A 144179-nucleotide genomic window follows, 5' to 3' on the forward strand; every position below is an offset into this window, starting at 1 on the left:
TTTTACTGGAATGTCTACAGCTCTGTGGGGACCATTGCCAGCCCAGACGGGAGAATTTGATTTAAACTATGCATGTGCATTTATACAGCAAGTTATTGTATGATTGTATCTTAGGTAGATATCTAACGTATGATCTTTATGTCCCTCTCCAACATCTTTCCTGATATTCTACACTCATCTCTCAGTCATCTGAGTGTATCTCCCCTTTCCCTCCCTAACATGTATTCAGAAATACACATACATACATGTGCACAGCATACACACACTGACCAAAGTTCATGGCCAATGATGAGTGACAGGCATACACAATCTGCCAAATCATGCAAATGATCATGTGTAAAATTAAAGGTGTACCTCTTTTAATACCCTATTTGAGAAATTAGACAATCTTTCCTGTTTTAAATACATTGTTTTATGGGGTGTAGTCATGTTCTTACTAAGGATAGTCACTTTCCCTCCCTTCCTCCCTTCCTTCCTTCTTTCCTTCCTTCCTTCCTTCCTTTCTTCCGTCCTTCCTTCTTTCCTTCCTTCCTTCCTTCCTTCCTTCCTTCTGTATTTTTTTCTGTGTGTGTGTATGTGTGTGTGTGTGTGTGTACACTTATGTGGAGTATATGTGTGTGTGTTCGTGTATGTGGAGGCTGGAGGATGACCTCAGGAGTTAACTTAAGTAACGCTGCCTATTTTCTTTGAGACAGAAACTTTCCAACTCTGACCTCATCAAACAGGCAAGAGTACCTGTGCACTGAGTGATCTTTGTGACTCCACACTTCCATCACTGGGGTTCCAGAGACTGACTGCTGTGCCCTGCCCTTTCCTGAGCTGTAGGGTCAAGTGCAGGTTCTCATACGTACAAGGCAGATGCTGTACCAGCTGAGCCGTCTCCCCAGCCCCAGACAGCCATCTTTAGTAACATAACATATTTAGTTCTGATATAGGTATAGAACACGGACTCTTCTGTGTTTTCCAAGGGGTCTTCGTCATCCAGACTTTTTAGGACATTGTCACAGTCTCCGAGGCGCTGCAGGGGTGTGTCTTCATCCTGACACCCCCACATGGAAACTCTACAATCTCTTTGTTTCCTTTTAAATTTTTAATTTTTGAGATTATAATATAATTGTATAATTTTCCATTTCCTCAATCAAAACCTTCATATATATCCTCCTTGCCCATTTTCAAATTCATGGCCTTTAAAAAAAAATGTTCTTTTGCACAGACATACACACACGCACACAAAGGAAAAGAGTCATCTTTAGTAAGTACATGAATGCAGCCCACAAAAGAATGTCTACAATAGGTACAGCATGTTAAAATGGAGAGTTAATTTTATATATCATTTATGCAAGTTGATAGAATATGCCTTTCACTCATCATTGGTCACGAGTTTAAGTAGAGCTTACACTTCTCAGAATTCTTTTCTGCAGCACTCAGAATGAAACACGGGGCCTTGAAGGTGACAGACAAGAACTTTGCCTCTGTGTGTCGCCCCAGACACCAAATTATTTAAAATGTAAAAAATTTAAAAAGACCTCATTTTTGTTCCTGAGGTCTCAATGTTACTTAAAAAGCATTATCACAGAATCAATTATGGATCGGAATAACTTATCTTCTTTATTTTCAAATGAATTGGCCTTTAGAATGATAATTGGTAACCAAGTAGAATTCCGTATGAGCTTGCCCTCGTGCCGCTGTCTGAAGAGTGTTCCCTGCTGCCGTGATCTTGACGTGTCTCTAGCATGCATTCTGCCAGTGCTTGTAGTAAACACCTCCAGGAGAGGCTTTATGAAGGAAATAAACCATTTCGTGAGCAGTTTTGTTATCAGAAAATTTTTGAGAAAGGAGGTGCTGGAGGGAATTCCTTGTAAACTCAGGATATAGACAGCAACAGACGCTCTGGAAAGGTGTTGTGAGGAAGAGGGAGGGTTCTGATTGCTGGCCGGGGCACCTGCACTTACCCGTCACCGTTAGTAATTAGGATTTTCAAGAAGTCCCTAATGCAAGTGCATCAAGTTAATGTTTTAGGGTTTTAAAGAAATGGATATGTCAAATGATTTCATATATTACGCTATAGAAAACATGGATTGTTAGAAGAGCATTAAAATCCAAAGATCTTTTGGCACCCTGACTTTACATGTGGCTATTATATTATTTGATTTGTTTTTGTTTATTTTTAATAAAAACAAATTGTTGGTCAACATAGACATCCAAATAAAAACGGCCCTGAGATTCCATCTTACACCTACCAGAATGACTAAGATAAAAACTCGAGGGCCAGCAGATGCTGGTGAGGATGTGGAGCAAGGGGAACACTCTTCCATTGCTGGTGAGAGTGCAAACTTATACAACCACTCTGGAAATCAATTTGGTTGTTTCTAATAAAAATGGAAATAGTTCTATCTGAAAACTCAGATATTCCTCTCCTGGGCTCATACTCAAAAGATGCTCCACCACCCCATAAGGGCATGTGCTCCACTGTGTTTATAGCAGCTTTATTCATAATAGCCAGAAACTGGAAACAACCTAGATGCTCTTCAACTGAAGAATGGATACAGAAAATGTAGTTCATTTACTATTCAGCTATTAAAAACAAGGATATCGTGAATTTTGCAGGCAAATATGTGGAACTAGAAAATTCCCTTCTGAGTGAAGTAACCCAGATGCCAAACAGCATCTGTGATGTGCACTTACGGGTAAGTGGACATCAGACATAAAGTGCAGACGTCCACGCTGCACTCCACAGACCCTAAGAAGTTAAACAAAAAGCACGGTCCACGTGAAGATGCTCGACTCTCACTGAGAAAGAGGACTAAGACAGTTATAGAAGGCATGGAGGGGAGGACTGGGTGGGAGAGCGGAGGAGGAGGGGAAAGGGAGGCAGAAGCAGGTATGGAGAGACAGGAGAGATGGCCAGAGAACCCGCAGAAGGAACAGAAGTCAGCAGGTGGCGGGGTGGAGTGGAGGCATCTCTAGAATGACAGATGGGGGATGGGGGAGGCTCCCGGAATCTATGGAGGTAACTCCAGCTGAGACTCCAAACTGTAGGAACTTGAAGTGCCACCTCCTATAGCCAGGCTGGACTCCTAGTGCAGGGCCAAGGACACCAACCCACACACAAAACTTTTGACCCAAACGTGTCCTGTCTACAAGAAATACAGGAACAAAGATGGAGCAGAAACTGAAGGAATAGCCAACCAATAACTGGCCCAACTTGAGCCCCATCCCATGGGAAAGAACCGATCTCTGACAATACTGATACTCTATTGTGCTCACACACAGACCAGTGTAACTGTCTTCTGAGAGGCTCCACTCAGCAGCCGAATAAAACAGATGCAGACCCACAACCAAACACTAGGCAGAGCTTGGGGAGTGGCATGGAAGACTTGGAAGACCCTGAAGGGAATAAGAACTCTAGAAGAAGACCAACAGAGTCAACTAACCTGGGCCCTTGAGAGTTCTCTGAGACTGAACCACCAACCAAAGAGTACACAACAGCTGGACCCAGCCCCACCCCCTGCAAATATCTAGTAGGTGTGCAGCTCGGTCTTCATGAAGATCCCCTAACATCTGGAGTGGGGGTTGTTCCTACAGCTGTTGCCTGTCTGTGGATCCTGTGCCCCTAACTAGACTGCCTTGTCTGGCCTCAGTAAAAGAGGATGCGCCTAGTCCCTATGTGCCAAGGTGTGGGGAATACCCAGGGCGGCCCTCCATCCTTTCAGAGAAGAAGGAGATGGGGAGGAATAGATGGAGTGATGGGGGGAGGTTGTGGGGGCAGAGATTGGAATGTAAAGTTAACAAATAATTAATGGGGAAAACCAGCACTTAGGATTTTCCCTTTTGCTTTTTATTTTCTTTTTTTTTCTTTTAACTGGTATTTTATAAATATGTTGCTAATGCTTTTACAAATAAACAATTTCCTGAGTGTATAGTCACCTGAAAAATCGCAGTGAGACATGCAGACAGATTAATATGAATACGAAAGCATTTTTGTTCAATTATTAAATTGGTAATTATGGCAGTTTTGGAAAATAAATGAGACCGTGTTTTACAGCCATGATTTTTGTAAGAAAACCCTGGTCTTCCAGAGTCAATAAAACAATGAGATAAGCAAGTACAGCTTTAATTAGAATTCCACATACGAGGTTTTAGTCAAAGGTCATAACCCAAAACTACATTGTTATCAGAAGAAATACGACACTCAGTTTATGTTTAAAAAAATTAAAATGGACAATGGGATAAAATGGAAGTGTTCTGATGTTGCAAATCTATAACAATACGTTCATCATGGAGAGACGGAATGAAGTGATTGACATGACATCTGACAATATGCGATCCCAGCTGCAATTCACAGGACGTGTCATCCCACAGTCTTCTGTGTACAAAATGGCAGTCAGCGATTCCACTGCGCATATGACTCGGACGCTTTTTCTTTTTCTACAAAAAGCTTTTCTCTTTGGAAAGGCTCTTGCTATGAGGCACAAGTTGGTATGGATTTGTTGTGTCTTACAGGATGCCCTCCATCTTGGGATGTCCCTGCTTCAATTTGCCCAATGTTGGAATTGATTATAGATACACCACCACACCCAGCTACAAAGGGGGAAGTTACATGTCCCTTGAAGGGCCATCTGCTAAAGGTTTGGTAGTCAGTCTGTGAGGTTATTAAGAGACAGTGTAATACATAGAAAGTGGGACCCAGTGGAAAAAAGTTAGGTCCTTGGAGATGTGTTCTCGAAAGGAATATTGTGGCTCAGTCCCGTTATTCCCTCTCTATCTGTCACCGCACTAAAACCCCCGTCAGAGAAGACATGCTTTTTATGGTTAAAATTGGATATTCCTAACAGCAACATAGACCAACCAATACTGGAAAGATAATTAGGGATGGTGTGTTCTTTGACACTATTTCCCAGCAAACAAAATCCAGTGTCCGTGCGGCTTTGTTTTCTTCTTTGCTTTCCTCTTTCAGCCAAACTTGCACTAAAAAGTCAGAAACGTGGCCTGGTCTTGGATCTCCAATCAGTGTTTATGGAGCCAGGACGTCACTGTCTGTGTCCTGCTGATCAGGGTATGCACACAATGTGTGGACTGATAGCCCTGTCGTCAGGGATGGGGATAGGCGGGGGTCATTTTTACAGAATCTTATCCCATCTACCTTTACTGAATCATATTGCTGTATCCCTTTCTTCTTCTGTGACTATTCTTAGTAGAAAGGAAGAAAAACACATAATTAAGACTAATCTACAGTGATCGATACCGTAGCCATTTATATAGTACAACAAGTAGAAGAAATAGCATCTCAGTGGCCAAAAGGCTTGGCATCTGCCCTCTACCCAGGGTCCTATTTATTCTTCTGGATGTTTTATAAATGGAACGACCAGTGTACTGTCAGGGTCCCTAGATACTTCCACTGGAGGGGTACATCCTAATTGTCATGCTTAAAGACTGCACTCGAAGAAACCATCCCATCAATACCCCAGTTCCCTCAATGGCAGTTAGGGTAACTCCTTCAGAGTGGGTAAGCATAAGAAGAGGAGACAGGAATGAGATAGTCAGACGCAGAGACAGAACCCCAGGAAACATCAGTGCCAACAGTGTCTTCTGTTCTCTGGCCAGGAAGAACTTTCTTATCTCCTAAATGAGCACCCTGGAGGCTGTGTGTGATGTGGAACCCGAGGCTCGGATCCAGACAATAATTCCCTCTAGTAACAGCTTTGTAACCGAATCTCAAGACTTTTGCAGAGAGATGGTCTACGTTTGTTGTGCGACTACAATACAGTTCCTAAATCACTGTAGGGTTGCCTCTTTAAGGGGCGGGGGATGCCACAGGATCGGTAAAGACCCATTAAGAGAAAGCTCTACTTTAGCTAAAGAGAAGGGCATCTCTGAGCTGGGTGGTGACCTAACATTCCAACTGGACAGGTCAGTCGCCCTCCAGAAGGTGGGGCCACCTCAAATTGTACTAAAGAGAGAGGAAGAAGACCTGTTTCTTTAGTAAGATGTTCTAGTTTTCCATCCCACTTTTCCCACTATGTGTGCCTTCTCTCCAGAGCTGTTGGGTCTGACCAGTTTTCTGAGTTCCAATTCAAGTAGATATACCTTTTTGTTTCTCCTGTGTCCTATTTGGATGCTTTCTCTATCACCTTCTCACTTTTACACTTCCCACCAGCTCCTCACCCACACATGGCTGTGTACCTACTGTGTGATTGACCGCCATATTGGTTTAACTCGAATAATGTGACTTTTCTTCTTCACGTCTCCATCTGCCTCCTCCAGACAGCAGCCGAGACATGCAGCTCGTTTCCTGTGGTCTTCCCTTTAAAAAGTTGTTTTCATATTCCATAAACTTAATTAATTAATTAATTAACTATAGAAGTAACGAATGATATGACAGCAGTGACTTGGTCTTGAGAGCTGCCTCTACAAACCTTTGGTGCGTGGCTTTTTAAATCATGTAGAAAATACTATTTTTTTGTATTCATTATATCATTTTTAAGAACCTGGGCATGCCTTTCATGACACTCAGACTTCTTGGTTTCTATCTGGAACTACTCCCTCTGTTCGACCTGCCATGTGGATGTACAAACAGCCCCTTTTGAGTCCATTTTAAAATTCTTTTATTTAGAAGACTGTCTCAGTTAGGGTTTCTATTCCTGCACAAAATATCATGACCAAGAAGCAAGTTGGGGAGGAAAGGGTTTATTCAGCTTAAACTTCCACATTGCTGTTCATCACCAAAGGAAGTCAGGACAGGAACTCAAGCAGGTCAGGAAGCAGGAGCTGATGCAGAGGCCATGGAGGGATGTTACTTACTGGCTTGCTTCCCCTGGCTTGCTCAGCCTGCTTTCTTATAGAACCCAGGTCTATCAGCCCAGGGATGGCTCCACCCACAATGGGCTGGGCCAGGGATGGCACCACCCACAATGGGCTGGGCCAGGGATGGCTCCAACCACAATGGCTGGGCCCTCCCTCCTTGATCACTAGTTGAGAAAATGCCTTACAGCTGGATCTCATGGAGGCAGTGTCAAGTTGACATAAAACCAGCCAGTACAAAGACTAATGACCCATGAAATGGGTCTGGTTCCCAGGTGCCTAACATGAGACATCGTGTTTCCAGCAGCATTAATTATACTTACCCTGATCATAAACAACTGGAACTCTCACCAAATGATGGATGAGCAAGTGAATAAATGTGGTGTATCAATACAGATGAGAATTATTAAGCACTTAAAAGTACATTATGTGTTAGACTTCTGAGGCAGTGTAAAGAGACAGCAGTAGGAAGAGACCAGAATCTGACTTCAACAAACGAGAGTTTATTAAAGTACATAGTGAGGGGCAGTTTCTCTCCCAAGGGAGATTGTTAGGTCCTTTGGGGGAAGTTGCCTGTGACCCCATATAGCGTCATGTGAGGACCGTGGGAATGAGGGAAGGTTTGCATTTGTGACCCATGTTTCTCTCCTGCACTCTTGTTGAATTTGTTTCCACAAGGAAGACAAAGCATCTTGGAAGACTGGCAGTCTCAACAGATGTTCCTTTCTGTGGTGACAGAAAACAGATGAGTAACATCATCTATAATGCTATAGGAACCCTGTTTTATATCCAGGACACTCTATCATTATACATAATATAACATGAACCATGAGCACATGCTAATTGAAAGAAGCCACATGTAAGATACAACACACATTTTCTTTTCATTTATTTAAATCATACATGAGAAATCATTAATCATCAATGATATATATTGGGCATGCATGTGAGTTTCGTGAGGAGACTCCCCATGTATGTGGGGACACACACAGATACACGTACATGCACACTTGAAACACACATGCACACTCACACATACATACATACATACACACATGTAGACACATATACATGCACATGTACAGGCACACATGCACACACGTGCGCATACATGTGCGATTGATTAGAGAAGTGCCCACTTCTCCTATAGAGATAAGTACATAATTCTGGCTACTTGTTTTCATTTAGTAAAAACTGAATTTTCTTAGCATAGTAGTTTTCTTCAGATGAAGAATAGTGTCTAAAGCATGAAGCCCTTTCTCAGAAAAATAAAGCCTCAGAGCACACTTACATACCTTCATGTAAGTCGTGTGAAGGGTAATTACATTTTCCTGGACAGGAAAGAGGGAATAAATGTGCTGACTCATGGATCTGCATTTATCACGTGGGAAGCGAGACATGCAAACATGACTAGCTAATACAGTCAACACAAGCCTTACACATGTGTGCTAGCATGAAGAGAACAGCCTCATTCCTATTGCAGGACCATAGGCATTTCACATGGTGAAAGTAGAGATGTATAGCACAGGGGAGGGTCCAGCAATCCCGTGAGTATTTGATGTGGTTTGCTCTTGTACAGGCCTTCCTTTGACTAAAGAAGTAACTTCATTCTAGGTTTTGAATTTTTATTGGTCAGTAATAAAATTCTTGTACCACTCCGGCTTTAAAAACAATTTAAAAAGAAAAGACACTTAGAAAACTTAACCCATGTTCCACAGCTATTCTGGGCTAACGCAGATTTCAGTTAACGTCTTTCCAGTTTTTGTTTCTTCTGTCCAGCTTTCCTGTAACACAGTCTCCTGTACTGACTTCGTGTGTATAGATTCATCCATTTATGAGATGAATACAGTCATAAAAACATCCTCATCCACTCATGAGGTACTTCACCGATACACATATGCATAAAAAACGATGTGCACATCACAGTAAGATGCCACCAAAGACTGGAGAGAAACAAAAGGGATTTACACACCAGGAGCTCGCCCGCCTCCTCTCTAATCTGTAGTCAGAAACTTCCTTTTTCCCTGGCCTCCATCACTGGCCACCTCTCCACATTCAAATCACCTTATTATACTGAGCATTTACCTCAGCAACACACTTGGCCGGGCTCCAGGTGTAATTTTGAATATACAAAGACTCCGAGCCTAGACTAAAACAATGGGCCATTTCTGCCCACTCTTCCTCTTCAAAGGGAAATTTGGCAGTGGGTTGACATTTCCAATTTTCATTCTTTCATTTGTCTGTGCGTAAGAGGGAGTGGCAGAAGATTTATTTTCCCTTAATTAAAAAAATGTATTATTCCTTCAAGAGGATTAAGTGGCATTAATGAACCAGATTTTTAAAATAGTACTGTTATCTCAGAATTTAGATCCCTGCTTTCCAAAGTTCTGAGCAAAGTGTTTTGATCAAGGCTTACAAGCTTTTCTCAGGTGGAATTTATGTTTAAAGTGTTTGATAAAACAAAGCAGTGAATAATAAATCAATCACGGGACTCTAACATTTCAGGTGGTCTTAAAAATTCTTACTTTAAGAATTGTAATTCTTTTATTTGAAACAACCACACACATAAACACTCATACACAATACATAAGTGTGAATGCACACACATAGTCTCTCTCACATGCATGCACATACCTACTCATGCACATACATGAAAATATACACACTTACACATGCACACATGCACACACACATACACTCTCACATACATGCATGCATCTATGCACTCCCATGAATATACCCATACAGACATACACATACAGACATTCACATACACACACTCACTCACACTCATATATACACACTCATATGCATACACACTCATACGCACATGCAGGCACACTCACATAATCATACACACAAATTCACACACATGAACATACACACACTCACATATATATGCATGCACACAAACAAACATGCACACACATGTACATACACTCACATATACACACTCAGACACATTCACACACATGCATACATACTCGCACATGCATGTACATGGAAGAGTTCAGAGGGCCTTTACTATTCAAATATGTTTATCACTTGTATAGTTTGCCATAACAATTACCAATGGGGGTCACCATGTTTCCTTGACAGATTTATAATATCTACGTGAACTATGTCTGGTGACCATGTTACATCCTTTGTACCTGCTGTTTCTTCTCCTTGGACCACACACTTACACCCACGTTTTCATTAATTAATTTTTAGTTTGAGTTTTTGGAAACAAGAACTCTGTATGTAGCATCATATTAGGCTTAAATTCTTCATCTTTCTGCCCTGGCCTTCCGAGTGTTGGAATTATGAACATACAGCACCAAGTTTGTTTTCACCTTAATTATCTGTTTGGTGGAGAGTTGGCAGAAATAAAATTGCTTTCAATTTTAATTACTCCTCCTTAATTTTTTATTTGAAGGAAGACACGTGTTCTTTTCATAATGCTTGCTACGCTTTTTACATTGTATGTTACATTTCAGCATCCCTGCTGATTTCCTGTCTCTCCCACCTCAGTTGCTGAGTCATAGAGCAGGGCCTACACTCACCATTGCTGCCCTGGTCCTAGCATTTGTCTGTGGAAATATTTGTTGAAGAAATGAACTCACATAAGAAAAGAACCTGGACATGCGGTACAGTTGCAATAGCTTCCTGATTGTTCAGTTCTTAAGAAATCTATTGTGTCTGTCAGGAGAGGCCCCATGTCAGTGTCTAAACACAAGCACAGGAGATGAAACACCGGCCCATTGCTGGAAGACTCCCTTGTAAAGTTTACTTTCCTTCATCCTAGACTGTTCCTGTACAGTTCTGGAAGTTTCTCAGGGCTCCAACTCATGAAGGTAAACAGTGCTTTTCATCACTCTCTGTAGGGGGCAAGCCATCTCATATGCCTACTATCTCACGGTGAGATTATCTTGCTTTTGGCAAGATGTCCATTTTTTTTTTTTTTTTACTATATTAATTTTCCCAGTCCAAGAGCATAAGAGATCTTTTCATATTCTGAGATCTTCCTCAATTTCTTTCTTCGGAGACTTGAGGTTCTTGTTATACAGATATTTCACTTTCTCAGTTAGGGTCACCCCAAGGTATTTTATATTGTTTGTGACTATTGTGAAGGGTGTCGATTCTCTAAGTTCTTTTGAAGCCTGTTTATCCTTTGAGTAGAGGAAGGCTACTGATTGAGTTAATTTTATATCCAGCCACTTTGCTGAAGTTGTTTATCAGTGTTTGGGTTCCCTGGTGGAATTTTGGGGGTAACTTAAGTATACTATCGTGTCATCTGCAAACAGTGATATTTTGACTTCTTCCTTTCCAATATGTATCCCTTTGACCCTTTTTTTTTTTGTTGTTGTTGTTTAATTGCTCTGTCTAGGACTTACAGAACTATATAGAATAGGTAGGGAGAGAGTGGGTAGCCTTGTCTAGTTCCTGATTTTACTGGGATTGCTTCAAGTTTCTCTCCATTTAGTTTGATGGTGGCTACTGGTTTGCTGTATATTGCTTTTACTATGTTTAGGTATGGGCCTGTAATTCCTGGTCTTTCCAAGACTTAACATGAAGGGGTGTTAAATTTTGACAAATGCTTTCTCAGCATCTAATGAAATGATTATGTGTTTTTATTTTCCTATGAGTTTGTTTATATAGTGGTTTATGTTGATGGATTTCCACATATTGAACCATTCCTGCAGTCCTGGGATGAAGCCCACTTGATCACGATGGATGATTGGTTTGATGTGCCACCCCCATCAATATTCCAACTCAATTCTTCATAGAGTTGGAAAAAGCAATTTGCAAATTCATTTGGCAAAACAAAAAACCCAGGATAGCCACAACTCTCCTCAACAATAAAAGAATTTCGTGGGTAATCACGATCCCCAACCTCCTGGTATGTTACTGAGCAATCATGATAAAAATCATATGGTACTGATACAGCGACAGGCAGATAGATCAATGGAATAGAAGGGAAAACCCAGAAATCAGCCCACACACCTGTGGTCACTTGATATTTGACAAACGATCCAGTGGGAAAAAGACAGCATCTTCAACAAATGCTGCTGGTTCAACTGGAGATCAGCATGTAGAAGAGTGCAAACCAATCCATTCTTATCATCTTGTGGAAAGCTCAAGTCCAAATGGATCAATGACCTCCACATAAAACCAGATACACTCAAACTAATAGATGAGAAAGTGGGGAAGAGCTTAGAACACATAGGCACAGAAGATGTTCCTGAACAGAACACCAATGGCTTATGCTCTAAGATCAAGAATTGACAAATGGAACCTCATAAAATTGCAAAGCTTCTGTAAGGCATAGGACATTGTCAGTAGGACAAAACAGCAACCAATATATTGGGAAAAGATTTCTACCAATCCTACATCTGAAAGAGAGCTAATATCCAACATGTACAAAGAACTCAAGAAATTAGACTCCAGAGAGTCAAATAACCCTATTAAGAATGTGGGTACAGAGCTAAACAAAAACTTTTCAACAGAGGAATATAAAATGGCTGAGAAGCACCTAAAGAAATGTGCAACATCCTTAGTCATCAGGGAAATGCAAATCAAAACAACCCTGAGATTCTACCTCACACCAGTCAGAATGGCTAAGATCAAAAACTTAGTTGACAGCAGATGCTGGCTAGGATTTTGAAAAGAGAAACACTCCTCCATTGTTGGTGAGGTTTCAAGCTGGTATGAGCACTCTGGAAATCAGTCTGGCAGTTCCTTAGAAAATTGGACATGGTATTACCTGAGGACCTAGCTATACCACTCCTGGGCATATACCCAAAAGATGTTCCAACATCTAAGAAGGGCACATGCACCACAATGTTCCTAGCAGCTTTATTTATAATAGCCAGAAGCTAGAAAGAATCCAGATGTCTTTCAACAGAGGAATGGATACAGAAAATGTGGTACATTTATACAATGGAGTACTACTCAGCTATCAAAAACAATGACTTCATGAAATTCTTAGGCAAATAGATAGAACTAGAAAATATCACTCTGAGTCAGGTAACCCAAACACAAAAGAACACACATGGTATACACTGACTGATAAGTGGTTATTAGCCCAAAAGCTCACAATGCCTAAGATAAGATCCACAGACTACATGAAGCTCAAGAAGAAGGAAGACCAAAGTGTGGATGCTTCAGTCCTTCTTAAAAGGAGAAACAAAACATTCAAAGGAGGAAATACAGAGACAAACTATGGAGCAGGGACTGAAGGAAAGGCCATCCAGAGACTGCCCCACTTAGTATCCATTCCATATGCAGATACCAAACCCAGACAACACTGTGGATGCCAAAAAGTGCATTCTGACAGGTGCCTGATACAGCTGTCTCCTGAGAGGCTCTGCCAGAACCTGAGAAATACAGAGCTGGATGCTCACAGCCAACCATAGGACTGAGAACAGGGACCCCAGTGGAGGAGTTAGTAAAGGGACTGGAGGAGCTGAAGGGGTTTGTAACCCCACAGGAAGAACAACAATATCAACCACCCAGATCTCCCAGAGCCCCAGCAACATATGTAGCAGAGGACGGCCTTTTTATGCATCAATGGGAGGAGAGGCCCATGGCCCTGTGAAGGTTTAATACCCCATTGTAGTGGAATGCCAAGGTGGGGAGATGGAGGGAATGGGTGGGTGGGGGAACTCTCTCATAGAGGCATGGTAAGGGGGTTGGGATAGGGAGATTCCAGAGGGGAAATGGGGAAAGGGGATAACATTTGAAATGTAAATAAAAAATATTCAATAAGAAAAACAACAACAACAACAATAAAACAAGTAAAACACACACAGAAACACACACACACAAACACACACACACACACATTATCTAGTTGCTTTAGGAGATGGTAAATGGGAAAAAGTGAGCCTCTATCTGAAAGATTCTTGCTAACTTGTTTTAAATAGACTTGTTATTTAGAAAAATGATTATGTATGAAGTGTTAAGTAAGAAGCTATTTTTTAAACAGGGTCGCTTCTCCAGAGTGATGAATGCATGGGACATTAAAGTACCACCAAACTCTGCTCCTAATGACTCTATGCCACCGGCCGTCTTGTTAGCGTCATAACTTCATATTTCTGATTTCTAGGAACAACCTTTGAGACCAGGCGCCGAGCATACACGTTCTTGGAGAAAGTCCGTGGGTGGCTTGATGCTTACTTGATGAAGTGACAGCTAGATTATTCTCCTTTAGAAGGCATTGATTTCCCGTCTTTAGGGAGTTCTAATTACCGTCTAGATAAAAGACAAGCGGACCCACTGCTTTGCCGAATGCTCAAATCTTCACACTTTAAGCCAGTTTAAAACGCCACCTTCTTAAAACATCTTCATTTTAGCTGTGGGGAAGGTAAACGGAGCAGGTGAAGCAGATGCAGATGAAACAAGCTTATGTCCGCAAACCAGCCGGGATTTGAAGTTGGAGCGAGGCACCTCACATGTCACAAGCCGCTTGGGGGAAACATACTCAGTCCACGGAAGAGACCCACGGTGCGGCTTTTAATCCCAGTCTTCTAAAGGGCACCTTCGCATTCGCTTTCGGTGACACGGAGACTGGGTGTCACCTTCTGAGTTTGAATGTGTCTCTTCTGGTTCCTTTCTCAGTGTGTTTGCTCAGAGGCAGGCGTGCTCGCACACTGGGACAGCCTCCGTGTGCTTTCCGCCTCTCATTCCTGTTCTTTACCCCGCACCTGATGGTGGCTTTTGAAGCTGTCTGTCCCCACTCACTTTCTTATACTAACTTGTCCTTCAGTCCGTTAGTCCTGCCTGCATGTGCTGGCTTCCTGCGTCGTCTAAACCTTATGCCATAGTTATTTCTGACCAATAAAGACCTCGAGAATGCCCTGTTTCTTTTTCTTTACATCTTTTGTTTCTGAGATTACAGTATGATTATGACCTTTCTGTCTTTCCTTTTCCTACTTCCAAATCCTTCTGTCTACCTCTCCTTGTTCTTTCAAATTCACAGCCGCTTTTTCTTGAGTGATGTTACGTACTTAAATGCGTAGGCAATACATATGTATTTCTAAATATAACCTGCTCTAAACCTTTCCTTCTGTCTGTAAACAGATGTCACTCAGAATGTCCGTATCCTCCCGAGAGCAGAGCCAACAGAACCGTGGCCGGCTGCTGCTGGTTGCTCCCTTTGTTAGTCCACCACAACGTCCACCACAACGTCCACCACAACGTCCACCACAACGTCCACCACAACGTCCACCACAACGTCCACCACAACGCTGCTACTGTTGTTCAGTTTGCCAAAGTATTACCATTTTCAGCTTCCAGGAAAACTTTATAACATTTCTAGCATCTGTTTCCAAATTAAACTTTTTGGCCTGTGCACCACATCTCTCTTCTGCTTTTATAACCTTAATCTAGAAAGAATGTAGTCACTCAGCAAGTGATTCAGTATGATGACCAGACTTTTAGCCGTGAAATAGAACAAAGACCATCTGAGCAGGCTCCACTTCCCAAACTTCACAATTAGTATCATTTACTAAAGGGTGTGATGGAGCATTAATCACACCCATGAATCCCCGCAATCTCCAGGACAACGTCAAGTTGTTGCATTGTTTTGCCAATCAGATATTAGTTTTATTTGGTGAGTTTAACACCCTTTGTTCATTATACTTCCATTAAATTATAATTTGTTTCTGTGTTTTCTTTTTATATTTTTAATACATACTTCCCTCATTGACTCATTAGTTTCTAATATTTCTGCTTTCCTTCAGATATTGTCTGTGGTGGTTTGGATGAAAATGGTTTCACGGGATGTGGTTCCAAGTTGGAAGTGTTTGGAAAGGATTAAGACGTTGGTTCTTGTTGGAGGAGGTATGTCACTGAGGGGTGGGTTTCAAGGTTTCAAAATTTCCCAGTTCCTTTCCTCTCCCTTTCCTCCCTCTCCTTCTTTCCCTCTCTCCCTCTCCTCCTCTTCTCCCTCTTTCCCTCTCCCTCTCCCCTCTCTTACAGCTGGATCTCATGGAGGCATTTCCTCAACTAAGGCTCCTTTCTCTGTGTTCAGCTTGTATCTAACTCCAGCTTGTGTCAATTTGACACAAAACCAGCCAGTACACTATGGTACCTAGCATTGTTACAGTAGGAATGATACCATGGCAACCTATAGCAGGGATAATACCATGGTAACCTAGCACTGTCTCCGATGATACTATGGTAACCTATTGCAGTCCCCAGTGGGGATGATGAAATTTCTTGCTGCACATGTGGACTCAGTAATCCACAGAACATACATATAGCTATTTCTGATGTAGAAATGTAGCCCCCAGTCCCAGAGGCTTCCACAGAAGCAGCTACTCCTCCATCTGTGAAGGCAACCACAGCACAGTCTTCAGACTGTTACTGGAGAACACAGTTCCCTGTCTCCTGCATGGAACACTGACCAGAGCTAAGAAACAGCAAAAATGGTGAAATTGAAGTTATCTTTTTAGTCTTCTCCCAACCTTCTCTCTTTTAAAAAACTGAACAGTCTGTTAAAAGTTGGTAAAGAGAAAATGGGTGGGGCTTTGGACTAGAAAGCCCCTAGGCTAATTGTGAGGTTTGAAGTATTAAATTCTGTAACTGAACTACCCATGAGAGTAATTCCTTTAGGCTATAGATTCTGTAAGTTCTCCAGATGTACGGAAATGTTTAGAAAATCAAATTTGTCATTTATCCAAAGATAATTAAAAGTTTACCATCTCATTTGTCTTTGTGGTAAAAGTTACTTCCATAGAAATGCATACTCCAACATTCCTTCTACAAATTACCCAGAGTTTAAGGCCCAACTAAATGCAATGTTGGACTTCTTCCATTGTGAGAACAAAGTGTGATCTTTGATTTTCCTGGAAACTACTCTACTTTCTGCCGAGAGTGACTCTTGCGCTATCTTTGCTTTACAGTAACTTGGATTGTTTATTTTGCACATCTACTGTTAAGAGCAGCTAAAAGACAGGAGATAGATGCAATGTACAAATATCTCATAGTCATAGTCAGTTTGTTAAGTGGCAGTATATAATCAAAATTAGTATGTTGGCCTTTATATGTAGCCAAAGTGATCAGATGAAAATCTGAATTGGTTTTGGGTCACATTGAGATATAGGTAAAGAATCTTGTCGCCAAATTGGTTATGTGATTTCTATTCTAAGTACCTACATGAGTACACACCACACACACACATGCACACACACACCCACACATGCACACACACACACAATTGAATGAAGAGTTAAATAAATCAAATGTAATAATATTTAAAAATTATTTGGGTCACTATGGGCAGAGACATAGCTCAGTTGGTAAATGACTAGGTGGTTTTCCTCAGGGAAGCACACAAATCAGTTTTCAGTGCCAAATAGTCAGCTCCAAAAATACACATACAAATTATATCATATGGACTCAAGAGGCTATACGTAGAAATAAATATGCATGTGCACATATAACAACTAATAAAAAATGGGACAAGTGTTTGAAGGAGAGTGGGGGAGGGGGAGGGGAAGAGGGGAGACATTAGGATTAGATTATAATCTCGAAAACCTTTGCAATGTCAAAACAGAATTGTTGCAAAACATTCCTGATGTCCTAAGTTCAGTTCCCTGGGATGCATAAACCAAGTATAATTTGGTTAGGCAAATTCAAAGCTAACCTGGGAGAAAAGAGATCCCATTAAAAACCAAAGGCAAACACAATCTGGGTCAGGGAGGTGTCAATTATCAGCACTAATAGAAACGGAGTTGGGAAGGATTAACACTGAGTGATGAAGGAAAGCTAGAAATGGACCAGAAAATAATGCTGCTTCCCGTTTTTAGGGAAAGCTAGACACAGACCAAGAGCATGCTGCTTCCTGTCTTTGTGGATCCGTGCTACATACTTTGAAACTCAGCAGAAAGCCAGCCCTGACTTTTATACAGATGACAATACTTTAACTACATTTCCGAGTTCTAAAAGTCATGAAACTCAGTATCATTGCAGTATATCTAAGTGTCGAAACAACAAAAGCCTCAGAAATAAAGCAAAACCCTCTCAAAACAACAACAACAACCTCTAAACAACAGTAAGTTTATGTTAATTCTGGCCTTAGCTGTTTATGTAAGAGAATTTTGACGTGTTAACATGAGTTACAAGGGTAAGTGCTAATCAGCATACAGAAGGAATTAAGAGTGGACATCAAGGTCAAAGTGACATAAACCTGTTGGGTTAATCCAATCCAATCCTCCCAGATCATTCAGTTCTGTCTCCAGGACCCATGTATAAACCCAATTAGATTGAATTGTGTCTTCAACTTTTTGTTTTGTAAAATTTTAGCAAATAGTTCCAAAGCTGTGTTTCTGAAGCTGTGTTGGGAATCTGGGATAGGGAAGCCTATCTAACTGTTTCTCTCTTTGCAGTCAGATGAAGACTTGTGTCCTGGTTTGCTTTTTTTGTTGTTCTGATAAATTCAATGACCAAAATCAATCAGAGGATGCAGGTGGTTATTTCAGATGAATGTTCCACTTATAGTTCATTATGGAGGGACAGCAGGGCAGGAAACTGGAGCCAGGAACCATGAAGAAATGCTGTGTACTGCCTTACTCACAGGCTCACTCTCAGCCTAGCTTTCTCATACAGCCTGGACCCCACTGCCTAGGGAAGGTGCTGCTTACAGTGGGCAGAGCCATCCTAAATCAACCATCAGTCAGGAACATCTTTCATCTAAGCAGATCTTCCAGGGTAACTCTAGGTCATGTCAAGTGGCCAATAGGAACTAAGTTAGTGTCTTCAAAATTTGCATCATTTCCCAACAGTAGAACATTCAGCAGCTTTCTAGGGAGGACCTCAGCTAATCATCGTAACACCCCCCCACATACACACAAAAATTGTTCCTTTGGTTGTGAGAGTGGATTGTCAAAAATGTGTAACCATCACAATTAGTTCTCTGTGGCTCTATCCAGAGAAAAAGAAACCTCATCCTTCAGAAACATCAATCTCAGTGACTCCTCCAAGCCCTCTCTTAAGAGAGAACTACAAAGAGTCTGCAAACTGTGACCATGAGTCTGCAGAATAAACTCACATCCCAGGCTACAGAAAGACAGACATTCGGATTCAGACAGACCTCTGTGGTTCCCTCCATATAGGGAGCCTTGTGGATTTTATTATTCTAATTAAATTTGTATTCAGAAATACTGGAAGGCAAGAGAAACATAACCAAATAGCTGATTATGGGCAGTCTTACGTCATGAGAAATTTGGGGAGATTATAACATTTGAAAATCCTCTTGGAGACAGGGGAGGAGGAATGGGATGAGGAACTGTTGGAAAGTGGGCCAGGAGGGGATATCAACTGTTAAAAAAAGAATTAAAGATAATTAAAACAACAACAAAACCCCACAACAGTAACTAATAAGAAGAGGAAAGAAAAGAAAACCAAATTATGAGGTAAATTTTAAATGGAGGTTGTGCTGGCTGGTTTTGTGTCAACTTGACACAAACTGGAGTTGCCACAGAGAAAGGATCCTCAGTAGAAGAAATGCCTCCATGAGATCCAGCTGTAAGGCATTTTCTCAACTAGTGATCAAGAGGGAGGGCCCAGCCCATTGTGGGTGGAGCCATCCCTGGCCCAGCCCATTGTGGGTGGTGCCATCCCTTGGGCTGGTAGACCTGGGTTCTATAAGAAAGCAGGCTGAGCAAGCCAGGGGAAGCAAGCCAGTAAGTGACATCCCTCCATGGCCTCTGCATCAGCTCCTGCTCCCTGACCTGCTTGAGTTCCAGTCCTGACTTCCTTGGGTGATGAACAGCAATGTGGAAGTGTCAGCTGAATAAACCTTTTCCTCCCCAGTGTTTTGTACAGGAATAGAAACCCTGACTTAGGCAGAAGTGCAGAGACACTGCTCAGTGGTTGGGCACCTGTGAAGCCTGTAAACTAACCTGGCCTCAGCCCCAGCAGTGAAGAAACAAAGTCTGAAAAAAATGGGCATAAAATAAGATGAGTGTAGCGCCGCTGTGACAGGGTGGTATCTAAAACTCTTCAGAGCTGGAGTGTGGGCTGTAGCATGGAAATAAAGCATAGCTTTAAATCACTTTGGAGAAATTTAATGAAATGGTATCCACTTGATGGAATACCCAGGCAACTCGAAGGTTCTTGTGGGCATTCTCAAAATATGTCATAATCTTCGATTGAGCGCCTCTATGCAAACAGCCTTTTCCTCACGGGATTGACTCTTCCAAATCCTGATGTAACTCAGACAAGATGGCTGAGGTAGATAGAGTGGCCTGTATTCCTGGGAAAGTCCTAAATGTACACTTTCCTAGAAAGATGCCTCCTGGATGTCCTGCGTAATGTGACACCTTCATCTTTACTTGACCCTGCTCATTTCTGCTTTCAAGGAGGAGTAAAGTTCATCTTCATCTAAGCAATTTGTGGCCAAAGGAAGTACATCTGGTCTAACGGATTTTGTGCCTCCAGCATGAAGGGATTTCTTGACTGATTTCCAGAAGATTACAAACCTCCGTCTCTGTTAACTGACTGCTTCAGACTCATGCATCCTTCTCCCTGCCTGCGGTCACTGAAGTCTTGAGAACTCCATTCAGTTTTCCTTCTGTCCCTTTACCTCACATCATTGTGATCTTGTCACCTGTCTGGCTTAAGCCTCCTGACTCCCAAATGTATGCAACTGAATTTCCAGTAGATGGTATAGAGAGGGACAAAATGAGCCAAGATTTCCCACGTTTATGTCTTTATATATGCTCTTAGTTCACACATGAAAAATTTTAGGCATGTAACTATCTATCTATCTGCCTGTATTAAACATTGAGATTACACACACACACACACACACACACACACACACATATGTATATGTGTATAATCTCGATGATACCATAATCACTTTCTGTATTTGCATTTCCTCCATACAAGAATAAGTCAAACAACTTTGCCTAGATTTCTCACACTTCCTCAGAACTCAGCAGAAGGAAGGTCATCACTAGATACAGCTGTTCCTTGCTGTAGAAAGAAAAGCCAAGCTAAACTGGAGTTCTTTGTAATTATGAGGGTTTATTTATTCACTTATTTATTTATTTTGGTAAATGAAGAAATGGAAAAATAGCTCAAATAGTTGGTGCATCTGTTAAAATACAATAGTGAGTAGAATTTAGAGTCTTTAAGAAGAAGAGAGTTAGTATAAATTATAACAGCCCTTGTAAATGTGAAAGCATGAAGTGCCCTGTTGCTTACGAATGTATATATATATATATATATATACACACACACACACACACACACACACATTGCTATGTAAGTCTATGTGTATTTTATTGCAAGAAAATAACTATTTAGGTGAAAGGCAGCAGCACACTCAGAGGAAGCACCAGTGTCAAACATAAAGAATTAGAGGCGTGAAGGAAGCTAAGAGTGTAGTGAGAAATACAATCCCACTGTGAGACCCAGGCTGTTCTGAGATTCAGCAGCCCTGGTTAGCCTTGATCTCATGGCATTTCTCTTTCTCCAGTCTCTACAGTACTAGGAGACAAGATCAGAAAGATGCATTTTTTTCCATCTTCAAGAATAATTGAAACTCCCTATACCATGGGTGCTTCTTTTATTCCTTTGCACAAACCTAATGAAGTTATTGTATAATTTACTTTCTACGCCATCTGTGCATTGGACTTTGATGGGGAAACTAGACAAAATACATAATCTTTACAAAAATATTGGAGGTAGAAAGTGACATTTCAGACATGTCAGAGGACCACTCAAACTTAGTCTCTGTCTTACACTTCCTTGGGAGTATCACGATTTTTTTTTAACAGCATAAATCTCAAGGTGGTAGTGTGCTGTAATTTACTGTAGTTAAGCACAGGTTAGATGTTGATGCCAGTGCAAGTGGAAATAAACTTATTTGTATGATGCTAAGAAAGTTGCTGTTCACATGCATCTGGAAACATCAACAGAATAGTTCTTCAGTTTGCGGGACTAAAGTACACTCCTATCAATCCGTTTATATACATAGGCATGTGTAACGGCAATAGAAGTATATTTTCCTGCAAAATGTTGATTTATTTACCAGTTATGCTCAGGAAGAAAACATGAAGATTTGAAACTATGAGTGGCACTTACCAATAGTACACTCACAGGATGTTCTCTCATCAGGTAGGTATTTTGACAAAATGCAGGTTACTACTCATGACCAAGTTTCAGTCATGAATAGCTTCCCCCCCCCCCCCAATTCTATAAGAAAATAGCAACGAGGTATTTAAAACATAAACTTTCTCAGTGTAATACCGTAAAATATCTCCAAGAATTCTGCTAGGAGATACTTGCAGAGACAGAAACTCCCTATTAGGGATTGAACCAATAGTACCTGCCTCTGAGTGTGGTATCGCGAAAGCATGCACGACAGAATATCCTTGTCTCTGAAGACAATGCTGTACTCTAATTTACAGACCCAGAGTCATTATCTGATAGCCTGCAAAGAGCCAGACTTGAAGGGAACAAGTACATCTCTTAAAAGAAGCTGACATGGAAAGAAAGGAAGCAATAAAAGTTGAAAAGTCCTTGTAACACACTTTACTGTGATAACAAGGATTGCTCTTTCTCTGCCGACAGGAATACCCAGAAGAAGAAGTAATTATGAAAGTGTACGAATTTACTACAGTTAGCTGAACAAAATGCTTAAAACGTTTAAAGCGCTACATGCCCGAAAATGAACATGGGATTCTGTGAAGGGCGCACATTCGTACTTATCTCTCGTCGAGCATATGTTTCCTTTCCAGCTACAGCGAGATTTATCGTTTGCTATAGTCTCACACATTAAATACTGCCAAATGCTCCGAGGCACACAGTTCATAGATATTCTGAAGACTCCAACTAAAAACACCGAGTTTGATTTAAATACATCTCCATTAATTGATAATTCGAGTATCATTAAATCACATAAAGGCAGCCTGTGCTCCTTCTTTGTAATTCAATAGTAAATTATTAACCTAGGAATGCTTATAGGCACAGTAGCTGTTTCTCAGTTGTAACTCTATGAAGAAATATATTAGAAACTCTTACAAAGCAGGGAGGAATATCAAAGATGTTATTTGTATATAATTTTTCTGTTCTCTATACAACTATGTCTTTATGTTTTTAATTGGTTTTTGGTTTTTTTTCCAAAAAGCTTTTATGAAAACAAATGCCTATTTAACTGCAAGGTGCCATTCATATAACTAATTCTCTCTCTTCTCTCTTAGTAGCAGAAATACTGTGTTTGTAATGTGGGGACATCATTTCTCAAGTGCTGTCTTGTTAGTAGCAAGAATTCCTTTTTGATAAAGTGTCATATCCAACAGTAGTTCTTGTATTTCCTTACACTTCCACAAAATAATAACCAATGCTCTTGGATTCTGCCCATTTTTAATAAAGTTGCAATTCATCGTTTTTTATATACATTGCTTTTGCTTTGCCTGTACAGGGTGACATAAACACCTATTGCATAGTTTTATGCTAAAAAATAAAAAGCTCAACTCTCACAAATCAAGCAGCTTTCCAGAATTATAATCAGTTTTTTTTAAAGAGCCTTAACATTTAGTGGGATATAGCTAAATACACAATTCATAATGTAAGGGTATATATAGGATTTGCTTCAAAAAGGCATCATCTTTCGAAGAGGCATACCTTTGTTTTAAACTGGAGCCATCTCTAGGAGGGAAACGTCCAGCCAACTCATTATGCAACAAAAACCAAGCCAAAAACACAAACGAAAGCATCAGTCAAACAGGCAAACAAAACAAAACCCCTCAAACCAACTCCTCAATACCACTGAGTTTGTTCTGTGTTGGGTGCCTACTGTAGGGCACGGGGCTTGCCCTTAAGTGTGGCTTGTATACCCAGGGAGACTGCATTGGAGGAAACTAATTTTCCTTGTGTGAAAAGTTATCATTTGGAGATAGCTTCTGGGTTCGGAATGAAGGGCTGTGCCTACTTCCTCTCTCAGCACTGGGACCCCATCTGCTTAGACCAGAGCAGAGCCTGTGCCGGCTGCTACTTCATAAGTGCATTGGTCTTATTGTGTCTAGACGGCCTTTTCTCCCTGGTATCCTCTTCCCTTCTGGCTCTTACGATTTCTGTCCTCCACCTCCACCCCCTGACCCAGCCTCCACATAGTTCCCTGAGCACAAAAGGGAAACTTTGGGTTGAAGCACCGAGATTCCATTTCGGACTGAGTTCTCAAGGTCTCTTTTGCTCTCTGCTTATTGTCCAGTGTGGTTGGTGCTGTGTTGGTTCCTACTTCCTGCAGGAGGAAGCTCCTCTGATGATGGCCAAGCAAGACCCCGTCGGGTCTTGCAGTTAGATATTATGGTTTCCAATTTTGTATCTTTATGGGATTTCTGTGTCTGAGTGAGTGTGTGTGTGTGTGTGTGTGTGTTCTTGTGACTTTTCATGTGCTCTTTCTCTATTCATTTGTTTTGTTCTGCTCAGGTTTGCTTTTATATTGTCTTATATTATTTTAATATTCTCATTTTTAAAGGCACTTGTTTGTTTTCTATCAGGAGAGCAAGAGAAGGTATGTATTTGAGTGGGTGGGGAGTTTTGGGAGGATCTGGGAGGAGTGGGTAGAAGGGAAAACAAAATCACAATGTTTTGTATAAAGTCTATTTCTAATTGAAAAATAAAATGAAGAAATCTGCATACCATGTCCTAGTTGACAACTGTCTTGGACATGCGACACGTGAAAGAACAGGTCCAGAAATGCTTCCAAGACAAACATTGGTGATATTGCAAAAACTCTTTCTGATTGGCTCCAGAAAGGTTTCTGAAGTGAGAGCAGGATCTGGGTTGGGGCACAGAAAGTGCACTTGTTCCCTGTGTGCTGCAGCCCAGCTTGAGCAGGGCGGGGCAGGGGTGGGGCAGGGGCGGGGCTAGAGGGCAAAGGGGGTGGGGCGGGGATCTTGGCTCTTGTCCATGTAAACACACTTAGTATTTATCTCCCCGAGCTAGTTTTGCTCATTTGAGACACTCTACCAAAGAATGACATTCCACAAGCTTCCCTTGATGCTAAACATTTCCACGACCACATGGGAACATAACCTGCCGGAATTTATTCTCTGTGTAAGTTCACCTCAGCATTTCCTGATCTTACTGGATCTCATGGTCCCTTAAAGTTCGTCTCAGAAGGAAACCTTTTTCTGGGCTTCTGTTTCTTTCATTCCCGCCTGCCTTAGGTTTCACTGTTTCCTGTTTCACAGAGTCTGGTGTGTATACACGCACGCACGCAGACACGTGTATATATATATGCATGTGCAAAGTTGATACGCATTTACTAAATGATGATTTGGACTTCCTGGTTTTGAGCTCACTTTGCTCACGTGATGTTTCTCTTAGCTGTTGGTATTATTTTCATCACTGGTACAGGTTATCTCAACCCCGCCCACTGCCCTGGCCCTGGTTGGTTCCCGACTGATGACTGAAGGACACGGACGGATCTGAGTCACTGTTGTCTGAATAGTGCACCTTCGGGCCAAAAGTCCTGCGTGTACCCCAGGCCCAAGGAAAGAGAATCTCCTTTCATGATTTTTTTTAAATTTAATTTTCACAGGCTATAAACTAACAAAATAATTTAGTGTCTGCATAACTAAGTCATTTTAATGATAATGTCAATATTTATATCACCCAGATGAAATAGCATTTTATACCTAGCCTCCGGCAGAGTCCGGGGAAATGCTATGAAAGAAATCTCGCTTCTTACGTGAGCACAGTTGTTAACTATGTTGACTTTATCCAAAGCAGTCATTTTTATACTTAAAATTAAAATACAAACATTCCTAGGAAATAACAGTATTTAAAGATAAAGACTGGGAAGATGGCTTAGCTAGGGGCTGTGTTGTGCAACAAACATGAGAAAGCTGAGTTCAAAGTCCTGCAACCCATTCAATGCCTGGTGTAGCGCAGGGGGTGGGGTTCCTGAGATTCCACCATTAACTGAGGGGCTGTGGACAGTTGGTCAGCTATCTTTAAATGTAGACCTTGGTTGATGACTTCATATTCAGAAGCATATGTGTTATATTAAAGCAAAACAGAATAGAGCTGTAGGGGCAAAGAGAGATGGGGTGGATCTGGGAGGACATAGGGGAAGAATCAAGGGTGAAATAAAATCAAAATATATTTTATGAAAATTCTCAAAGAATTAATACAAGTATCAAGTTAAAAACAAAACCACCAGGTATCTGAGGCACGGGGTGGAGGTGAAGTGGGGGTAGGGTTGAGGGTGTTACCAGGCCATGATGGTTGATGTTGTGGTTCATAAGCAACATGTCTGGGTAGAACTCAGGAAGGAGGCTTTCAGCAAGCTCCAGTTCAGGGGCCTCTGGGCTATGACGTTCAGCAAAAGGGGGTTAGTTACCCTTCACCTCCGGGGCTCAGTCAAGGGTGACAGCGATGGCTGTAGTGTTTGGGGAGTCTCCTGGTTAGGAACACCAAATGGTCATGCTTGAAAAGAATCATACAAGTAACATTATGGAGACCTAGCAGGCTGCATTTATGTGTTCAGGAATACACGTATATAAATGTACGTATGCGTATTATACATAACAATAATTAATGAAAGAGAGGCCAGGGATCTGAAGGAGAGCATCAAGGAGATATTTAGGAGGCTTTTGAAGGCAGAAAGGAGAAAGGAAAGTCATGTAATTATATCATAATATCAAAAATAAAAGAAATAAATACAAAGCAACACAACCCCGCAGTGCCTGGACCTGCCTGCATGACCAGTTTTGGAAGGTGGAGGGGGATCCCAGAAACCTCACTGACACACAAAACACCTCACCTCCTCCTCAGGCCATCCCATGTGAACACAGGCTCACATGCACTCACTCCCACCCCAACACAGGACTACCCATAGCATTGAGGACCGGAAGTGACGTATGACCACCCATGTGTCTCTTCCACAATATGGCTTCCCCTTCGGGGTGTGTTCTCATGGTTTCATGTAGGTTCCCTCCTCCCCACATTTCAGAACCCGATCTTGTTGAAAATTTTCGCATTGTTTCTATTGTTTGCGTCTGCCTGTAGGGAATTCTGCCTGCTCAGGGATCACTTAGCCCCGGAGCTCGGCTCTTAGAGTCCTGAGCCTCTAGTCATGGCTGGGTTATTTGGGGACTTCAGTTTGGTCAAAGAAACACACTGGATGTAGATGAGGACCGGTGACATTGGAATAAAACAAACGCTTTGTTTACTTATTATGGCTCTGAATTAACTGGCAGGCCATTGTCTTTTCCTGCTGTCTGAGCTTAATGTTACCTGACAGTCTTTCTAAGCGAATTAGTAAATTCCCAAGGAAAACGTAGCTGAGGTGACTTAAGTTGTGATTCCCATGTCTTCACGGAGAGTGTTTCCACTGCTGTCTCCCCTCACTTCTCCTCACAGATATTTAATTACAAAATCTGCTGGGGTCTGTTGGTGGTGGCTTGGTTGGTTGGTTTTATTTTTTTGTGAATTTTAAATATATTGGGCGTAGGATCAATGTGTTGTTTTTGTTTGTTTGTTTGTTTGTTTGTTTTGCCTAAACACAGATACTAGAATCCTGGGCTACAAGAAATAATGTAACTGCTAAATTTAATTTTTGACATAATGTTTAGTTGCCGTAAGAATTTCATGCATGCATACATGTATGTAAGTATGTAGTCACAGTGTATTCACTCTCATTTCCCTGAGTTTCCCTACGTCTGCTTTCCAATCACAATGCTCCAGTCTTATTTTGAATTATACTCATCAGAATAGAAGCACAAAAACATATTAAACATAAGGTTTCAGAATAAGCACAGAGCTGCTTTTCCAATTTTGTGAATTTTTACCCTGATCAATTGCTCACTAATTTTTCCAGGTAGAGATTTTGGCTTTCCAGGGAATATATTTAAAAATACTGAATTTTCTAGTTTTCCGCTCCAGTCACACTTTAAAAAACACACCATTTTGCACATTTTTTGGGAGTATGCTGTTTTTAGCTTGAGATATCTGAGGGGTTTTTTGTTTTTGTTTTTTTGTTTTTGTTTTGTTGTTGTTTTTTTTTGACAGAATTTTATGAACCGGCACAACATATCCGTCTTCCATTTCTTTGTCCCATATTTGGATATTCTAGATACAAGCATTTACCACTTCTTTAAGTTTGCTAAGAAATATGGGGGTTACCTCTCAGAGGAAAAAGAGACAAAAAAGTAGCAATGGCCACCGCCCTGTGGCACTGCATTCCTCCGGCAGGAAGAAATCCATAGTGTCAGTTTTTAAACATTCCGAAAATTAATCTTTTTTACTGATTAAGTTCAGGACTTCGGAAAATAAAATATCTAATAGAAAGTTGGGGAACTGGCGCGTACTGGTAACATTTCACCTTGGACGATGTGATTGTTTATTGATTCCTGATAATCTTTGTACAGCTTCCATTGAACCAAGAAGGGGGGGGGAGAGACATTGTATCTGATATAACAAGTTTGCTTTCAAAGAACTGTTCCACCTATGCGCAGGCCACTGAGCAGCCTTTACTTTTACATAAAGGCTGCTGACAAAAAGATTCTAACTCTAACATTAATTGAGACAGAAAATAAACATTAGAGCCAATCTATGTCACCTTTTGTGTATTTACTTACTGCTTACAGTTTCTATAAAAGTTGGTTAATGAATCTCGAAGTGGGTAGAGGGTTGGAAACTATGTTATGTAAGATTCGCTGATTATATTATTTTTCTTGATTAAATCGTTGAGTTAGAAATTATCCATTCGTGAGAATCTTTTATTTTCTTTCTTTTTAATTAATTAGTCATTATATCCAAAATGCTGCCCCCTCCCTTGTGGGATGGTGCCTAGGAGCAGAGTTTTCAAGTAGAAATATTTTCCTGAAGCTCAGCCTTCTGCAGTCTTTCAGGATCGATGCTTCATCATTTCTCTTCCAAGGTATTGATCACATTTCCATTACAGCTGGTCATCGCTGACAGCAGGGACAGGTGACCCAGCACAGGCCTTTCCTGAGCTTTTGCATCCACACAAAAGGGTGGGCAGCAAGAGTTAGCTCTTACCTTTGTCATGTTGCCTCCTGGATGTTCGTAGGAGACTGGTGACATTTCAGTTGGCGCATCCTGAACTTAGGAAAATAAGAAAACCATCTCAGTGACTTGGTTTAGTTTATGCTGATGCTTTTGGAGAAGCCAGAACTGACTAAAACTGAAATATGTGAAGTTTCTACAATGCACCACATATTGGTATTAAGGTATTAATTGAGTGTATGTGTGTGTGTAAATGCATACACACATATAAACACATACATGTTACATAAGCAAGAATTCCGATAATTTGCCCATGCCAAGTAGTTTTCGATTATGCAATAATATGATAAGTGTAATTACTAAACTTACATAGTTTGTTTTTCTATACCTGTATTTTTTGGCCTATTGTAACTAGCAACATGAGGTCTTTACTCCTGTCCCCAGTACACCTGTTTTTGCTTTTATTCCCTTGTCCAAAGATACTTTTTGCCTTGGATAACCACTGTGACCAACCAACATACATTAAAACATATCTGTCTATTTATTTAACAAGATCAAGAGCTTCCCATCTCTACTGTGAGTGAAGCTGCCCTCTATCCTCTGTGGAGGCGAGCCTCTTAATTTTCTGCAGACTCCGCTGGAAATATGTTGGCTCTCTCCAGAGAACCTTAGTGTATTTGGGTTATGGCATTAGTTACTTTGAGCTCTGCTCTCTTTCCCTAAAGGAACACATTCCATTAATTTGCTGGGAACTGCTCTAATAGACTTAGCTCTACTCCTCCCTCTTGACCTCAGCAACTCACTTCACACATTATTGGACATGATCAACCATAATAGAATCAGAGAGCAAGGGATCATGGTATCTGCCACCAGAAGGATTGGACTGAAAACTTCCTCCACACAGACAAGTTCTGTGGCCTTGATTTAATACCGAAAATTAACCCACAGCTCGTGTCCCTGTTTTGGGACATTGCTAAGCTGACCTGGAAAATAGTGAGAGGCTGTGTGGAAAATGACTGACCAAGTGAACCTTGTTGAACTTTTCCCTGTGAGCTTTGATAGTTGAAGAGGAAGCAAGAACAAAGATGGCTGAAAAAGTCACAGAATGGGCTTGTGTCTAAATGCAACACCATCATTTAAAAATCTTTGCTTATGTTATGATAAATGCAGCTAAAAATATGGTAGGACAAGATGTGCTTCCTCTTTTTGACTCTCTATGTATATTCCTTCCTCTACCATTCCTCCCTCTCTCTCTCTCTCTCTCTCTCTCTCTCTCTCTGTGTGTGTGTGTGTGTGTGTGTGTGTGTGTGAGTGTGTGTGTGTGTGTCTGTCTGTCTGTCTGTCCTGTTTCTCTGACACTGTGATTCTTTCCTACTGTCTTCTCTCTCCAGTCTCCCTTTCAAACCTAAAATGCTGTAGATCGGATGCCATTCTTGTTCTTGTGCTGGCATAGTGGATCTTTGATGTGAATCCTGGGCTGGAATGTTATAAAAGAATTAAAGCAGACTTTTCAACGTGATGCTTCTCACAACAGTGGTTAGTTCCGATGGAGTGGGGCCTTGATATCATGAGCGTTGCTGCCTGCCTCACTGAGGGCTCTTTATATATTGCATGTCTGGGGTTGTGACCCAGCAGGGTCAGGCATCTTCCTGTGTCAGTCCCATCTTTCTTTCTCCCACCCTTTAATGCCAAACAATCTTCTTTATAAAGGGCCCTTCCGCAGCTGCACCACATAAACACACCAAAGTTTGAGCCCATGATTTCTTTGGATCACAATTCCTCTCTACTTCATTACTGCTGTTTACTGAGGTGTTACTATATCATTAATGCTTTCGGGGGAAAAATGTATCCTGCCTCTGGCAGCTGAGATCACAGGGGATGTCTAGAAGCAAGGGTTAGAAGGACTGACCACGCCGACAAAGACAAGGTGGAAGTCACCGAGATTATGTAGTGTGATTAGGCTAACTATAGACTGGGAATGGATGGATTTGTCCAAGATGGGAAACAAGATCAGATAAGATAAACAGTAAGTGCTGGCCTGTTGGAGTATCATAAAGTCAGGAAATCCAATGTGTGGTTATTAAAATGTATTTAACAAATACTCATTGGGTGCCTATCATAAACTATGCGTCACTCTAGGCATTAAACATGAAAGCAGTGTAAAGTTAGCTGAGTGCTCAAAAACTGAACGGTGACTGAAAATTGCTCGTCACTGTGTAGAATGTTAGGATGAGTCAGCGAGTCAGCATGTGTGGTGATGAGGACTCCTTAGAAGCTGCAGTTCCCAAGCTACGGTGAAGGGAATACGGTGTAAGGGTGTAAGGAATGCACCGTCTAATGAATGCGGGTGGCAGTTCTAGAAGCATCGTTACAGGCTGAGAGAAAACGGGCTCCTACTTCATTCAGGACGAGGGTTTGGGCAGATGTGTTCAATTAAAAACAAAGATGGCATCCACATTTCAGGGAGTGAGTGGAACAAGGAACCATGAAAGCAAACAGGAAGGGTGAAGAAACACAGGCAGGTCAAACCTGTTTTTAGAAGATCATAGTAAATGAACTGCTTGAGGAGACTTCTGGAAGCTGGGATTACTGATTTTTTTATTACTATTAATCGTTTTATTTGTTTACATCTCAAATGATATCCCACTTCCCGGTTACCTCCTCCATGAACCACCTCCCTGTCTCACATCTGCTCTCCCCCCTACCCTTTGCTTGTATGAGGGTGCTCCCTCACCCCCCCCCCAGCATTTCCTTACTCTGGGGCATCAACACCCCCCCCCACACACACACACTGGGACCTTATACTATGGCTGTCAGAGGTGCTGACAGGACCCAAAGTATGATTGTAGTCACAGCAGAAGAGACAAGGAAATGACCATTTCAGGTAAACAGCTCAGATCCCCAGGAGGCAACTGGAGTTGAGCAGCCATTCTTGGGGACAGTTAGGAATGTGGGAGGTGCAAGGAACTTCAGAGAATTCTGACTCCAAGCAAGCATTTTTCTACCAGAAACAACAAGACTTAGGACACACAATGATAGTGTCATGGAGAAGGGGAAAGGTCACTGTAGAAATATTTTATGGGCAAAATACTTTTACAAATGGCTGTGCTCATAATTGAATCCAAGTGTTGAGTTCAGGCTTAGCCCTAACCTGTTTCTCCCTCCAAACTGTGTAACATGGTAGGTTTTTTTGTCCCCCTCAGCCTATATTTTGCTATATTTCCATGGACTTTATCTTAAGGGCAAACACAGTAGCAGGACAACTTTGCATCTTAGTGAGCAGCTGGCATCAGACAGACAAGCAAGTGACATCTGAGAGTAGACAGGGTGCCGCTCTGCAAACTGATCACAGATCTGAGACAATGGGAACACGTGGGATATTAAATTACACAAAGACGACAAAGCCTGGAAGCTTATGAGACCCGTGAGGCAGGAGGAATGGTTAGCTCTCTCAGCTGAGCACCACAGCGAGGACAGACCCCAAAGCTGCAATGGCAGAATCCCTACAGATTTGCCCTCTGGCCTTGCTGTGTGTATCCTGGACATGTCACCTGCCCCTGCTGTGTGCATCCTGGGACCAGCAGTCAGAGAACCCTGACTGACTCCAGGCTGCCACTCCCCTTAGTGCTCCTGGTTGACTGTCTTACCCAAATCATACACATCAGGTCTTGCTTGCTTCTCAAGCTCCACTCAGTGCCAAGGCTGAGGTGGCTCAAACTCACCAAGCCCAGCAGTGGACTCTGCAATAGCATCCTGATCCGCACAGGTGTGTCCCAGCAGGCTGCTGGCAGGGGGAGTTACCGGACCCTGCCAGCTCCCCAGTTTCTGCTTCTAGGTACCCTTAGAATATGTATCCCTGACTCTCCATTTGTGTAGAAACCTGATGTCTCTGCCCATGTTGGCTCATAGTGATACCGATTATCTAGCGGTGTTGCTAATGAAATGTGTATCATGATTTTATTACTAAATTCTTCTGATACTGTAAAAAGACACAATTCCAGGTCCTGAGCTACATTCCAGCCCTAAACCATTGATTCTGAGAGAACATAACAAGAATCAACTTTAAAGCAAGACAGAGTTTGTTTACTTTTATAACATCATTACTACTCAGCATGGGCGTATTCTCTGGGAACCGAGCTCTTTGCCTAAAGATAAACTTCTGTAAGCCCAGGTGCTGACACAGCTAAATAGGTTCTACTCAGTTGTGAATCAAAGTGAAATGAATGATTTCACAATTTTTTTTTGTATTGAATTGTGTAGGGTTGTTACTTATTCGATGGTTATATATTTATGAGCTTGACAACTTGTAAAATTACCCTAGTTATATAGCTATATATATAATATCAGTGATAGTATATATACATATATATACACATATATACATATACATAGTCATATAGCAAAGGACATGTAAGTTTACCATGGTAGATTGTGACCATACATGGCCATTGTGTCTTAAGTCGTATCAGGGAATCCAGGCTAAAGGATGGTCAGATACAGGGTGAGGAACGCATAGGACTCCCTCGCTCGGAGCCTCACGAGCAGCATCGAAGACCAAGACAGCGATGGTTTCCATCCACCTGTCACGTGGTCTCACAGTATGTGCGTCACAGAACCGTTCACTGGCCTAGGGGATCGCAGCTCAGCAGACACCTGCTCAGCCCCCTGTTTGTTTTTCCAGGCCTGTTGTCTGTCTGTCTGTCTTCTGATCCTTGGCTGCATTTGGCCCTGACCTTTAGCTTCTGCATCCGGATTCAACTCTCCAGCTTCTCGTAACAATGGAGGGACCCTTGTATTCCTGTTCATTCTCTAGCAATGACTTCTCAGGGCTCCGAGAACCCTTCTGCCTTCAAACACTTGTAGTCAATGTGCAACTTACACAAGCATACACACACATTCACACCCGAGGAGGCGGGACATTTGTTTACAGCATGGTGTATAATATATTATCTAAAATTTAGTGTTCGTACTGGCTGGTTTTGTGTCAACTTGACACAAGCTGGAGTTATCATAGAGAAAGGAATCTCAGTTGAGGAAATGCCTCCATGAGATCCAGCTGTAAGGCATTTTCTCAACCAGTGATCAAGGGGGGAGGCCCAGCCCATTGTGGGTGGTGCCATCCCTGGCCCAGCCCATTGTGGGTGGAGCCATCCCTGGCCCAGCCCATTGTGGGTGGAGCCATCCCTGGCCCAGCCCATTGTGGGTGGTGCCATCCCTGGCCCAGCCCATTGTGGGTGGTGCCATCCCTGGGCTGGTAGACCTGGGTTCTATAAGAAAGCAGGCTGATCAAACCAGGGGAAGCAAGCCAGTAAGTAACATCCCTCCATGGCCTCTGCATCTGCTCCTGCTTCCTGACCTGCTTGGATTCCAGTCCTGACTTCCTTTGGTGATGAACAGCAGTGTGGAAGTGTGAGCTGAATTAACCCTTTCCTCCCCAGCTGGCTTCTTGGTCATAACGCTTGTGCAGGATCACGACACTGGGCACATGCGTCCTTCTGCCGATCTCCTCTCTTGAAAAGCAGGAAAAGAACATTGAGCTCATGAGGAGCTCAGCCCGAAAAGTCAGAGAGAACGGCAGCTATTGGCAATGGTGGCGGCAAGGACAGCCCTAGAGCTGCTGTGCGGAGGATCAAAACATGAGGGTCCTGATGGTGGGTCAATGTCAACCAATCGCAAGAGAGAACTGAAGATGCCATGTACACCCAGACGGAAACAGAGTTCTTCCGCCCACCGTAGAGGAGCTGTGACCTGTTCAAGCACAGGAGACAAAGAGGAGGCGAGATGACAGCAAGGTGGAACAAGCATTACTACACTTCTGACTCGCTACATTGTACTTATTAACTTGGGCCGTCAGGATTCAGTTTGGCCGCCCTTCTAATTATAATATAGACGGGAAGAAGAGACACGTGATTCGGAAACATTTGTTTCTTTTCAAGGCAGCAATGGAATCAATTTATATCACATTACTAACCATCACTTAAGTTTTTGATGTGTTGGAAATAAAAAGAAAGGACTGAATTCACACTCAGGTCCTCCTTTGCTAAAAATGGTAACAATTTAATAAAGATTCCTGTTGGCATTTTAGCGTTAGCATTTGTTTAAAAGGTGACCAATAGGTGTGTAGAAGTGTGAGTCACAGGTATGTAAGAGTGAAAATGACTAAGTAAATAACTGTAAGTAGATTGTCCTAAGTGTCCTCCACTCTCCTGAATTAGGACAAGTGGTCTCGCCCTCGTACGAGCTAGTAAGAACTGCATCCAACAGTTGATCATCTGGTGCATTGCGTTGCAGGAACAGTTAGTGTCGGTTGGATTCAATAATATTTTATAGTACTGGGTTATGTCTTCCCTGTGGTTGGTGTGGATTTGAGGGGCCAAACCTATCTACTGTGTCTCGGAACCAGCCTCCAGTTTAAAAGAAAAAAAGCCTGAGAACTTGGCCTGCAGCTGAACCTAAGCTACACCCAAGGACCCTGAGGAACCAGCTGGCTTGTCCCTGGCCCTTACCCGGAGTTTCTCCCTAGAGACTCTCTAGCCACAGCCAATCAAGATTAGTTTAATTCCCTATGTACTTTCAGACCATTTGTGATGATTCATGGTTTGGCCTCAGAGCATTCACCGGTGAGCTTACACGTATTACAGTAGTCATTCATTTAATTACTTGCTGGCTAGGAAATCCCTTTACCTGTGGTTGAAATTAAAAGGGACAGCACAAAGCTTGTCATTGGGAGGCAGGAACAAAGTTTTTGAGAAAGAGGAAGAGGAAAAGAGGAGGGGCAAGATGAAGGAAGACCGGGACGAACCTTCAGATACAGGTTGTTACGTAGATTTTACAAGGACGGTTCGAATAGAATTTTGTGTTATGCAGGTGGCAAAATTACACCTTATCAATTGGATCAGGGATATTGTATGGCATGTTCTTTCATGTGGCGACTTAACTGGGTTCAAGAGAAGCAGCGTGGCGTGGTGCCACGTGCCGTGCTGGAGCGGCCCAAGGACCGCTCCACTCTGGTCAGAGAGAGCCAAGGGCAGGGGCGTGGGAAGTGGAACTTGTGGGGACCCGCCATGAGAGGAAGCCGAGGGGGCAGTGCAGAGCGGGACCCACCGGGTCAGAGTGAGCGAGTGGATGGGAAACACAGAGCAGGACGCGCCTGGGTCGGAGAGAGGCTGGCGCGCAGAAACAACGCGCCGGAACGGGCGCCGTGGTTTTTAATATTTACCGACATTCGCCAGTCCCTGTTTCCTTTAAAGCCTTGTCCAGCAGGAGGCCCTGGGCTTCTCCTGTCCTGCTGCATCAGGAATCACGGTGAGCCCGAGCTTGAGCTCGAATGGAGACCCTAGTGCGGTTCACGGGAATCGGGTCCTTGGTGGTCTTTTGGGGGTACACGGATACTTATTGAACAGTCCCAACAGGTTTATAGAGAAAATAAGCACCGAGTAAATGTTAGGATATTCGGAGGCCACAAGTGTTTTTCTTAATAACCTGGTGAAGAAATGATCTATAACATCACTGAAGAGGCCGTCCGTACTGTGGACTTGGGTTTCGGATCTGGAGCCCTCTTCTTTCACAGATCTCGGTGGCTTGTTCTAGCCCCCACAGCGCCCTTCTGTTTTTCTTGATAATTGTTGCCGCTTCCACTCCAGCCCCACTTACATGGTCCTTCTGAGCAGCTCGAGTTTTATGGTGCTCAGATTTGCTCAGCTGCGACTGTGCCGCAAACACTGGACTTTTCACAGCCTGACACGGGGGTTAGGAACCCAGGACCCCAACGCTGTGAATTAGAAACCCTGCATGAACTTCCTGCCAACCATTCTCAAGAGGACCTGACCATGGTTTCAGCTGCTGTGGTGGGTTGGCAGGGATACCTTCGGTCCTCAGTAACTTTGTTATTATTTTTGTAAAGATGTACACAGGTTTTAATTAGAAAGATAACATTTTAATCGTGTTTCCTGGTGATCGATCACCTGCATTCAAAGGATACTAATGGGTTCCTCTTATGAGAACTGCCATGATTAAATTGTTTTAAGAAATATCAGCCTACATTCTTCTCTGGTATTGCAAAGAACAACCTAGAAAACCCTGTGGAAATGACACTTGTTTAACCCCGACAAGCGGAAATCTGTGGCTGAAGAACCCCACACTTAACAGCCTATTTTAACGTTTTTACGCTCTATTCTTCATCGCCATGCTTCACAGTAATAACAAATGTATCCAGACCCCCTGCTCCTTCCAACACTGAGCACTTGGAGGTAACTAGTTACCATGGTGATTGTGCTATGGTGTTTTGTTAATTGTCCTGTCACCAGCACAAGTCTCCCAGTAAACTTGGATGTCCAGTGGCATGCACGGCAGGGACAGGAAGAAAGGACACTGGTTGAGATGGCTTTGGTCAGCTCTTTAACATACAGATCAACAGGAAGCCAGAACCAGCCGCTCTGTGAAATAGGCTGGACTGACAAACAGAATGTTTTCCTCCACATGTGGAAGACAATAGGGAAAGCCCAGGATATGGGAAGAGAAAAGGCAGGGGAGGGAGGACAGGGATGCTCTGGTAAATATGATTTAAGTTCGCTGTGTGAGCGCATAGTTTATCCCTTTGCTTGCACAATTAATCTACAATAATTGAAATGATATGCAGATCCTAACTCCGCCCCTTATCTAGTCCAATTTATTCTTTGATGCCCGGTCTAATACTTTACATTTCAAATCAACAATGGTTTGGCTAAAATACAGGGGAAACTCTCTTCTGAAGGCATTCTCTCCCAGAGCGCTTTTCTTTGAGCATAATGGCAGTCATTTTCATCAGAGAATGAGACTGCTTGCAGGGGACCTGCAAGATCAGGCCTATGGATGATCAATACTCCCCCACAGAAGGAGGAGTGGGGAGTGTCATTGGGCCCCCACCTGAGATTCCCGCTTTTTGACTTGAATCTTCCAGACTAACTTGCAAATACCCTGTTTACTTTGAAAGGCGATGGAACGCAAGGACCGTGGAAGGTTAGATTAATTGGGGTCCCCATCTGTGTAGGTACGGGGTAGTCATCATCTCGGTAGAGTGAGTTTCCGGTGGCTGCAGCTGCTTCGGGGTTTCCTGTGTTCCTGGAACTTCCTGTCTCTACTCTGTAAGTGAGCCCAGTAAACTCTTTGGTTCCTGCGCGTTGGGCTTTGTAGATAGGGTTTTACTGCCTTTGCCGTCAGTGCTCAGTAAGGAGGAGTTAGACATTTGCTCACATCTCCGAGGGGAAAGCAAACGCCAACAAAGAATCACCCTGTTCCATAAGGTCATACAAACTCAGAAGGTAGCCTATCCGAGAGCAACCTTTACAGCGAGTCTCCGAAGCCTGGGGACCACCTTCTGCCTAGTGTCGGTCCTGTGGACCTGGTTCTTTTCCCACGCTCTCTCTCTCTACCTGATCTTGGGCTGATCAGCGCATTCCTTTTGCTCTATGTCCTCGTTTTATTTTTTTATTTGCATATGCTCTCTTTTCCTGATAGGCACCCGTGCAGTTCCTCAGCACAGCCCTCTGGGAGTCCTTAGATTGTTTTGAACCACTTCCTTGAATCAAATCCGGCCATACTTTGCTAGAAAGTTCTACTGTCTTTCGTTTTTCCTAGCACGCAAATCTTTGGCTCAAACTCCAACATCCCGGAATCTGTGCAAACTGCGGAGTCTCTTTTGCACCACTGATTAGTCGTTCACACTTCACAATTAAAATATGCTTAATATTCAGATGTTAAAATGTGTTTGTGGGTCCCCATCAACCCCTTCTGTCCCAGTCTTGGATAAGAAATCCAAACAGTGCCTGTGGTTTTCACTTTGGATGCCCATCAGCTTCCTGTTATAGGGCTGGAGAAATCTGTACATCTTGTGGACATTGTTTGCATTTCGCTGAAATATTTTCTTTTTGGCTGAAGGGGATCAGATCAATAAAATATGATGAAACCATAGGCTCATCACTCAAAGGAGAGCAGCGGCTGCAGGGGATATGGGAGATTTATCCGTTCCACTGGTACCTCTCGGTGAAGCTGGGGATGTCCAAACCTGACCTCCCAAATAGAATGTAGGTCGGGAGGAAATGTTCACGCGTCGAGTTTTCACCAGTAATCTAACTTGTATGCCATAATTAGTTTTGTGATTGATAAATTGTTCTGCTTAAAGTCGCCGCGCAAGTGAAGGCAGTCTATTCAGTGGAGCAGGTTTACAGCGCGACTGAGGTTTAGAAATAGCCTAAAGGAAGGAGGGTGCGGGGCAAACCAGTGCTCTTTACGATAGGTTTCATGTGTGTTCCATCAGCTTCAGCCATCTTGGCGCCTAACCATCTGGCATCAGAGTTATGTGCCCTTTCTTTTCCTTTCTTCTCTTTTAGTTTATGCATATGAGAGTTAGGATTGTATGTGTGTCTATGCAAGTGTGCAGCACCAGCGGTGGTCAGACTGAGGTTGTAGATGCTGTGAGCCACCAAGTGGGCGCTGGGAACTGAACTCAAGTCCTGTGGAAAAGCACTCTTAGCTACTGAGCCATCTTTCCTGCCCCTTGTTCCATCTCCGTGATCTCCCCAGTTTCAGAGGGACGAGGAGACCGTTCTGTGGAAGGTGTCTACTGAAGGATCACGGCATCGGGCGTGCACATAGGGTATCAATGCCTTTATTAACCAGTCAGCTGTAAATTCATGCACACAAATCCATTATCATCACTGAGACTGTTAACCTCAGTCATAAAATTTAAAAATACTTACAGAAAGAAGGCATCTAATGATCCTCTTTGTTCCTCAAAACAAAACACAAGTAAGTAGATATGTGTGTGAATGGAGAAAATTTCCGAATCTTGGTGGAACTTAGTACTATTGTAGTGTACTCCTCGATAATTCTAAAAAATGCAGACAAAGAATTTTAGGATAATTTAAGTTTTATAGAAATAAAAATGACAGGCATCAAACTTCACATATTCGAGGAGTATTTTGATGACTGTGAACAGGATAGTAAACATGTCTATCAACTTTCGAATGCTCACTTCCAGTCTTTGGACACCCCTTCCTACTCCTCCCGTCTGAAGCCATGCGTCACAGTTCCCTAGAGTCTTATCATAAATTAATTCCTACAGTAGGGCTTCTTCTGTCTGAGCTCCCTCCCTTCCCCTTTTCCTTAGAGTCTTGCTATGTTTTAATATGACAATTGGTTGTCCTTCTTTTATGGTTGAATACTAGTTGGCTATGTGATGTACGTTCACATGTTGGGTAATTTCTGCTTGCACACCTCTTGGGTAGATCTGTTGAATGGTACTGATTTATAGTTGGACCATAACATATGATCCAGCCACCGATTAATTCCCATTCTATGGTGGATGTGCTGTGTAATATTTTGCAACTTTCATGTACAGTTTCCAAATAACCAATAATTTTGAATATCTCCTCATGAGCTTTCTTCTCCAACACATATTTTTACCTGCATATTTTCTAAATATTTTATGCCCATTGTTAAGTTAGCTGTTTATTTTCTTATTACTGGGTGTTATGCCATGCTTATAAGTTTAATAAACACATTCGCTATAGGATAAATATTTTGTAACCCCCAGCTGGCAGCTTGAATCTAATTTTTGGTGCGGTGTTTTTAAATAAAAATCTGGAACTTAGTGAGGGCTACTGATCTATTGAAGGGGCTTTGCTTTTGGGATGTAGGTAAGAAGTGTTTGCCATGTCAAAGTCCTCTCAATTTTCCCATGTTCTGTTGAGGAGTTTCAGGGACGCGGGTCCTTCTACCAGAGCCGTGATTTACGGTGAGGTTCCTATTTGGATGCAGTATAATCAGAATAGCTATTAATTTAGGTTTTGCATATGATACTAATATGCTACATAGCTTACTGTTGAATGGTTAAGTCACTTTTATTTGGAATTCCTTGTCACATCTATCAAATTAAGGTTGGCATGTTTTTGTGGATTTATTTTGGGATGTTGTCTAGCTCTGCTCATCAATAAGCCTATTCTGCTGTTTTATGAACCAAAAAATTTCAACACTTACATTCAGGTTAAATCCTCACCCTGCTTTGATATGTTCAAAGTTGGGCTGGCCCCTCTGGACCCTTTGTAGAATTAGCTTTGCAATTCTAGAAAGGCTCAATATGGATAAAGATCATCCAAAATTTATAGACAAATCTGTGAAATAGTTTTGAGAACACAAAGCGAAGACATAAATGGAAAACATGTCCAAATGCCAATCAAATGTAGTATGCAGACAACTGTGGCATATTCACAGAAGGAAATACTATTCAGTCAATAAAATAAAACAAACAGATTTAACAATATATATGAATCCCAAGAGCCAGCATCTATCTAGGTAAAATCAACAAAGACAAATGACTGTATATTTTAAAATTCTACTCATAAGAGATTTCAGAATGGCAAAAATATAATGAAGAAGAATTAGGGGTTTTCAGAAGTTGACCACAAGAGCAAGATCCTAGGCTGAAGGTATGTGTTAGAAAGTGGTTCTTTGTTTTACTTATTTATTTGTTTGTTTGTTTGTTTATTTATTTTTTAGGGTGATGGACATGCTCTCTCTCCTGCCTGTGGTCACAGCTACATGGATGTGTGTACTTGTAAAAATACCTGTAACCAGACACTTAGATTTTATGTGTATATGTATTATCTGAAGTAAAAAATGAACCTAACAAAAGCAGGCAGCACAGAAGGCCCATTGACTGTGTCTCCAAATATCAAATGCTGAGAAGGTCGAGCTTCTGTTCTGACAGGGAAAGCCCTGGTATCCCTGGCGCCAGGTTTCCCAAGTATGGCTAATAGCTATTTAACAGTCTACAGATGCTGAGGTAGGAAATTCAATGAGCATTTAAACCTAGAAATGAAATTTAGATAAGTCAAAAGGCCTTGCTATGGCCAGTAATTTGGTAAAAGCTTGATGTTATAGATTGATCTTTATGGCCCAACCACAATCACCTTTAGAAGATTTAAAATGTAAAGATCTCTATGTTGTTTCTCTCCAAATTATCATTTCCACCTGATCCGGAGGCTTAACACCAAGGCTTTCTTATCTTAAAGTGGCCACACCTAATTTCAATTCAGTGCAGAGTCCCTAGAAGTTTTTCCTTTTGGTGACAACTCTTTCCCCTGTTTATTACAAAAATGCTCCTTCATTTAAGGAGGTTTAACAGCTGGGCTGGTGCCACACAGCCTTTATAATGAAGCATCAACATTTGGTAACGATGCTAAAAATACTTTTGAAATGTTTGCTTTGTGTTTTGTATTAAATGTTGTGCATAGAGGAACCATATGGCTAAGCGTTTTTATAACTTCTTCTCTTCAGCTGGTATTATTGCAAACCTAGCACACAGGATGTGACCAGAAATATGTAAAGTCTTACTAAAATGTAAATGCTCAAACAAGAGACACGTTGAGTTAGTGAAGATGCCAGGATACAATAAAAGCCCATTAATTTACGAGCTACTGGAGGCGAACACACTTTAAAGGTGGCGTAAATTAAGAAAGAGAACCTGCTTTTCTGTGCAAGAAATACACAACTTGGGAAAACAGAAGTTTGCCTTGTTATCACAGAGGCAGGATTAACATTTACATTCTCGATTTCTCACGGAGCTCATCGATGAGGCACACATATTTACCCACTCTGACTGGCAGTTGCTTCTCCTGTGTTAAAGACAAGGAAACTGGTCTAAAACCTAAACCCATCTATCCGCTCTGAGTCCTTTGGCATTGTCCAATTCCTGCTGTAACTTAGTGCTGATGACATCTCCCCTGGGAACATCGATACTTCTGTTTCCATTGTGGGGCTGCCCTGTGTGCTGACCTCCTAAATAATCATACAGGTAACAGTTCAAAAGGGAAACCCAGGGTTCTAATCTCACCACAGAAATGGTGGAAAACTAAATAGACCAGGGAAGCAGATGTGGGCAGAAAGAAGTTTGAAATATAGCTGTGTCATATCCAGTGTGCAAGTGAAATTAGAGCAAAATATACATATTGTTCTGATATCTCTGGAATCCAAATAGTGCCTATTATATATGAATAGCGTGACATGCTGAGGTGTGGAAAATCTCTCTCTCTCACTCTCACTCTCTCTCTCTCTCTCTCTCTCTCTCTCTCTCTCTCTCTCTCTCTCTTTCTCTCTATTTCTAACTCTCTATCTCTAACTCTATCTCTCTCTCTCTATCTCTCTCTCTCTCTATCTCTCTCTATCTCTCTCTATCTCTCTCTGAATCAATGAATCTCCTTTATTGTATTTCCATGTGGAAGTTATGTCAAGACACAAGCTAAGCACAACTGAGATGGAGTCTCTTCCAGAAGTTGAGTATTTGCCTTGACTCTGTCCCTTGTCTCTAGTGACAGTCTTACACCCCGGACTATTGCCAGGATGCCATTATCTAAGCAGCAGGTGCAGAGGGACCCCAAAACACATATCGTTAGCAACATTACTCAGTGTGGTAGTCATGTGTTCACTCAAAGGACACCAAGGTTCTTTCTCATGACTGATGTGTCACACTGACTGGATTACTGAGTAAGTTCAGTTCCAGGAATGCACAGGTGAGCCAAAGCGTTCATAGTTTCTAGTCCATAGCCCCCACCCAGTCTCATTTCCTGACCTAACAAGCAGGATACACTATGTAGAATTTTTAAATATCTCTTTTAGTTGGGCTCTTTCCCTCTTTCTGTTTCTCTCTCCCTCCCTCTCTTCCTTTCTTCCTATACAGGCTCTACAAGGCCATTTTCATGCAGGTATATAATGTATTTTAAGTAGAGGCCACACATTTTCCCCTCCCATTAGTCCCCTTTGATCCTGGGTAGATTCACTTGCACATTGTTTTACCATCAGAACATACATCTGATGATGTATCCTCGACACCCAGTACCTACCAGTGAGAGAGACCTGAGTCTGTCTACGTAAGACCGACAGTTTGCTTACCATGGTGATCTTCAGTCACTCACACCTTTTCTCAACTGAAACAACCTCATCTTGCTTAAGATGTCCACTGTGTCTAGACACACTTTTAATCCATCCTTCCATTGTCAGACACAGGGACTGCTCCATGACCAGGCTGTTCCGAACGAACAGAGTTGTTGTAAATACCAACACATAGGCTTACCTGATCTGTGCTAACCCAGAAGTGGTCATGCGGGCTGCGGATGAAAGTGACCAGAAAGACAGGAATGGATGAATAAGTCTTACTGGATTAAAAACAAAACAAAAATCACTTATGGCAGGAGAGTCCCAGGATCGTCAAATTAGAACTAGCTACCACAACTTCCTGCATCTTCCCATTATTCTGATACTGAGGGTCCTTTGTTATTTCTTTTCTATCCAGTTTATGTTCATGGTCATTAGGTAGCTGACTGACGATTAACTGTGTGGGCCTACTAAGTCTAATGACAAAAATATAATCATCACTGCAGTCATTCAAAGATCAGTCAAAAAATATTATCTGTTAATCAGATCCTTATAGATATTGCCAAAAAAGTTTGAGGACTTTTAACGGGAAAAGATTTTGCAAAAGGAAAAGATGTTTTTAACCCTGTCTTATGTACCTCTATGTGTGGGTTACCATGTAATCCAGGGAACCTTGAAAATGTTGGTAAATACATAAACATACAAATAAATTAATAAATATATATAGAGAGAGCAAATATATAAAATGTATCCCACTGTTTGAATCATATGTCATTGGTAAAGAAATAAACCATGGACTGTAGGACACAGCACACCAGATACTATATCCTGGCTGCTACCTGGCTAACAACCTCACACAAACTTGGAGGTACAGCTGCCCTCCTGCCTTCACCTTCCTTCCAGCTCAGTGCCACCTGCTAGCTCTGCTCTGTGATGCCCTCATCCACATTTCTCTCAGGCCCCTGCTCATCCGCGCTTTTCCTATTTCATCTCAGCCTCTCTGCTGACCGCTCCTTCTTTTAATAACTTCTCTGTCCACAAAGGCTGAATTCATCAGGACTTCCTTTTCTATGCTGCAGGCGTTGGGTCTGTTTGGGGAATAACCCTTGATAGATGATTTTGCTGTTTCTACCGAGGCCCTGGGGTTTTCCTCTGGTTAGAATGAGGTGCTATGTATATGTTTGTTTAATATAAATTGGTCCGAAGCACTCCATTGCTCAGAATCCTCCGGTGGGCTAACCTCATATTTCAATTCCAGTCTTCTTTAGATCTCTTTGGCTCCCATTTTTCTGCCTCTGTCCCCACACACTGTCTCCCCCAGCCATGTTCTCCACAGCTCCCACAGCTGGACAAGCTCGAGATCACTTTTTTGTTTGTACCTTTATATCTTTCCTTCCCTTTGGTTTCATGTTTACATCCTTCATCCAGTTCTGATGCTACGCAGAATTTCACTTTCTCAGAGAAATGTCTGGCTTGCTCTTTATGAGAGATTCTCGGCTTTGCTTGAACTATTACCTCTCTCGAGTTTCACTCATGAACAGAAAGGAACAAAGTGTGTTTCCTTCTGATGCGTTGACCCCCTAAGTTGCCTACTAAGGAGGTAACTCAGGAGCTGGAGTCCTGCTGTGGGGGTTTTAAGCGAGGTGTGACCGGGTCTGTGGCCACCGAGGAGAATGATTTTAAGAGAGGAGGTCTAAGGGATGAACATTGGCCAGGTTCTGGGAAGTAATGGGCACAAAACAAAAGCAGGCTCACTGGGCACCATCCAACCCACTGGGCTTTTACTTTCGGTACAAGACAGGAAGGTAAACCTTCTGGTCCCTTTCTAGTTTTCCTTTTGTTTCTAGGTTTTAGCCAGGTTTCGATGTATGGTTTCTATGTATGATTCTCAAACTAAGCAATGAGCAGCATGGGGTGGTAGTAAACATTGCTTCTGATAGTCTGCAGGAAGGCCACAGTAAATGCAGATGAACTTGTTTGCTTACGGCAGCTGTTGTAGGATTTATTTTGGTTTTGTTTCATTTTTTAAAATCAATCTTTTTTTATTTTTGACACAGCAAAGCATTTTCATGACTCCCTTGGTGCCATTTTCTCAGTAATACCCAGGGTTATCTTAGTGACTCATATACTGTGTATTTGAGTTTTTCTTACCCAGATAAGATGGGTCATGTTGTCTGAAACTAATAATGGAGCACACGGCAGGACTTCCGGACTTGTAGAAAATGTAGCTCAAAAAACATTTCTCACAAAAGCAAATAAAAAAAAAAAAAAGAGGAAACACGGTGCCAAGTCAGAAATCAGATAGAGAACACCAGTACTGACCCCTCATAAAGAAAAGGAATCCGAAGGAAGTAGAAAAATGTGGTGTCAGTTGACAACTTTGACGAAAAGGGCAAATTTTTAGTGATACGTTTATCAAAGTTGCTCAAGGAAACAGAATCGCATATAAAGTGACCCACTGCCCAAACCGCATCGAATCAGCCATCTGCAATATCCACACAGTGACAGTTTAAGCCTGGGTACTGTTGGTGGTTTGAATGAAAATGGCCCCTGTAGGTTCACGAGGAGTCGCCACACTATTTAAAATGCTTAGGACCTTGTTGGAGTAGGTGTGGCCTTGTTTGGAGTAAGTGTGTCACTGGGGTGGGCTTTGACCACTGAACACCCACATAACCTGCAGTTCCGCTAGGGGGCAGTATTGCTTAAGTCTGGATGACCTCCAGGTACTGGTGCTGTAATTGTGGGCAGTCTCCCAGTGTTTCTTGAAAATGGCAATAATTTCCTATTTGGAATGTGTGTTTTTTTTTTCGGCAAAAGTTACATGGAAAGATAAACCTTTTCAAGTATGGACGAAAATTAAACCCAAGGTTAAGATGTCTCTACTAGCAAATTGGTTAGTCTTCTGAGTTCTAGAGACCAGACTCTGAAGCTCCTCAGAGGTCGGAGTTCCAGAGACTCACACTTGTCCTTTCCAGGGTCCCAGCCCTTCTTCTGTGTAGATAACTCATGTGTACACACCTCAGCTCTTCACGTCTTGACTGTGATATCTTCTCGCCTGAACTCCCCTCACATTCCGTTTCCCAAGAGTGATTTTCCCAGGAAAATGAAATCCATGGAAATGGAAAAAGATTCCTGTGCACGAAGCCGTTTTAAATACGTCTCCATAACAGTATTGTGCACTGTAGGAAACAAATTTAGAAATGCCTCCCACGCGTCCCGAGACTAAGATTTAAAACGAGCGTGCTCCGTTTCCTCTGGGACAAAAAGCATCAGGCTAGCTCCTAAGCAAATGAAGTCTCCTGAACCGATATAAATCTGGAGCACGTGATCCTCCAGCAGCCACCAATCACAGACAGCTCAACAGCCAGGGGTGTGGCTTCATGAATCTCTCTCCACCCATGCTGGGATTTCAGTTGATTTGATCATGTGCACGTCTTAAGCACATGGTCAGAGCAGCCGTGAGCTGGTGTGTACCACAGTCCTGTTCAGCTGCGGACATCCATCACGTCTGGCTCTTTTTTTTTCTGCCCCCTATTTCTGGATGATTAATGAGCTCTTGGGGAAGGAGATTCGACGTAGCTGTCCTATTTAGAGCTGAGCACTTTATAGTTTCTTATTCTCTACACTGACCAACTGTGGGTCTTCACTAACAGAAGAAGCTTTTCTGAACAGAGTAGGGAGCAGCTCCTATCCACGAGCTAGAAATGTAAACAGTATTAAGGCAGCTGGATAATGTGGCCATTTAGCAAAACAATAGACAGTTTCCCCGACCCTGAGGCCTATGACCTCCCCAGCCACAGGCTTTAGACCAGGCCTATAGTAACAGCATAAATTCTCTGTTGTGGAACAGGCCTGACGTTTAGTCACAGAGCAGTAGGTTAACCCACATCTAATATCAAGGCAGTAGGTTAGCCCATAGCAGCTCGATTGCACCTGTGGCACATGTGGTAGGTTGGTGTGACAGCACTCGTGACCCAGTGCTGGACTCGTGACCCAGTGTTAGGTCGGTCCATTTCTATCTCTTCCTTCCTGGCAGCCTACGGAGCATCTTGTAGGACCGTGAAAGCCAGGCAGCAATGGAGAATTACCTAGCCTGTTCAGAGCAGTTTCTCTATGTCCAAAAACAAACCTGTGTGGTGTCTTTGGCAAAGGGGTTCTGCCCTTCAGTTACTGCGGACAGTCAAGAGCAATGGGAGGAGCCTGTGTTCTGTCCAGACCCCAGGACTTCTTTGATCAAGAGCTTCTACACAGAGTCATATCCCATAGACTTTCAAACATTCGCTCAATGGAGCTGATCTAAGTTTATTTGGTAAATAAAATCGTTGCACAAAATTTGGATTTACTTCAAAGAATGAGGCAATTGTTTAGATCGTTTCTTGAGCAAAGCAAGCATGACTCCTGAAAGCCCACAATGTCTAGACAGACTAAATATGAGGGGGAGAGTCTGGGGTAATTGCTCAAAGTGCAAACATGCCGTTAAAAGGTTGAGAAACTCTGTCCATGGCTCTGTGAGAAAAGTCAGTAGATACCAAGAAATTGCTGTTTTCCTTTTTCCAGTAAAAAAAGCATCTGTCAAAAAATAATTCTTAATATGTGCTGTGTGGAAATGGTCCAAACGAGAGCCCGTTTTTATGTCCCCAAGAGCTGCACAAGTGCACCTGGTGTTCTACAAAGATGTTTACTGTGTTTTCCTTATGAAAGTTTAGAGTTATGTTCCTGGAAATTAAATAATGTTAATACTAATGTAGCAAAACAAGATCCTTCTCTTGCTTTATTTCCTGCTCCATTCATATAAGCTTTCTGGCTTACTTCTTACCTTTAACTAGATTATTCTGCATGTGGGAAATGGACAATTTTACCCTACCACTGGAGAGCAAATCATATTAATGTAATTGGAAACAGAGACCTTTGCCTGTCAGGTCACCTTCTCCCTGCCTGGTCAGAGTGACCAAGGTCTGGCCGACCCTTAGCATGACACTAAATGCTGATCCACGCTGGAAGAATTTCACTTGGCAAGGTTCCTGGGTGGGAGGCCTCCCATTTACACACCCATTCATGTATCTACTGTTGTTCCCAAAACACACATCAACTAAATAAATCCTGTGTGAACTACATCCTGAGATCTGAGTACCACCTTCTCTGTTCCCACCGCTGATGAATGAGTGAGTTAACACACACTGAACTAAATAACACATGCACACACATTAAAACAAGAGATGGTCTTATTTCATTACTTCTAGGAAGCATTAACACACTTCAGAGAAGGGATAAGCCAATCCTGTCTTAAAACATTTGAAACATTCAAAGGGAAAGTTGAATAAGAGGCAAAAAATATTTTAGGTGATGATACAGAAAAAAAGAATTAAAGGAAGCAATACAGAATTGGTAGATAATAAAATGTCACTTACAGTATGTGCATTGTTTTTATACGTCATCCTATGTAATTTTTGCAGTAATTTTAAATCTTCCTTCTGTAGATGGGAAACCGAGTCCAGAGACACTCAATTATTTGCTGACAGCCATACAGCTTCTTGACAGCAGAGGGTGGTTTCTATGTACACAGATCTATAGTTATCAGATCAGGGTTCTCGAAGACAGCTAGAATTTAAAACTACAAACGACCCTGGGGAAGCTGATAGTCAAGTAACTACATCCGCCAGGAGCTAAGCAATGTCTTGTTTCAATGACAGACATGATATTTACAGTGAAATTGACCTTTTTTTTTTTCTGTATGTAAGAGATTCAATATGGGATTCTAGTTACTACAAAGGGTATGAAATTGAGGGGTGAGGTTTAACCTTCTGATAGTGCTTTCGAGGTAAGAAAGGAAGAAAAATGCCAAGCAATCAACAGGGGCTGATTACAAATAGGGCCTAAATGGAAGTCCTGTGGAGAATTTACTTCTGATGGTTGCTAGTGGTTACCACAGGTACCCTAGTGCACTGAGCCCTGATGAGCGGCCTTTCCCTCAGGCCTCTTTGGTCATCTCTCTCATCACACCAGCAAAGAGATTAACAAAGAGATGTCGATAATCTTTGAAAAGTTCTTATACTGACTACCTTTGATCAGGATTCAAACCTTAGATCGTTTATGCAGACAGTTGAGCTTCCAGCCTTGCGCAGTAGCACAATACAGGGATGTATGGGGTTTCCCTATGAGCTCACCGCTCCAACCTGAGCTGTGCTGGGTTTACAAAGGTATCTTTCATGAAACACAGGGGTTACAGTCATTTTAGAGTTGATTTGGAAGTTAAGATAGAAGTGTATTTATACATAGCAGAGTTCTATAAAAAATATCATGATACTGACTCAAAAATGAGCAGAGAACAATGGAACAAAATAGATGACCCCAGTGTGAGCATTCAAACCCAGTGGTAGCCACCTGACCAGAAGGAAAATCCTACACTGAAGAAAAAGCAGCATCTTAATTAAGTGGTGTTGGTAAACCCGCATGTCCACATGAAGAAGAATGAAATCCCACCTGTAGCTATCATCCCACACAGAGATTAGCACAAAGTGGATCATAGACATAGAGGTGAAACTTTAAACATGAAACTACTAGAAGAAAACATCAGAAGTATCCTACAGGACATAGCTGTAGGAAAAGACAGTCTAAATAGGACTTTATTTACTCAGGAGGTAAGGCCAATAATTAACAAGTGGAGCCTCATAAAATTAAAAACTCCTATATGACTAAGGAAATAATCAGTCAAGTGAAGAAAAACCCAGAGGATGGAAAAGAATCTCCCAGATGTACATCTGAAAAATGTATTAATATCCAGAATATAAAAGAACTTTAAAAAGTCTAGGAAACACATAACCCATTTAAAAAAGAGAGCCAGGAGAAATCTAAGCAGAAATTTCTCGATAGAAAACATGAAAATAAATAACTGAAAAGCTGTTCATCAGACTTAATTGTTAAAAACATGCCAATTAACACAACACTGAGATCTCACCCAGTAAAAATGGCTACGATCAATAAAACAAATGATAACAGGTGCTGGTGAGGTTGTAGGGAAGAGAAATACCATTCACTGGGGGTGGGAGTATGGATGGGTCCAGCTACTTTGGAAATCAGTATGGAGAATTCACACACACACACACACACACACACACACACACACACACACTCATACAAACACTCACACACATAGTCACTCACACACTCACACACACATACACTCACACACTCACACACACTCACACACTCACTTACACACATACACACACACACTCACACACACACACACAAACTCATACAAACACTCACACACACTCACTCACACATACACTCACACACTCACTCACACACATACACACACTCACTCACACACATACACTCACACACTCACACACACACTCACTCACACACACACATTCACTCACACACTCACACAGACTCACACACTCACACTTACACACTCACACATACACTCACACACACTCACTCACTCACACACACACTTACACACTCACACACACTCACACACTCACACATCTCTAAAATTCCACTCACCAGAGGACCCAGCTATACCATTCCTTGGCATATGCCCTAAGACCTTGATATCGTCCTCCACACACCTACGCTCATTGCTGCTCTGTTCACAACAGCTGAGAACTGGGAACGACCAAATGTCCTCCAACAAATGAGTGTGTAACAAAATTGTGGTACCTATACAGTGGGAAACACAATTATTTGTAAAGAAAAAATGAAATAAAAATCGCAGGTGAACGGGTAAACCTAGGAGTTTTTGCACTGAGTGAAGTAACCCAGACTCACAAAGAAAAATAGCGCACATCCTCTCTCTCTCCTCTGCTCCTCTTAACTTCGAATCTTCAGATGTGGACACAGAAACCGGGAAAATATAAAGGGTTTGGTAAGTGGTAGATGAAGAGGGGCGTATCAGGATACGGGTACTATGAGTCTGGAAATGACACCAAACAGGAGGAGGGTCCAGTTCTGGAGGAGGGTAGGAGATCCACACAGAAGGGGAAGGAAGGAGCAGGAACGAACAACACCGGTGTTGTTTGATACAGTCTCACGGAATCTTCTTAGTATATATATTTCTCTAGGCATTCCTAACTATGTAATAGATATATAATCTTCATATATATTACACAATCTTAAAGTCCCACTAGAGATGACAATACCTCCCACAGGACCACAGGCTTACAAAGACTCAATACCAGGATGAGACATGTCCTTTAGGTTAGGACAGTCCAAGTGACTTCTCAAAATAAGATGGCTGTGACCATTACCCCTTGTTGCCTCTCAGAGATTGGAGGTTAGTCCTTATTGCTGAGGACAGTGCATATTTGAGCTGAGTCTAACCTGACACTTTTCTTCATGTAATCTTCCTCTCATGGTGCCAGAAGACACATGCAAACTACTGGGAAATGACACAGTTAACAGTCCTACCCAGCAGAATCAGTCGAGAACAGCCATGGCCAAATGACAAGGTCTCTGCGCCCACGTGCTAGTGACCAACAGCACTTTAACTGAATTTGAGGCTCATGCAGCAGGAGGGAAATCATGCCTGGTACTAGAAACTTCCCCACTTCAGAGCTAATGATGTCATGGCTCCTTGGGGAGAATTTGATGACTGGCATTCTACTAGACCATCTTAATTGATAATTACATTCTAAATGTTTGCCTTATACCCATATTCATAGCTCCTTTCCATTTTCAAAGAAGCATCTCTTCACAGCCAATGGAGACAAGCACACACACACACACACACACACACACACACACACACACACACACAAGTGGACACAATGAGAGAACAAAAGATGGTGGGGAAACACTCCCACTTCTGTGGTTTAGGAAACATGGAATAGGCTGGACATTCATAAAAGCCAAAATACAAAGCCTGCTGAGAAAAGAGTCTCATAAAAACAGAGTTGTGTAAACAAGGCCTGAACCTGGGCAGTATTAAGAGAGATGCTAACAAGGCAGGAGAAAAATCTCTCCTGGGGTTAGACTTTCGGCAGCCTATGCCTGCTAGGTGAGAGGCACAAGCCTCCCCTGTGGATGACTCCATACTCTATTGTCCAATATAAAATGGCAGCCCCGAAACACATAAATAATATACAATTGATAGAATAGTTTATTTTGGTATCTCTGTACATACATATACATGCATGTATATGTAACAATAATAATCAGTAAAACAAGGCTATAAATGTCAGGGAGAGGAGGTATGGAAAGAGCTGGAAGGAAGAGATTTGGGGAAGGTAGGGGGGAGAACAGGGAAGGGGAAAGTAATATAGTAACATTTTAATTAAAATGTATAAAAATACATGTGTGTTTTAATGCATGGCATCCTATATCTAAGCACTGCAGTGACTATGGTGTCAAAATATGGGGACAGACTCATCTTTGTTTGAAGAGTGAAGCTAGCTAGCGAAGAAAATTCATTGGTTTACTCTGATTAGCATTTTCCAGACTAGAAGTTTCCCTATATCTGCAGTTGTGAGAGCACACACGCATGTGTGCACATGTGCATGTGCCATATGCTGTAACTACCAAGTGTGTATTCTACCAGGTAGATGCAAATGAAGTTAATAATATTTATCAGTCAAGGGCAAATTAATAGAGAATCACAGATGCTACTTCCTCATCATATACAAAAGAGAGACAGTTTCTACTTCTCTTTCTTTGTCTTTGTTTCTCAATATGATGATGAAACTCCTCTGATGGTGAGAAAATTGCTGTATTAGAGGTAATATTTACTCTTGGAAATAGGTGGCAAGTTGACATTTTTGAATCTCACTAGACCTACATATGTCTAAGGCGAAAGTCAGATATAAAGGGCGAAATAGAAAAGTTTCATCATAGCTACCTGTGAGTTTGTTGAGAGAATTCATTATTACTTTGCATTTTAGGAGAAATATTTCACTAGAACTCATTTCTATGAAACAGATATATAATATAAAAGTAAGCACTATTTAAAGGCTAAATTTATAAAATTCCTAGAATAATATTTTCTTGATCCAAAGAAAATGATGTTATTAACTATAATTAGCAACTTCTTTGCAATTAAAATTAAACCTAAAATTATTCCAATTATAGATGTTATAATGGCTTAAAGAATGAGTCATTTCATAGATATGTTCATTTTTATTTTGAGTAACTCATAATTATATCTGAACCCGAGGTCTTATCACTAAGATGCAGTACTATCTTTAAGATAATGGCCCATTCGTATGAATCACGAAATTGACATATAAGCAGCCAAGCTTTGAAGAGGAAGCCACGCCCTTCAAGTGATTCAGGGGTAAAAAAGGTTTGGCATGTGTTCAAGGGCTATCTGTCTCTTCCCATTCTCAAGTTTCTGTCACCCTGATTACCTGCAGCTACCACTGAGCATCATCTTCATCAATATGAAGGCACCTGGTCACACCCTGACACACAGAGTAAACAAACACATTTTAAAAGCAAGAATACTTCTGAAAAGATTTATGGAAAAGGGAGTCCCCATTGGGTGCCTCATAAGGAACCATTCACAAAGACAATGACAGACCCACGATGTTGTATGACGTCCACTTCAGTCTGACCCAACAGAATGGAGTTGCAAAGATGTTGGTCAAATGGCTGGCTGCCCTCTAATCTGAAGCTAATGCCGCTCTGCCATTGATCCTTGAAGACAAGGATGACCGTCTCAAGATGTCTTATATAGAGACGTCTTATACAAAGACTGTCTCTCTGTGTCCTAACTGAATATGCACTCAGCTCACAGCAGAACAGTTATTTCTGTCCTACGGCTGGGTTATTCATATCTACACGTTTAGTCTTTGGGGAATCTGTGTTATTTAAGGTGACAGTCTGGCAATATGAAATGTGATATTCCGAAAATAAGCAATGATTTTGGAATTATTTGTGGCTACGCCCATGGAAACCACCTGACTGCTAGTTACTTAGAAACCCCGCTGTCAGGCTATCACACATGGTAGGTCCCGTGTTGAGGAAGAAGAAGCCTCAAGTGCATACGTGAGCCATGGGATAGAGTGCTACGTTGGTGCTTTTGTGAAACACATAGTCCTTGACTTAACAGCTAGTCACAGTGCCCGATGGGGAGCCTCCGTGTCACATGCTCTGCCTCATCCTACGTCATCACAAGTGGGTGTGTCCACCCTGCAAGCATCCTTAGGGGCGATTTCGTTCCTTTAACTTGTACAGTGTGTCATTATAAAAACTGTTTTATTAGCAGTTATGGTAAATCCCTTACCATTCCTAATAGATTATGCTTTATCACAAGTATGTATACATAGTTTAAGAAAAACGATCACAGACACAGGGTTTGTTGCTGTCTGTGGTTTCAGGCGTCCATTGTCGTCTCCCGGGTAAGGAGGTGGGTGGGTGAACCAATATCGTCTTCCGTTCTCAGTCAAATTCTGTACTTTTTAGCATCCGATAACTAGAGGAGAGTTTCTGTTTGTTCCACTCTAGAAACCGTGTTTGCCTTTTTTTTAGGAAGCCAAAATGTTAGCTTTAGTGTAAGAAGACAGGAGACCCCAAGGTCACGTGCTAGGGCTTTGATACTCACAGTGCAGCCAGAGGCTGTGAGCGCAGCAGTTCCTCAGCCCCCTTGCTCTCTGCAGGGAGGGCTGCACGCAGAGAGGGAAAAGGCCTCCACAGACATCCTTGCTGCGAGGATCTAGGCCCTGAAGTGGAAACACTGTTTGAACTCCCAGCTCCCCTCTAGCCTGACTTTCAGGGAAAGGTGAACATTCGGGCCTTCCAGAGGCTAATCTCAGAAAGAGAAACACACACCAAGGCCCCGAAGCCTCGGGGCATGTGACGGTCAGTGTTCTAAGGAACAGGACGAAAAGAACGGAAACAAAAAGCACACATACAGGTCGAAATTGTGAGGACAGTGTTCCACAACCGAGAAGCCAACAGCCTGGGGGTTGTTAGGTCCTGGTGGCCAGGTACCTTAGCAGTCCCCATGTGGTACTGGACACCCGGAGGGTTCCGGAGAGCTGCTGGTCTTGAGCAGTTGATGCAGATTGAGAATCCTGGTTCTGACTTCAGAGAAGGAATTAGCAGAGGAGGAATTACCGCGGGGGTAAATTAACTTCAATCGAGAGAAGGTAGATAACCCTCCTGTTGCCAGCCCTTTCCATCCTGGCCTGCTGATAGGAGGCGCCGCCCACGCGGGTCTTCACAATCAGGACATCCGGACACTTCCTCAGGTGAGGCGCCCTATTCAGCTGGTTCTAATTCGTGGCAAGCTGGCACTAAAATCAACCACAAGTAAGCAGAATCTTGAGTTTTTAAAATTGAGTTTTCTTTTCTCTCTCCCTTTTCTTCTTGGGTTCTGGCCATTTAGACCTGCATCTCACAGTAAAATAAAATTGATTTCCCAAAGTTTGCTTCCTTTGTCTACCTTGGGGCTTTTTCATTCCCTGGATCATGGTACAGGATTTGCATCACCTAAGCTCAATGCTTCCGTCCGATTCAGAGGGCAGGAGACTTTCATAAAGGTCCTGACAACAAAGCCGATATGGGATTTGGAATCTGGCTTCCTACTGGTCGATTTCAGATCCTGAGCAAATGACTTTACCTTCCTTGTTTTCCTGTATGTACAAAGGGATTATAATCTTGCAAACATCGTAGGATGGTTCTGAGGGGAAAGTAGGTTGAGGTAAAATACATCCAGAACATCAGTGACTGATTCATATGTACTGCCACACATACGGGTAAATATAATAAAATAATCCACAAACTCAGCCTGGCTTCCTTGGATCAGGAAGCAAGCTGAGTATCTGTCCTGACTTACAAAACTAAATAATTTTCTCTTTGGAGTTTATAATATTTCAAACTCAAACCTGAAGCAGCTGCAGCTCTCTGGATCTCTATCATGCACCCAGAGTGTTCCAATCTTGGTTCTGAACAGCACTGAGATAAAAATCTGCAATTAAGGCCTCTAACTAACCTAAAAACTGTTCAAAAGCGATGAGGACTTTACATTTAAGGGCACATAAAATTTATGGAGAAGAAGACATATACCTCCCAGGGAAGTTTTCCTCAAGTGTAACTAAGGGTAAGGGTAAAGGGTTGTAAATCCACTATAAAAGGAACAGGATAAATAGTTCAGAGGTTATTAACTTGACTTCTTAATGCCACAGTTTGGCCTTGAGCTATACTCGGGACAAAAGCTGTTTGAAAGAAGGAAGCTTCAAACTACAGTGTGAGTTCCCATTGCATTTTCAGTTTGTAGGATTCCTCATCACATTTCTATTCCTTTCAACTCAGGTGACTTCCGAAGTCTGGAATCCTCTGCGCCAATGATCTCTCTGGATTTCCAAGTTTCTGTTAGGGTCGGGCTGATATTCTGTTTTTCCTTGGAGTTCAGAATTTTTAGTTTTTAAACGGAACCTCTTTTTATCTGAATTCTGCCCAGTTGGCATTATGTCTCTACTAAATTACTAATTCCTTTGGAAGTTATATCACGTATCCAAATTCTATGAATGCCATACTCAGTTGTCTTCACGGAGTTCCTACTTCAACTGACATGAGATTTATAAACGTCCGGCCATTTCCCAAGGTATTTCGACCGGAGGACATCTGCCTTTTATGATTAGCTTGGAAGACACTGAGCCAATATCAATTCTGGCTCCAGGACATGGAAGAAAATCATCTGACTCATAATATTCAGCATGAGTCTTGTTCAATGTCACCGTAGTCTGATGTGATGTTTAGAATTAGCTGGCCTCCGTACCTACAAGAGTTAATGAAAAAGGGGAGAACTCAGTCTGACCTTTGGGAAAGAACTTGTGTCAGTATGAATTCCACAGTGCAGAGGAATGCCAACATAAAAGAGGGTAGATAAAATTATTTCAAAATACGCCTGGCAAGGTCGTTGGCATCTTGAGTACATTGTCAGAATGTGCTTGCATTTTTTTATGTCAAGAAGTTGGCAGCATTCTGTTTAGATGGAAATAAGGGCATGTTAAACAATGATTTTTAATTATTTGTATATAATGTTTATCTATATACACTATACATAAACACACACATATGTGTAAATTTTCTATATGTGAATTCATTAGAATAAAAACAACTGTTACATTCTCTTGCCTTATTAGCGCCTTGTTTCTTATTCCCCGAGAAGCATGATTTCCAAGCCAGAGCAGGTTTTCTCCCTGCGGGGCATCTGGCAATATTTACAAAAGTGTCAGTATTTATCCTTTGAGGTGGCTAAGGCTGCTGGCCTCAAGGGTCTGGAGCAAGTTTACAGGACACCTGCCCACAGCAAGGAGTGGTCCATAGTGATGATGCTGAGAAAAGACAGCAAGGAGTGGTCCACAGTGATGATGCTGAGAAAAGACAGCAAGGAGTGGTCCATAGTGATGATGCTGAGAAAAGACAGCAAGGAGTGGTCCATAGTGATGATGCTGAGAAAAGACAGCAAGGAGTGGTCCATAGTGATGATGCTGAGAAAAGACTGCAAGGAGTGGTCCATAGTGATGATGCTGAGAAAAGACAGCAAGGAGTGGTCCATAGTGATGATGCTGAGAAAAGACAGCAAGGAGTGGTCCATAGTGATGATGCTGAGAAAAGACAGCAAGGAGTGGTCCATAGTGATGATGCTGAGAAAAGACAGCAAGGAGTGGTCCATAGTGATGATGCTGAGAAAAGACAGCAAGGAGTGGTCCATAGTGCCGATGCTGAGAAAAGACAGCAAGGAGTGGTCCATAGTGATGATGCTGAGAAAAGACAGCAAGGAGTGGTCCATAGTGATGATGCTGAGAAAAGACAGCAAGGAGTGGTCCATAGTGCCGATGCTGAGAAAAGACAGCAAGGAGTGGTCCATAGTGCCGATGCTGAGAAAAGACTGTCAGATGTTTCAAAATGCATTCTCAGGGTGCTTTTGTTTTCCTTTGGTTTCCGTGGGATGGGAGAGAATTGTGGCTGGTATGACTCACTTGAAGTGCTTTGTAACATGACGAAGGAGATGGAGCGGTCCAGGTAGTACTGGTTGTGGAGGTAGTGCTCCTGGTGTCCTTGAGAGTTCTTTGTGACTGGCTGCTGTTGTTTCTGTTCTTAGCGATCACTCCTGGCTTTTACTTAACTTCGAGCTTAATCTTTATCCACCCTCTTCCACCTGGTCCTTCTTGTGGGTTGTCTGACTGTTGTCACCCCACACCTGCACAAAACAAGTGTGATGGCCTCAGTATGAATTCCTAACTTTCCCAAACACTGTAGGCTAGGTTTCCAAGTGCATTTAAATAAGCAGAACTCTCATTGGCTAGTAAGATTTTGTCTGTGGGTGAATTTCCTGGGAGTGGATAGGACAGAGAGTCACTCTTGCTTTATTATGATGAAGCTGTTTGAGGGGCTTCAGTGACAGTCCCCTGCAGACTTGTTGATGCTGATCCAGATATGTTGTAGGGTATAATTCCTGTTGCTTACTCTAGGAGCTTTGGAAATTATACCCTCAGTAGCTTTGGGTATGTCAGGATGCTCCACTAAGGGAGGGATGCTTCGAGGGTTGAACCTGTATTTCACAAGCGAAGGAAATCAACGCAGGCAAAGAAACAAGTGCTCTCCCTGCTTTTAGACAGGAGAACTTTTAAGACTGACCACCCTTACAAATGACAGCTATACAATTCTATCTTCGATCGTTCGTTGATCCCAACTCCCTTAGAACCAGCATTTCCTTTCGCCTATGACTATAATTTCAGAAAACAACCCCCATTCTAGCTAAGTAGCCAAGTCTTGACTAGTTACAAGTTAAGCCACTACTGGATTTATGAAAGAAATATTTATAATGTGAGCCAGCACTGGGCTGTTTAAATCACATCATCTGGCTCTAAAAAAATTTTTTTTCACAAGGCAATGTGAGTTACATTGAAATTTTAAAGGGGCATCTGGGGTTGATTTATTTCTAAACACATTCTTCCAAATCATTCTTCATAAAAGCATTTCTCAGGCATAGTTCTCTCTTCATGGACATGTACCCCATCAGATGTTTGCTAAGCCAACTTATGAGGATTCAGCTTTGACAAGCTAAATAATCTGCTGCCCCATTTCATAAACCCATGGGAAGTGTAAGAAGGAAGCACTGAGCCACTCAAGTCCAAATGAATGTACCTTGTGGCCTGGAAATGGCCTTGCCAGAGATTCCCAAGACCCCTGACACATGGAGGAACTGACAAAGCTGTCACTCATGTATCTCAGGCTGGGGATGTGGGGGGAGATGGACAGCTTTTCTCTGCTTAGGTATTTTCTAGGAGCGTTTATCAGTTAACCAGTGTGTGCAAATACTAGCAATTGTAGCGTTCTCTTCTGGGGGGGGGGGGGCTTTACTGTTGTAGTAATTATTTAAAAGTTGACTGCTTATCTCTTTATCGACCCCAAAGTCTCACTCTGTCCACTTGACTGCTTCAGTCCCGGGTACAATTACCACCCCAACAAGCACAAACGTAACTCTAAGGCCCAATAGCTTTTCATACAGTTTATATATTACATTCTCAATCCACAACTCTCTACACAACAAGATTGCATTAAATGGACAAAGATACAAACTGCCCTTCTATATGAGATTAAAGACCTATAAAATCCTTAAAATGTTCATAGCTACGTAGCGCCTAGTAAGTCCGCCTGGATCCAGTTCATCCTTCCTGAGCTCCATCTTCATCCTCCTCTGTCCCCATTCTTTCCTCCTCAGACCCTCTCTCTCCACCTTCCCTTTCCCTCCCAATCACTGGCTCTCACCTTTATTTTACAAATTAAAATGGGAAGAAGGTTCTGATGAAGTCATCTGAGTATGTGACTAGGCAGCCCTTCTTGGGGAAGTGGAATTAACATCAAAATATGGAGACAGTCTACAATGAAGGGAGAGTGCCTCTAAGCTTGTTGCAACATGGAGAACTCCCTTTCCCAGGAGGGCTTCTCCTTCTCTGACCTTGTCTGTGGAATCTTGTCTACCCAAACTCTACCTGGAGAAGGTTGAGTAGTCCTTGTCGAACTACAAACTTCCTCCACCCTCCCAAACCCCAATTCCACCCCCATAAGAATCTGCTCAGCAAGTGCCCAGGATTCCTGGAATGCCTCTCCATACCAATGAGGTGTTCAGAGAACTTTAAACTCTAGCTCATGATTTTCATTTACCCTGAAGACTCCTTCTGACACAGCTGGTCCCCAAAATCCATACCATACTCTTCTCAGATGTTTACAGAAGGAATGTTAGCATTCCTTCTAGGATTCACCACACAGTTACCTGGCAACAGCCAGGTGTGCCTGACTCAGTATAAAAGGGGCTGCTTGCTCCCTCCTCTCTCTCCTACTCTCTTTCTCTGTCAATTCTCTCTTCATTCTCCTCTCTCTCTCTCTCTCTCTCTCTCTCTCTCTCTCTCTCTCTCCCCCACCCCCCGTCTCCTATCACCCAGCCTTTTTGTCTCAATGACCTCAACTCTCCTCCCTATGCCCTAAATAAATTTTATTCCACACTGTCATATGGCTGGTACCTCAGGAAGAGGAGATGTTTCAGCATGGACCCTCAGAGGCACCCTTTTCCTCCTTACTATAACAAACATATTCCTGGTTCCTTCTTTCTCTCTTCCATCCTTCCTTCCTTCCTTCCTTCCTCCCTTCCTTCATTCCTTCCTTCCTTTCTTATAAAACACAGCAGAGAATGCTTATCTCTGTATGAGATACCTTATACTGGGAATAGCCAACCTCTTCCCCTGTGCTATACACACATGTACTGGCTGGTTTTGTTTCAACTTGACACAACTGGAGTTATCACAGAGAAAGGAGCCTCAGTTGAGGAAATGCCTCCATGAGATCCAGCTGTAAGGCATTTTCTCAACTAGTGATCAAGGGGGAGGGTCCAGCCCATTGTGGGTGGAGCCATCCCTGGCCCAGCCCATTGTGGGTGGTGCTATTCCTGGGCTGGTAGACCTGGGTTCTATAAGAAAGCAGGCTGAGCAAGCCAGGGGAAGCAAGCCAGTAACATCCCTCCATGGTCTCTGCATCAGCTGCTGCTTCCTGACCTGCTTGAGATCCTGTTCTGACTGCCTTTGATGATGAACAGCAGTGTGGAAGTGTAAGCTGAATATGAATAAACCCTTTCCTCCCCAACTTGCTTCTTGGTCATGATGTTTTCTGCAGAAATAGCAATCCTGACTAAGACAATACATAATAAACACACTAAGGATCCAGGTTACAATGGTAATTTTTAGAGAGCCCCACATGTCCTTGCTTCACTGAATCTATGTGTCTGTCCTTTTTACAGTCTCTCGGTTGTCCTTAGCCAGGGTTGACAAAAGAGAGTAAAGAGAATAAATACTTGGCAGTTTGGAGTCTATTTGAAGAGAAAATCCATCAATTAAATTATATATATATATATATATATATATATATATATATATATATATATATATATGCATATACATATATGATTTAATTAATAGCTACTCCAAATTGAATGTTTTATTTATAAGCAAATGGTTATAGATTATTTCCTCTCAATATTTTGATATCAAGCACCAAGTACTATTAATATAAAAATTAGTGGTCAGAGCCAATCACAATGTTGACAACGGCCTTCCCAAGTGGCCCTGTGATGTAGCCATTTAGTTACTGCCTCTAGAAACTTTTGAAAACTTCACTTTATGTAGGTCTAAGTATTTTTGCCTAGGATATTCTCAAATCTTAACAGCATAGACATGCTGCATAGAGCATACCAGGCCACCCTGGACTGCATTGTGAGACCTGGTCCACGCATTTAAAGCAGCTGGGAAGGGCATCTGGCACTGAGGGCTGCTTGTAGAGAGAATTAGCATCCTTGTATAGAAGAAGCTAATGGAAGGTTCCTGGCTTCCCATGGCTAGATTTTAGGATTATTCTCACCTCTCCCGATTTAACCTCCCTTTCTACTGACATATGGGTTTCACTGTGTAGGCTGGGACAGCGCAAGTACATTGTGTAACCTAGACTTGGCCCTGAACTTGCAGTTCCCCTGCCTCTGCCTCACAGTGACCTGGATTATAAATATTAGAGTCTTCCCCTTTCCTTTCCTTTCTTCCTTTTTTTTCCCTTTTCCTGTTCATTTTTTCTAGACAGGCTGACATTGAACTTGTCATATTGCTGAAGGTGACCCTCTGACCTCCTCCCCTAGAGTCAGACAATATGTTGACATGACTCAATACCCCTGATGTGAACTGATTTGTTACTATAGTAACTTTATATGCAGTAATCCTCCACTGCTATTCTCTGAGGTTTTCTTTACTCTTAGAGCTTTTGGTATCTATATACATTTTTATCATTTAAAAAATTTGAGATTAATATAACTATGTCATTTCCCTTTCAAGTATGTCCTCTTAAAAATAGTAGCACTTTAATTTTTGTTCTCTATAAATTTTGTTCTCTCTCTCTATCTATCTGTCATCTATCTATCTATCTATCTATCTATCTATCTATCTATCTATCTATCTCTGTCCATGTGTCTGTCTTCTTTCCTTCTTATAGGTAGACTACCCACTATTTCTTTGTCTTTCCTCGTGGAACTGGAGAAATAGGACTTTGTGTCACAGGGTCGAGGAGAACACACAGTGAACTCTCTCCTTTGTCAGGAGCCTTCCCCACGGACACCCTCACACCCTTCTTCAGTGGACTGACCATGACACCCTTTGTGTTCCAGTTCCATTCCTGTGGCTTTGAAATAATTAAGTTAAAGGAGGCAAGAGTTCATTTGGCCTCCAATGCCAGCTTAGAACCTTTCATTTCATAAAACCCAAGTTTGAATTGAAGGCAGCAGCCTGAAAGCAGGCCTGCTTCCTATTCCCCACATGAAAAAACTTACTCCATTGTGGAACAAGGGTGGAGGCCCACACTCGTGCGGCTTTCTTACAGAATTCAGGACTGCTTGTCTAGGGAACGGTTCCATCCTCGGCAGGCTGGACCTGCCTGAACCAATTAACAATTAAAAAAAAATTCTCCCCCAAATATGCCACAGACGAATGTGTCCTATGCAATTCCTCATCTAGTATTACATTCTCAGGAAATTCTACATTGTGTAACATCACCCTGGGGCCACTCCATGACTACTAGTACCTATCATGTGATTTTGCGGTGTTTCTAAAATGGATCAGACTTATTATTCCTTTGCCCTTTCTGCTTCACGCTCCAAGCACTTGCCTAGTTTGGCTCCCCTCCCCCCACCATGTGTTCTTTGCTAACCAAAACACCTCACTATTCCTCCAATTCACCCAGCCATCAGGAGCTTCCTTCTTGACTGGCCGTGTCATTATCTGCCTGATTACACTCCTTAACAAGTTAAAATTTACTGAATCTTTCAGCACTTGCTGAACTCCTGATCACCAGAGCCAGAATTCTCCCAAGTCTTCAGTCTTCCCATGTCCGGTCTTAATTCCAACTATCTGGTGAAGGTCTCTTCTCTAGGTGGGTTTTATTAAGACAATAAATGATATATGTCCCTCAATACTGACACCGTTCTAATTGGTACAGCTGCTTCTTCCATGGGTTTTCTTCTTCCTTTCAACCATTTCACCTGGAACCATTGTACAGCATTCCATGTTTAGTGTACACATCATGCCTTAAGAGGAGACTTCTTTACCTCTGTCTTAGTATTCTTTGTCGGTGATTTTAAAAAAAAGTGACCAAAAGCAACTTTGGGAGAATAGGGCTTATTTCATCTTCTATTTCATGGTTCAGCCTCCAGGAAAGTTGGGGTAGGAACTTAAGGCAGAGGCATGGAAGCAGGTTCTGATTCAGACACATGCTGTCTGCTCTGTAAGCATCCAGGACCACAGTGTAGGTGTGGCGACTGACTACAGGAAGCCAGGGCTCCTGTCTCTATCATAGGCCAAGACGCTGCTTCTAAGGTTTTCCCACCAGCCACTCTTGTCGGGGACATTCTCTTAATTAAGGTTCTCTCTTCCAAAACTGACTCTGCTCTGTTTCAACCTAACATAAAACTAGCCAATGGAAGCCCTCTGAAGATGAGTTTTTATTCTCTGTCTTATGATGAACCTTTGACCATGTCTCAACTGTGAAACTTACTGTATTTACTGACACTATTGGCTTTATGTTTGCTCCAGTAAAACATTTGTGACCGTTAAGCTCCACTGGACATATGTTTTTATGGATAGAGTTCAAACAACGAGATGTTCTTTCATCTCCTTGGTTGATTATTAGAATATTTGTAAGTTTTTCTATCTTTGGCACACAACTAAGTGTTGGGCTTTGGAATATAATATTTACAACCAGTGACTGCTGTGTAGCCTATGTTCAAAACAGGAGACATTGTGATGTTTTATTCTTTATTTAACGCATGAAGGCTGACAGCTAAAGAGGCTCAGTGTGGAAATCCTAACACCATTGATCCTTAGTAACCCTTTAGTGAGGGACAGCTGGACCAGGGCAGCTGAAACTCCCTAAATCTGCAATTCTAGGTTTTAGATAGATAATGGTCACTTGTTGGAAACCCCTGGGTTATTTTCTGTTTGTAGAATTCTTGAATTTTCAAGTCACTAACTTCACCGTCTCTCTAAAATTCACGTTCTCTTTGTTTAGCACGCCTCTCTGGAACAGAGTTCAAGCACTAGCAATTGAAGAAGCCAAGTGTTTTCTTTCAGCTCTAAGTCCATTCACGGTGTGACAGTGGATATGGTGAATGTGTTCCACCTCACGTGAGCAACACGTGGGGGACTTTTTCCACAACATCGCTAATTGGTAGGTGTTTGCACATTTATCTTCAAGCTTCACCTGTATCTCCAATTTTAGTATCACTCCGGTTTCTCTTTCTCTCTTAGTAAGTTCCATGAAAATTTAAAAGACATTTGTCATTGACTTTGGGATAAACTGTGTTCCCTGACCACAGCATTTTCAGCTCAGAACGCTAATGTCAGTCTGTGTTTCATGCCATGAGCTCTGTAACTGCTAACCTGGCCTCTGTTCCATTCTGGAAGGAGACACTAAGTAATTCCTTGTTATCCACCATCTGACTCCTTCCTTCTTCTATATGCTCAGTTTCTTAGAAGCATTTTTTTGTATATCACATACGCTGAACAGAGAATAGACTCCCAGATCCTCGTTTTCCATAAGAATCAAATGCTGCTCATTTCTGATGATCAGATTTTCCTTTCTTCCATTTGCTTCCTTTTCATTCAGCAAACACAATGGCATGTTTCAGGCCAATGTCTATAATTTATAAATTTGTCTATTAGGGAAAAGCTTATATAGTCATATAATTTACTGTGCTTAAATCGAAAAATAAAACAGCCTTAAAAATAAAATATCTTTCAAATTTCTTTCAATTATAGGCTACTCATAAAAAAAAAGATTTTAAAATACATGCCACAAAGAACTCAGGTTTTAGCCCAGGTCAATAGATTCCCCCAAAGTCTATGATGAAGCAGAACATTAAGGTGAGGGGCAGGTGGTTGAGAAGACTGATAACCTCATGAATGTTGAAAAGGAAGGAGAAAGCAAGGGTAGAGAGAGGGGAGGATGGAAAGAGAAGCAAAGGCAATGTGAACCAGGGTTCACATATCCTCAAGGCCCCCGGACCACTATGGTCCAACCAGTATTTGTAGGCCCGCATTCCAGAAGTCTCACACAGCCTCACTCCAGCTAGGTGCCCTGGTTCAGGTGAAGCAGAGGGGACTCAAGAGGGTGGACCACTTCTGTTGCCTCCGCCGGTGCTGCCCCATCTCAGTTCCCACGGCTGCTGCAAGATGCTGGGCCAGGCCAAGCCAGCAGAGAGGTGCAGGAGAGCTTCCAGCTGGAATTTTGGGAGAGCAGATCACTTCCCAAGTGGCAGTGTTACAGTTCTTATGACAGAAACTTCTTAGACACTGGAGTGATTTTTGTACACTTTTAATTTTGAACAGGCCTCATATACACAGTTTTGGGATGGTTCAGAGTCTGACCATAGGTACTTCCTATTGGCTCGGCATGAGGGCTTGAGAATACCTTATCTACATATACTTGGGGCATGGCCATTTTGTCCTGAGTCTACCTGGAGAAGGGACTTGGGGCGTGACCTACTCAAACCTCCCTACAGGTAGCTGTGGGTGGCTGTAGCTGCGTGAGAGGGGCCCGATCTCCTGGGAGACTAGGAAACTCCTGCCTTCCCTTAGGGTCCTTGGGGCTTCTACTTATCTGAACCAAGAATCAGAGAACCCTTACCCACCAACTGACCCACACGCATACACTGTGATCCGCTTACTGAATTTCTACTAGCTCCCAACACTAACAATCAGCTTCAATACACAGACTCTAGGGCAAGTCCAAAAGCCTGAGCTACATGGAAGCGTCAAAGCTTTCTTTGAGCAAGCCTCAAAGGGCTTGCCAAGCCTTCCTCCGGTCCACTTGTGGATACCTTTAGTGTGTGCAGAAAATGTCTGCCATAGCTGTCTTCTGGATGTTTACAGTCTGAAGGTTGCTTAGCTACAGAGACGGCTACGGCTACTATGAAGGTGAGTGCAGCCCACCTCCTTGTTCATCTGAATCTAGTAACCCTGTTTCCTGATTCAGCTGTATATAATAAAAATGGTTGGACTTCTCCATCTACGATGGCAGCCTTATCCCAGAGTTCCTGTGTCCAAGTGTCCCTGGGCTTGTCCTTTCTCTATTCTCAGTCCCTTGGTAGGGTTCTGGGACTTATGCCATGGAAAGACTTGGCAATGAGCCTTTGCAGGGCACTTGAGACCAAACTGGAGCAATGCCTGTAGCTAAGAAGTAATTAAGATGTACCTAGAATGTTGTTATCTGATCCAAAAAAAAAAAAAAAAAAACTTGTGGAATCTCAAAAAGGCTTTCTGCAGACAGTATGTCTGCGGCACCTGCATTCTGTACTGAGCTACTGAGGTTTATAGAGTTTAAAGAATGTGTCTGATGTCACATGGTGAGTGGAAAGAAAAACTCTAAGCCTGAAACGTTGCTCACAGTGTTCATCTTGCCCATTTTCCGGCTAGGAAAATGTAAAATTCAACCAGGCTGAGCACAGCCACACTGACACAGGAGGAGGGCGGAGCGATCGCTAACTGCCCTGCTCTATCACTTACCACCGCTCAAGTGTCACATGTCACGGTGTGTCCTGAGTACTTAAAGCTCAGTCCAGTATCCAGTTCCATTACCTTTCCTGGAGAGAAAGCAGACAGTCTATCAAATAAAGTGTCAGCAAAGCATCTTCAAAATATAGACTCATCAAAAGGACAACCTGCCATCTCGACAACAAAATAATGGGCCTGCTGTAATAAAGGCCGGCTGGTAATAGAGAGGAGCTGCACATTTGAAAATAACTTCAGGCAAGAGGGAAGAAATCATTCCAGATAAAAAAATGACATACTCATATCATATAAATTTACCCTGTAGCCTATCTTCTTTTGTAAACACAATTTTATTTACTCAGGAACGATTTCTTAAACGTATTTTCAGTTATTCTAAAATTAACTCTTTAGTGTTTACAAAATGCCTTAGAAGATGATTGGTATTTGTTTGTTTGTTTTTCTGTCTCCTGTGCGATGTTCTGATTGATGTCTACATGGCAAGGGCTTTTAACACCACTGTTTATTCATGTATTGGGTTTTGAAATCAGAAGTTATTTTGCAAGTGTACATGTTTACACTGAACTGCAAAAGAAAAAAAAATCTGACTTCCAGATATAAAACTAGAGTCAGACTTGCTTGGCTTGCGGGCACTGGAGTTAATGATGCTCTGAGAGTCCGGGCATCTGTTTGCTTCTTTATGACAGCCAGACTGAGCTCAGCCTCTCATACATGCTAAGTAAGTGCTTTATGAATGAGCCACACTCCTGGTCCACGATCGTGTTTGATCTAGCGGCTAACCTGACCCAAGTGTCTTTCAGTTGGTGGACATGCAGTTTTCCATGGTCATGTGGTTTATGGAGACTAGAAAACGTGACAAAGTGGACAGCTGGTTTGGGTATTGCTGCAGGAATTGCTCCTGTTCACTGTGGGAGGCAGCTCCCGGCTGGTCATAACGAAGAGCCGTGCATCTAACAGTGAGTGCTTAGGGCATTATTTTGGAGCCATAATAAAAGACAGGATGGCATTCTGAGTTGTCATTGGCTCAGATCGAGAAATGACCACTGTTCTGGATAAGTGAGTTTGGTCAAGGTCAGTTTTGGGCCCCTAGAGTACCAACTCAACAGTTCCCGATTTCTTTTCTTGCAAGCTAGAGAGTTTCTTCTCATTTCAAAAACGACTTTGAAGTCAGAAAGTGGCAAAAGAAAAAGTAGATTGGGCGATATTTCAAAAGTTTGTATTTTATGTCTTGTGAAGGATTTAATGTTTATTTCCTACCTGGTTTTACTCTGAGGTCAGTGGACACTGCAGTGGGGAAGATTGCTTCAGGATCGAGAGAGAAAACAATGGCTTCCATAGCAAACCCCACTCTAGTCAGTGACTACGGTCAATGTACACTGACCAGATAATAATTATATCATTTTTATATTGATTTTGAAGATCTTGATTAATTAAAGAGGCAATTACCAAAAAAATAGGTTAAGCATAATTTTGGACAGTAACCTTTGACTCCTTGGAAAGGCCAAATTAAACTTCAGAGCATTGTCTAATTTCCATTTTTTCTCTCTGTAGTCTCAGTTCATCAGCATTGCTGTTTCCTAGTCTATGTGAGCACATAACTATTTGAAATATGTTTGGGATTGAAAGCATGAAACAGAACTCTTGATCCATAGCTTTCAGAGATTACCTGTTATTCCAGACTGATTGATTGGCTAATTGACTGATTGTAGTTGTTGTTGTTGCAAATAATTTGTCTTCCAAACTAGTCACATTGAATTGTTTTTAGAGAAAAATGATCTATTATCAACACGAGAAGTAAGTCAGAACTCATGTTTTCTGAACTCTTATATTTTGGAGAGCTGTGTTGCATGTAAACCAGCCTTATTCTAAAGAGCACATGACTAAAACAGTCTATTATTTCTATTATTCACTTATTATTCTATTATTTATTACTTCTCCACACTTGGAAAAATAAAATCATATGAATTTATAGATTTCAATGTGATATTTTGAAATATTTACAATAGCTACACTCTGCATATTAAGATATCCAGTATTCTAGATATGTGTTATTTTATCAAAACTCTTCAATAATTGTTTTCTTAGGACATTCCAAGTATATCGCATTTTGTTGTTACTGTGATGTGTAATAGATTTTCCTAAGCTAATCCTTTCCATCTGAGATGCTGTATTCTCTGACTAGCATTTGTCCATGCTCCCTTACCCAGGGCGCTGGTTACCACCACTGCAATGTCCCTCTCTGAGTTTGATTTGTACAGAGCCTGCATATAGGTGAGGCCATAGTCTTCCTGGGATGTCTTAGTCCATTTGTGATGATGTCCTCCATCTTTGCCTCTGTTGGTACAGACGACGGATCTCTGTTAAAAGTTTGAACACGTTTTTTCCTTTGTCTGCTCATCATTAAGTTGCCTTCCTATCTGAGCTACTGTTAATAATGCTCCAGTGGCCACTGCCACGCAGCTATTGCTTCAATGGATTAAAGAAAGGAACATGTATGCCATGTTTTTATGTGTGTTGGTTCCTTTGCGTTGACATGTAGATGACTTGAAAGAGGAGGAAGACTAGACACGAAGGCTAACAGAATTGCAAGCTTAGGAAGCTCAGCCACTTGCTGGATCTGGAAGCTTAGAAAAATGGCAAGGTTCCCAAACAAGGCGTCTCCATGAGGTTATGTAAGTAGCAATGTAGCGGCCACCCACTGGGGAGAAGACTCCGTTGGAACTCCTGGTAACTGGGGCAGGTCACTCTAGAGATGAGCCCTCCGTGAGCAGCACCCACGCTGGGGTGGCTTTTGTGGCCACCCTTAAATCACCTATGTTCCGTGAGGGACACCAGTAAACTCCCTGTTTATCAAGCTAGGGTCAGGTGGATTTGCTGCTTTGATGTGACGTCAGTGCTGAATCTCTGATAAGTGCCTTTTTGGTCACAGTCCCCCCAGGAAGAGTCATACAGGTAAACATCAAATTATTCTGGGTTATCTGTAGTTTAGGGTCTTTCTTTCAGAAGAAAACAAATACACAAGCCATAATAAATAAAACATTAGAGGCACCATGACCTCATATCAGATGTAATTGATGAAAGTCCTAAGATTTTAGCAATTAAAGGCATTTATTCTTTGAATTTGAAGCCCTCTCTAGTGAGAAATCTGAGGGACCCTGCTTGTGGGAACTGAGTTTACTGGGTGTATAATACTGATTTACCCCTGGCCTAGTCTTCCAATAAGGATGGTGAACATATACAGCCATAAGTTTCATTAAATGGATATGAGAAATAAATGCCAATGATGTGTCAGAGAGGGGGACTAATGTACACGGAAAAGAAATCAGATGAAGATAAGTTTTGTTTGCTTGTTGCTTTGGAAAACTTACAAATTTAGTACTCTTTTAGACTCTAACTTGGTTTGGATATCAAAGAAAGTAGAATTGTGCTCTAAAGCCAAGCTTGCTAGTACATAATACTTTAGGACTGGAAAGAGGGCATTTAAGTTTGGCCATGCCATCATTTCTGGACAAGGGCGAGAAGTTCTAGAGAATATTTTGAGACCATGTAACCAATAAGAAATTCATTGCTCCCTCAAAAGTCACAGAGAAAGAATGGCTTCATGAAGTGTGATTTCACCCCTGAAAAGCAGCTTTATCTCAATAGATGATAAATCCAAACTCTCACAACAGGAAGAACAAAGCTCCCTTCGTTAGACTGAGGTCTTCAGTAGGCTGAGCAGTGTTTGATGTCATGTGGATGTGATTTGATATGAATTTCTCCAATACTTGAATGAGCACCCTCGCCAAATCTGCTAAATGTAGTTAGTGATTTTTGTTTCTTTCTAGAACGATGATTTAGTTTTGCAATCAAGCTGTCACCAGGAGAAATTTATCACAATAATGATGAGTCTTTTTGCTAAGGACATTATCATAAATCATTTGAATACAGCCCAAGAGGAAGATTTCCAGTTAAACTTTCTAAATGTTACAAAATGGTTATAAAGCGTGAGTTGTTAGAAATAGGCATTATTTTTATTTCAATTTGGGGACCATATGGCAAAATGATTATTCATTGATGCTGAATTGATTTAGTGAATGCGCACATGCAAGGAATATCTGAAGAGATGTTTAGGATCTTCTTTGCTTTGATACTGATAGCAAATTATATATATATATATATATATATACATATATATGCATATCAATATATATATTGATAAGGCACATATTTATAATACCTTGGGTAATTGATATAAACACTTGGTCCAAGTTTTTTAAAAGAAATATTTTGATTATTTGAAAGTTTCATGCATTTATTTAATGTTCATTGGTTATATCTATTTACTATTACCTCTGTCGGGTTTCCCAGTGTCTCTTGTTCTATGGCTGTGAATGTTTATTGGAATTTCTTGCTTTCTTTTTAAAAAACCAAAAAAAAAAAAAAAAAAAAAAAAAAAAAAAAGCCCATTGCCTCTCATTGAACCTGAAACTTGCTATGTGGGACACTAAGCCCCTGGGATCTGTAAGTTTCTACTTCAACCACACCTACCTTCAGAGTCATAGACATATTTGTCAAACTCGGCTTTTACCCTGGGGCTGGGGATCTGAATTCAGGTCCCTGTGTTTGAACAGCAATTACTTGACCTGCAGAGCCTTCTTTTCCGGCCTGAATTTTATGAGGTAATGTTACAGGAAACACTTGACATGTATAAACCTGTCACTTCTCCGAAACAGGTAGGAGATGGATGGATACAGGTGAGTGAATGCATTTGTAGTCGGGGTAACCTAAAGGGAGACACGCAGGTTCTCTGGGCTTCTGCAGTGGTGCTATCACTAACTGTATTGAAAAAGCTGAACCACAGCCCAGAAATATGCAAATGCTGATCCAGGAGGCCTCTGTGAAATCTCTTCCCGAAAGACAGGCTTGCACCAGTTTTCACATTTACTTCCTTCAGCGTGAGACTCTGGAGGAGCTCTAGTCCTTTGGGGTGTAATGTCTCCACAACCTGATGTCCACAGGATACGATCTTCTCTCAGACCAGGGTCCTGTAAACACACCTTTAAAGTACACCCTTATTCTCTGCTTACTTTTATTTCTCCTCTACCTTTTGTATACCTTGTTCTGCCTCCTCCTACTTCCCCGTTGCTAATGACAACCTCATCAGGTTCAGCATACGTCGTGCGCTGCCCTAAGACAAATACTCTGTTTTGCTTCATCCTCACAGACTGAAAGCTAAATTCAAAAAGAAAAAAAAAAACTATTACAGTGAAGTTTTTCAATCCAGTTTATTTATTCCATTCTCATGTTATGAGACTGATTTTCCTAAAAAGTCTGCATCCCATTCAAAAATGATGTATTTTCAAATTGACAATATAATATTCAGTCAAGAGCTTCATGCATGAACTTTAATTTCCTTATATTTTAATATAACCAATTTTAAGCTATTGTACATAAAGTATAGTTTAGGATATCCAATTGCCATCTAATTATAATCACAGAATCTTCCACACCTGCTTTCTTCACAGCAGTGATTGAGTCAAACTATTGTTATTTACAGGTGATATAGTAGAATACATAAGTGACCCTAAAGATTCCACTAGAGAACTCCCACAGGTGATAAACCCCTTCAACGAACTGGCTAGATACAAGATTGATACAAAAACAAAGATCAGCCCACCTCCTGTGTACAAATAAGAAACGACTAAGAAAGAAATCAGGAAAATAGCCTCAAATAATATAAAACTTCCTGGGGGTAACTCTAACCAAGCATGTGAAAGACTTGCATGATTTAAAAAAAACAAAAAACAAAACAAAAAAAACAAAAACAACCTTCAAGTCTCTGAAGAAAGAAACTTGAAGAAAATATTGCAAGATGGAAAGATCTCCCATGCTCATAGATTGGTTGAATTAACATAGTACAAAATGGCGGTTCTCCCAAAAACAACCTACAGATTCAGTGCAGCCCCCATCAGAACTCCAGCATAATTCTTCACAGATATTCTGAGGACAGTTGTCAACTTCATATGGAAAAAGGAAGTCAGGATGGCTAAGAAAATTGTGAATAATTAGAGAGCAGTTGGGGGTCTTCCTAGTCCCTTACTCATGAGGCACACTAATTGATGGAACCTCCCTGGAGATCCAAGCACAAGTCCAAGCACCGGTGGACACCTGACTTTTATAAGGAAGCCAGGAATACAGCCTGGATTAAAAAAAGATAGTATTTTCAACACATTGTGCTGGTCAACTGGATGTCTACATGTAGAAAAATCCAAATAAATTTGGACTTACCATTTTTGCACAAAACTCAAGTTCAAGTGAGTCAAAAACCTCAACATAAAGCCAGATACACTGAGCCTGGCAGTAGAGAAAGTAGGAAACAGCCTTGAACACCCTGGCCCAGGGGATGACTTTCGAAACAGACCACCAATAGCTCAGGCACTAAGATCACCAGTTCATAAATGGGAACCTCACAAAACTGAAAAGCTTCTCTAAGGCAAAGGACACCGTCATATGAACAAAGTAGCAATCTGCAGAAAAGTTAAATGTTCTCAACAACTCCACATCCTACAGAGGGCTAATATCCAAAATATATAAAGAAATCAAAAAACAAGATATCAAAAAAAATCAAATAATCCAATTAAAAGTAAGGCACAGCTCAAGGCAGAGAATCCTCAACCAAGAAAAGTCCAATGTCTGAGAAACACTGATAGTAATGCTCAACGTTCTTAGCCACCAGGGAAATGAAAATCAAAACTACTGTGGGGTTTCATCTGACACCTGTCAGAATGCGGAGATAAATATTGCACGTGGCAGCTCCTGCTGCTGAGTACAGGAAGCAAGGGCAACACCCCCATTACTAGTGGGAGTGCAGACATGTATAGTGTACAGTCACTGTGGAAATCAATACGATTGATTCTTAGAAAGTCCGGAATCAATCTACCTCAAGATCTTGATATAGCACTCTTGGGCATATATATATTCAAAGTATGTTCCATCCTACCATAACATAAGAACTCTTGTTCAAACATGTTTATTGTGGCTTTATTCATAATAGCCAGAAATTGGAAACACCCTATATATTTCTCAACAGAAGAATAGATAAAGAAAGTGTGGTACATTTATACAATGGAGTATTATCTGTTTTTAAAAATTGCCTTTTGAATTTTGAAGAAAACTGGATGAAACTAGAAAAGAAATATTCTGAGGGAAGGAACTCTATAGGCCATTGAAAGAGAAATCTGGACACCAACCCAGCCACAAAACCTTTGACCTATAATCTGTCCTGCCTACAAGACGTGCTGGGGAAATGGCCGCACAGAGCTAGGGGCAGTGGCCAACCAGTCTGATTTGACTTAAGGACCGCTCCATGAGAAGGAACCATACCTGACACTTCTTGAGAAACCAGGACCCAGAGACTACATGGCCCAGAGACCTGGGTAAAACCAAACACAACTTACCTAAAATCAAACCACACCCAAATAAAAAGATCAATAAAATGATTCCTAATGACATAATCTGCTACACTCATAGATCAGTGCCTTATCTAGTGACTATCAGAGAGGCTTCCTCTGGCAGAAGATGGGAATAGATGCAGAGAGCTGTGGCTAGGCATTTGGAGAGTCTAAATCTCCATCAAATCCTTCCCCTCGGAGTGCAGGGATCCCTGTGGAAGAGGAAGAAGAGGGATGGGGGAGAACAGGCCCTCTGGATCCACTTAGCAAGGCACCGTTGAGCTTAGAGACTGATACAGCAGCCACAGGGCCTCCATGGGTCCACACTAGCTTCTCTGCATACATGGTTAGCTACTAGCTTAGTATTTTTACAGGACTACTACTGAATATGACCATAAGTCAAAAATGATCATGAGTTGGTCTTTGACTCTTAGGCCTACTCTTGGGACTCTTCTCTACTTGGGTTGTTGATTGGGTAGTTTTTGCTTCATATCTTATTTGGTTGCATTCGGTTGTTAACCCTTAGAAGCCTGTTTTTTTTTTTTTTTTTTTTTTTTTGTTTTGTTTTTTTTGTCAAGAGAGAGACAGAGATGAAGTGAGAGAAGGTTGGGAAGAACTGGGAGGAGTTGAGGGAGGGGAACGTGCAAAAAGAAGATAAAAGAATAAATAAAAGTCATATATTTATATTTAAAAGAAGAAAGTTCACTGGAAAGAAGTTCTAGGACGCATGGTCGATTCTAAATGCTACTGAAACATCATACATGAGAAAGCATGGGATGGCCACAGACATTCTAAATGCTAATGACATATCATGCATGGGATGGCCACGGACATTCCATTCCCTATAATTTGGTAATTTATTGGTGTTTCTGAACTTACTTGGCCTATGGTTCCATTGGCAGGACATGCTAATGGGAGGATAACACTCAGCTTAGTCACAGAGGGTGAGCCCTCACAGAAAGGAGAAGTATTAACTAGACCAAAGGAAAGGGCTCATTTTTTAAACCCCTTAAAGAAGGAAGCTTTTCCTGAGAAGCTCCTCATCATTTGCATAACACTTCACACCTCCTTGTTGAAAGAGAACGAAGTTAATTTTATTATTTTAGAAGGAATTTTAAATATCCGGCGTGATGCCCTCTTGCTTTACTTTGTGAGGCAGAGTTTCACGCAGCCCAGCCTGCTCTTGAACTTGCAGTGTAGCGAGGATGGCTCTGCACTTTAATGTGTCTGCCGGAAGCTCCCGCATGCTGGGGTTACGGACACACATCACCTTGTCTGAGTCTGTGGAGTGCAGCGACCGAGAGCCCAGGCCTTGAGCACGCTAGGAAGGTGCTGTGTCGACAGAGCTACATCCCCAGCCTGTTTTACGTAACAGTTGTTCCAGACACACACACACACACACACACACACACACACACACACACACACACACACACTCCTGAGGGTGGGAAATCTAATGTCCAAGTTCATCCACTGAAACCCAACACTGCCTCTTGCTGAATTATGGGAGGAGTCTTTCAAAGGAAACAATCCCACAGTATTGGGGACATTTATGAAGGCAACTAAATTTCCATTCCCAATAACAAGAGTCCTTGCAGCCCGGTCCCCCTTAAATATTCCACATCCACTCGTGAGCATTTGGAAGCCCTTGGATTTGCAACGGCATACCTGAGAGCATGCAAGGGGAGTTCCGATCACTATTATTCATGATGCAGGAAGCTAACACAGACATTTGGTTTCGTGTGGTGCCTTGACTCTTAGCCTTGAGCCCTCAAGGAGAGACTGAAAGCAGATGGTATCGCCTTCAATCGGATCGTATGCCCTGAGCGCGAAGGGCGGTTACCTCGTTTCCGGTAAGGCAAAGCGAAGCTCGTGTGTGAGTCTTGAAGCTACCGAGTGATTTGTACGCGAGTGTCCTTGGTGAAAATGGTCATGGTGGTAACAACAACCTCTCTCACACAGTTGCTATGAGGAATATGTTAGTTACAGCCTGTACCTAAATAAGCCTGGGAGACTGAGACGGTAGACGGAAGGTAACCTGTCATCAGAGATAACCCCGTAGGCTCCACAAGGCTCCCATTGTTTTCAGAGGCTTCTCTGCCTTCATGGCCTGCCTAACCCCAACTAGCCCTCTTCCTTGGTTTATGCTTCGTTCCTCTTGCATCATGGTGGTCCCGTCACTGGCCCGTTACGCTGCCCACCCTGCCTCGAGTTATGCTTGGCGCCCAGCTTATGTTCTTGCACCTCCATTTTGGCTGAAAACTTTCTCAGAAAGTATATTCTTCATGATCCATGAGGTAAGAAGCTGGACTATGAAATGTGTTGGAGGATCAGAATGTCAGGTTGCTTCTGTTTACCGTAGATGGCGATTAACCCAGGGCAAAGGGCAGAGAGTAAGAGGTGGAGGCATCTGTAAATGGGATGTTTACATCACACTTCCTCCTCCCAAGGCTCAGGTACCATTGTGGCAGAGAGAACAGAAGGACAACAGTAATAGCCCGAGGACATGTATGACAGTTACCTGTGACTTCTGGACACACGCAGCAGCACAAATGATTCACAATGTGGTAGGAATTATAATGCTGATAAGCCAGTATAAAAGACACACAGCCCGGGGATTTTATTTACAAGCCACATGCCCAGATTGGACAGATCTAGGGCGAGACTAACTCATCCCCAGCTATAAAGCCCCTTGTTAATAGCTGATTCCCCTGGCCATGAAGTTCCGGTTCATGCCTGCTGCTTCCTCCATCTTTCTTTCCTTTTTTCCTCTCTCTCTCTCTCTCTCTCTCTCTCTCTCTCTCTCTCTCTCTCTCTCTCTCTCGCTCTCTCTCTCTCTCTCTGCAAACCCCTCTCGAACCTCCAGCACCAACTTTCTCTCTCCACCTGCCCAACCATGGCTCTAGCCTTTTCTTGACCACTTATACTGGGAAGAAGGTTCACATGGCATCCCTTGAGCACACAGGGATCAGCTCAGTCAGGGACGACCACATCTTGAGGAACCAGTACTCAGCACTAGAGTACAGCAGCATCAGACCTGCCCACTATGTACAACGGTGGTGACCATATGCACATGTCCTGTGGAAGCTCAAGGTAGACCAAACCCCAACATGGAGGAGAGAAGTGGCTAAGAGGTCCCACTCTTGGCTATTTGTACAGCTTCTGCAAGGAGAAGCGTTCGTTTTCTTTAAGGGCTTTGCCTCTGTTGAACATTCTGGTGGAACGCAAGCCACACTTGCGCCATGCTCTAGTGGAAGGAGATGCATCCAGGACGTAGCCCGCATTGTACTTTGTAGATGTAAAGCTGTAGAAAGGAAGACACAAGATGGGGGGGTAATGAAGAAGGGTGGGTCTGAGAGGAGTTAAAGGAGGAAGAAAATGTGATTGAAACATCTGGCAGAAAGTTCTCCAAGAGCTAGTCTGCAGGGAGGGAGTTCCTTAATGTCCAACAGCCTCCAGAACCATCCCGAGAAGAACTCAAGCTCTGCGGACTCCTCTGATACAGAACCTCTGTTGCTTGAACGGTATTGGTTCTCTGTGTGGTTAGAGGGTTAATACCAACTACAGTTTGTCCCACAGGCCTCAACCATCTGTAACAGACAGCTACAGACATGAACCTTTGTTTTGTTTTTTTCAAACAAGAGCCCCTAAACTACATGTAAATTTAGGCAGCCCGGAGGCTGGCTGTTCATTTACCCTTACTGTTTCTTCTGTAAAATAAAACACATCATTGAAAAAAACACAACTTTGAAGCTTACAAAATAGTAATGACTAAAGCTTGTTAAATATGTATTATACACCAGGCTTTCCAAGCAGGGTTGCAATAAATAGTGCTTTCCCCAGTGCTCAGCGGGATTTTTTTTTATATTTTTATTTTATATATGAAGAAACCGAGGCTCTACAGATTTATGTAACTGGCCCAAGTTTATACAAGGTATGGATAGACAGACACATCTTCTCTCCAGTTCAGATATTTTTAATAGTATAGAATAGAGTTTATTCAGGGTATAGAGATGGGAGTTGAGAGGGTAGTAGGGGCAGAGAAGGGCAGAGAAAGAGAGAGAGAGAAGTAGAGGCCTGCCATGAGCACCTAGAGAGAAAGGGGGTAGGGGAATGGGAGAGAGGGGGAAGGAGCGAGAGGGACCAAGTAGAAGCAAGAAGGCAAGAGAGAAAGAGAGCTACAGTTCAGCTTCTTAGTGATTCTAGACCCATAGAGGAAGTGGAAATTGGTGTGACCTGCACAGTTCTCTCTAGGAGGTAATACTTGCATAATTTACTGGTTGGCATTGTTTGTCTTCTTGGTAGGATCATCTAGAACAAGCTATCAGGCATGCCAACCGGGATTATTTAGGCAAGGCTGGGCTTTGGATATTCTATGAGGGATGCCTTGATTAGGTTGGTGGAGGTGGGAAGGAGAGGCCAGCTTTCCTTGGGTGTGAATCCTAGATGGTTGGGATGGAAGAAGAAAGCAAACTGAGCAGCAACATTCATTGTTCATCTCTCACTGACTACACACTCGATGTCAACAGCTGCTTCAGGCTCTCGCCACCCGTCACGGTGAGCTGTCCTCTCAAGGATGTGCCAGAATAAACCACCTTTCCTTAGGTTGTTTCTTTAAGAGTGTTTTAACGCAGAAACAGGGGAAGTAATAACGGGCCAGCATACGGATACCAGTGTGAGCCCAGAATAGGTCTACGTCATTAACCACAAGAGGGGCTTACCTCATGCCTCTGTCTCAGGTTTCCTATCTAAACTGATTTTAGAACACATATTTTCTTGGCAGGATAGGTTTCCAAATAACAGACTGTAGTCAAGTCGCCATGTACTGATGAGCCCTTGGAGCTTTATTAATTATTAATGATTTACATGCAGGCATTTGCTGTATGGGAGTCTGAGGTCCATTGTGAGTGATGCCCTGTGCTTACAGTCAGTAAGCCCGGTGCTCTCGAGAATGACCTTTCTGAGCCTAGTAAAGTGAATGGGGAGGAAGAAAGCATACTTTAAAAATCTCAAAAGCCTCTTCGATTTCCAATCTAAAGAAAAAATTGTGTATTTGTCTGGGAGCTCTCAATGTTGATTTCTTTAAACGTTTAAGCACAAAATAGAGGTTCCCTTCGCGTGTTCTCCGAATATTGAATAGAGTGTGAAATAAAAAAAAAAAACCTCACATGGAGCTACTGGAGGAAACAAAGACTGAGGATCCGATATAGCAATTCTGAGTGTCAGGCAGGAGCCAAGTACCTGTGTGGTTTTACGGTAATGTTTAAACCTTTCATTGCGCAGCTCACCCTCCTGAGGAGATTGGTAGCATTGGAAATCTGATTGATTGACAATGCAATGCGCTGTTTTATTTAGCTTCCACATGTGCAAACAATCTATTTGAATAGAGGAAATATGGGAAAATGGGACTTCATTTCTGAGCAGATTTAGCTCTACAGAAAGTGTATCACGAAACCAATTCTTCAGAGCCACCAATGACAGATACCCGTTTCTCTTTGGTAAAACCGAGTATCAGCACAGAGAAACACACCGGGAAACTAAAGGGAGCTCATATTCTGGAAGACTAAACGTCAAATTTATTTTATTTAAAAATATGCAAGTATAAGAGCAAAAACTATAAATTTAATTTATGAATATCTCTCTCACACTATAAAATGTCATGAAAATCTACCTTTTGTAAACTCATGTGCTCTTTAATGTACTAGGGGAACAGAAATATTAAGTAAAGTATCCCTTAGTAAAGTATACAGAATCAAAATGTTCAAAAACATACAGATAAATAAACCAAAATAAATGAGGTAGGTTGGAAACAAGAAAGGGGAAAGTTTCAATACATCATTATACAACTACAAAATTATATTATTTTCTAGTCAGTCATAATTACCAAACATGTCACACATATTTGCTTTCTCATTCTCTTCCTCTGGTATGTTATTCTCTTCTCTCCCCTTTCTGTCTCTCTGCTTCTCTGTCTTTCCGTCTGTCTGTCTGTCTCTCTCTTTCTCACACTCTCTCTCTATGTATCTGTTTCTGTCTCCCTCTGTGTGTGTGCCTCTGTGTCTCTCTCTGTCTGTTTCTCTGTGTGTCTGTCTGTCTCTCTGTCTTTCTGTATGTGTGTCTCTGTCTGTCTCTGTCTCTCTCTCTCTCCCCCCCTTCTTCCTCCCTGACAGCATCATTTATAGATGATAAAAGCTACAAAGCCAACCATTATACGAAGCAGAGGGACCAAACTTTAAAAGGGTTGCTTCTCCTTTTTTCTAGGTTGAGCTGTTCATTATTCAATTAGTTGTACTTATAAAATTGAGTAAGAAAATAATTTTACCTGAAATTAATTAATTTTGTGTCCTTTAATTTGAATGTTCAAATTAACCAATTCAATGTCAGTTGTAATGCACATGTGAAAAGGGGGCTTTAGAAAAGACATCTTTAAAATGTACTTTGTAGTCTTGTCTTTCCATTTCTGATCTTTGCATGAGGGGGGAACGCTATTAATTGAACCAATTTTGTGACACGAAACAGCTTCCCTTATGCTTTCAATGACAAAGGAAGATTAACACTGCATTTGTCAAAGCGGCAAAGCTTTTAGAGATCATCCATTATACAAAGTGTACAAAGGACAGTCAGTCAGTTTTATTTTGTTTGTGGCATGAGTAAACATTGCATGGTACATACTTAATATAATCTACGAGATACTTGTTAGCCTACAATTTAAGCTTAAAAGGTTTTCATCTGTCTGTTTCTCAACAGGTCCATTGTATTAGTCAATTGTAAGATGTTCAGGTACATAGTGTTAGTATTAAACATTCCAGCATCCAACTGGATGTGTGTTTGCCTAGACTGCATGTGGTGATTCCTTTTCCAACTAGTAATCACTGGGGCAGTTGGGCTTAGTGTTGAAATAGCAAATTCCACAGCCAATAGATGGCACTAGAAGTATTGCAAACATTTTCTCTAGTGCTTCAGTTTCATTCAATATGATTATTTCCAACACCAAATGTCAATTTAAAGGGAGAACAAAGGTGCATTTAGAATGTCCATGTTGAAGAACTTCAAGTGCCTAGTTGCTGTATGTGTTTTAAATGTTTTCAGCATCCTACTGATGTGAAAGGCCTTGCTTCTCTTCTACACTGAGCCTCAATGTGTCTTTGAGAGATGCATGGCTATCACCTGCTGAAGTTTCTGGGACATCTGTAAGCTCACTTGATGTGTTGGGTATTTGCAAAGATTTCAGGTTTGGTGCATTTTGCCTGTTCATATGATCCCGGTGAGAGGAGAATTGGGGAGAATGTTAATGAAGACTTTTCTTTGCTGGTCCTCACCTGGGTTTCTCAAAACCCAACTTAGCAAGTAACCTTTTCATTCTCCACAATGAACAACCTCATAAAAATGTTCGATGAATCACGCACAGTCCAAGAGAAAAATGCGTGATAGCCTGTCAACAAAAGACCATGGCAAATAAAGTAATCTGCATAGAGTACAGGATAAATCTCCCTTGAGTTTAGTCGTTATTTATTAGCTTATTTTTATGTGTACGTGTGTATATTAGTGTATTTTCATAACAATGCACACGCCAATAAACCAGAAACGAGTATCAGGTCCTGTGGGTGTTGAGTGCAGGAGCCTGTGAGCTGCCATGTGGATTCTGGGAATGAACTAGGGTCCTGAGCAAGTGCAGCAAGAACTCTTAACCTGTACGCCATCTCTCCAGCCCTTCTATCCAAATCTCACTAACTAAATAAATAAATGTCTATAAAGAGCATATAATTTCATGGATATGCTCTTTATAGACATTTATTTATTTAGTTATCGATTTATTCATTTATATAAATGTGTGTGTGTGTGTGTGTGTGTGTGTTTTAAAAAAGATGTAAGTTGAATTAAATGGGAGATACTCTGTACATAGGCATCCAAGCTAGCACCAAATATGTATCATTAAGGAAGATTAAACAACTGTTTTATTCTTTGCCTTTGGGTTTTTTTTAATAATGTGTAAGTATTTTGCAGTCATATCAAGCATTTGTGTGGCTCCAAGTAGCGTTTTCAGATAGTTGTTCTTAGCACAAGGCAGCACCAAACACTCTAACCCCTCAAGCTGCAGATGCCTCTACCCTGTCAAAGCCCTGTCTTAATGCACTGCCTTCATCTAACAGGTTTAAATATTTGTTTAACAAATCTTCCACGCCACGTGAGTCTCAGCCAGTGAAGGACCACATATCAATTTACTTGCTTTGACATAAAAAAATAAAGCCTTTAAGTTATAAATATCTTGTTATTTTTATTTTAGGAGATCATATTGGGATAGATGCACACACATTTATATAAATTTATACTCATGAATATTTCATGACTGTGCTTCTCACGTACATGCACATGAACTGGGACAATGTAGGTGCACGGTGGAACACAGTGCCTCGTTGTATTTTTAAGTGTCTAGTTATTATAACCTGCTTGAAAAAAAAAAACATGAGATCATGTTCAAAGATTAAGTATATACTCTCAGTGATAATACTGTACAATCACCTCTATTTCTGTTACTGAGATTTATTCTTTTTTTTAACTAAATTTTTTATTGGATATTCTCTGTATTTACATTTCAAATGTTGTCCTCTTTCCCCGCTTCCATCCCCACTCCCCCTACACTTGTTTCCATGAAGGTGCTCCCTCTCCCAACCACCCTCTCCACCTCAGCACCTTGGCATTCCCCTACACTGGGAAAATGCACCTTCACTGGACCAAAGGCCTCTTCCTCCATTGATGCCAGACAATGCTATCCTCTGCTACATATGCAACTTGAGCAATGGGTATCTCCATGTGTGCCCAATGGTTGGTGTTTAATCCCTGGGAGCTCTGGAGGGTTTGGTTGGTTGATATTGTTGTTCTTCCCATGGGGTTGCAGACCCTTTCAGCTCCTTCTTTAATATGTGGCTTCAAGGAACTCTGCACTCTCGTCAGGAACACCCAGAGCTCTAGCAGCCACTGTATGAGTGTGATCACTCTCCTTCTTCATCCTCTTGCCAATGTCCATATTACAAAAGAAAAGGGATGATCTCTGAGATTCTCCTCAACAAGACTGGATTTTTTTTTCTTCATGAGCATTGTGGTACATGAAATCAAACAAAAGCAATTTATTAATTCATCTCAGGATGTTTGACCTTACTATTTAATGGAGGCACATAAAAGAATTGTCCACAGGTCATGCCCAGATACTTGCAGAATTTCATAAGAAACCCTCCATATAGAAGAGGGCATGGGGCATGGTGTGGCCTTGCACACAGTTTTACAAGTGGTGACATAGTCGCCTGGAGCTCCCAGAACTAACAGCATTCAGTTGACACCAGCATCACAATATCAATGCCAGTCTCTTCTCCCTCTAATCATTGCTCTCTTTTGAGGAAAAGGGGGAAAACACACATACAACCGGTCTCCTGCTCTGCATTTTAGAATAAAAAAAAATCACAGCATAGGGTTTGTCATATGAACAAACTTACATGTTGTTAAGCATGATTTGTAAGAAGTAATCCATCCTGAGGTGAAAAAAAACTGGCTGAGAACATTTAATTCAGTCAACAACAAAATAAATATCATCACATCACTGAGACTCTTTTATATATTATAAGGAACAGATACATCAGAGATAGTTTACTGTCAGTGTTATTTTGTTCTTTTTGTCTTGGTTTGATATAGACTTCTGGGTGGTGAGCTCTACAATCAAGATAGAAAAATATGACACGTACTGACTTTGAATAAGTTACCAAGTCTTTAAACACTCAGTCATGTCATTAATGTAACAATTTTTTATCTAACTCATAAAAGAGTACTGAGAACTATATTTAAAACTTGTTTCATAAAAAAGAATGTGTTGACAACCATTTGGCAGTATCTCAATAAATTAAACATAGAATTATCTGAGACCTCCAACTTGCACTTCTGGGTATTTATTAAAAGTAATTTAAAAACAGATGTTCAAACAAAAACCTATATGTGGGCATGCACAGTTGTCCTGTTAAGGAAAGGGAAATGAAAGCCAAGGTGAAATAAAATACAGTATACATGTGCAATGGGAAACTATCCCAACAGGATAAACTAGTCATACCTGCCATCATATGGGTGATCTAGAAAGCAGGCCAAGTGATTGAAGCCATATAGGGTATCTACATATTATATACATTAGAGTAAACATCAATATTAGCAACGTTATGAAGACTAAAAGCAAGTTAGCAGTTGGCATGGGCTAGGAAATAAGAAAGGCACTGACTGATTAGTGAAGCTTCCATTTGTGGTCATGAGACCATTTTAGAACCAGATAACAACATAAATGGACACAATGCTTCTGAGAGCACCTTGGTATTTTCACTCACCCTGGTGGAGGTTAAGTGACACACGTCTTGGCTGTTCACAGCTGGATAATTTGAGGGCTACTCCTATTATCTTAGAAGATAACAATAGCCAAGTCTCTTCTAAGTCATTTGACTTAAAAATATAAACGTTTACCAATAAAAGTTTATAAATACTTAATTTTTCCTTCTGATTAGGATATAAATGTGTTTCTGTTTCAAGTTAAGTTGATCATTTATTATTAGAGTTACAATTCAGGCCAACAGAAGTGCTGGATCAAAGATTGAAATGCATTTTTTACATCAAATATTCCTGAACCCACTGGCCTATTATAGCATAAAAAAGTTCTGGTTTTCATAAGGGAAATCACACAACCTTTCACACAACCTTACCTAAAAGTGCCCACCAAATTCTACATGCAGAATTAGCTCATGCCTCTGAAATCCCAGCGTCCTCTATGGCGGTTTGCAGCCTTCCTAATGCTGAGATGCTTTAAGACAGTTCTTCAGGTTGCGGTGATCCCTGACCATAAAATTACTTTCCTTGCTATTTTATTAGAGTAGTTTTTGTAGTTTACGTCTATGAATCGTAATGTAAATATTTGTGTTTTCTGATAGTCTCAGATGACCCCTGTGAAAAGCTTGTTTAATAACTACAAAGGTGACCCACAGGTTGAGAACTGCTGCCCAATGTGGAGATGGCTGTTGAAACAGGGGAATCCTGAGAAGACCCTGGGCCAGCTTGCTTGTCCAGGTGATTATCCCTGCATCTGGTTTACAGAGGAAGGCAGTGAAGAGGCATCAAGTCAGAGAGCAAGGCTGCACAGAGGTATGGAGTCAGAGAGGAAGGCTGCACAGGGGTGTGGAGTCAGAGAGTAAGGCAGCACCGGGGTGTGCAGTCAGAGAGTAAGGCTGCACAGGGGTGTGGAGTCAGAGAGTAAGGCTGCACAGGGGTGTGGAGTCAGAGAGTAAGGCTGCACAGAGGTATGGAGTCAGAGAGTAAGGCTGCACAGGGGTGTGGAGTCAGAGAGTAAGGCTGCACAGGGGTGTGGAGTCAGAGAGTAAGGCTGCACAGAGGTATGGAGTCAGAGAGTAAGGCTGCACAGGGGTGTGGAGTCAGAGAGTAAGGCTGCACAGGGGTGTGGAGTCAGAGAGGAAGGCTGCACAGGGGTGTGGAGTCAGAGAGGAAGGATGCACAGGGGTGTGGAGTCAGAGAGTAAGGCTGCACAGGGGTGTGGAGTCAGAGAGGAAGGCTGCACAGGGGTGTGGAGTCAGAGAGTAAGGCTGCACAGGGGTGTGGAGTCAGAGAGTAAGGCTGCACAGGGGTGTGCAGTCAGAGAGTAAGGCAGCACAGGGGTGTGGAGTCAGAGAGTAAGGCTGCACAGGGGTGTGGAGTCAGAGAGTAAGGCTGCACAGGGGTGTGCAGTCAGAGAGTAAGGCAGCACAGGGGTGTGGAGTCAGAGAGTAAGGCTGCACAGGGGTGTGGAGTCAGAGAGTAAGGCTGCACAGGGGTGTGGAGTCAGAGAGTAAGGCTGCACAGGGGTGTGGAGTCAGAGAGTAAGGCTGCACAGGGGTGTGGAGTCAGAGAGTAAGGCTGCACAGGGGTGTGCAGTCAGAGAGTAAGGCTGCACAGGGGTGTGGAGTCAGAGAGTAAGGCTGCACAGGGGTGTGGAGTCAGAGAGTAAGGCTGCACAGGGGTGTGGAGTCAGAGAGGAAGGCTGCACAGGGGTGTGGAGTCAGAGAGGAAGGCAGCACAGGGGTGTGGAGTCAGAGAGTAAGGCAGCACAGGGGTGTGGAGTCAGAGAGGAAGGCTGCACAGGGGTGTGGAGTCAGAGAGGAAGGCTGCACAGGGGTGTGGAGTCAGAGAGTAAGGCTGCACAGGGGTGTGGAGTCAGAGAGGAAGGCTGCACAGGGGTGTGGAGTCAGAGAGTAAGGCTGCACAGGGGTGTGGAGTCAGTGAGGAAGGCTGCACAGGGGTGTGGAGTCAGAGAGTAAGGCTGCACAGGGGTGTGGAGTCAGAGAGGAAGGCTGCACAGGGGTGTGGAGTCAGAGAGGAAGGCTGCACAGGGGTGTGGAGTCAGTGATTGGAGACAGAGCTGCTTTACTCTTGACAGTTCTTTAGTCAGTGATTGAGTGGCCAAAAGTTAACTTTTTTTGGCGATTCTTCAAAGAAAAGGGCTTTGTAAATCAGAGCTCTGTTCTCTCTGGTTCAAGGGCCCCCTCACTATCCAGGACAGAGAACAGGCTTGGAGTTCGTTAACTCTTCTGAGCCAGAGAAAAAAGTAAAAGTGAGTAAGGGAGAATTTAATCACACACATAGACAGAGAGGCTTTGACTCGTTCCAACCACCATTCTCAACAATTCCACAAGTGTTCATGCATACTTACATACACACATATATACATACACAGACATGTACATATATACATTTGTTCAATAAAGCTGAGTTTCAAAACCTACACTTTATCTCTTCTCTTTGGTCTTCCTATACCTTCTAAGACGAAAGTTCTTTATAGACCAAATGTTACACAAATGGAAGTTACAGAAGGATGTTCATAGAAAGTCCAAAGCAGTGTTTCATTCTATAAGCTCATTATAAGTTCAGAGCAATAGTTTCCTGTGGCCATGTTTTATCATAGTGCATACCTGTGGCTTCATACTTGGACCTGACTTAAAGGAATATTTTTTTCTTGATCACAAATTTTCCCAAGCCCATTTCACTTTTTAGTTCAATTTATGAAAACTCATTATATTCCTTATCACGAAGCCTTTACTTACTATTTTATGAGGATGTGGCACATTCTATTCTTGATTCTAAATCTATTACATTTTCTGTCACAACTACTAAAACCATTTCTTTTAAAATTATTTGAATCAAACCAGGGATGCTATAAAGTATTTAATTCATCTAACAGCACTAATTCATGAAAGTTCATCTTCATGCTGATATGCAGGAAATTTGCTCAATTTGATGGCCAGGAATCATTAGAGTATGTAATAACCGCAGGAAAGGCATATCAGCAGCAAGAAGCAATCCTGGGATGAAGTCTCTGAGGACCTGCATTCTCTGAGCTCACTCGTAATCATGGGTGAGCCAGCTCCAGAAAACACACTTGGTTGCCATCATCTTTCCTAGATGGCTTTTGACAGCTTGGCATTCACATGCAGCATGGAAGAGCAAGCAACCGTTTCTCAAACAAGGCGGAAGGCAGAGACTGATATCCTCTGACCCCTACAGAGGCATATGCATGTCTCATGACTCATCCACATGAACACACAACCAGGAAACAAACAAGACAAACACAAACTCAAGTCAAAGAACGAAGTTCTGCATTACCAAAATTATATAATGATATTAACAGTCAACAAGCATCTATTATGTGTCCCTTTGTATCAATTATATGATAATAAAGGTAAGAAAATACAAAGGCTTGTCATGACAATTCTAAGTGTTAATTTTATGAGTACATTGTACTGTGCTAGATTATACGAGGGGATGAGTTTGTTTACAGAGCTCTTCGAAATTGCAGTACACGCAGAGGCTGCACACAGGGGAAAGGGGGACACTTATTCACTGCTGGTTGGAGAGAAAAATAATGCTGTTACTATAAAGGTCAGAGTGGAGGTTCCTCAAATGGCAGAAATTTATTTGCCACATGGTCTTTCTATATCTACAGTAACAAGGGAATGGAAACAGCCTAGATTTCAACTAATGTATGAATGGATGGAAAAACTGTGGAAGATTTCAGCTGCTAAAAAATGAATTTATGAAGTTGTCAAGTAAATGGTTGGAATGGAAACAAGCCTATTGAGAGAGAGAGAGAGAGAGAGAGAGAGAGAGAGAGAGAGAGAGAGAGAGAGAGAGAGAGGACTCCAAGCTGTAGAGACAAATGTACCATGTTGTATTATTTCATTTGTGGAAGTTAGCTTTGAATCTTTACACAAACATGTCATGTTCACAATCCCTGTGGAGGTCAGCTGACATGTGAGGAGCCACAGGGAAAGGTGCTTTCGAGGGAAAGAAGATGGAACGTTATGATATGAAGTTTATCATACAATACAAAGGGATTGATGGGGAAAGAGTGGGAGGGTGAGGTAGAGATAGAACACCTGGTGGATAACTAACACTGAAGACCTGAGAAAGTCATTTGAGATGTAGAACACACACACACACACACACACACACACACACACACAATTGTATATAACGTCTTTGTATTCTACAGAATATAATGTATAGAATAATACATATTCTATAAAATATATTCTCTCTATATGATTATATATATCCTATAATATGTATGTCTATTACAGAAATACTATAATATGTATAGTAAATAAATTTAATAAATATAAATAAAAAGGCTATAAATAAAAATATCCCAGAGTCATAATTGGGCTACCTCTATTGAAATTGTTGGCCAGTGAAGTTCCATATACCACTTCCCCAAATTCCAAGCTATTGATTTTGCTCTTCATCCCCTCAGGACCTTGATGGTAACACGTTATTGTGGAAGACAGCACATGTTTGAGTCACAGAACATGGAGAAATAAATCTGGGGTTGATTTGGAAATTTCATCTCCAATGTGGAGCCTTCACAGGGCTGGATGGTACCACAGGGCAATAGTAATCACCAATCACATCTAGCTGTGAGCCCAGCGAAAATCAACACATCTGCTTAGATACCCACTGGTATAAGAGTAGCAAAACAGTCATGGGAGTAATCAACCTCTTTTTTAATGCATTCAAGGCCCAGTTCACAAGATAGAACCCAAACCTAGAACAGTTACTGGAAGCAAGAAGCTGTGGCTGGAGAGTCCCCAGGTCTGAGGGGAGAACTTACTACTGTCACTTTGCTAATGAGAGACAGTGGTAAGCAGAGTTCTAATAGCTCGTGCTCACAGACTAATTCAGCTTTAACCCTTGTCAGAAAAGCTTCCGTCTGAAGCTGTTGAGGATAAACTGAGACCTAGAAAACACATTACTGTGGAATACTCAGCCCTACATGGTACATCTGTGTCACAGGAGCTCCTCTGTGGCTCAAGAGCCACTGCAGAAGGGATGTACCAATGACTACAGAGACCATGGTGATACCACCAGAGGTAGAGAATGGCTACAGGCAACCTCGTTTTCTAGGCACAACAGGGAAGTTGTGTGTATTCACCCACAGAGGCTCTAACTGCTTACGTAAGGCTGTGAACCACCAAGTCAGACAAAAGTCCAGCGTCAGAAAGGGAGGTAGACAGAGTCCCACCCTCGCCGAGAAACTATTGGCAAATGATCTAAGAGTTTCACAGGAAGGTGGGCTTTCCCAGTTGCAGCCACACAAATAAGAGACCAGAAAAATCCAAAGACGTAAATCAACAGTTGTCATCCACCGGGAAAAGATACACGAAGGGAGATGGGTGTGGGCCGCTGGTTTTAAAACTTCATTTCTGTCACTAGTGTATCAGGGCCAGGTACCTCAGAATATGTAAGAAAACTCAGTAGCCTCCCTGCCCCCCACCCAGGAAAATAACCACTATAAAAGTTGTTAGGGCAGGAGCCAATTTGTAAGAATTTAATGGAAATATTCGGAGGTTAAAATCAATAGGAGGACGTAGCCATGACAAAATTGGCGGTAAAAACAGTATGATTAAACGTACAGATTAGCCTGGATTTTTATTTTTCTGAGTAGAGCCAGGCGACCGGTAAAGCTAATGGTAACCACTCTGACGTGCAGATTAGGGGCGCTTCCAGGCCCTGAGTTATAAATGTCCTGCTCCCTCACATGTCCACAGTTGTGAGACTAACAGCCCTGTGACCTCCGTTAACGGGCAAGGGCGCGTTGGAGCTCTCAAACACACAGCGGCATTCTGTTACTTATTTATTGGGACTATTAGCATGATGCCAGTTTGGTGACTTGCATGTGACTCAGTCCTTGAACCTGACCTGAGTTCGTCAAATTTCGCAACCCCCTCTGAAAATCTTCCCTCTTGCGTTCATTTACTAAGCCCCACACAGACCACTAGGCATCTCGGTGAGTTAAACAGACTTTTGCTGTAGATTCATTAAAGGAAAGCTGTTTACAAACCTTCGGATCGTACGGCTTGTCTTCCGTTTTCTCCTCCTGGTAGCCCCCCTGCAGCACGCGTCATGCCTTGTAGACCACAACCTTTCTCACAGGGGTCTAGCGAATGGTAGAAATCGGACATGAAAAGGGGATTTCATTCAGAAACTAAACCTGCTGAGATAAAAGTTTCCGAGTGGCTTTTCTGCAGCTCCTGGTTACCCATTCTTTGTCTTTCCTACTCTTCCTCCTTTCCCTCCTGTCTTCCTCCTTTTTAAATTTCCTGATGCTCAGAAACACTTGTGGCAAGGAAAAGCCCTCCAAGTGTGGTCGCCTGCTCTGCTCCGGCTGCTACCTTTAGTGTGCAGAGCATGCGCTCGCTCCCTGTGCCTGGGGAGGGGACATTCAAACCCAGGTGGGCCTGAATAGGAGGAATTGAGTTACTATGGAGACAAATTGGGCTCAGTCCTGTTGCATTTCTATCTTAGGTCTGAAAACCTGGGTGTAGCTACCGATCATTTATTCTTCCGGTGATCCCTGATCTGACTCCCTTTGTTCATCTTTTAATGTTTATTGATTTCTTTTTAAGAAAAGTTCATTTTGGTTAAAAAAAAAAAAAGAAACTTTTATGAATAGGAAAAATAAATCACGGTAATGATTTTTACCTATAAACTATGTTACCTATTTTCTCTTTGGAATAAGTTTATTGACAGTGTTCTAATTGCTCAATTATACATACATACATATATATGTATATGTATATATTTGCATTATAAATAATGCAAAATAATTTAAAGGGATATCATATAATTAGATATCTAAATATAAATGAGTTCATTTAAATAAGCTGATATATTTTATGTTGAACAAATTTTAACATATATATAAATTATTAACGAAATATAATTTAATTTTGATACAAACTCCAAATTAAGATGGCAATTTTGGAACCAATAGGAAAAACTAAAAAGCTAAGAAAAATCATAGTTTCAAGCACTCTGGCTTACTCCATCAAGTATGGTTGAGCCATGTGAGAACTCTTTTCATGGTATCTTTGATGTCAGAGTAACCCTGACACAGGGTCAAACTTCAGTTAAACCTGGATTAAAGGTACAGTCTCCTCAGACTTACAGTATTTATGGTCCAAACAAGAGCAAAAGGGAAAACAAGAAATGAAGTGACCTACAGGTGACATTTTGTAACAGATTCAGCTTCATAAAGCAGCTTGTTTTCTCTATAATGTGTTATTTTATTTATTGAAATTTTATTTAATGAATTGATGTAATTAGATCATTCCCTCCTTCCTTTCCTACCCTCGGAGACCCTCTCATGCAGCCTCTTGCTCTCTTACAAATTCTTTACCGCTTTATCCCCTTTTCCATTTTAGCATGACCATTGGTCTTGCCAAATGCCACATTGTTCAAGTCTTGTTTGGGTGTCCATACTAGTGAGGCTTCATGGAGCAGCCTTTGTGACATTTCTAGGGACACAGTCTCACAGCAAACTTCCTGTCCTTCTGGCTTTTACACGATTTCTGCTCCTTCTTCTGCAAGATCCCTGAGCCTTAAGTGCAGGAGCTGTGTGTGTGTGTGTGTGTGTGTGTGTGTGTGTGTGTGTGTATGAGTGTGTGTGTGTATGTGTGTGAGTGTGTGTGTGTATGTGTGTGAGTGTGTGTGTGTGTGTGTGTGACTGACACCACACGATCTCTTGTTCTGTACATTTAGGTCAGTGTGGTTTTCTGTAGTGGTCTCTGTTGCAAAGTGAAGTTTTGTTGATGAGGTGTGAGAACTGCATTATCTGTGGCTACAAGAACGCAGTGAGGAATTATGCCGGTTAGCAAAGCAGATAGTGGGTTCCCCTCCAGCATCTGTGACGTCACTAGCTATGCTTGGCTATGCTTCCGGTCCCAGGCACTCTTGGTCTCTCCCTAGCAATTAGAGAGCTTCTGGTTACCTACGCGGTATGTGTGGCCACTCAGCTGAAGATTTCATTTCAGTTTTCTTTATAGCTGTATGCCAAAGGACTCACTAGAGAAAACATCTTCAGAAAACAGTGCTGCAAACACTGGATGTCCACATGTGGAAAAATAAAATTAGACCCTCATCTTTTCTCTCTCACAGAAAACAAATCCCAAATGAACCAAAGACCTAAAGTACTGACAATGGTTAGAAGAGAAAAGGGGGCAGGGGTAGTACTCCCAGAGACTGTAGACATACGAGAGGACTTTCTGAATAAGATCCCGCTTGCCCAAAAGCTGAGACCAATCATTGACAAGTAGGACCTCCCTCCACTGCAAATGCTTCTTCACAGATGGGCAAACATCGGCCTAGTGAAGAGGGGACCCACAGAATGGGAGAGGATCTTGGTCAGCTAGACATTGGACTGAAGGTTATTATCCAGAATATGGGTTTTAATAAACAGCTTTGGACTTCATCTTGCCCCAGTCAGCTGCTAAACTTAGCAAAAGAGGAAGTTGGGGGATGGGGCGCTGCATTGACTGTGGCTTGCGAACTGGCCCGTCCATTCTGTGAATCATGTAGGTCCTGTAAAGAACTCAGAAAAGGATAAAAATAAACTCACCTGGGAATGACCTGGGTACGCCATTCTTTGGCATTTGTCTAGAGGGCTCAAGTTCTTAGACACTTAGTTGTGTCTGCTGCCGCCGTGTTCACTAGAGCTAGGGATGGAAACAGCACAAATGCCCATCAGCTAACAAACGAATATTACGTGTGCTGCACTCACATTATTGAAAGTATGTGCAGCTGGGTTTTGGAGAACCAGGGTCACTGAAGTGTAAGGAGAGTGGAAGAATTCCAAAAGAAGTCTGACAGACACCCGGCTCACGACAAATGTCCAAATGTGGTATCGACCAGACGGCCCACGCCCTTTGACCCATAACTCACCTCTACTTGGGTAAAAGGATGTAAATTGCTAGGATGAGGACTTGAGGTAGAGAAAGACCTCTGTACATGTTGGCTATTAGTATTATAGAGTTTTTATTGTGATTACTAATATTGCTGGTAGTCTTAACTTTGGAAAAGAAAAGTGATCTTTTTGTGTGTCTGAAAGATACTAGAATATTTGTATGATTGGCATAGAAAGCCTACTGGGTCACTGTTAGCCCACAGGACTCTTTACCACAGTACAAACACTTAACAATTATTAGCACCACATAGTAGCTATGTATAGGAGATTGATTCCAACACCCTGAAGATTCTAAAATCAATTCTTTTTTTTTTTTTTTTTACACAAAATGATGTAATATTTGCATGTAACTGATGCATCTTTCTCCAGTGGACTTTAAATCATATTGAAATTACTTTTTTGGGTCTTAATATAAAGTGAACGTTTCGGAGATAGATGGTGAATTGCTCAGGGAGTTAATGTCTTCAGTAGAGATGTAATTCTTTCTCTGAATATGTGGCCTGTCGATGGGGCAGTTGATGGCACTCGCAGCCCAAGCCCCTCGGAGTTTGAATGTTTATCGGATCTGGAATGCATGACAACTTTCCGAAGCCCATTTTGCAGTCACTTCGAAAAAAATGACACGTATGTTCAGTGAGAAAAACACAATGTTGCCTCGTGTTTTAACATCCAAATTAACAATTCCAGCACAAACTCTTCATATCTGTCCATGCGCGACTAAGAACTTAACTGTCCATGTCTCAGAGATGCGCAATCTGAGTCTCAAACAGGTTATTTGACTTGGTAATGAGGGCTGCACGTGAGTTCTCCGTGGGAAGCAGTTTCTACCCACGTGACTTTCTGGAGAGGCCGTTTCTTCCTACGTGACTTCTCTGGAGCGGGCTCTCTGCCCATCCTTGTACAGAGAGCAAAGGCATCCCAGACAAATCAGCTACCTCGAGTCCCGTTGAGCCACAAATTCTGCATCATCTTGGTAAGCGTTGGCTCTGACCAGGTCACAGTCAGGACCGTGTAGTTCAACCCCACATATCCTTCTCCCTAATTAGTTCAGTTCTATATGAATGAGAGTTCGGGGTCTCAGAGCCGTGAGACATTACATTGAGTAACTTCCTCAGTTAGCTGCTTTTACACGTAAATACAGGTTTTCTTGGATGTATCATTAATGAAAGCACACACACTGACTGGTATAACTCCCCGCGGTCAGTCAAGGAGTTGTTTAATCTTTGTTTTCTGTTATCTGTGCAGCCACAGTGAAACGGCACTTTAGTTTAGAAAGCAATAAACAGTCCTTTAATCTGAGGGGTCAATGTATGTAGTCATAGACAAAGGAAATGAACGTCGAGGTTAATTAACAAATTTAATTATTAGTGAGAGAAGTGGTTTTGACTTCTGAGTTCCTTCTTGGTGTTTGGCACGTTCTCCTAGAAAGTGGTAATATTGTTACCTACCTAACTTTAAAGTGGCTTGGGGACATTAGACCATTTTTGTTTTGTTAGCTAACAAAGCTAGTGAATTCACCTCAGACTGCCTGGCAAGCCTTTTCTGCTTCTCAGCAGGCTGTGTCTGCAGGAACTTTACAGTTATTTTTCTCTCTTCCCCTCCTTCTCCCCTCCCCCTCTTCTTCCCTCTTTCCCCCCATTACTGTGACCTCCACCTAGAACATTCAAATCTAAACAAGATAGAGAGGATGGCAGCCTTACTTGTTTTGTTCCCTGAGTTATCCTCAGGGTCCTGAGTTATTTCTGGTTCTTTGCAAACACTTGGTAAATCCTTGCTGAATGAAGGCATGGACAAGGTACAGCATTTGACTCTGAATCTATTTGGTTCTGGTGGCTCCATTTTAATTAGTGCACTCTGCCTGTGAAGCACAACCCTAGGAGTGTGACACTGACTTCCTTACTTTAAGGGGACAAAGGTAGTTAGATCACCCTGTCACTTGTCATGTTTCTGTGGTGGAAGAGATGGAGGGCCCTGGGTGGCTAGCTGGTACAGATTTGACAATATAGAATAGCCACAGAATAGGAGTCTCACACATTAAGTCAGAGTGTAACACCGGAAGCAGAAGAGACAGTGGAATTTAAAACAGCAATTCCTTATTTGTTTGCAAACTAGTTTAATTTCAGCTCCAGAAAAAAGAGGCCTTCACTATTAGTCCAGACTTGCTGGTTGCTACAGCTCGTGATTACTCTCGAGATCCTCCTATTATTTCAAAATTGTGAGCTATATGAAGTTAAAATTAGTAAGGGGATTTGAAGCCCTGCGTTTCCCTGCCAGGTTTCTTTTAACTTGAATAATTTGCATGCACACTCTCAGGGTTTCTACTCAGAAATTTTACTGTGAGCTTATGAATTGGTCAGGTGATAATGCCCTGAAGAAGTGGAGACCATGATTGTGGTAACACAACAGGGCTTCAGTGGTATGCTCAGGAGATCAAAGGAGGAGGTAAAAATACCCACTCAGACTCAGATCCTGCATCTCTCTTCTGGGAGCTGGTTTCAGCAGCCATTGTCTAAATGCATCAATGTGGTTCTCTGGTCCTGGGCTGGGCCGACTGCTCAGAGCCATCATCAGTTACGCTCTACTCTGTGTGACTGCTGTCACGCAGCATCTGTCTGGCTGTGACTTTACAGGTAGATTTGTGTACAGCCTATAGCAGCAACAAAAAATTCACGAAACTGTCAATGTCGCCAATGCAAAGTAATCCAGACCCTGAAAGGTTTATGTGAGAAGTGAGCATTAATAAACTGGAAAATATAACTCATTATGCATAAGTTTCCCCAGACTGCTATATATTGATATATGAAATATGATACGATACACAACAATATTTTAATTATATAATATATATCATGTATATCATATCATTCATGTCTTATGAATATATATTCAATATATAATGAATCTATCTACCTATCTATATCTATCTATCTGTCTATCTATCTATCTATCTCTCTCTCTCTATATATATATACATATAAATATATTTGACCTATAGGCAACCAAGGAATGCTGAGAGTTGTAGGTTGTTGTCTTTATTCAAGGAGGGCTGGCACAAGACCTGTGATAGGACAGTTTGTCTTATCCACGCAGGGACAGAGTTTTAGAAAGGAGGAGAGGAGAAGCCAGAGAGGGAGGAGCAGGATGGAGGAAGACAAGGATGAGAGTCTCTGCATAGCTGCAGGTGGTTGTGAACATTTCATAAGAGGTAGATTTGCACAGGATGATTCGCCTTGTCTGGGTAGGCAAATTATATCATTTGGCTCTGAGCTTATGGTGTGGACGTTTTGTGGAGTGTAAATTTTGCTGAGGAAATCTGAGATAAAACCATTGCTAAATTACAAGTTTGTGGAGTTTTGAATTTGTTGGGCTGGTTGGAGTGTGGGCAGAGTTCGAGGGTAGCAGAGAGGCAGCCGGGAAAGAGACGGATAGAGTACAGCCACTGGTGAGATAAATATAGTAATGTAGTTATTCTAATTCCCAAGTTATTTCTGATTCTCATTATAGGCGTACAGTAGTGATGACCTTGCCCACTCCCAAGAGGCATCTGCTTGGATTGCTTTGTGGGGCTGAAACCCTGGTCTGCCTACGTGCAGGGGACATTTAGCGCAGTGACAACTCAGAAGAGATTGCTTGTTTGGGAGTGTCCTGGTCTTTATTAAGGTCTGCCTATGACTGTCATTTAGAAAATATTTTCATCTTTTAAGATTCCATATCATCGCCCCCTTCGCTTCTCTCCCTCCAGGGACAACCATGTACCATCCTTGCTCTCCTTCACATTCATAAATTCACAGCCTCCGTATCACTGATGGTTGCCCTAAACATTTAAAAGCAACATTCTTAGTTCATGTAAGGTCACTTGGTCATGTATGTCTTGGGTGCTGACCGCTTGGTACAGGAGAAAAAAATCAGCGTGCTCTTCCCTGGGGCAGACTCTTTATCTTACTCCCAGCATCCCTTAGTTGCCTATAGGTGTTCATCTAGGATCAAGGCCTCATGGATTCTCCACCTTCCAAATTTGTTAGTGCCTTCCTTCTTCAGAGCATGTCTGGATTGATGATGATCTGTGGATGTAACTTCTCTGATGTTTCTACCAAACAAAAATTGCACAGCAAACTTCATGTTCCTCCGGCTCTTCAAGTCTTTCTTCTTCTCATCTCCAATGGTCTCTGGATACTTTTTGATGCTGATGTGTCTCATGATTATAATTTGAGGGTTTTGTCTAAAAGTGAACGTGTGTTTGCTTTTATTCACATTAAGCTTTGTTTCAGAACCCCCCCCATCTCCGTTCACATAAGTAATTAAGGGACAAATGAAAGATTACACTTTATGAAATAAAATGCAACCATGTGTAAGAGCTGGAAGTGGTGGATTATGTCTCCATAGTACAGATATTCCCTGCTTGCCATTACCAGATACTGTGCCAGGAGGGAAAGACATAGTTATGACCTGAGAGAAATAATCTTCAGGGTCTCTTCCATAGGCTTATATTTGCAAATCTTCATTCTTTCAGGAAAAATTCATCTCGATATCAACTAAATATCTGTCTTTGCAGGACAGTACGAGCTAAGTTCTCTTTATCTTGACTTTTTTATTTTGTGTGGGTTAAATGTTTTTTCATGCTTATATCCGGGTATCCCATGAGTGCCTGGTGCCTTTCAAGGTCAGAGGAGGGCATTGGATCCTCTGGGGCTGAAGCTATAGATGTTTGTGAGCATGCCCCACTTCCTGCTGCCTGGTGGGTGCTGCAAATAGACCCCAGGTCTTCTGGAAGAGCAGCCAGTACTCTTAGCCACAGAGCCACCTCTTCAGCATGGACAGTAAACTGTGGTACCAGCCTTTGCATGCGTGGTGAATGGGTTCTATGTATCCAGGGGCAGGTCCCCATGCGTGTGCAGAAGACACTCTCTGGACTGAGCCTATAGAGCAATATATATATTTAATTTGACCAAAGGTATGGATGACTCCGAGGGAGGTACTTGAGATTAAGGAGCCTCTAAAGTTTATAACTTCTTGCTTTTTGTTGTTGAGCCAAACACTTTTGTCTACAGAAATCCTTCTAGGTCACATGCCAATTAGGGCTTTCATCTACCTTGTAACCAGAGATGGCAGACACTTGATACTTGGAAGAACCCTGCATAATTCTGCGTAGCCCCAATCTTGCTCCCCCTTTTTTTCTGGAAAATCCTGTCATACATTGTCCCTGAGTAAGGGACTAGTTCAGAGACAGTTTGGCTGGAAGGAACATGGAGAGATCAAGGCTCTAGAAGGTTTTATTTGTTATTTGTTTATTAGAAAGGTAACATCTTATCCTCGGGTCTCATATTCTTTAGGATGGAGGAGGTGAAGACCATTCACAGTGGAGTCTCAGGGTCTATAGCTGGGTCACCACCTTTCTGTAGATGTCACTGCATGCAGAGTTTTGGGTTTCCCTTAGACGCAGCTGATCCATATCTTTTCTTCTCACAATTATTCATATCAAAGATGCGGGCTGAGCTCACCATGCCATGCACTTTGTTGAAACATGATGTGATGAAAACTGATGTTCCAAAATTCTGAATCAGCAGCACCGTGTCCAGACTTGATTGTTAAATTCAAGTTAGAGACTGGGGCTAATTTTTCATTTAGAACACTAATGTAAAGAGTGCTCTGATGAATGATAATGTTGCCACATCAGAATTCCCTTTTCTGGCTACTTTAGTCCCTTTGTATTTATTGATTGTGAATGGATATATAAGTATGTAGCTGAGAACACATTTTCAGACACAGTCTTGCCCCTAAATAATCTATATTTTAAAAATATGGTAAAGAGATGCTAACATGGGCTGCTTTCTAGTGTTTATCCTTCGAAGGTCAATGGAATCAATGATTTCTTTTTGAGGTTATAATACAATTAGTTTTTTTTCTTCCTTTTCTCCTCACCCCTCTCCCCCCACTTCCCATGTATGTCTCCCTGCTCTTCCAAGCCATGGCTTCATTTTTCACTCATTGTGGTTGTGTGCATGAATACATGTATATACGTATTTATGTATACATACATATATATATATATATATATATATATACATATATATACACATACATAGCTACTCCTAAATATAGCTGGTTCAGTCCATTACTTGTGCACATGCTTTTGAGGCTGACCATTAGACAAGACAAGCAACTGTGTCTTCTGCCCTAGAGAAAGGCACCTCTCCTGCTCCTATGTTCTTCTCAAAACATTGAGAAGTTAAGTCACATTTAAATAAAATGCTCAACTGTTTTAAGAAGGTCACATTGCACTGGATGGGTGGTGCACTGTGGTTATGAATTGAAGAGAACTCTCTTTTACCTCAGCCCTATGTCCATTGATCAAAAGATTTGGCACCTCCCTTAAGAACCTTAATATGTATATGTAAGAAGGGCAGTTTCTCTTTCTATATAAGCTGATCTATTATATCTGATACAGAACCACAGAAGTAATTCCCCCCCTTATTGAAACATATTTTTCTCCCACACAAATCATTCTCATCATGATCATGATTTCCCCTCCCTCATGTCCCCTGCTCCTGTCTCCACACCCCTCCCATCCAGATCTACCCCCTTCTGTCACTCACCGAAAAGCAAACATGCCTCCAAGGGATAATAACAAAATAAAATACAATATAATTAGATAAAAACCCAACACATTGGAAATAGACAAAGAAAACAATCAGAAAGAGCCCAAGAGATGGCGCATCAGAGACCCATTGCCCTCATACTTGGAAATCCCACCAAAGTACCAAACTTTTTCTTCTTTTTGGTTATTTTATTTGTTTACATTTCAAGTGTTATTCACCCTTCCAAGTTTCCCCTCTACAAGCCCTCTATACCGCTCCCCCCCTGCCTCTATGAGAGTGCTCCTCCATCTACCCACGCACTCTCACCTCACCACCTTAGTGTCTGCCTATGCTTGGCAGGGAGCCTCCATTGGACCAAGAGCCTCCCCTCCCACTGATGCCAAAAAATAAGAGTACCAAACTCAAAACCACTACATCTACATCTACGTATACATCTACATAAGCATCATATACATAGGCGTAGATATTAATAAAATAATATAAAAATAACATAATTTTATTTTTAAAGCAAAAGCCCTGCTATGATATTTTGTGTCAGGGAACCTCCAGAGATGAGGTTGAATTTGCTTTCCCTCAGTCAACTAATCCTGGGCGGGAGGCCTACCTTTAACTGTACTTTGTTTTCCCCCTTGGAGGAAACTGAATTTTAATTTGTAAGGGTTCCTCAGTTGGAGACTTCCTCAGATTGGGGAAAGGGACATGTGTCCACATGTTCCCTCAATGGAGACCCAATCAGGCTCTGTGCATGAATCCTCAGTCTGTTCCTATGGCCTATGATGGTGTAATGTTTGTCATTTGTATACTGATTTCTTTGAATTAATCTTGTACTTAGTCACTTCATTGAAAATATTTTGTCAGCTGTGAAAATTTCCTGGTAGGACTGTGAAGGTTTCCTATGTATCCCGTCATCCTCTGAGAGATAAGATACTTTGACTTCTTGTCAGTTTGTATACTCTTGATCTCCTTCGATGACTTATCTCTCTAAGGCAGTATTATGTCCGGTATTATATTGAGTAGGTACAGAGAGAGTGGACAGCTTTGTCTTGGTCCTGGTTTTATTGGATTTTCTTTGTGTTTCCCTCCATTTAAGTCAGTGTTGACTGTATGCTTTCTATAAACAGCTCTTTCATGTTGAAAATGTTCCTTCTTTCCTTAATCTCTCCTGGACTTTGATAATGAAAGTCTTTCGGATTTTTGTCAAAGGAATTTTTTGCATCTAATAAAATGATCATTTAGTTCATTTGGCTTTTTCTTTCAGTTTGTTTCTATGGTACAATACATTTTTTTTTAGTTTTGTATGTTGAACCATCCCTTCATCTCTGGGATGATACCATTTGATCATGGTGGGATGATCTTTTAACGTGTTTTGGATTCAGTTTTTGAGTATTATATTGAGAATTTTTGCTTCAATGTTTATAAAGGACAGCATTCTGTAATTCTCTTTGTTAGGTCTTTGTGTAGTTCTCAGAGTTACTATGAGCTCATAAAACAAATTGGGAAACATTTCTTCTGCATTATTTTGTAGAATAATTTTATGAATATCATGATTAACTCTTCTTTCAATGTCTTGTAGAATTCTGCATTAAAACCATGAGGCTCAGAGTTTTTTTTTTTTTTTTTGTTTTTTGTTTTTTTTTTAATGACTGCTTCTAATTCGCTAGGGGTTATAGGTCTGTTTAAGTTGCTTATCTGATCTTGTTTCAACTGCTGAGTGGTGTGTATTAGAGAAAAATATCCATCTCTCTGAGATTTTCCAATTTGGTGGGATACAGGTTTTGAAAGGATATCCCTATAACAATCTGGATTTTTTTGGTATCTTTTGTTATATTTTCTTCTTCATTTCTAATTTTATTAATTTGGATATTTTCTTTCTGCTTGTTAGTTAATTTGGATAAGGACTTGTCAGTCTTATTGATTTTCCAAGGAACCAACTTTCATTCAGTGACTCTTGGTATTTTGACATATTTTTGTTTTGTTGGTTTCTATTTTATTGATTTCACCCTTGAGTTTGATCATTTCTAGCTGTCTACTTCTTTTGGACCTAATTTCATTTTGTTCTAGAGCTTTCAGGTATCCTTTTAAGTCGGTAGTATGAAACTCTCCGATATTTCTTTGTAGACCTTTGAACTTGCCTCTGAAAATGGCCTAAGTTTGAATATGATATGATTTGGTTGTGGTGTGTGTGTGTGTGTGTGTTCTCAGATGCTTCTTTTCTTTTGATTTAATGATCTTGGAAAACCCTATGGGGTTTTTGGTTTTGTTAACCTCTTATGTTGGAGTTAACCTATTGGCATCTCCTATAGAGATGGATCTGTATATACATATTTTTTATATCTTGCTTTAGTTTGGATTTTCTTTTTCAATCAGTTGTGGTAGAAAAACTTGCAGGGTGTAGGAATGTGGGCTGACACGTATTATATCATATCATCTCATATTATATTATATTATATTAGTCTCATATCCTGGTGCCAAGTATGAAATATCTGTCTTAAATGTATGGGTCATAAAGTCCCCAGAGGCCTTCAAACAAGACAGTCTCTTGCCGTCTCACTTGGTTTCCCACAGGACCGGACAGTAAGACTATCGCCGAAGATACAACCGCCATGATTGCAGAGCTTGGAGCAACCTGGAACTGAGCTGGAAACTCCCTCCTGCTGGTTAGTTTCCTTAGCATCAGAAGGTGCTGCGCAGGCTACTGAGAGAAAAAAGTGTATTAGTCATCTTCCACAGCGTTGAGCTCTACGAACAGTAATGATAGCACCTACCTGCAAAGCAGCATGTATCTGCAGGAGCAGTAAGAGCAGCAGTGCAACTGACTGCCCTCCCACTGCATCTGAGGCTGCTCCACAGGAGGGGCTCAACCCCTGTTACCCGAAGCCCAGTTAAAAAACACACAGATGCAGGAGCACTGGGTCCACATTAGGGAAGTGAAGACTGTAGTTTACTTAACTGACATGGGGTTAGACTGACTTCTGAACATCTACGATTATACCTATAGACAAATGCTACTCCCAGCTTTAATCAGAACACACACACACACACACACACACACACACACACACACACACACCCCTTTCCAGTGAATATGGAAGACAGGGTTGTTCATGGTGTTGTAGATTTAGTTGAGAGCTGAGCCCTAACCAAACATGCATGCCTTCTGCTCTAAGGTTCAGGTGGCAATGCAGAAGGAGGGATAGGCATGATGCAGACTGAAGAGAAGGAGAAGAGCTGCGGCACACTACGTTCTGGGGACTGCACAGCTCCCCTACCATAACGCACAGAAGCTGCAGTGACCTGTACATGTCCTAGAGAACAGCCTTGTATGGGGAGCAGCGCCCATGGCTGTCTCCTGAACTAGTGTGTCCAGCTTTGTACCCACAGGTGAGCCCACTGATCACCAGTGGGTGGTTTCAAAACTACGGCCATATCAGCAGCCTTGGTGAAATCGAGTGGGTCATGAAGCAAGTTTTGGGTTTGGGAAAGGGGCTTTTATGGATGTTGGCACTGATGGAGGGGGATGAGAAGGGGTGGTGGTTGGAAGTGATGGATTAATGTACTAAGTGGCAAGGGAAAGCGCTCCAGCCCTACTGCAGGGTTTCTATTCCTAGGGGCTTAGCAATAGGTCATACTGGCAAGACTGTTGTCAAAGACTAACACAGCATAAGAGCTCGCATCACCCAGTGGTGTTGTCAAGAGTTTGTTGTGGATTGTAAACTCACTATGGCTGTGTTGCCGGTCCCAGCTAAAGCATCCTTGAACACAACACAAAACATTTGCTAATAAGCAAGCACGTCCCCCCTGCTCTATGTCTTTACTGGACGATACTTTCACCCTTATTTTAAAACGTGCTCATATCTTACATGTTGGATGGAGAAAAATCATAAATAATTTACAAAAATGCCATTAGAGTTAATATGAAAGTCAACAAGTTTTCAGAACACAAGCTCAATATACAAAAATCAATTGTGTGTGTTGGGGGAGCAGGTCTGAAAATGAAATCAGGAAAGCAAATATAATACTGTAACTTTAAAGGTAACAGAATGCGTATGGTGGACAGTGGAGGCCCAGGTCTCGCACACTGAAAGAACAGGGGGAGGAGGCACCGCAAGCCTTTAGGGTGGCCACATTCTCTTTAGTGACCTGTGGACGGAAAGCAAACCTCCCGTAGCTTCCATTAGTGTTTCCTTAGAATACTTGCTTACCTGGCATCAAAGTTCCCTTGGAAATGTTGCAGACCCAGAATAACCAAACATCCTAGGAAAATCGGACAAACTTGGATGGTCAGATTTCCAAAACGTTCCAGCTTCCCCAGCACCCTGCCGTGGACACGGCATTGTCACATGGTGCCAACAAGGTAAATGGAATAGATTTAGACCTCAAACTCGAAGTCTCACACTTGCATCGTTTCCCCCATAGGGTGCCATCCTCCACTGAGTTTTCATAAAAATTCATGAACACAGATATTGGTTTTCCCTCAATTCCAAAATTAGGAAATCAAGTATCAAGGTACCAGCGTTTGAAATTTGATGAGAGTTGATCTTGTTTCCAAAACCAGACTTGTCCACGTAACGGAAGGGACAAGTGTGGTCACCAGTTCCATAAGGCAGAGGACAAGGCAGTCACACCGGGTTTGTAGTAAGGTCTGAATCCCACACATGAGGTAACTCTGCCGATACTTCTGTCCTCACTGCTGACTGCACCTAGGGATACATTTCAACATGAGTTTGCACATCATAAACACTTCAACAATATCAAGTCTCAGAATAACCTTTAGGGAGAAGAACAGTCTCTTGGCAAACAGTGGTGTAATAGCCTGATGATATTTTTTTCTCAGATATCAAAGGCTACTTGTAACTAAAATGTTGAGCCAAATTCATGCCTTGGTGTTTTTAAATCATATTTACTGGCACCAACTCCTCCCAGATCAATTAAATAGAATTAAATCCCTACTTTAGGCCTTTCAGGAGAATTAACTCAAGCTGGATCACAGACTCAAGTGTAAGAACTGTTTAAAAAATCCTAGAAGAAATCGAGTTTTTTAATCACATGTGAGCATCTTCATGTTCTTTTTAATGAAAAAAATTAAATATTTATGTCATTAAATATACCCCATACCCTTTTCAAATTAATTACCTATTCTTTAATCATTCTTGTTACATATATATGATATATTTCTACATCTATCTATATCTATCTGTGTATCAATATCTATACCTCTATCTATATCTATATCTACATTGACATCAAAATCTACATATACACATACACATACATATATTGCTTAGGCAATTACTTCTTCGGCAGGACACTGAAGTATACCAAGATAAAGAAAAGCATCTTAAAATAGTTTAATTTTAAAAATTTGTTTCCAAAGGTACTTGCTTAGTTTGTTGTCTGTGTCTGTGATGAAACACCACAGACAAAGCAGCTGCAGAGGAAAGAGTTCATTTCCGGTTGGGAGTCAGGAAGGAATCTGAGGCAGCACCATGGTGTCAGGAACTGAAGCAGAGACCATGGAGAAAAGATGCCCACTGGCTGGCTTCCCATGGGTTGCTCAGCTCTCTTTCTTACCTAACCCAGGGCCACCTGGCCATGGTGGGCACCAGCCACAGTAGGCCCAGCTCTCCCACACAATCTGTAATCAAGAAAATGCCATTAATCTATCTGAAAGAGGCATTTTCTGAATGAGATTTCTGCTCCCAGATGGCTCTAGCGTCCATCGAGGTGACCAAAAGTAAGAACAGACACATAAAGGAAAAGGAAAGAAAAGACAGCTCAGAGGCTGCTGGGACCGCTGGAGGGGAACCACCTTCAGAGCGTTGGAAAGACCCATTTCTTGACAAAAACAAACAAAACCACAAATTTAACACTTGTAAGGTGTACATAGGCAAATTGTTCACATGAACATTTCTCCAAAATTGATACAGAAATTCCTTAAAAACACATAAAAGCATGTGTTCAACTCCAATGGAAAATCAAGCTGAAACACGGTGAGGTCACACTGCACACCCATTAGTGTGACTGTCATGGAGGAGAGGAAACTGACAATTTGCAAACATTGGCAAAGATGCGGAAACTTGACCCTTTGATCACAAAGATGGAAGAGATGTAAAGTGGTACAGGTGCCAGGGAAGGCAGCTCACAGTGCACACACTGAATTACCAAATAGCCAGGCTTCCTACGTCGTCCTCTCTGGAACAGGCCAAGTTTGTATCCTTACTAAACAGTCCAGGTCCTGCATATGACTTGTCACAGTCATGTTAGTCATGTGACAGTCTCTGAATACCCTGCCCACTCAAATGTCTATTTAATGGCAGATGTTGAAATTAGTGAAACTGATTTCCTAAATGCCAAGGCAGCTTATCCTAAATTCCATAAGATGACAAACTGTAATAAGAGACAATTTTATATAAACCAGATTCACAATATTTAAATGTGAACTGCTTTTTACTTCAATTTTTTTGTATTTCTAATTGCAAAGATAGATATGCATTATAAAGAGCAGTCATATTAGAATCATTGCTTTCTTCTACAAATACTAATAAAATTAATTTTCCTCATCATATCTATGCAAGATGCATATTATTCTTATCTTGAAAATGTTTAAATGATAATATATGCATGAAGCCTAAGATACAAGACAGTTTTACGATTAAAAACTTATGTTTAAAATGTCTTTCAGGGACAGAGAGATGGCTTTGTGAGTAGAAGAGATGTGTACACAAGGGTGACACAGTTCTGATCCGAGTAACCTCTGTGGGCAGAAAGCCACTTACTGTGAACACACACGCTCCACACTCACACCATGCTCACCGTAGCACGTGTGCACACACACTTCACACTCAGTGCCACATGAATGCCCATCTCACAGTATTAAAGGCAATAAAAAATTTAAATGTATTTTAATAAACCCCGATTCTGCCTAGAAAAATAATATCAAAGATTATTCATCTATGTATATTTATGGTAATGTGATTATGAATATGAAAGTTGCCTTCTCCCTTTTCCATTCTCAGTTCCCCTGAAGTAACCACCTTGAAGTATTCTGTGTCCTTTTAAAAATTTCTATTTCTGTTATTTCATCTTAACCGGCTGTTTTCCCTATGTGATGTCTTCTGCTAGTAGAGAGATGGGTCATATTTTATTCCCTCAAAGTTCCTTTTCACCAGTCTCTCAAAATGTAGATGCCATTTTCCTTTATCCATCCCTTAAACACTGTAGTCAGAATTAACAGCAGCTTAACTTACCATCATAAGGAGACCTGCTGGGTCTTGTGTTTTTGAAGAAGTTGATGCTGGAACTGAGCCCAGAGACAGGCTGTTTCTCTTCAGGCTATCAAACTTTGTGAGTGAAGAAAGCACAGGCAGATTATAGAGGGTGACCTGATTTTCCAAAAGACCATTAACTGAAGCAGTAATTACATGTAAAAAAAAATACATTTTTTAAAGAAAAGAAACACACCCAGCTTAGCATCCGATGGAAACTGTAGACATTGTTGCCTAGGCAAGTGAGCACACACAGTTCCTGTGTCAGGAATGGCAGCCTGCATGGGGTCCAAATGTTGTCAGGGGCGTATTTCAGAATAAAAAGGAGCTTTGCGTCAAATAGCTTGCTGTGTTAGAGCCACGGTGTCAGCATGTCGAGTAGAAAGAACCTGACGCCCCTGTTCCATCTCTGACAACTTTTTAATAATGGTTTATCGAGGATGCCATGCAGTGTGGTTTGGTCCTAAGCCTCTCCACCCAAATGCCTTCCGGACCCTCCTCCACCTTCCCGTGAACTCAGCTGTATGTTCTTCCCTCTTGCTCTCTTTGTATTCATCCAGTTTATGTCAGTCTGTGAGTCAGCCTTCGGCCGTATCGGTGTATCAGATAGTTCTCCGCTGGAGAAAACCGACTTCCTTCCTCGGCCGCAGCCAGTGGCTCCTTGACTGGCGGTGGACGTCCTCTTCTACTCCGACCCTGCGTCTGGCTTCTCTGAGAGTTCTCTGCGCATCCGCCTGTTACGTATCTAGATCACACTGTTCCCCTGAAGTCACCCCCACCTTTCACTCATACATTCCTTTCTCTGCACCCAGTCTGCAGGAAACTCCCCAAGTCTTGAGTTTAGTTTTGTATGAACATCGGATTTAGGGCTGAGCATTCTGAAGTCCATTTTCTTCACATACACCAGTTATGGAGTTTTGTGTTAATTGCATCTGTAATGAGCACTCGGTATCTTCACAGCTGGGTGATGGTGATAATTACCTTTCCCCCTCTAGGCCAGTGAACAGCGCCTTCCAACACTACTACAGCTTCCAAGTGACTATCAGCTGGATGTCCCCAGATTCTGATTCAAGTGTGCACTGTTTTCAGTGAAAAGGTCTTGCCATCAACTTTTAGGAGGGAAGCCAGTAACACCGGCAGCAGTCTGTAATGTTTGTGGGCTCTGTGGGAGCACACTGGATAACAGCTTAGTACGTCCCTGGATTGTGCTAAGAATTTTTTTTTTTTACTTGGTTGTGTGTGGTGGTGTCTTCTTGAGATGTTGCTCCATCTCCCAATTATAAGGTGAGTCCATTTAAACTTCTTTTATGTTTGTATGCATTTGAGGACACTTCTATACCAGTGGGTTTCCGCATAACAGCTTTTTAACTAATCATATAATAAGCACTCTGTGTTCTAAATCCTGGCCTGTTACAGCATGCAACTGTTCAAGTGGTAAACTCAGCTGCCAGGACCCTTTGACTTCAACCTCAGCCAGCCAGGCTGTTTTTGTTTCATTGGCTGGTTAGCTTTATTTTATCGGTTTAGTTTAGTTTTGTCACTTTTAAAGTGCAGTCTTGTTCTCTATCTGTACTTTTATAAGAGAATACTCAGATTTTTTTGCTATGGTGATTTGCTCCAGGTCTCATTAGAATTAGACTTAGTGAAGCCACCTGAACAGCTACATAGTGATCTGATGTCATCAGAGCTCCCAGCGTTCAGCCTGCTGGTCTCATCAGTGGCATCATTGTCTGGGTATTAATGTCCTCACTGTGCACTTCATTTTGCTATGGTATGAAAATTATCTATCGGTAGGTAGTTGAGTCACGTCCTGCACATGAAGCTGAGCAGGAGTTTAGCGTTTGCTGTGTTTCTTCTGGGAATCCACGGAAGCTATGTGTGTCTAGAACAATCGTTTTCTACCTAGCATTTTTCTGTAAATCTCCTTCTCCTTGGTGTAGTTTACAAATATTTATATACCAAATAGTAGTATTTGTGTAGGGATTATTCTTTCTTCAATGGTCATATTAGTTGTAGAACAGATTTCTTTGTACTCAAATTGTCCACTGAAGACACTAAGCCTCCTTTCTTTTTCCTTTCTTCTTTCTCCTCTTTTTTCTTCTTCCTCTTCTTCCTCCTCCCACTCCTCCTCCTCCCACTCCTCCTCCTCTCACCCCTCCTCCTCCCACTCCTCCTCCTCCTTTTCTTTCCTTCCTTTTCCTTCCTTTTGCTTCTTACTCCACTCTCTCTCCCTCCCTCCATCCCTCCCTCCCCCTTCCTCCCTCCTCTTCCTTCCATCCTTGTGGATATGACCAGGTGCCTTCAGTACATCTTTCTTCCCATACTCTGTCATTTCTCTGGAACAGTCATTTCATTTAGTCCTGTGGGAAGAAACCCTCCTGGAGAAATTGCCTCTACCAGATTGATCTGCAGGCAAGTCTATGGGGACATTTTCTTAATTGGCAATTGATGTGGAAGAGTCCAGTTCACTGTGGGTGGTGCCAGCCCTGCCCAGGTGATTCTGGATTGTGTGGAAAGTCAGGCTGAACCAACGGCAGAGAGCAGACTGCTAACCTGTGTTCAATCATGGTCTCTGCTCCAATTACCGCCTCCACACCCCTGCCCTGACTTCCTTTCCTGATGGACTGACTGACTGTGAGTGGTAAGAAGAAATAAACCCTTTCCTTCCCATAGCTTTTGATCACAGTGTCATCACAGCGATAGGAAGCGAGCTAGGACACCTAGTTCAAAAAAGAAAGACTGCAAAATTTGCTGTGGGTATCTTTGGATGCTGTTCCAACCTCATAAAAATTCTACTCCTATATTATTGATAAGGATATCTCTCTCCCCCCACCTCCCTCTCCATTGATGAGTGAATGTTGCTTAGCTGACACACAGTTTTTTGTTTCAGATTTTTTTTAGCTTTTTCTTCTTCTAATTTTTGAATACTTCCTAAATTAGCATGCATCAGAAGTGAAATTAGAAAACAAACCATATTCTTTTTGCTTTTTCTGTGTCTTGCCCACATTTTGTAATTGACCAATTTCCTTTTCTTCTGGTTCCTTGAATTTCTTTTCCACTATAAGAAACACAAGAAACTTTCATTATTTACCCTCCTTTTCTCTTGTACCAAGCTAGCATACTCTAAATGACTATTTCCAAGTTGTTATTGATGCTTAACAATATTTTCAGAAAATGGCTTCATATGAATTCGTGAAATAACTGCCATTGTTTTCTCTTACCTAATCAGAGCATGTATATTTAGGTATTTTCTAATATTTTGCGATTACAAATGATGCCAACATCAATAGCTGTGGCAGTAATGAATTTTCATTGTTGGAATCATACCCGAGGGTAAATTCCTACGGATGGGGTTGCAAGATAAATGTGTAGGCACTTTTGGCAGACATTGCCCAGTTGTGTGGTAGAGAGAGGTCAAGTGAATTTGGTTATGGATAGTAGCTATAGTTTTAGAATACTCACAAAAAGAGGTTTGGAAAGTTTCAGAGTTTTTTTTTTAGTCACGGCTGGGTCACCTTTCCTTGGATGAAGATGTAAAGGTAACTTCCTTATACACAGTTACCTAGTATCTCCATGGTTACACTTCTGTAGCAGCGTGCTCAGCCTGCCTCTTGGAGACAAGCTATGCCTGTTCTTCCTCCCTCCAGTCTGATGCTCTATGCTCTTGGTCCTTTGTACCCATCAATCCGATCTTCCTGAGAATAGCCCCATGTATTTGCCAAGATTTTAAACCAGCTTCATCATCCATTCATCTATTTTTAAATACTTTAAATATCAATCTGAAATTTATAGAAATTTCTTTAGTATTTTCCCAATGGATGGCTTTTACTTCCCATAACAATACGATTCCCACGCGTTCTGCTGACAAGTTCTTTTATGTATTTATTTTTGAAAATTTAACACATGTGTACATGTACCTTGCTCATATTCCCAAACTGTTCTTTATACTTATTCTTTAAGAGTTCCACACACGTGTACAGTGTGTGTTGATCACATGCATCCCCCGAAGTCCTCCTCTGACTCCCTTGTGGCCTTCAGTACATCTCTCTCACAACCTCAGCTTTCTGAAAGTTACCCGCTGACTCCAGCTCGTGCTCTCCATACATGTCTGAATGAGGGACACCATCAACTCACCAGTGATCAGATCCCCAAAGAAAAATGGCTGTCCTCCTCTCAGCAGCCGTGCAATGCCAGTGACCGAAGTGAATTTTAGTTTGATCGATGACAGCAGAAGGATGTCCTTTGTCGTGCCAACTTACTACGGGTTTGATGTGTGATGGGGGGACAAGGTAAGTGTCCCTCCCTATTGCATCTCTTGTCACAGGACATATTGTTTAAAAAAAATCAGCTAATGTTTATTTTGGGTTTCCAAAAGAGTGGTTATCGAAAATGCTTAAATGACCTGTTTGCAAAGGGAAATAACAGGACGGCAAGTTCATATGAAGCAGACTCCTCGGAAACTAGACGGGCTATGCAGTGCCGTCTAAATGGGAGGAAGCAGTATTTTTCTAGCTGGGATGATCAAGAGCTGTCATGGAAGAGCGAACACTTGACGAGAGTTTTGGACAGTGAAGAGGGTTTCAGCACACAGGAGAAAATGGCTCACAGTAAATAGAGCATCATGATTCTCTCTGTACCAGGATGTGGAGGATCTGACCTGACACGTTCTGACTGTCGTTTTTTAAAGGGGATACCTCAGCTTTGCATAATGCCTTTTTAAGTTTGCAAATGCCTTCTCGCTCTGTCGCACATAAAATAATACGTATTGCTTGGTATAGCTGCACTATACTATTCTTAGCATTCCCTGTGATTTACAGGCTGAGACAGGAAGTTTGAAACTCTGAGCTCAGTAGGTTGAAAATTCAGATCCTGACTCAGAAAAAGAAGTATAAAATATTAAGCTGGGCTTCATAAATAATCTTGATTCAAAAAAATACTCTCCCAACCAAAGAAACATACACATTAAAATAATTATCATTGAAAAGTTTGTTTTCTCATCCATTTATGTGTGTTGCTTGTATGTATGTGTGTACAAATTCATATGCATGTACATGCTTATGCGTGTGGAGTCCAGAGTCTCAGTTATGTTTACTGCAGCTGAACTCCCCTGTTTGGCTGATCTGACCAGCTGGCTTGTTCTGGGTATTTCCTTGCTGCCAAGTTCTGAGGGGATTTGAAGTCTGGTTCCTTTACTGGGCAGACAAATACTTGATGCACTGAGCTGTAAGCTTAACTCCTGAAATTCTGAGGATAAATTTAAGTATGTTCAATACCCTATATCTGTCCCTTAAAAAATCCTACGGGAACTCGATTTGTCTTGAAAAAACTGTTAATTTGAGTTGTTTAGATATTAACTAACTTAATTTTTCCCCTCTGGTCTTTCAGCAATCTAAGTAAAAGTAGGTGCTAGGAAGTAGAGTCACACTGGCTTCTAGTAAGTCTTCTAGACTTTTCCACATGTAAAATCAAAACAATACTTATAGAAAGGATGTTGATCAAGCTGATTGAGTCGAACTAGCATGGTAATCATAGCCCACATCACAGTTAATAGCAAGAATAATAATGGAACCACGAGGGATTTAAAATGGTTCTTGATATTTGTGCATTTCCTCTTCTTTCTCCATTTTCTTTCTTTTCTTTTTGTTCTTTTCTTTTCTTTTTGCTGCTGGTTCTGAGATTAGTCTGAAGGCCTTGGGCATGTGAGGCAAACCTTTGCCATTATAAGAAATAATTTCAGACAACAAGCCCATTCCTAACATAAGGTTAGAAAATAGAAGCTTCTCAGTTTTCAGGATGGCCCATTTGGGTTTGTTTTGTTTTGTTTTTGTTTTAATACAGCCAGTACGGGCACTAAGATCATGTTCGGAAAGTCTTCTCTTGTGCCAACAAGTTCAAGGCCATGCCCCACTTTTTTTTTGTATCAGGTTCAATGTATCTGGCTTCATGTTGAAGTCTGACCTGCTTTGAGTTGAGTTTTGTATGGGGTGACAAGTATGGCCATATTTGCACTCTTCCTGTGGACATCCAGTTTGACCAGCACCACATTGAAGATGCTATCCTTCTTCTAGTGCTTCTTTCCCTCACAGATTGGCTCTACAAAAGCTACGTCATGAGAATTACACTTTAGTATTTCTCAGAGGGATAATGTATGGAAGAGCATTGGCACTGCTGCCATTGACATGTTGACAGTGTCTCTTGGCAAATTCGTCCTTCTTGGGATTGATAGCACAGGTGAGTGGCATTAGCATTGTCAAGTCACACACACACACACACACACACACACACACACACACACACACAGAGTGTGGCTACTGTATTAGTTGGCCTTAAAAGCCCACCACAAGTTATTCTAATCAATTAGTGTGCTTTCAACTGTGCATAAAAAGAAACCCTGATTAGATTGTCCTTAAAGCACCACATTTTTTTTCCTGTTGCCCACTTGGCAAATGTTGACCACCTGTCATGCATCAGTCCATGCATGTGCCCCACGTCTGGAGATACAGCTGGGTCTTGCTTTCAGAAAGCTTGAACTTTGGTGAAGAGAGACAATAAGCAAGTAAGATAAGTGAATACAATATTTACTTGGTATTGGGAAGTCCATCTCATGGCAGTGCCCCAGTGTCGGCTAGCTGAGGAGTCAGGAGTGGCTGCTGTGCTGTGTGGTCACTCACTCCGTGGTGGAGGAGAAACATCATCAAAGTCCCTGACACTGCTCAGCCTCCTCTTCCCTTACTCACTCGGAACCTCGGGTTCCTCAGCTGCTCTTTCCAAAGTTACTCACAACTGCAGCGCCTGTGTCATGTTTGAACAATGTCATTGTCGTCGTTTGCTCAAGAAATGATGGAGGACAGAATGGATGACCTGAGTCCACAGCAACGTGATGGTCTCACAGAGGTGTGCTGTGAGAAACACGCTCACGGTCAGTGTGCTTGGGCCATGCTCTGCTGGGCACGTGGAAGGATTCCGTACTGTCTTGTGAGTGGTCTGCAGGTATGACACACTGATTTTATTTATATTTCAGTAGGTGTCTATTTAAAAAATATAATCTCTATGTTGGGAGTCCTTAGAGTAGAAAAAAATAAGATTCAAATGTTTTATTGGCTTTTGTTGTTTGTGATAAACAAGGAACAAATATCTCTTTTGAGAAGCTTGTTTGTGTCTTATTTTATTACTACCCTTCCAGATAATTTTTTTTCCTTCCAATTGCAATTAATTTGAAAGCAATCTAGGCATAAATTTACTAGAAGGGGAAGTCATAGATTCGACTAATTTTGTAATACATTTCAAATATTAGAGTTATGTGGAAAATTCATTCTGAGAAGGAAGACATTTAATTTCTCACATGTGGTTGAAAAGGCAAACTAATTAAATCCGGTTTGATAAGCTTGAAATATAGCTGTTTTACAGCAACGGTGAGTTTTCTGTATTTGTTGCTGAAAGCACACCGTTAGTTTAGTTTGTTGTTTATGGACCGCTGTTGAAATAGTCGGTATCATCCCTCACCTTGCTTGAGCTCTGCATCTGTACCTGTCACAGTTACATTCTAGGATAGGAAGTTGTCACATGGCAATCAGCGTTCTTAAGCATGACTGCACTGGCTCATGGCAATAATGCCATAATGCTAAATGAAGCAACCTGGAAGGTTGTTGAAGAGCCACATAATTTCCCGCTCTTCGACGAAGGATGCCTATGGTGAAGATGCTATTTAGTGTGTCTTTCTGGGTTTTCAGTTTTTAGAAATTGTTGGCTGCCTTTGGACTGAGTAATATGCACATTTAAGCTTTGAGAAAATAAATAAAGCAATAGGATGTTTCTGAGTTTCACTTGGCCATTCCATGCCTTCTGAGTGCTGTGTTGGGGTAGAGACAACTGGAAACTCTTAGAGTCCCGAGTGTCTACACTATGAAGGTGTTTCCTTCCAAAACTCAATGGGCAGGGTTGGAGAGATGGCAGCTGTCAAGTGCCCAGGACACATTCTTGCACCAAGGCCAGAGTTTGGATTCCCAGAACTCGACAGAGAAAGTTGGGTGTGGTGAAGCATCTGTGGTCTCAGCAATGGGAAGACAAACAGCAATGGGGGAACAAAACACGATCGCTCGAGCTCGGTGGGCAACTAGTCTTGATAAATTGGTGAGCTCCGGTTCAATAAGAGACCCTGTCTCAATAAGTAAGTAAGTAAATAAGTAAGTAAATAAATAAATAAATAAATAAATAAATAAATAAATAAATAAATAAATAAACAAATAAATAATAAGCAAGCCAGGGGGTAATAGAGAAAAAGACTTGAACTCAACTTGTGGGCTACATGCATTCCCCCTACACACACATGAACACATATATGCGTTACACACATACACACACAGACAGATTCACAACTAAGACAAGCATTACTTGTGATAAAAGCATTTAAGGCTAGTAGATTAAAGGTTTTTTTTTCACCAAGCGTTCCCTCACATATGACCGAGAAAACAATAGTTCAGAAGTTCTGTATCCAAGTGCTGAGTTCTATCAACGAGACATATACACCAAAACCAATACTACCTTCTACTTATTGTTTGGATGGCCCCTTTTCAGAAACTACATTATTATCTGTGCCGGTGATGAAACAGCCTCATTACTTTAATGTTACAGCTTCTGTTGCCCTGCAAGGTGTTTCAAATGTGATTACCACATCATTGTCAGACATGGCTACAGGCAGCATCCAGCCATTGGGAAGATATGCAGAGGAGGTTAACAGCCCACAGAATTAAGTTTGCTAGCTTGATTAATTATCCTTAAGTAATGACTTATCTCTGTATGATCATATTGGAAGTGATAGGAAAAAGACTCTCAAGTAGTCAAGCATTGCATCGTGATTTCATTTTGAATCAATGATGCCTCAAATGTTTGCATTATCTGAAAAATTAAATACATGTAACTGTTCTTAAAAGCATACATTACACCGCTGAGGAGGATTGGGTTTGGTATTTGAATAAACACTGAGTTGCTCTGAGCAAAGGGAGAATCTGCTCACCTCTTGCTTGATGCCCTACTAAACATTCCGATGGCATCTGTAGGCACTAGAATTTATTCAGTCATTTTCATACTTGTTTGTATTTGTGACATGGTGTTTAGAAAAAAACACTACAACAGTGCACTTCTCACTTTGGTTTTAAAAAGACAGTGTGCCAACATGAAGAATTGAGCTTACTACCAATTCTCACTCCCTGCCTCCTCTCCAACGTAGTCCCAGGGTAGTAGCTCCCATTGGTCCCTCTTGCATTACCCCAATTTCTGCTTGATTTCCCCCCATGGCCTTATTACTTCCCAACAGTTAGCTATTTTCTTCAGTTTAGCATTTATTCTCTCTGTGTGTTGGAATATAAAGTCCACATGGCTATGAGTTTTGTCCACCCCCCCCCCCTTCATTAGAGAGGTTTATGGCAGGCACAAGTGACACATTCTAGGAATAACAAAGGTTTATTGACTAATCAACTTGTTTGATTGTACCCTTTAGTTCCGAGCAGAACTTGCAGACTCTGACCTGTGGCACTTTGCTTCTTAAACACTTTAACAGTTTTAGGCTCTGATTTGGTGCTTGTCTTCCATCCTATTGGAAAGACCCATTGTTAACTTTACTATTTATGCACACAGGTTTTCCTGGGCTTCAGCTGTAGAGTCCCGGGTTTCCCTCCCACACTTAGCTGTGCGTGCATCCTAACAGCTTCTCACAAACTCAAGTGACAACCAAAATTATCTGACATTTTTAATTCTTTAGTTTTATTTTTTTAAGAATTGAAATATTTCTTGAAACTTTGACAGACGTACACAATGCATTTCCACCACATCCTCCATATCCAGCCCTCTCCCTCCTCTTGGAACCCTTCCCAATGTCCCTCGCTCAAATTTACATCCTCTCCCTTTTTATTTAACACACCGAGTCAAAAGTTAGTGCTGCCTAAATGTGCACTCATCTGACGTCATCATCTGAAGATCACAATCTTTATAGCGTTCGTGATCAAAACATTTTGATATTTTTAAATAACGGTCATTTTGTAGGATTGAGCAGGCATCAGGAACATCACTGTGCTCTATCGCAATGAATGTAGATGTGTGAGCAAATTCCAGTGTCCAGTAAATGTCCTCTTTCCAAGTTTTGCACATTGGTTTCTGCCTCTACTTTATAACTGCTGTACATGCAGGAAAAAAAAGACATTTGCATGTAATATATGGTAGCTGATTTTGCATAAAACTTAAAACTTAATGTGTATCTGAGATTGGAATAAAATAAATTTAATTCTGTCTATGGCTGTAAAATTCATAATCCTTGATCTTACCATGAAAGGTATGTAGAAAAATTATCTATTCGGGACCATTCCCATGTGGATTCATTTAGTGCGACTTTGCTAGCAAGAACCTGTAAAAATGCTAATCAACCACATTCCTCACCAGTTAGGCCTAACTATTTGTTTCTCTCTTTGAGATAACTCTGAGGAGGCGACATAGAGTCACCATGGGTAATGAATGATGCATGTTTGAAATAGTGACCTTAAAACAGCCCATTTCTCTTAAAGAAATCAATTTATGCATGGCTGCTTCTGCTCACATTCCTCCAGCAATTATGGATCATGTCTTTCCTATATAAATGATAGAAAATCTATTTTAATCAACATTGAATTCCACGAGACTGTAATATCCTTAGTCCCCATTAACAATGGATATTGCATCAAGAAAATAAAGATTAATGGGAAACACACAAAAAAATGTACGGAAAATGCAGTTTTGTTTGAAAGCTAAAGGTTTTGGCAAAATACAGGAAATGTCAGCAGTGTTCAGAGAGCGTGATGCGGCTCAAACTAATGGCAGATTTGCTCATCGAAATACAGTTACCACCGCTGCTATTGTAAATCAGAAGACTCTAATACTCCTGCGATCCTGAGTGATTATTCCAGGACAGGTCATTATCGATGTAGCATGTTTCAGTTTCCTCCTTTAAATACTTCCTTGTGATCTTAATCTTTTGGAATTACAATTTGATACACTATTATTAATTTTTTTTTGTGCTTAGCCTGAGTAATTTAGTTGGTTCCTAACATATTAGCACCAGGTAAAATGTAGACAACTGTATGCTCACACCACTGATCTGCTATTCTTCGCCAGAAGAAAATTACACCTGAAACACAGTCGCCTTGAATGAACCAGCTGGTGACTTCCTGTTGCCTCATTGCGAAGATTTGCGATAGGGATCCAGCCGTGCCACCAGGGTCAGGGCTCTCCATGTGGTTTTCCTCACAAGCCCAAGTACACACTGAGCACTACAGTCTTGTCCTGTTTCTCCACATCTGCTCTCCGGTTTTCTGTAACTAGTGTTTTGTACACCCTTAGATATTCCGTCGTCCCTCTCACCACCCCCTCTACACCCTTCAGTTCACGACCTGGCTTTCTGTACACACTAGGAGGAAGTGACCGGACAGGAAGCAGCCTTTTTCTGTTCCACATTGAGTCTGCAGCTCCAGGACAGTTCCATTTCAGCATTTGCTAACTGAGACCCAAGGGAGTGCGTATTGCGCTTGAGCATTTCTGTACAGACTGGTCACTAAGTGAATCTTAACAAGTTAGTTTAGTTACAGAAAATCAATAAGTATGGCACAGCAAAGTTCACTATTCGTGTATATTAGAAAAAGATGTAGCAGGTCAAAAAGCAGAAGCGAGCTCTCCACATCATTTCACAGCCCTGTCAGACAGAGCGCCTCTTCTTTGGCTCACAGCCCTGCCTCTGCCACCACCCTGGGCAAATACTGGCTGTTCCTTTGGTGTCTTCCCAGCGCATCCCTCTCATGTTGGCACCTCCCCACCTCTCCATCGTTCACACATTCTCTCTCTAAAATGTAATCCCTCTGCTAGCTAGTCTCCACTCTTACCCTGATTTTCTGTCAAGACATTGAAATATAGAATAAGAGAGAGAAGAGTCCGTTGCTTCTGACCATGTGCAGAACACCCTTCATTCTTACCAGCTCTCTCAGAAAGACTCTTCACGATAGACTGCCATCCTGTGCTTTGAGCCTTCTTTACTTTGACTTCTGTGACATCATCAATCTTCTGCTTCTCCCCAATGACATCATCAATCTGCTTCTTCCCCATGACATCATCAATCTGCTGCTTCCACCATGACATCATCAGTCTGCTGCTTCCCTCCCATGACATTATCAAGCTGTTGCTTCCCTCCCATGACATCATCAATCTGCTGCTTCCCCATGACATCATCAAGCTGTTCCTTCTTTCCTATGCTTTTGTTTTTTCAGGCCACTCACTCCTATCTTTCTTCATCTTTGGAGTTTTGTTTGTATTTTTCTCTGTCTCCTGATGGGAGTTTCTCCAGTGACATGGATTAAAATCGAATTTCTTCCTTTTTAATATCTCCCCCGTTCCACTTTAATGTCCCTCTGCTCTTTGGCACATGACATACTGTTCTGTTCATATAGTCGCTAAAAATAGAAAACTGAAAATAATGTTCTACATGGTATTTCCTTATATAGACATGGATATGGTTTTCATCAGTGTTTTGGACATCACTTTTCAATATTGATCTCTCTCTCTCTCTCCAAATATATATATATATATATATATATATATATATATATATATATATATATATATATATATATATATATATATATATATCCCAGTATTCAAGTGACTCAGAGCCATTTAGAATTCCAGTCCCAAGATTTACAATGCCCTCTTCTGGTCTCTGTGGGAACTGCACATATGTGCTGTACAAACATGCATGCAAACAAAACACACTTAAGTAGAAATAGCTTCTATCATGTAAATATGTATATATATATTCATTTCCTTTCATTCGTCTTTATCTTAACATAGAAGGGTGGGTAGATCTGGCTACTGATTGTAAACGCCACATGTCACTGTTTTGTGCTCTGTCTCCGTGCCGGCCACACTGGTCTTCACACTCCCAAAGTGAATTCACATCCTTCAGTATGTCTTCTATGGGATGCTTCCATTGCCACGATTTTCTCTGATCATCTTAATCAGTGCTTTGAATGTCACTTTTCTATACTGGCTTTTTGAAAGTCAAAATTTAATTGCATTTCTCTCATTATTTGTCTCTTGTGACAAGTCAGGTGGGTTGTGACATACATCAGCTTTCTCTTCTTGTTTAATCTGTGGGGTCCAGGAGGGAGGACACGGAGCATGCTTGTTCAGTGACCTTGTTGTTCATGCTTGTTCAGTGCTATATATGACCCTCTAGGGCCATCTAACAAACAAGGAAATGAACAACAAATGTGCATTTTTGAATAAATATGTATTATGAATCATATAACTTTAGTTACATCTGAACTTAGACTGTCAGGCTATTCCATCAAATGCTACAGTAAACACATTAGCATCTAGGGTGGATTTGTCCCAAACTATTACTATTTCTTCCCCTTGCCCTCTGCCATTTTCAAGACAGTGGTATATATAGTGACAATAATTTGGAGTAACTTGACATGATTTTCACTTTTCTGGTTGAGACCTGTCTATCTCCAGCCAAGTTACTAAACGTCTCTGGGCGTATCTTTAAAATAAATAATGGTATTTGCTGTTCGACAGTGGTCAGCATTACACTGAGTAACACAGTGTCTGAGGAACACAGCATCGCATGGGTGTGAGCTTGCAATCCTGACTACTGGAAGTACTCTCTGTGGTACAACTTTCTACCCTCTTCACCCACAATCACAGGGACCCATACTTTTGAGCTGGAGTGTCACCTGCAGAGAAAATAAATCAGAGGATGAGTCTGTTGTCTTTACCCAGGGAGCTCAATCAAAGGCTAAGCTCAGAGGTTTCTGTCACTGGCCTCTGGTCACTTCTGCAGTGACCGTGCACATTTGCATTTTGATCAAACCTACTGACCAAAGCTGGTGTCCCATCAGCTCCACTGTGATGACCGCTGTCTGCACACCACCCAGTTCGGAATGCGGTATTTTCAGCTCCAAACTCCAAAGTTTTTAAAAGCCATCAGTGATAAATGAGACTGGTTTTTTCTCAAAGGGCACGTTTATTTTCTTCTGAATTGTAGGATTATTCAAGATGCTTTATGAAATAAACTTAGTGCTGAAATTAGAAGATATAAGAGCAGCCCCTTTCCCTAAGGAACCGTGCATCAGACCATACCATAAGCGGCACATAAATCTCAGCTCTTACACCTGTGCATATTCTTGTATTTGGCAAGGAGCTCTATATACTAATGTGACGTGATATTATAAATGTAGATGCACTTCAGAAATAATGTGTTTTCAGGAAGAAAATCCACTATTATTCATTGTCTTGACATCTTGGCTTATATTTTATTAAGAACATTCTTTAAACGAGGCCTTTCTATATGAAGCAGCAGCCATAAGATGTGGAAGTTATCAGGAATAAAACAGTCGAAAAGTATTGTAAACAGAAGGTTTTTAAATAACATTTTTAAAAATTCAAGAAAGTTTTAAACATCTCTTGATAAGTCTTCCCCCATATACAACCTTACTTTAAAAGTGATTGATATTACGCACTTCAAATCCAATGGCTTCTTATGTAAGACTAATTTAGTCATCTCTTTTACAACACAAATGTGAGAAATAAAAACTGACTATTCAGTTATAAAGATGCTCAGGGAATATACACCTTAAAATCCGTATGAAATATTTCCTAGCTACACAGGGTAAAAGTACATGATGGGCTTCCAGGTTTTAAAATAAATAATTTTTGCGTGTACTGTGAAATACTTCAACAGTGGTTAAATTATTTAAATGTATAACAGTTACTTTGAAGAATTTAAATTCAGTTGCTAAAACACTGAGGATGAAATTTATACCCTGCCAACTTATCATGTAAACATATTTTTCTCTAGAACTGTGGAAATCCTCTTCTGAGTTTCACATTTATAACAGAGATAGTTCAGAGACTCACTGTCTTTGACTCTTGAAATGCCAGAAAAAAAAAAAAAAAAAACAAAAACAAAAACAAAAACCAAAAACAAAAACAGAAAAACCACAGTTGAGCTGTGAGAATCTAAGATAGATTTTGACTTCTTAGTGCTGAACTTAAGACGTGGTTTTTGTTGGGTAAATTAGAAGAGTTGACAAATTAATCTGGAAAGAAAGCCACTGCCTTCTGACGTTTTATATCATGCCCACTTTGGAGGGACTCAGAAGCCACTGTGGAAACGCTCACCTTGACAAGGCTCAGAAACCATTGCGGAGAGGGACCAGAGCAATGGCAAGAGCCAGAGGCCAGAGACAACTGGACTCACCAGTGTCTTCTCCACATGACTGGCCTCCGTCATCCAGGCATTTACAAATGTTGTGGTCGCCAGCATAAAACTGCACCAGATCAAGCTAGTCAACAGTCCTGCAGGGATGAGGATATGGTTCCACAGCTGCCACTGCTCAGGAAGGAGTTATTGACACTTGATGGCCCTCTAAAAATTTCACCATGCTTTAGAGGATAGCCCTACACACACAGGTGCATGGCTTGCACAAATTAGACTCAGTGGGCTATGGAATCCAAGTGAGGATATGAAATTATGAGGGTAAGGGGTGAGTTTGTAATGAATTTTGTGGGGGATAGAAAGCAAAAATGATCAAAATACATTTTATGCATATATGAAGGTCTCAAAATATTAAAATATTTTATGTCTCCCTCTTCAAGTTCCAACAAGCAAAAACCCCCTTCTTCAGAATCACCCTAATCAAGAGTATCTCAAAATGTTTTGGTCACTTTTTAGACAGTACTAATGCCAGCAGATCATCCTTAAAAATACTAAATTAGGCTGACAACCTAATGGACAGTATTAAGTTGATCTTTGAACACAAATCTCATGAAGAGCTCATCAGCTATTTTCACTCATGATTCTCTCCCCGATGTGATTTTTGAGTCATCTTTCTAAGGATCAGAGGAATAACATCAGACTTAGATGTTCTTAGGCTTTGGGTTGCTTACATTGTGTAGTGTGACCTCCATGTTCCTTGGTTTCAATTGATATTGAAGTGTGAAAGTTGTCAGAACAAATGATATTTTTATTGAAATCCTGCCTCACTCATCTAGTAATCTGATCATGTCCTCTATTACTCTACCCAGGGAAAAGTTAAATTCTACATTGTGAAACTGAATTATAGCTCTGGATTAACAAAGAATTCACAATATTTTCACTTGTGGAGAAACATCTATAAGCAGATTTCCTAGGAGTATGTTATAGAAAATGACAAGGTTCAAACAATGCAGGTGAAGTTTTGGATCATTGATAAATCATAAATGTTCACTAGCAATGAAGTATCAGAAGAAAATCTCAGAAAGGGAGAATTTTACATGTAAAATTTAAAAGATGTAATATAGCTGTTTCAGTGAATCGAAGTCATCAAAGAAGAGGCTCTAGGCAGGGAGTGTGGTGTTTATTCCTTTGCTCATGCAGCGTGTCTGCTCCACATCAGTGCTTGTTCAGAATCCCTCATGATTTTTATGAGGTTTTTCCATTAAAATCAATGCAAAAGAAATTTGTATTCTTATCCCTCATAAGAGACATCACAATAGAGAAAACAGAAAATTGTTGTGAGGATAGAATGGTTCTGTGTTCATTTACACACAAAGTTACACAACACCTATAGAGTCTACTGGAAAGTAATGTTCCACATACACGGTTAGAACAAGAGGAGATTAAATGAAATCTAAAGAAAGTTTCAAGTACAAATACTTCTCTTGTTGACATCCATAGATTTTATATGCTAAAAGCTTTGTTGTTGGTCAATGAGCTTGGGAGAGATGACTGGATCAGGTGGATACTAGCTTTATCATTGATCAGTTCAAATTGGGAGTGCAGACAACTGTTGATCTGATTTTAAAATAATGTCTCTGATCACATTTCAATTCTCTGCTTCTTGACTTTGTGAAGAGGGGCAGTATGATCTCCTCTCTTACTCATTTTCAGTAACCATGGAAACAGTAACTGTGGACAGCCACCTCTTGAACTTGATGTTTATCCAACAACTGTTGACTGGTATGGAGCCTGTTGCTTATCTGAAATATTCTTTCACATTCACAGGAAATCAAGACCCTGGGGTGGAAGGGATAAAGGCCTGTTTGTAGGAGGGGGACTTGTTAACTGCAGTACAATGTGATGCAGAGTTGACTCTGCTGTATGTACAGGAAAGTTCTGCCAAGGACAGAAAACACTGAGGCATTGCCCCTTTGGACCCGAATGAGAGATGGGAAACACAGGAACCCCACATCTAGACTAATTACTCCCTTACCTCATTCACTCATAGTTTCTATGGATCTTTACTAAGTGCTGGGTAGGGTGATGGTTACATTGGTGATGGGTGGTGTTGGATACCAAAGACTGAGCCTTGAACTCACTCTCCTAATGCTTAGGCCACAATGTTCTTCCAAGGGCCATACTATGCATTGCTCATCAGCTTAAAGAGTTTGTCATCATCATCATCATCATCATCATCATCATCATCATCATCATCATCATCATCATTATTACACTCAAGATTTTATTCCCTTTAAAGTCCACTCTTATGCTGTTCCACATCTTATACCTCCTCCCTGTTTCCCCTATCTTCATGAGGAGGATGTCCTTACCCCACCCTCCCTGCCAAACCTCTAAACTTTCTGGGGCCTCCAGTTTCTTGATGAATAGGTACATCTTCTCTGACTGAACCCAGACCTGGTAGTTCTCTGCTGTATATGTGTTGGGGCCTCATATCACCTGGTGTGTGATGCCTGGTTGGTGATTCAGTGTTTGAGAGATTGCAGGGGTTCAGGTTAATTGAAACTACTGGTTCTCTTACAGGGTTGTCTTTGTCCTTGACGTCCTCCAGTTTTTCCCTAATTCAACCACAAGGGTCCCCAGCTTCTGTTGATTGGTTGGGTGCAAATATATACATCTGACCCTTTCAGCTGCTTATTGGGTCTTTCAGAGGGCAATAATGATAGGTCCCTTTTGTAGCCTTAGTAATAATGTCAGGCCTTGGGGCCTTCCCTGAGCTGGATCCCATTTTGGGCCTATCCCTGGACCTTCTTTTCTATACTTCATTTCCATCTTTGACGTTCTTTCAGACAGGAACAATTATGGGTCAGAATTTTGACTGTGGGATAGCTACCCCATTACTTACTTGATTCCCTGTCTTTCATCTGCATGTGGGCTCTACAAATTCCCTTTCCTGACTATAGGGCATTTTATCTAGGGTCCTCTCCCTTTGAGTCCTGAGGGTGTCTCACCTCCCACATCTCTGGTGCATTCTGGAGAGTCTGTGCTGTCTGTATGTAAAAAATGAAAATAGACCAATATTTGTCACCTTGCACAAAGTTCAAGTCCAAGTGGATCAATGACCTAAACATAAAACCAGATACACTGAATCTAATAGAAAAGAAAGTGGGAAAGAGCCTTGAACCCATTGGCACAGTAGGACATTTCCTAAACAACTTTAATGGCTCATGTTCTAACATAAAGAATTTATAAATGGTACCTAATGAAACTGGAAAGCTTCTGTAAGGCAAAGGACATAGTCAATAGGACAGATCAGCAACCTACAGAGTGGGGGAAAATCTTTACTAACCCCACATCTGACAGAGGGCTAGAATATATTAGAAGCTAACCACCAAAAGACCAAACATCCCAATCAAAAAATGGGGTATAGAGCTAAACTGAGAATTCACAACAGAGGACTCTCAAATGGCTGAGAATCACCTAAATAAATGTTCAAAGTCCTTAATTATCAGAGAAATGCAAATCAAAACAACCCCGAGGTTCCAACTTACACCAATCAGAATGGCTAATATTAAAACCTTAGGTGACAACACATTTTGTTGAGGATGTGGGGAAAGAGGAACACTCCTCCATTGTTGGTGGGATTGCAAACTGGGACAACCACTCTGGAAATCAATTTAGAGGTTCCTCAGAAAATTGAAAATAGATCTACCTAAGGACCCAGCAATACCCCTCTTGAGTATACACCGAAAAGATGCCCCACCATGCCACAGGTGAGCATGTTCCACTATGTTTATTATGGCCTTATTTTTGGTTAGCTAGAAGCTCAACCGGCCCAGATGTCCATCAACCAAAGAGTGGATACAGAAAATGTGGTTTATTTACACAATGAAGTACTATTGCATTATTAAGAAAAAGGGCATCCTGAGTTCTGAAGGCAAATGGATAGAACTAGAAAATATGAATGAGGTAACTTAAACTCCAAAGGACATTCATGGTATGTACTCACTAATGTGTGTCTATTAGCCCCCCCCCCAAAGTAAAGATACCCAAGATACAGTCCACAGAACTCAAAAAGGTCAACAAGCTGAAGGGCCCACGTGAGAACACTTCAGTCCCACTTGGGAGGGAGAAGAAAGCAACCACAAGGGCGGAGAGGAGGAGGAACCTGAGAAGGAAAGAGGATGAGGGGGTAAGAGGGGAACATGATCTGGTAGTGGGTAGGGGAAAAGGACTGAAGCCCTGAGGGACAGCAGAAAGAATGGAAACAGGCAATCTTGGGAGGTAGGAGCTTGGGAGGTCCCTCCAGAATGCATAAAAGAATTTTTAAATTGGAGAGATTAGAAATGAAATTCAAATCAGTAGAATTAAAGATTAAAGTTAACTGATCAACTACCACATAAGGTATCTAATATAAAAGATAGCCTAATTAAAGAAAATGCTTTGTATTTTTATCCTAATGATTATTTTAATTACCACATCTGACATAAAATTACGTCACAAAAAAGACCCAATACATTTGTTAGCTCAGTAAACAGAAGATAAGTTACAGGTAACTCAGATGTTCAGTTATCATATCTCTAAAATAAATACTATATGTTACAGTAGTTATAGAAAAATCTGGACAAAATAGAGGTAAAGGAATACTTAAATATATAGAATGCTAAACCCCAAGATATAGATTACAGAGTCCAGACAATTTTTCTAAACTAGCTATGTAGAGAATGGTAGAGTTCATTAGGACAAGGGAACAACCTTGGCCAAGCCCCTAACAAACTCAGATGGATGTTCATGATAACACGAAAGCAGCCAGTGAAAGGAGGAACATCCCATCAAATGCCGCAAAACAGGTGTGTGAGCAGCATCCAATCCAAAACACCCAGAAAAATGGGAGAAAATGGCCATGTAAAAGCCAGTACCGTGCGAATCATATTAAATATAAACGACATGGATACACCAGTTAATAAAGAACTAATGCTCACCTAAGTTGTTGCTAGCCATCAATAGGCACAAGAAACTACCCCATAAATAACAGTCTTGCTAACCTAACCAAGTCTTGATCAACATGAGAGATGTGTCTCTACACATCCTGCAGGGATGATCTTGTTTTAACTGAGGTGGGAGGACTTGCCCATTGCAGCAGGCACCATTCCTTGCTGAGGTTCTGGACTGTGTCAATGAGGAAGAGAGCTAAGCAGCAGCGATTCCGCACAGTCTCCCCCTAGCTGTACGTGCGCTGTAATCAGCTCCCTCAGGATTTCCCCATCAGGATTCCCAGGCTTTGATGGGCTGGACCCTGGAACTGTATCCCGGAATTAGCACGTTTCCCTTCCACTGTTTTTGTCAGCGTGTTGTATCACAGGGACAGGAAGAGTAAACTAAGATAGGAAGACGATCTAAAACACTTGCCATAGTTCGCTGAATTAACTACCTGGAACATTACAGTAATTTGAGATAAATTGCATTTCAATATATCATGTAAACCCCCAAATCCTAATTCAGAGGATATCACTAATCAAAGCACGTATATAGACCATAATACATTTGAGAAAAAAATTTGACAGAATTATTGAGAGGCATGACACATCCATAATTAGAGGTGAAAGCATCAGCCTCTTCTCTTAATTCTTGTTACAGCAAGTGTTCTCTCTAAAGGTTAATAAGAGCACAGAAAACGTGAAGATCTTTGTCAGGGAAACACACCTGCTTGGTGTTTATACAGTGACCCGACCAGGAAAATGTAAACGTGTGTTTAAAATGTTCCCTAAGAGGAAATTTTATGTCATAAAACAATACTCAATAAATATGATAGCTATCATAAAATGTTCAAACACACATCTACCATATGGTACCACTGGTCACACACACACACACACACACACACACACACACACACACACACACACACACACGATGAATGCATGCATATATATCCACAAGGAATGAAAGAACTGTGTACAAGTGTCCATAAACGTTTATGTTTTAATAGCTCCCATATGGAAGCATTCCAAACATTGCCAACAGGTAGATGTAAGTTTCTTTTTTTCTTTTTTTTTAACAACTTTATTTTACAAAACAAAGATAAATGTACAGATTTTAAGCATTTTTTGCATAAAATTATACAATACATTTTTGTCAGTACTTGTTTTTTTTTTTTTTTTTTAAAGGTTTGATAGTGTGATAAAGATCCCACAAGTAACAATGAGCATAAAGTACATGTAAAACAAGATGCAACCTGGAAATAGTCAAAGTTTTCTTGGTGTGTAAAGATTTTTTTTTTTTTTTTTACAATGAGCAGACAGTACATGTAATACAGGGTACAACCCGGAATTTGTCAATGTGTTCTTGGTGGGTAAGGATTGAGCATGACTATTTTGTGTTGTTTTGTTTTGTTTTCTTTTTTTCTTGGACTTCATACAGTCTGTGAGTTGTTTCTGGGGCTAACCATCAAGCATAGAGAAGTTCTGCTCAAGATTCCCCTGAGACCAGAAAATGAGCTCTTTAGTATTGAAAATGTGTATTTTTTAAAAAGCTGTCAGGAGCCATAATAGAACAGGCTAATAACTAGCAGGTGATCTTCCTGAGATGGTTTGCTTCAGATTATAATATAGTCTGTGGCAGATTTGCTCTTATTAGGAAAGGCCACAGGAGAATTCATTTTAGGAAAGATTCCTTCTATTAATATGCTTTTCTTGTTATCATTAAACATATATAACAATCACTAAGTAATAGCCCACCCCTTTGGAGCAGATCTCTGCAGATCTATAAAGATGTACTGTCTACTAGTGACACTCTATAGACAAATAGATGACTTTCTAAGTCTTCATGATGATCCTACAAGAATTCCTAAAATTATATCAGTAATTATTAAGCTCTTTCATAGTGGGACTGCCATTAGGTCTTTCTGATAGTCAGAATTGTAGTGAGAACTCTGCCAGTCTCCCAAGTGTCACCAGTTAATTACTCTTAGATAGTAACCAGACTTTCTCCTACTCAGAGCACACTCCAAGAGCTTGTAAGACAATTAACCAAAGGTCATAAAAAGGGGAACCAATGATTTATTATAGGTGCTAGGACAGAGAATAAAATATTGACCAAGCTTATTTATACAAAACTTCACTAATAACTTAGCTATGGTTTTAAACCTTCAGTGAACCTGTGGAGCTGTGACAGGTGAAGCTTGTTTAGTCAGATAATTACTCCTAATGGGTATGCATGTAAACATTCTGTGCTGTAAACTTCCATTTTGATTTATGATTTGGTGAAATTTATTGATGATGAACTTTGTGACATGTGATTGTGTATTCTGAAAAATATGTAAGTACTGAGGACAAAGAGAAGAGAGTAGAATTTTTCCCCTTTTCCTGTCTAGATTAAATTCTTCCCTTTCCCTGCTTAGGATCTTTCTGTTTTTATTTTTTCCCTCTGAGATAGAATTCATAGGAAACATTTTTACTACTTAGTAATAAATGCTGTAATCACTCTTCTAAGTGTCCCTTTTTCTTTTGACTTCCAACTAGCAGGTTGGAGCCCAGCAGTTCCTGCTGAGATGGCACAAAGGGCACTCACTTCATCCGTTGCTGTTGAGGAAGAGGTGCTAAGTGTCAGAGACTGCAGTTTCTGACCTCAGAGGGTCACAGAAGGCTGGTCAGCTACAGTAGCAAGGTAACCTAGAGTCAGATGAGTAAACGTTTTATTATTATAGAGCAACCCTAAATATCTCATAAGACAAAGTCTAACCCTTAAGTCTCATAAGACAAAGGCTTACCCTCTGCTGATGCTCTTCCCCCTCTGCTGCTCCAAGAAGAACCAACAAGAGAGAAGACCCCCTTACAACTCCATGGGAAGAACAACATTACCAACCAAACCAACCTTCCTAGCTCCCAGGGACTAAAACACCAACCACAGAGAGACCCATGGCTCCAGGTACATATGCAGCAGAGGACAGCATTCTCAGACATCAATGGGAGGAGAGGCCTTTGGTCCAGGAGAGGCTCTTTTCCAGTGTAGGGGAATGCCAAGGTGCTGAGGTGGGAGAGAGAGGCTGGGAGAGGGAGCACCTTCATGGAGGCAATGGGAGGGGAAGAGGGGAAAGGAGTGGGGGAGGAGGGAATATATATATATATATATATATATATATATATATATATATATATGTATGTATGTATGTATGTATGTATGTACGTACGTATGTATGTATGTGTATATATATATATATATATATATATATATATATATATATATGAAATGTAAATACAGAGAATATCCAATAATAAATGGGTAAAAAAGACCCTCACCAGGAATGGGCCCTGGCAAAAAGCCTCTTTATTTTTATGTTCTCCCTAAAATCATGGAACCAAATTTATATGACTTATATACTAATAGGAAACTTGCCTTATTCTAAATTCCTGCAACCTTTCTTTTGGAGGTAGAATTTAAATGACATTTCTATATCTTAATGTATTTTCTTGTTTCCTTGGGTTCTTAATTTAATAAACTCATTAACTTTTCTCCTTTCGTGCTGAGAGAAGCACATGTTGAATTTTCTTATGGGAAGATGGTCAAGAAATAAATATATCTAAAATAAATAAAAACACTTGACAATCGATATATATTTCATCCATCCTTTTCATTTTAGTCAGGAAAAACCTTGAAACGGGGAAAAGGCTCCGTGAGTAAATGCACAGTGTGAGGACCTGCATTTGGACCCCAAGCACCCACAAAAGAGCCAGGCGTCCACCCTCCCCACCAAGGTGGGACTTGAAAGAGGGAGCTATTGAACAGTTCAGAATGTTTCTACATGTGTTCTCTGCTGGGCCGAGGAAACAGGAGGCTGAGAGCATTACTTTCTTCTCGCTTCTATTTATTCTGCTAAAAGCCATATCAATTGGGTGCGCGAGTAACCAGATTTACATGAATTACATGCAGATTAGGGAGCTAGCAAGTCTTCTTATGAATCCATTAATCCCAGTGCCAGGGAAGCAGAGACAAGAGTATCCCTGGAGCTTGCTAGCCAGTTATCCTAGTCAAAACAAAAACCATGTGAATCTAATTTATAAAAAAATGGTGTAAGACGAGGGAGGGAGACGGCAGAAGGTGGAAAGATCAGAAAGCATCATATGTACGTGTGAAAATGTCCAACAATACACTTTACAGGAAAGGCAGACACAACAAAGGACAGTGACAGAGAAGGACACCCAACCTGGAGCTCTGGCCTACACACACACACACACACACACACACACACACACACGTGCACACATGAACACGCTCATATACACGTGCACGTGACTCAAAGATAATTTTTAAAAACCCACAGACCTAATAGCCTAGAAAAATAATATTTTAAAAATTTGCCCTATCATTGAATTTCAGGAGTTTCCCATTTTTCTCGCATCCACAAGAAATCTCAGTGTACATTTAGGGAAAGAAAACATGGGAACCATATCAGGGAGGGAAGGAGACATTCTAAATTCACTTTTCTCAGTTTCCCAGATGACAATGCTATTTATAGAATAAAATCCAGTAAAATTAGACTTCTCCGTCACTTTCCTATTACTCAACAGTCGGAAATACCTTGTATTATTTGCAGTGGATTTTCTGTATAATCAGCTTTTTAAAAAGAGTAAAATGTTAATGTGTTGAGGTGATGGTTAAGATATTGTAACCTGCACATGCAGGAATAGTACCTGATAATCATGGACCAATGGCTGGAAAATGGGAGGATGGGTGGATGACTGGTGGATATAGATAGATGATAGATAGACAGACAGATAGATAGATAGATGATAGATTGATAGATAGGTAGATGATTCATAGAGAGACAGACAGATAGATGATAGATGTATAGATATATAGACAGATGATAGATAGATAGATAGATAGATAGATAGATAGATAGATAGATAGATGATAGACAGATGATAGGTAGATAGATTAGGACTTATAAAACAGATCTGACTGAATCATGAACTGAAGGTTCATTTTGTTGAGTAGCCTAGCTAACAATCAATTTATTCCTACATTATGCTCTAATAATTTAAAGCATTTATTTCATTTCCAAATAACCAGACTGATTTGAGCATTAGCTATATATCATTAAATAAGCACTCTAGCATAGATGCATAGAATAAACTAGTTTTTATAATTAAATATGAAATCCCAAAAGGCTACCAGTGGTTATTGATGTGATAACATTGATCTTAGCCCATAAAAAATACCATCAATATCTAATAATATAAAAATAACACTTTGAGAATGTGACTTTAAGAATTACATTCAAATTTTGTCATAGAAGAGGAAAATGAATAATATCCTTTCAGTCCGTATAATAGAGATTCGTGTTCCAGGCTATTAAAGCCACTGCTTGAATAACTGTATTTCATGGTTATTAGTTTATTGTGACAAATAACATTTATTTTCTAAGGTTCTAAAATATCAAATGCTATTTTAATGATGCCTACGTTTTTATAGATTTAGGCTTTCATTGTAATATTTCCAGGAGATTTGATAATTTAACTTGGTACATTAAAAACGTTGAGAATTTGAGAAGATGCATTAATTTGATAAAGCAAAGGTCTTGATATATCGTGTTTCCCTGTGTGCCTCGCTGACCTTTAGAAGACATGCGCCGTTTCTTTCTGGTGTCTTATCGGATCTCAAAAATAAATGAACAAAAGCAGAAAGCCTTTTCCCTCTGATTCTCAAGGTGACATTTAAGACTGACATCAGCTAGCAGAAGAAGATCTCAAAATTTATTCCTGTCCCGTGGGGATAAGCAAATCATTAATATAAGAAGGTAGCAGCCCATTAAGTGCTTTAAACGTCCACGATAAAACTTTGAAATCAATAGGAACCCTGACAGGAAGCCAATACGAAAACGGGAGGACAGAGTGATGTACTTTGAACAGGTAAGTATCCTCACTCCACAAAAGAGACGAGTCTGGAGATTGATTTATTAAGAAATCGAAGCACCAAGATGTTGAACCAGTCTGGTCCCAGCGATTATCACATTGTGGGAGTTCCAGGACTACTCAGGTCCTTCACAAAAGATGCGCTGCAGGAGATAACCAGCTGGTAGCAAAGCATCGCTTGTGACTGGACTCAAATTAATAATCCCGCAAACACTTTGTAGAATAGCATGTCGCATTCCACAGGATCCAGGAACAGTGAGATTCACATCTGTAAAGAGTTCTTCGGCAGGCATACTGGAACGCTAATACCATCTGAACTATAAACCTTTGTAGAATGCAAATATCAAAACGAACACTTCGATTGTTGCAGCCTGTGCCCTGGACCACTTGCCGCCAGACCCTACCTGCCCCTGGGAGTTGGACGTGAGGTGGCACCGAGTCAGAGACAGTGCAGCAAGCTCACATCTGAGCACTCCCTTAATACCCTCCACTGGCGCCCCAGTGGTCCCAAGAAAGTATCTTTTCTAAATGGCAGTCCCTGATTGGCTGGCATTGTCTGCTTCAGCAATCCTTGGTCTCTCAGGCAGTCTTCAATTAGGTCCTCCTGCAGGAGATGTCTTTGTGACTACATTTATGTACGAGGTGGCCTCTGCCTTCCTCCTACAAGTTGGTTTTAAGCTACACTTTTAATCTAAAGATTTTCTGATTTATCAGGATAACTTAATTCCTTTCGATATATTTTTGTGTATATAATACCTCTGATGAAGGGGATAGTATGAGCTAATTCTCAGTAGTGATTACGAGCTGATTTTATCTACTACTGATAGGTGCATTTTACAGATGGAGACTGAAGGGCATCAGATAAATCATGCAAGCTCACCATGATTCTGTGACTTAGAAATACCAGAACAAGCATCCTGACCTTAGAAACTAGAGGGCTGACCTACATGCAGTATTTTAATGTATATGCTGTCTCATTCACACCTCTGTGTGTGTGTGTGTGTGTGTGTGTGTGTGTGTGTGTGTAAAAAATTTGAAAATAAAAACCACTAAACTGCTGTCATTTTTCTTAGTGCATCAAACCTTTCAATACCACTGTTCATACTAAAGAGACTTTCACACTGTAGATGAAAATTGCCCCGTGACTTTATGTCTCTTTCTCCTAAGGTTTAGGTGACTGGGCGGGGTGATGGGCAAGGGGAGGTTCTACCAAAACTATTGATACAGAAAAGAAAAAGAAGACCATAAGGATGCCTGCCACTTTAATGTAAAGCAAATGAAAAGGTTGAGTGACAGGCACCTGACTGAATGGGGAAAGCTGCTCTAGAAGCAGCAGGCTCCGGAAGGACCAGTGCAGTGGGCTCCTTCACTCACCATCCCTGGTGAGGACCCACAGAGGCCAACAAACAATACCAAGCTGCAGCTCTCGTGCTCCTCGGGGCTAGAAGTTAAGATTATCCCGTTGAAGATGCCACACAAACTCCGCTTGGTGGAGGATAACGAGGGAGGAAGGTCATGAAGGAACATATGTCGGTGTGCACAGGTCCTGATCAGAGATGCTTCCTTTGGCAGTGGTTCATGCAACTGCAGAGACACATGACTGGTCAAAAGGCTGACAATCAATGTTTGCCCAGTGTCCAGTGATAAATGCGGATTCTATATCAACTTCGGGAATCACATATCAGTAGAAAATATAATGTAAGATCCTGAGGAAAACAACAAATGTTTTAGACTGCTGTCTTCTGCACACAGCATGGTCATTGTACTCATGAACCCATAGCAGCTATGATTACCTGCATGAGGTATTCCTTTAAGGTGCAAAAAGGGGCCCAGAAAGTCTCCCCTGAGGATTTATAGGCTTAGAGATACATTCTAGTGAGGTAGGGATTTATGACGTCCTGTTCTTCTCCAAGAAGCTATTGGTAACTAACCCTTGCCGGAAGAGGGACAGACAGTCTCTGCAGTGCTGTAGCCAAAGGTCACTTGCCTTTGCTGAAAATAACTCCTCACTCATGGCCATGAAAGCCACTGCAGATAAATTAACAGGGTCCAAATGAAAAGATCAAAACTAGGAGGAGGACTGGCTAGGAAAGGAAGTGGATGAGTGAGCAGTGGGGGTCACACTATATTGGAGCATTGGAGCGAATATAGTAATACACATACACACACCATATACCACACACACACACACACACACACACTCACACTAACCATATACCACACACACACATACACACACCATACACCACACACACACACACACACACACCATACACCACACACACACACACACCATATACCACACACACACATACACACACCATATACCACACACACACACACACACACACACACACACACACACATACACACACCATATACCACACACACATACACCATACACCACACACACACACACACACACACCTTATACCACACACACACATAACACACCATACACCACACACACACACATACCATATACCACACACACACACACACACACCATATACCACACACACACACATACACACACCATACACCACACACACACATACACACACCATATACCACACACACACATACACACACCATATACCACACACACACACACACACACACACACACACACATACACACACCATATACCACACACACACATACACCATACACCACACACACACCATATACCACACACACACACACACACACACACCTTATACCACACACACACATAACACACCATACACCACACACACACACACATACCATATACCACACACACACACACACTCACACATACACACACCATACACCACACACACACACACACACCATATACCACACACACACATACACACACCATATACCACACACACACACACACACACACACACACACACACACAACATATACCACACACACACACACACACACACACACACACAGAAATGTCAAATTTGAGCATGCCCTTGTATTGAATCCATAGGATCAATAATTGGCTATGTTCATCTTAGCATCCACGAAATTTAAGGATCTAGCACAGGAAGAGGTGTGCAGTCACCAATGGTTTTATCCCCAAGACTACATCATAGTCCGATAAAATGCACTTTGCTTTGTATTGTGAAGATGAAAATATGCATTTAGTACCTTCATTTCAATGAAACCCAAGCAAACGTCTAAACATGGATATTTTTTTATTCTATCACTTGTGGAAAGTCAGGTTTTGTAACAGGAAACAGCGTGCAAAACAGTAATAATTTCCACACAATACTGACCATCTTGGCACCCAGCTCTCTCAAAGGAACTCAGACTCCTAACATTATATTATAAATTGGTGATTACTATGTCTGATCAGAGTTATCTTTGTTCAGTTATCAGGATAATTTCACTCAACACAAAGCTTACTATTGAGGGGAGCAATTTATTGAGCAGGTTTCTGGTAGCCCCTGAAGGACTCACCTATTGCTTACTAATTCTTCATCCCCTGGCAGACATCTACTAGAAAGCACTAGCTTCCTCTGCCTACTATGGGGTCAGAGTACAGAGCTGTGTTTACAACAAGTTTGAAATTCAAAAGATAATCCCCATAAAATGGAAAAACCGTGAATGACAACTTTACAAGGTTTTTTGTTTGTTTTTGTTTTGTTGTTTGTTTGCTTGAGAAAACCCTTTCTGGGGTTGTAAATGGGACTTTGATATCCCTTTCCCTACTCCTCAGGAGAGAAAAATCACCAAATCCTGGAAGACAAAGGTGAAGATATCAGTTGAGGCAGGAATGAATTAGGCATCTGTTTGAACAAGTTGGATGCAGTATTCCTATCCAGACATCCTGGTGTGCGGGTCATGTCCTTCATTTTAACGGCCACCAACCTGAAAACAAATTCCAGCCCTGAGAGACCATTGCAGTTGGGTATACAAGAGCAGTTGCAAGTCACAATAATCTGCAGTCGTGTATTATAAGGCTGTTACCACCCTCCCTTTACCATGCTGTTACCTGTACTGGAAGGCAGGAATTCTGGGAAGAAATCGTATATTGTCTAATTAAAGGGATAATTAGTTCTGCCACCCGTCTTTTCAGTATGGCGTAATGGCGAGCCTGCCTTCTTAGAGTCGGACCCTTAGCCAGGCCATTGGCTCTGCTTAGCAGGGATATCAGGTCTCCACCCAGCAAGTTCACCTCTGGACCACAGATTTACCCTTCATAGACCTTTAATATTGCCACGATCAAAATGAAGGATTACACAGCAGAAATCTAACACGCTGAGTTTTCCCACTCCTCCTTCAGTGTTGGATGGTTACATACATGTTCATGTAAATTGGTCAGGAAGTTGGGAGCTGACAGAAATTGGATAGAGGTAGATAGTATCTGTGGAAGATGGATCCAAGTGACTCTTTAAAGAGGAGAAGCCACACCGTATCTGGTTCTAGATACTGCCACCAGAGCTTTCGAAATATCTTCTAATAAACTATGCAGAACAAACATATTAATATCACGGTTCATATTGGCCAAGGGAGGCTAAACAAAGTATCAGTGCACTGACGTATTTCTGTAAGACTCTACTTCCTTATTTGTATAATAAATAGATGCTAAACAGCAGGATGTCAAGTTACTTTTGCCTTTCTGAAGGCAGACAGGTGTAGTTGACAAAAAATATGCAGTTGGATGCTGCTTCGGGGAACATGCAGAAGCAGGCTTCTGAGAAGCACGGGGAGATCTTCTTCCTAAAAACTCTTTTCACAGACATCATATCTCTATGTCTGAAACTATGACTTTCATCCCTTGTTCCAGCTGTTGAAGTTCACACGTATCAGTTGAAATGCAAATTATGCCAAAAGACCTAACAGGCTTTCAAACCTGATTTGGATAATATAACTGAGCACCCAGAGCGGATCAGACCACACGTCCTTTAGGGAAGATTATCGAGTTTAGCAGGTCGTAAAACAAAATATCTTTGGTACATTCACCCATCTATGGGATATATGGGGTTTTTTAATTGGACAATAACAGTTTAGTTCTGAGCAGGAAAAGCTAACCATTTGCTTAAATGTGCCAGTATTAGTATCATAGATTCTCATCTTCACTCCAGAAACCAGAGATTCTTTGTATCTCAAGACAATCCCAGGATAAAGTCATCAAGATGACTGGAGATTATCACTTGACTTAGTCAATATTCTCGCTTCCCAACTCCAGGTTAGCAGTGTCACTTATAAATGGCACTGAAGCCAAGAGGAAAAATTGTTTCCATTCTGACAAGAATGAGGCTTCTTCCTTAATTGGAATAAAAGATTTTTTTTTAAAGAAATTAACGTATGGTCCCGTATGGAGCAGAAGCAGCAGAAACATATATAGTCACATTTATATCCAACAGGCTCTGCACTATACTTCTTTCTGGAAGCACAGGGCGCTCACTGGCTGCTGGGATCCTCTCCTTGATGATATAAAAGGCTCAAAGGTTTGTGTGATGTGAATTGGATGCTCATCTGGGTTGCAGAAGCTTTCTCAGGCTTGTTAGGGCTACACAGCCTTGCCTTAGAGAACTTGTCCTTCCCCATCACTCCACAGAAACTGTATGCACTTCTCCTTCCCCTACTTCATTCTTGGGGTCTCATCTCTAGATGACAATTCAAAAACCGAATGAAGCTCTATGCATCTGGTCTCCCTGCCTATTACTTATTACTAATTCTGGGCATTACAGGGCTCACGTCTGTCACATCTGAACTGGTACCTCTCTGGGGTCTTTCTCCATACAGTTTTGAGACAACACAATCTTCAGCCTTACTGGGCTTACTCACTAAACTTACCATGGGACCTGCTTTATTTTCACCCTGTGAAATGTACAGTCTACCTTGCCTCCTCTATGCAGTAGACCATTCTTTAAGGGAAGTTCACCATTCTTGATGAGGATGAAGATTCAGACCTTAAAAAGGATAGCTTTGGTTTATGTCACATCAGCTGTGGAAAAAGGATCATGCTCCACACTGTCCTTGCATACTCAGACAACAAATGAATATCACATGTTAGGTTAGAAATGTATTACAAAGAGTTATAATAGAAGTTAAAGGCGTGAGAGCTGGCAAGGCTTACAAAAAGAAATGGAGTCCAGTCAGAGCAAAGTATAGTCAGTATAACTCAGAGTCAGGAGACAAGTGGGGGAAAAAATGCATGAAATATTTGTAGATCTGAGTCATCTCTAAGAGGAGGTTTAAATTTCAGCCCGAAGTTCCAAGCAAACGCAGGATGTACTGTCATGTTCATTTTAAGCAGAAGGCCCAAGATGGTTTGCTGTAAAACATTAAGCGTTCTGTACAGGAGCCTCAGAGATGGCTAGTTTGTGAAGAGCACAAGGACCTGGTCGGTATCCACGGAACTCACATAAGAAAACTAGGTGCTTTGGCACCCGCTAGTGATTCTATCGAAGTTGAGTTTTAACAGAAAGCAAGGCGAGCTTGAAGCTGGTGAGGGAGAACCATATTGGGTTCTATATACAGAAAGCAACTGGGCATAGAGCTGGGAGATGCAGCCAGACCATCCTGGAGATCCAGGGGAAAGTAACACAAATTCAGTTATGAGGGAGGAAGCAATCATCCAGTTACAGGAGCTACAGCATGACCTGAGGCGTTAGTGTCATAAATATGAAATCTAAAGCACTGGCCTTGAGTCTTGGAGGCTCATGGACTGGGGAGGAAAAGAGGTTGGCTCATAGCAGGAGTTCAGTGGATAGGAAAAATCAGCCGTGGTTGACAAGAACCAGTTCAGCATTTAAGTAGGTAATAGAGAAGGTTGCAACAAAAAGACATTGTGGATGCTGACCTTGACATGATTGGTGTAATAACTGTGCCACACTGTGTTCTATAAATTTGGACAATTACTATGTTTTATCTGACTTTGATTTTAGGAAACAATAAAAGAAATCCCTTTGCCTCTGTATGTATTTTGAATAGTGCTGAGGAGAGATAAAAAATCTCACTCATAGCTCCTCCAACACCTGACAAATATTCCCTATTTCATCATGGAAAAATTATGGAGAGACAGTTTCCATTATTCAGTCTTCCCTGGCAAATGGGAATTAAAAAAAGAAAAAAACCTAAATGTCTTTTGTTATCTGTGCTTACATAACCTCTGAACAGTATAGTTCATATTTAGAAAATGCATCTGTCACAATTTTGCAGGAAAACAAGCCTGTGATTATGATAATATAAAATAAATTGGGGCACACTGATATGTCGGAGATCCAAAAGATTTTTCTTTCATCTTGTTCTGTTTCTCTGGTGTGGTATTCACTTGGTGGGAGTGCTTTGCAGCTATTTCAGAATCATTTCCCAAACTTATCCCCAAGGGTTCTCTACAGGATCAGAAGCAATAGCGTGAACGTTTGCTAGGTCGGCTTGCACAGGCAGATGGAAGGTCTGGCCCAGAGTGACAGATGACTCAAACGCTTCTCTGATGGAGCTTTCTGCAGGACCTGTGGGGACATAAGTCAGTCAGACTCCCTTCCCAAAGATGTTTTATTACTTGGATAACCTTGACAAGGGCCAATGTGAATCCTAAACACCTCAGCTCTTCTACCTAAACATTTAAGTCTGTTTTCTTGAGTATCATGACCCTCTCTCTTCCCTTCAGGAGGAAATGGTTCAATTTAGAGGAAATTACCACAAAACATATGTACCTATGTAAGTGTATATGTATGTATGTATACATGTGTATATGTGCCATGTACATGTGTGTATTTGCACATGGGTATTGCCTTCTTCTCATTATCATCATTATTACTATTATTATTGAGATAGGGTCTCTCGCTGAACTTAGAGCTTGCTGTTTTGGCTTGGCTAGATGGTCAGAAAGTCCGTTGGCTTACTATGATCCTGCCATGCATCCCAGAACTACCTTTGCAAGCACTCATTGCTGTGCAGGGCTTCAGTGTGTGTGTGTGGGGGGGGGCAGGGAACCAGATCCACGTGGTTTCACAGCAAGTCCTTTGCGCACTAAACCCTCTTCCTGTCTTATTCTTCTTGTTCTGTCCAGGCTCCAGGATTTGTGGTAAGGACAACGACATCAAAAAAGGTCTTTTCCACCCAAGAGGGTCCGACTTAATGATTCTGGAAACACATTCACAGACCGATCCACGGGAAGATGCTTTGCTATTTTCCTAGGTCTCTCTCTTGTTGGCAACCCAGACTGTTGTTCTGCCAGTTCCAGTGTGCTTTTCAGTAGCTACTGCCGTTGATTTAAATCTGTTCTGTCTGAAATTACAAAGTCAAAATTCAAAAAGATTTTTTTTTATAAAGAGGAAATAAGGTCTCAAGATTATCCAAGATAATGACATTGAAAAAAATAATTAAATAAAAAATATTTGAGGCCCATCTGGCACTTTGTTAAATATGGTATCCTGTTTTATGGTGAGACACATAAATGATACTTTAGCATGGCCCTTAAAATGCAGCTCCTTGTGACTGAGAAATTGAATTTCAATTTTCTGTAATTTTAGTCTAAGTGGCTGAATACCAGATAGCATACCTTGAGAGAAAGTAAAATATAATGTCTAAATGAAGAGGAAACACATAGTCTCCTCCCAAAGTACTTTGTCTAAGAATTACAGTTCTGACAGACATAAGCCTTGCATCCTGTGAGTAAACTGGCATCTGGCACCATTGTCTGGCCAAGGCCCTTAAGCTGGACTAGGCATAGGTTCTAAAAGAGAACCTGACACCATTCTGCTAAGTAGATAAAGCCTTAAAGTGACTCCTAAAGATTTATTATTTCACCCCTAGAATAATTCATCTCTCAGTTCTCATGAGACTTTGTCCCGACAGCAATGTGGAAGTGTAAGATGCATAAACGCTTTCCTCCCCAACTTGCTTGTTGCTCACGATGTTTTGTGCAGGAATAGAAACCCTGACTATTGATACCAGCAGAGTGGGTTATTCCTGTGACAACCTGACCATGTTTTGGGGAGGACTGTGGAAGGACTTTGGAACTTTGAGCTAGAAGAGACATTGGGATGCTAAGAGCTCTGTGGGATGTTCTGTAGGAGCTTGGAAGATAATGTTGAGAACAGTGCAGAAGATGGAGGCCTGGCTTGTGAAATTTCAGAGGAAAAATAAAAGACTATTGTCAGGGCTGTTGCTGTTTTGATTATAAAGATTCTGTGGTTTTGGTTAGCTGGGGCTGAAGAATCAGCTGTGATTAACAAGATATCAGAACTACTAAAGCAAAACCTTTGCATTACTGGGACTATTGATGCTGGTCAGCCGATGCTAAGAAATTAGTGGTGATTAAGAAGTGACCAGCGTCACTGAGGTGAAATCTGGGAAGTGTTTTCTGAGAGCACAAAGAGGCTGTTTTCCAGGTTGTACCTTGTGCTGCTGTGTTGGACTTGGTAATGTGTAAGTGTCACCCAGGTGGTAATGGTTTTGAAGGAATGAAGGGGTCATGAAGAGCAGCTGAAGTTCAGCACTGTGAGAGGCCATGGAAGGCCACTGGTGAAGGTGCAGCCTAAGTTGCAATTAGTGCTCCAGGAAAGACAGAGTTTTGGAGATGCCAGTACCACGAGATGACCACCAAGAACAACAGCGGCCATGGAGAACAGGCAGCTGGAGCCTAGAAGAGAAGGTGTGTGCTACAAAGGGCAGAGCTGGAGAAGTCACTCAAGCCATTGGAGGAGCCCAGAAATTTGTAAGTGGATTCCCAGATA

The sequence above is a fragment of the Micromys minutus genome, assembly GCF_963924665.1.
Source record: "Micromys minutus genome assembly, chromosome: 22".
In the NCBI taxonomy this organism is placed as follows: domain Eukaryota; kingdom Metazoa; phylum Chordata; class Mammalia; order Rodentia; family Muridae; genus Micromys; species Micromys minutus.